The 133,899-nt window shown below is 33.3% G+C and overlaps 2 protein-coding genes, 4 long non-coding RNA genes and 1 pseudogene across 6 annotated transcripts; 3 read left to right on the top strand and 4 right to left on the bottom strand.

The window, feature by feature from the left end:
* Window positions 1-4,528: 4,528 nt before the first annotated feature.
* On the bottom strand, window positions 4,529-5,558 carry LOC134230839 (uncharacterized; annotated as a pseudogene).
* Window positions 5,559-19,473: 13,915 nt separating this feature from the next.
* LOC134230838 (uncharacterized) lies at window positions 19,474-24,985 on the top strand. Its single transcript, XM_062712692.1, has 4 exons — window positions 19,474-19,941; window positions 21,115-21,538; window positions 21,930-22,199; window positions 24,887-24,985. The coding sequence occupies exons 1-4, from the start codon at window positions 19,748-19,750 to the stop codon at window positions 24,983-24,985; spliced, it is 987 nt and encodes a 328-aa protein (XP_062568676.1). The 5' UTR covers window positions 19,474-19,747.
* Window positions 24,986-27,178: 2,193 nt separating this feature from the next.
* LOC134230832 (uncharacterized) lies at window positions 27,179-28,037 on the top strand. Its single transcript, XR_009984429.1, has 3 exons — window positions 27,179-27,307; window positions 27,524-27,664; window positions 27,941-28,037. It is a non-coding gene; the product is annotated as an uncharacterized LOC134230832 (long non-coding RNA).
* A 1,017-nt stretch (window positions 28,038-29,054) lies between these two features.
* LOC134230831 (uncharacterized) lies at window positions 29,055-31,832 on the top strand. The gene is made up of 5 exons (XR_009984428.1): window positions 29,055-29,187; window positions 29,403-29,543; window positions 29,818-29,983; window positions 31,444-31,587; window positions 31,704-31,832. It is a non-coding gene; the product is annotated as an uncharacterized LOC134230831 (long non-coding RNA).
* Window positions 31,833-47,179: 15,347 nt separating this feature from the next.
* Window positions 47,180-132,942, bottom strand: LOC134230837 (uncharacterized). The gene is made up of 9 exons (XM_062712691.1): window positions 132,648-132,942; window positions 132,057-132,175; window positions 91,319-91,537; window positions 90,852-91,241; window positions 52,207-52,304; window positions 49,041-50,252; window positions 48,645-48,731; window positions 47,557-47,764; window positions 47,180-47,352 (listed from the first exon to the last, which is right to left on the bottom strand). The coding sequence occupies exons 2-9, from the start codon at window positions 132,064-132,066 to the stop codon at window positions 47,180-47,182; spliced, it is 2,397 nt and encodes a 798-aa protein (XP_062568675.1). The 5' UTR covers window positions 132,067-132,175; window positions 132,648-132,942.
* Window positions 75,389-79,920, bottom strand: LOC134230854 (uncharacterized). Its single transcript, XR_009984433.1, has 3 exons — window positions 79,419-79,920; window positions 78,060-78,232; window positions 75,389-75,684 (listed from the first exon to the last, which is right to left on the bottom strand). It is a non-coding gene; the product is annotated as an uncharacterized LOC134230854 (long non-coding RNA).
* Window positions 117,504-118,361, bottom strand: LOC134230830 (uncharacterized). Its single transcript, XR_009984427.1, has 3 exons — window positions 118,148-118,361; window positions 117,932-118,037; window positions 117,504-117,614 (listed from the first exon to the last, which is right to left on the bottom strand). It is a non-coding gene; the product is annotated as an uncharacterized LOC134230830 (long non-coding RNA).
* Window positions 132,943-133,899: the final 957 nt, after the last annotated feature.

Below are 133,899 nucleotides of genomic sequence, written 5' to 3'. Positions count from 1 at the left end.
GGGTTTCCAAAGGGAGGTTGGTTTTTGGGAGCAAGTAACTTTACATAAACTTCCTAAAGAATTGTACACAAGACGTTCGTGGATTCGCTTGATCAGTAGAAAAAACTGGTAGCCAACTAGTTATACTGTGTGTGCTCAGATCATTTCAAAGATGGTGTCGGGCCAACTTCCCAGGACAGAAATAAAATACCGAGCGAAAACTTGCCTCAAAAACAGAAAAAGATACTCGTAAGAAGGGATCCACCCAAGAGAATATGCAGTGGCCCAGAACGTGCAGACAATTCAGTTAATACCACAGACTAAGCAGGGATATTGAATCACCACTCATGAGTACTACACTGTACATGTAGCATTCAGTTGCTTTCTAATACTGTAAAAAATAATAATAATGGACTTATGGATTAAAAACCATAATCATTATGAAGTCTTATAAACCCATATTTATCGTTTATATGAAGTGTTTATAGGCAACTATTTTAATTAACAGTATGGTGCTCATGAATGCAGCACCCACTTCCCAATCCCTTCTTAATTTATTAATTACATTGAGTTTGTTTACATTTAGAAGAATGTTTACTGTATCAGAATATCTCCTGGATGATTTTTTTATATGAGTTGACATATAATCATGATAATGTAATTTTTTAAGCTGACCCAGTTAATGGACTGAACTTCTGAAACTGTTTTATATTAAATTTTTAGGTATTCTGCTAGTGAATTGGTTGATTTGATGGCACATGAAGAACCCAGTTGATCAGGAAATATGTCCAAAGAGACCCGAACCTTTTCACAGTCCTTAGTTTCCGTTGGAATAGATACGAACGTACCGGAGATTACGATTGAGTCTATACAACGTTCTAATGAGTTGATGATGTTTTACACAGGAATGACCGACAGTGGCACTTTTTTCTCAGTATTTTATTCGCTTATGGAACAAGGAGCCGACAAGCTGTCAACAGAGGTTTTGGGCACAATGAATAATAATAAGTTAGGTCGTAAAAGAAAACTGAGAAGAATAGATGAATTTTTTTAGTGCTGATGAGACTTAGATTAGGATTACTGATGAAAGATCTTGAATTCCGTTTAAAACTGTCTTCAAGTGCTGTGTCAAAAATTTTCAATTCCAGGATACTCTTTATGTATGAGTGCATGCAATCTCTTGTTTTCTTGCAAGAGCTTGAAGTTTTGAAGCTACATGTTCCTAAATGTTTCAAAAATTTTTCAGACACACGTGAAGTTTTAGACTCCACTGAGATTTTCATCCAAAGTCCATCTTCTTCAGAAAACAAGTCCCTGACTATTTCTAATTACAAATCACACGACACATTCAAAGCATTGGTTGGAGTGAGTATGACAGGAGTTGTAGTTTTTATTTCAAAACTCTTGCCAGGATCATCTTCTGATGTTGCAATTACTAGAAATTGTGGTTTGATACATCATCTTAAGAGAGGAGATGCCTTCATGGTTGACAAATGTTTTATTCATATAGCTAAAGATTTGAAATGTAAAGGTGTTAAACTTTATTGTCCGCCTTTTAAATCAAAACTCCAGTTTAGTAGGGGTGAAGTAGAAACTACTCGTAGAATAGCTTCAGCGAGAATTCATGTAGAATGCAAGATGGAACAGATAAAGAATTTTAGAATTTTACAGGGTATTATGCCTTTAGCAATAAGTGACTTTGCTGACCAAATATTCTTTGTGTGTACTGCTCTTACTAACCTTCTACCACCCCTGGTGTCTGAATAAATTACTGGTACTTACGCTTTGTCAGAACATGAAATGTTTTATAAAAAACTGAAAAAAATTTTTTACTTTAATTTTATTTCTTAATCTTACTTTAATATAAACAGTATCACATGTGTACATTTTACATATACATGTACCAATTTCCCGGGATCATTAAAAATCTTAAGCTTAAGTCAAAATCTTTATTTTATTATAAAATGTTGTAAAGGTCGAGAAGACCAAAATTAAAATACTTTTTTTTCAATAATGCTTCTCAAAAGAGTTATCTGCAAATTTCTAATTAAATTCCTCAATTAATGAATATTTATAAGTGATAGAAAATTTGAATTAAGTCTATCTGGTGTATGATACATGTTTATTCATACATGTACCAGCATGTATAAAAATATTGTTTTTAATTTTGGATTGATCAATTTAAAGTTCTCATGAAAGGCATAATTTGCCATATTTTTCTTTTACTCATAACTATCCCTACAATTAACCCCTTGCATAGGTCCAGACCTCTTTAAACAGTTCAGAGTTCTTTGCTGCACATGTCTCAACTGTGTGGACACACACTTTTCATTGTCATATTATTCTGTCAGGATGGAATTATCAAACTCTTTATGCAATTATTTTAAGCCAGGGGGAAATAACAACAAATACACAGGTTTTTTAACAGTTAACAATTTTATACATTTAAAAGTATGGTGTATCTAAATAACCAATATTTACAGAAACACAGTGAATAATGTATATGCATTCTATATCTGATGTAAAACAGATCTTTAAACAATGTATACAAAGAAAATAAGTGTACCAAAACTGTAAACTCTTTATTGAAGTTTCACTCATGCTTTGTCACTAAGGATGAAAACAAGGTTCAACAATGTCAATATTGTCAAATGACACATGATATTAAAGGAAATAAAAAATGGATATATGCATACACTATGATTTAATATCATTCTACACAAAATGATGCAATTCCAAAGATCATAGAACTTCGTCTTAGTTTTTCAAATTTGGAAAGAACTCTTCAATGTAGAATTTTTTAAGCTTCTTGAGCATGTTGAGTAATGATTCCCAAAAAGAGTTATCAACTTGGATGGGGATGACTAAAAAGTTTTTGATCGTATAAATAACAAAATCACATCTCTCCTTTGACATACACCCATTTGACCCTGCACCTGGGTATAATATTTATGACTTTTCTTCAGCTGAATTGTATTTGTATCATCAACATAACAACAACATGTTTTATCCTTGCACGCTTCTAAAATAGTACACTGTCTCCATTAAAAAGGACACTTTACTTCCAGAAGATATTTGTGCTTTTCAAACTTCACTAAGCTATCAGGGCTTGCACCTACGTAAGAGCAATGTGTATACAAATCCAGTCCCATATCTTCAACAATGACATTCTGTATTTTTTTCAATTTCATGTAAGCTATATACCTTTTTTTAGCAATGGGTTCTTGCTTAATCCCCCAATGCACAGCACTTTTTTCTATAGGTTTACCTGACCTAAGAGTCTACATATGATGTTATCCGATTTGTGGAGTCTTTTTAGCTCATCTGAGTCGAAGGCTCAAGTGAGCTTTTCTGATCAAAATTTGTCCGTTGTCTGTCGTTGTCGTAAAATTTTTACATTTTCATCTTCTTCTCAAGAACCACTGGGCTAATTTCAACCAAACTTGGTACAAAGCATTCTTATACGAAGGGAAATTTAAATTGTGAAAATGAAGGGCCAAGTCCCCTTCACAAGGGGAGATAATCAAGAAAAGACAAAAATAGGGTGGGGTCATTAAAAAATCTTTTCAAGAACCACTGGGCCAGAAAAGCTGAAACTTATGTGGAAGCATCCTGGGGTAGTGTAGATTTTAAATTGTCAAAATCTTGACCCCCGGGGATAGGGCGGGGCCACAATGGGGAATCAAAGTTTTACATAGAAATATATAGGAAAAATCTTTAAAAATCTTCTTCTCAGGAACCACTGGGCCAGAAAAGCTGAAACTTATGTGGAAGCATTCTTAGGTAGTGCAGATTCTAAATTGTTCAAATCATGATCCCCGGGGGTTTGGCTGGGCCACCATTGGGAATCAAAATTTTACATAGAAATATATAGGAAAAATCTTTTTCGCAAGAACCAATGAGCCAGAAAAGCAGAAACGTATGTGGAAGCATCCTGGGATAATGTAGATTCTAAATTGTTCTAATCATGTCACCCCCGGGGGTAGGGTGGGGCCACAATTGGGAATCAAAGTTTTACTATGTTGAATCAAAGCATCCTATGGTAGGTAGGGTGGGTCACAATATGTATAACAAGGGGGGAAATCTGGTAAAGAACGGAATGTTCAAAGCTTCTCAGGTGAGCGAGGTGGCCCATGGACCTCCTGTTTTGTTTTAATTTCATGAAAATTTGAAGCTGTTACACGAGCTACTCGAGCTGAAACGCACAAAGGATTGTCATGTTGCCCTTTAGTTCGAACTTCAATTTCATCAACTATTTCTTGACTGCATGTGGATATAAAAGTCAAAAAATCGGATTGAGACATATTTTCATCATGAACAGTTTTTTGTAACGCAATATATTTGTCCGAAAGGTGAAGAATGTGATCACTAGTATCTACTTCTTTAAAATGAGCAATATTGAGGTCACTTTGTACATCAATATTGTCATTAGCACATTGGGGAAGAATGTAAAAAATAGCAGCACACGAATTATTTCCAAGTTTTGCACACAATGAGTTTCTAAATTTTATGCTATCTCTTTATAATTCATTGTTTTTTTTTTCTTTACATTTTCTCCAGATAATTTCATCTTCTTAAAACTCATGTCTTGCACAGGTTTAGTATCTTTCTTTCTTTTGCTGGGTCGATTCCACTCACAAGGCTTTGAAGTGCATGGAACATCATCGTCTGCAACAGGGCGTCTTTACAGGGCAAACAACAGTCCGGCAACATGGGTACATCCTTCACCAAGGCTGCAAATACATAACATAATCAAATTCATGGATTCATATCAGCTATGAGAGTTTATGACATTTATCAATTTGATTAAATAATGCCTATTCACTGACATATTAAAAATAAAATTGAATTCTTCATTATTAGAATTTTTGCTTTATGAATGCATGCATAATTAAATAAATAATGAGAGAAATAATCCAAATATTTCATAATTTTAATTTGGCATATTTATATCATTTAAGAAAGTGATTTTTCTTTAGCTAATACTGGTAATTCATACCCTGCTGGGCAAGTGCAACTTACTTTCTGGACGTTGAAAGGGGGTTTCTTTGTCATTAGGATCCACTGCTCATACACACCCTGTTTCATTGAAGGATAACAATTTGATCGTACATAGCAATACTCGCTGTCAGGGTTATCTCATCCATCACAATCTTATGTATGTAGCCCTCTTTGAAAAAAAATAATCCTCCAATATATTGCCTATAGCACTGCATTTTCTTTGCGTCGACAGTCCTGAGACTACTGTGGATCAAATAATTCTCCACATTTTGAATTTTAATTTTGGGATACAAATCCGATTTACCTGCCCAACCTGACTGCAGGTCCTTTATATCTGGTACAGGTACATTTGAAGTTTGACACGATTGATTTGGGGGTACTTGACTGGGCGTAGTGAATGAACGATCTTTTATAGCCTTCACTACACGTTGGACGAGATCCAGCTTGTTGCCACTCACTTTTATGTGACTTACTCGCAGAAATGTTTGTATTTGAGATTTATGATAATTAAGTATGTCTTCCATCGTGGTATTGAATGATAACGGCAAGTCTGTGCCTTCATTACGAAGTGGTTCCATCGCATCGTTTGGAATATGGCGCTATGGAACTCTTTACCGGAAGTGTGCATACCGTCCCGCAGGAACGATAACTCTTATAAGCAAACATTACGAAAGGAGGGAATACAAAGGCGAGAATTATTGTATGTTTTGAAGTATTTTTTATGCATAAAGTTTATTTACTATAAAATAAAAATATCAAATGGAGAAATAAGAGACCGATGGGAAAATAATACGTAAATTGTATTTTAAGGTAGGATTCTTCTCTGGTTTCTGACTAAATGAAATATTCAATGTATATTTGCTTATACATGTATGTCTTATATATTTAGGTGAAAGAGATTAAAAGACCATATTTTTCTTTACTCATCACAATTGTACAACTTTAAATAGAAATGGTATATTGTGTTCAAAAACAAATTGGGACTATATTTTTGGCGGAATGGTGGCGTATGAAAATATCTTCTTTTCTGAACTACGAATTAAGTTATAATTTTTTACATAGTCAAAGACTTAGAAGAATTTTTCAAATGTTAGCTAAATTACTAATAAGGAACTAAAGTTTTAAAATATATCAAATAAATATAAATTTCTAAACAATCTAAAATTATGTTAGCTTTTAAAAGCTTCAACTCCAAGTAGAGATATGAGCCAAAAATCCATATAAAGTGTTTTTACTCTCTTAGTAAACTGTCAAAACTTTTTGTTTTTGTATCATTTTGTATCTCTATATGACTTCTTTACATATGTACCATATGTGAAAATGAGAAAAATTCAAATAGAGGGCACACATAAAAATAACTTAAATATCCTAAAAAATTAAGAAAAACAGAGAAAATTCGGATTAGGAAAAATCCATTTTTGTTAAACTATTTAAGTCAATTTGGTTATATTATCTTAAAGATCCTACATGGTAATATCTTTTTATGCAAACGAAAAACATTTTATCTTTTGAAAAATACGGATGCAGTTATTTTCATTCTTAATAACCAGAGAAAAGGTAATTACCTTGACCTGACCTTTACTCTAATATAAAACGGTCAAAACTAACATTACTTATACCATATCACTTAGTAAAATTGTCTTCTTGATTCTTTGAAAATTTTATTAATTTTTAAATACTAGAAATACAGTTTTTTGTGAGAAGAATCCTACCTTAAGTATCACAAGTGTAAAAGTATTGGGTTTAGCACAGACACATTGTTTGAACATTTTAAACTTAGACAATATTAATATCATAATCATTTTTAGTTATTAGTAGTGAAAGTCAAATGATATAAATGTTTATTGAATCAGAATATATATTATTAGTGACTTAAATTCGGTGAGTTTATAATTGGAAAAAGAACTTTAATTTTGTAAACTATTATTATCTTGTTAAAACAAATTGGATTTTGTTGTTGTTCCAATGCACTATAATTTGGTAGATCATTTTGAAATAAAATTGATCCGAATAGACCAATCAAGCCCATCGATAGTCAGTAATAAAATTGAACGGAAATACAATGATATTATTATGAGTTTTGACTAAGAGCAATGAAATTGGGAACTTTGAATTAAATATTAAGTAAAAGAGCTTAAGGCTATAGAAATCCTGTGGTGTAGAGATTGGGACTGAGCCCATAAATATTAGTAATGAGTATTTACCTGCATTTAAGGTTGGTGCCATGCTGGGGTTCATAGGTCAACGGACAGACCTACGGACAAAGCGTAGGTGGTTAGTGATGGTGGGTTAGCCAATGAAATGCATTTTTATATCCGGGACCATGGATGCCCACTCCGCACAAAATACCCTGTTTTGGTAAGAAAATAGCATTCCCGTTTATTATCCCATTCTCATTCCCGTATTTATTCCCATTCCCGGTCTTTCTCTCAAATTATCAATTCTCTCTTCTACTTTTATTTTTGGGAATCATTCTTTTGGACTTTTGCTTATTTATTTATTGGGAGTTTCGGTCTTCAGCTCTTTGTATTTTGGACGGACCCTTTGAAAATTTATATCAACAGTGCATTGGTGTATGCGGGTCAAATTTGAAATTTCGAAAACGCTTACTAAAAGTCTATACGACCACGGTGAAATTGTCAATTGGGATTAATTTAATAAACTTTGAAAACAAAGAAAGTTTACACAAGACTTCCAACACTTAATGCAAATTATTTGCCAAAGCCCTTTTTCAATTACAAATGAAATGAAATACAATAACACGGGATAAAGAAATATTTTTTTTAGTTTTGAATTGTATAGGTACGTGAATAGGCCTAGGTCAAGAAAGCAATTAAAATAGAAAATGATTTTATGCACAAGTGTTTGGAATTGACTTAAAGATTGACTTAAAACTCTATAGATCTGATATGATTAAAAATTATTAATTTATAGTTCCTTGTACACAGTGGATCTTAAACGCGATTACAGATACATTCCATGTTCATTTAGACTATAGATTGAGTCAGAATAAGCTTTAGGTTCAATACAATTATTTAAGGATTCATTGTGAACGTTTTTGTCCAGTTTGGATATTAACAAGATGTGTTTGTGAAACATTGATGCCCCGGTATTGCATCTTTGGCAAAGGTTTTTTTTTTCAAATCCGAATCCAACTCCAAGGCCAAAGTCAAGAAAAAAAAATTGTGTTACCTATTGAAAGATCTCGTCTCAGGGAATATAATTGTGAAATATGAATCCACTAGGAATAACTGTTGAATATATGTAGTATGGCAAAGGTTATTTTTGTTATATATATTAAAGTAAAATGTTAAGCTCAAGGACGGATTTACGGGGCCCAAGGGAAGGTTATCTCACAAAAAAGTAAATACATTGTAGTAAGGAATAATTGTCTGATGGCAACTTAAAGGCTTCCAGAGGTGTATATCAGTCTATGCAGAGCTTCGGAAAACCGATTATGATGTCACGGTGAAACTGCACAAATGAATCTCGGCGAATAAATAATAATTTTCTTTATCATACACTTTTACAAACAGTGATTTCGCCTTATAACTGTAAACATAAATTAATGTGTAACTTATCTTGTCATTAAAACACTATTTGAATGTAGAATTAAACAGAACTTGATCTCGCTGTACTGACAAATATGACGTCATAGACTAGTTTGACACGCAGCTTCTCTGCACTTGAGACGCAGATTGAGCTTTTATTGAATCTTGTAAATATGAAATTTAATACTAAATAAGCGTGATCTGACTTTAAATGTCATATTTTTGAATGCATTAATCAATATTTCACACTCTTATCATATTGATAACGAATAGATCTCCTATAAAGCAGCACTCGTGCATTTTAATACACAAATGCACTACAATCACAGGCACAACCCCTCAAAAATCTCAAAAGTTCAACGATATCCGCTAAACTATAAAATATGATATTATGTACACATGTAGCTATTGTCCCTACTATTTTGAAAAGTGCTGGGAGCAAGTTGTGCGCTGATGATTTTTTTTCTGTAATTTTGCATTTTTTCAATGCGTTTAGTGCAAAAGCACGAAGTTTATCAACAAGACGGCTAAATTTGTTATAATTCCCGGGCATGGGGAAGTTGCTCCCAGCACTTTTCGGGTTAAGAAATTTGTCCTTTGCAAAATTATTTTGTTTAAACAGATTCTGATTGCACACATAAGTACTCTGAAGTTGACATCAAGAAGAAGCTTGAGTTTCTGATTGACAATATCTATGTGGTTTTTGGAGACCAGGTCTTCCAACAATCTATTGGAATTCCCATGGGTTCCAATTGCGCTCCGTTATTAGCAGACCTATTTTTGTATTCATATGAAGAAGAATTTATGCAAAATCTTATGCGTGAAAAATAGAAAACACCTGCTGTGGCCTTCAACTCGACTTTCAGATATATATCGATGACGTGTTGTCAATTAACAATATTAATTTCCATTCCAACGTCGATACGATATATTTAGGAGAGCTTGAGATTAAAGACACGACAGAGTCTGACACATCTGTTTCATAATTGGATATTCTACTTGAAAAAAGACGTTAATGGTACAGTAACCTAACAACCAAGCTATATGATAAATGTGATGACTTTAACTTTTCTATCGTCAACTTCCATTACTTATGCAGCAATATACCTGCATACGGGGTGTATATATCTCAGTTGATTCGATATGCAAAAGCATGCTCTATGTATGAACAATTTCTAAAACGAGGTAAATTATTGACAAGCAAGTTGACGAAACAAGAATATCAGCAGTCTCGTTTAAAGTCATCATTTCGTAAGTTCTATGACCGATACAATGACCCTGTCAGCAAATACAATTTATCATTTAGTCAAATGCTGACTGATCATGACGTTTTTCATACCAATTTTTACTAAGTCCATTATTTATACACTGAATTGACGACGGATTTTTCCGTTATTTCCTGATCATGACAAGGAGCACACGGCGGGGGTGACCGGTCAGCAGGGGATGCTCACTCCTCCATGGCACCTGATCCCACCTCTGATGTTTCGGAGGTCCGTGTTTGCTCTGCTCTTATTTTGTATTGTTTTATGGACTTCGAGATTGACTACTTTCGTATTCGTACATACGCGTGTGCTCCTTGTCATGTTTGAGAGGGAAAAAATCCTCGGAAAATCCGTGAGCAATTCATTGGATATAAATGGCCTAAGAATCAACTGAGATATCTTAACTTCTTATGCAGGTGACTAAGGTACATGTAAATGGCTGCATGATAAGGGAAGTTGGCGATTGAGAAGTTGAATTCATGACGACAATCATGAAGCATTTTTGTTAGATAATCATTGATTTCTTTTAAAGTAAATTATCCAAATGAGAAAGAGATGTGTCATATTTTGTAGTGTCCTTTATTTCAAGCTCTCCGGGATATATATAGTGTCTACATAAAAATGGGAATAATCATTGTTAGTAGTCAATACGTCGTTGATATATCCTAATGTCGAAATGAAGGCAAGAGAAAATAATTTCTATTTTTCTTTAATAAAAAAAAATCTTATCAAATTCTGCGTCCTATTAATACAAAGAGGTCTGCTTATAACGGGGCACAATTTGTATCCATTGGAATTTCAATAAATTGTTGTCAGACCTGGTCTCCGAAAATCCGTTGATTGATCAATTGTAAATTGTTTAACCCCCTAGAGAATCGTTCACTCATGTGGAGACGCCAAAACCACGCAGAAATTGTCAATAAGAAATTCAAGCATCTTTTAAAATAAGCTTCAGAGTACTTATTTGTAAAATCGGATTATTTTTAACAAAGTGACTTTGCAAATGACCAATGACAAGTTAAGTAAAATTGAGTGCTCCATTTTATTGAAAAAGGTGGTAATGATATCAGAAAGCGTAGACTTTAACTGATCATACGGAATCGTTGTTCAGAAAGTCGAAAAAAATTGGTGCTGATTTGGTAAGAATTTTGTGATTTCAAAATTCCAAAAGTTCCTAGGAGTTTTTTTCATTTCATTTACACCATTTCTCGAAAATATTATAGAACTGTACTCTTTCAGTTTCTCCTTCACAACTGCCCTGAGACGTGCTACTACCCCACACACTCGCTGCACGAACGGTACACGAACGCTACATGGTGTGCACGAAACGCTTCACGGTTTACACGAAACGCTACATGGTTTGCACGAAACGCTACATGATTTACACGAAACGATTTGTACGAAAGGCGGCACGGTTTACACGAAAGGCTGCACAAAACGCTTCGTACACGTTTCTCACACGCTTTGTACACGATTCTCAGACGGTGTGGCCTCGATTAGGATTTTCTACTCGGAATCTCTCGGACATTATTACGGTTTTATTATTAAAATATTTATTACATCACAATCTCTCACAACTAGTTTAACAGCTGTTTAAATTAAAATTCAGTAAACAACAGCAATATAAAAACCGACAGAAATATTCAATACTCTGACAGTTGTTATCATTTAATAAATAATTTTCAATAGATAATATTGTATTTATATAAGCAGTTGTAAAGAGATAGAATGCCGATATAATTGTGTACGTCATGTACAAATAATACATTTCATTCGCTGGCTTTATGACTGTATTATGAAATATGATTTTTATACATTTGTTATTCATTACAATATGTTTCTTGCATTTAAATATTTTTACACGTATTACATGTATTACATTAAACAAAAATCAAAGTTCTTACTTCAGGTAATTACAACTCATTTATTGATTTTAAATCACACTTTTTGGATTAAATTGCGTTTGATTTCCGTAGGCAGATTTCTTTTCTTGATTTTTTTATTAAAAAATAAAATTTGTGATTGTCTATATACGAGTAATTTATCCGACCAACGATTGATTTAATTAGAGTCCGTTTTTATTGCAAAATTTATATTACACGTCAGTAAAAGTGTATAATAGATTTAGTGGGGTTATCATTATAGTTAATGCAATGTAGATCTAAAGTTATACATTCAGATATATTAAAAAGAAAACTGATATATCCTAGATAAAATAAAAAATGAGTTATTAAACAATTAATATACAATGATTTATGATTTACTTCCAAACTTTTAAATATTATTTTCGTGAAAAGGCTAGCAAATCAGCTCTACATGTACGAGGGCTGTTCAATAAGTAATGTCCTGAACTGTATGACATACAAAAAACAGATATCATATGACATATAAAACCTTACTTTCTCTCTTATTGAATCTTTACTGAATTCATAACAGTTTATGTGACCCCTTTTCATCACATAGTTTCATCGTGAGAAGCTGGGAAACAAGGGCTTTTCGAGACATTGTAATATAAATGAATGGTAAAGAACCAGTAAAGTAAAGTGAAAATAAAAGCTTCATTAAAGCTTCTATAAAACTTGTTAAAAATCCCAAAGAAATATTCACTGAAACATGCGACATTTACAGCAACCAATGCCTGTTTTATAGACAAATTAGCAAGTGAATTTCAATGATAAAAAAATTATATAATGGGCATCAAAAATGGGTGCCCTCCTTGCAAACAAAAATTACAACAACTTATGCACTGTTAGCAAAATTTTAACAAATACTATTTGATGATGTATGATTGACATTAAGACACATATCAAATTCAATAGACATCATATCGGGAGTAGTTTACACTGTTTTTAAGAAAGTTTGACAGTAAAAAAGCTAGGTACTCAACGGTCACCCTATACATTATTTTGAAAAATGAGTTAAAACGACATCGTATACGAAAGTCTTAACAATTATTTTAAAATATCAGTAATTGTAGTTATCCACGTTTGTTTTATATTCAAACAGATATTGGAACATGAATATATTGCTTAAAACCATCAAAACAAAATTCACCATAAGAAGAACTAGATAAAAACGGTGAAGGTCTGACAAGAGCAAAGGTATGCAAGAGCACAGAGACTGGTTTATATGCAATTTTCTGAAATATTAGTGGTATTGTTGTTCCAATTCGTATTCGGGGAGACAGTTTAATATCTGGAGGAATCTAGAAAGCAATTTTTTTTGCATAGTTATCAATTATTATTATTAGAGGAAGGACCCAGAATCAGGAATCCACTACATTGAATTCCTTCATGACAGCGCCGACACCCGCATGCCCTGAAGAGTAAAGGGGGTTTCGGGATAAACAGAAAGTTGGTGTTTTTCATATTAACAATATTGGCCAGATTTTTGACCTTTTGACTTGTTTCAATTATCAAACTTGAGAAAAACACCTTTCAGAAGGAAAAACAAGTCAGTAGTATAAACCGCCTGGATGGCCGGGTCAACTGAGTGCACTTTTTATGCAAATGAGGTCAAAAAGGCTGGATTCTGATTGGCTAAGCCGCTGGCTGGGTCAAGGCAGTGCAGACTGGGGGTCTTGAGGGATAGCCGGGTCAAGGCAGTGCAGATTGGGGGTCTGGGGGGATAGCCGGGTCAAGGCAGTGCAGATTGGGGGTCTGGGGGATAGCTGGGTCAACTCAGTACAGCCCTAACCCTAACCCTAGGGGGGCTAGGTGGGTTAGTACATGTACATAGCCCCTATATGTCCTATACGAGGTGTTTACAGTGTGTTTACATTATACTATATACTATATACGCTGCTACTACCACCTGTTGCATCATCTTTTTTATATCTGTTGCATCATCTTTTTTATACCTGTAGCATCATCTTTTTTATACTTGTTGCATCATCTTATTATACCTGTTGCATCATCTTATTATACCTGTTGCATCATCTTATTATATCTGTTGCATCATCTTATTATACCTGTTGCATCATCTTTAAGGACCATGTGCAAAAAAAAAAACCATAGACTTACCTATGCATTGTGACCTCACCCACTGTATAAATACAGGTTTTCTCCGACTTTCGGCTCATTCTACACTCAGAGCCAGCTCCTATTGGGGTCATGGATTCTACTAGAGAAAAACAGTTACATGCTCAGCGATTATTAGAATGGAAAAAAGAGAAAGAGAATTAGAACGAATTCTTTATGAGAAAAGAGAGCAAGAGTTAAAGCTCCGGGAAAAAAATGCTAAAATATTACAGAGAAGAGCTCAATTAGAACAACAACGACAACAACAACTACAACGACAACGACAATTACGGGAAAGAGAATTAGATCAAATTCTTGATGAAAATAAAGAGCGAGAATTAAAGCTTCGGAAAAGAAATGCCAGACTATTACAGAGAAGAGCTCAACTAGAAAAACAACGACAGCAACAGCAAAGGACTAGGGCGCATGAGGGGTCAAAGTTACCTATTCATTCACCACCCAAACCCAAAGCCATATCCCAGTATTATCGAGTCACAGTGAATGGTAGGGTGCACTCTAGAAAATTTAAAGCTCAAGAGGATTTTTACACTGTGATTTTTAAGGAGTTTCCAGAGGAAGAAAACAGAGGATTTGTTCGGCGATTATTCAGACACATGTTACAAACTTTCAAATCGAAAATGCAGTGTAATCCTAACGATTACCTCCGCCTGAAGATACGCCACAAATCTCTGGAATCAGAGATTTGGTACGAGTTTACTCAATGTAAACATTTTAACGAGGACGTCATTTTAGACAAAATAGAACGTGTGCAACAATCCAGAAAGGGGTTCAAACTGGGCGACGGGGGCATGGAATTTGATATGTTTCGGGTCAAGTATCCCGAGGGAAGTGGTGGCCAGAAAACCAAACATTTACAAGTGAATAAGGAGACTTTTAAGAACAATAAAAGAGCCATCGTTCGGATCGTCAATCTCTGGGATGAATTTTGTTTAGAAAGAGCCATCGTCGTCACTCGATTACACAGTCAAAAACCGGAACATCCAGACCCCGAATGGGAAAAACAATGGAAACGCACGAGATTAGGAGATGTAAGAGCCAATGACCAGAAGAACCAAGCCATAGCCCTCATGGAACAGGCCGAGTGTGATATCACTCAAGCTTGTGGATATGCAGAGTGGACGAAATTACAACAGGTGTTAGCTCCCCAGTATCGACTGAAAATATTTCAGTTCAAGTCTACTTCGACTAAACTCACCTTAGAGCGCATCTTCAAAGGCTGGGGAGATGGAACTTGTTTGAACATATTGTTAGACAACCATCATTACGATGCCATCATATCCATGCCGGGAGTAACGGGGAACCAATATTACTGTGATCATTGCGACGTGGGGTACAGTCATGTCACAGAACATCGCTCCAAGTGTCCTCATCGCTGTATCTATTGTTTAGGACAACACCCTAATTGTCCCGATGAAGGGATCAAGATTAAATGTCGGGAATGCCATGGAATGTTTAAGAACAGGACCTGCTACGAAAATCATTTAAGACCCCATAGTAAGAAGTCCACCACTACTGTCTGCAATTTAATGGAACAATGCGAGAAGTGTCAGTCTTGGATACCTAAGAAATTATTCCCTCATCACAAGTGCGGAGGACAGAAACAATGTAAGATCTGTAAGAAAATCGTCGATGCCGATCATCGGTGCTACGTACAACAGAAGCCCCAGAAGAAGACAGAGAAGGGGAAAGACACCTTACAGTTTTACATCTATTTCGATTTCGAATGCACTCAGGAAACCGGCATTCACATCCCTTATCTGTGTGTGGCACACCACGTCTGTCAACATTGCAATCAGCTAGACATAGACCAACCCTGCCCTCATTGTCAACACATGGGACCCCGTCAGCACCTATTTCAAGGACCAGACACCTTAAAGAAGTTCATGGACTGGTTATTACAACCCACTACAGGTACTAAGAATTCCACTTTAGTACACGACGAGGCCATCGTCATCGCCCATAACTTCAAAGGCTACGACGGACAATTCATTTTGAATCACCTGGTGCATTCCTCTTGCCTGAAACCTAACGTCATCATGACCGGTAGTAAGATCTTGTACATGGAAATATGCGGACTGAAATTCATCGACTCCTATAGTTTCTTACCATTTCCTTTGGCTAAAATGCCCTCCGCTTTCGGATTCGACGAATTGAAGAAAGGTTATTTCCCTCACTTTTTAATACGGAACAGAACCAGAATTACGTAGGACCTTATCCACCTTCAGCTTTCTACAAACCAGACGAAATCAGTGGACGACGGGCTTTTTATGAATGGTACGAACAACAGAGGGGGAAAGTGTTTGATTTCCAGAAAGAGTTTTTAGAGTATTGTGTCTCGGACGTCGACATTTTACGCCAATGCTGTGGACAGTTTAGAGCCACCCTCAAGACTTCGGTCAATGTGGACCCTTTCCAGGAATCCATCACTTTTGCCAGTGCTGCTAATTTAGCCTACCGTCGACAATTCATGCCTGAAGACACCATTGCCATCATTCAGAACCTCGGGTATCAACCGGCACGACAATATTCGGCTAAAGCCTGTGGGTGGCTCACCTGGATGAGTCAACAGACCGGATGTCACATACAACATGCCAGAAACGGGGGCGAAGTCCAGATCGGAAATTATACCGTCGACGGATACCAGGAAGCGACTCGCACCGTCTACGAATTTTACGGGTGCTATTGGCACGGATGCCCCACCTGCTATCCCAGTTTACAAACCGAAACTCATCCTCATCGGACCCAATTTACTTACCAGCAATTACACGAAGAAACCCTCAGAAGGACATTGACGTTGGAGGATATGGGGTATACCGTCCGTAGTATCTGGGAGCACGATTTCGATCAGCAAGTGCAAAAAGATGAGAGTTTACAGCAATTTGTAGGAAACCTGGACATTCCGGATCCTTTGAAACCTCGAGAAGCCCTGTACGGAGGTCGGACCAATGCCACTAAATTATATTGTGAGGAAGGGGACATGAGATACGTGGACGTTTGTTCCCTATACCCTTACGTGTTGAAACACAAACCATTTCCCGTAGGGCATCCCGAGATCATCACAGACGAGTTCCAGGACGTGAGAAATTATTTCGGTCTCATTCACTGTCGGGTCTTACCTCCCCGAGACCTCTATCACCCCGTATTACCTTATCGGACGGGAGGCAAGTTATTATTTCCCTTATGTCGCACGTGTGCCGAACGACAGGACTCTACGTCTCAAGATCGATGTCAACACACCGACCAGGAACGTAGTCTCACGGGTACTTGGGTGACGACCGAATTACATAAAGCCCTAGACATGGGGTATACCTTAGATCGAATCTACGAAGTATGGCATTTTAAAGAAAGCAGTCAAGAGTTATTCAGATCTTACATCGATACCTTCCTCAAGATCAAACAGGAAGCGTCCGGATTTCCCCCCGACTGTAAGACCTCAGAACAACAACAAGATTACATTCGACAAGTGTTATACAAAGAAGGATTCATGATGGACATTCTCAGTATCGAGAAGAATCCAGTGAGAAGAACCATTGCTAAACTCTTTTTAAATTGTCTGTGGGGAAAATTTGCTCAACGGTTGTTATTACCCAAAACCAGATACTTGGACGAAGAAGAGGAATTACAGCAACTCTTACAAGATTCGACCCTCGACATCAAGGGCATGCAACTCTTAGTCAATAAAGAGGACTCCAATAAGGACAAGATGCTAGTGAATTATCAAGACAAACAGGAATTCGTCGAATAATGTCCCTTTGGAAACGTGATCCTGGCTTGTTTTACCACCGCGCATGCCCGCTTACACCTCTACGAGACTTTACAACCTTTAGGAGATCGGGTCCTTTATTTCGATACGGACAGTATCATTTACCAACATCGGGAAGGAGCCTTTAATCCTACTTTGGGTAATAGTTTAGGAGAATGGACCGACGAATTAGACGGAGATCACATCATCAAATTCTTGTCGGCAGGCCCTAAATATTATGCTTACCGGACGGCAAAAGGAACCGAAGTTCATAAAGTCAAAGGAATCACTCTCAACCATCGTACCTCTCAGTTGGTGTGCCCAGACACTTTAGAAAAAATGCTCAAAGGAGAAATAGAGGAAGTGACAGTCCCTTATCCCGACAAAATCCAGAGGACCCGTGATCATGAGCTCGTGAACAAACCTTCAGAGAAAAAGTATAGAATTGTATATGATAAGAGACAATTGTTACCCTCTTATAACACTTTACCTCATGGTTATTGATATGTTTTACTTTTTGAATTAAAAAAAATTGAATTGTTTTTTTATGTGTTGATGACTGAGAAATTGCTAGATCAACCCATGCGTTATCCCCAGTATGCTCGGCTCTCAAAGAGAGAAGCTACTTTTGAGCAGGGATGGCCAGAACCTCTCTTAGGAAAAATACCAGACCTAGCTCGAGCCGGGTTTTTCTACAGGGGAGTGAAAGATAAAGCTACCTGTTTTCATTGTGGAATGATTTTTAGTAATTGGGATCCCGAGGACGATCCTTGTGTAGAACATGCTTATTGGAACCCCAATTGTCCTTACATCAATCTGTATAAGTGACGAGGGTGGGTGATGAATGTTTTTATTACGTGTGTAGATCAGCAGGGATATAAACCTTTACCTGAGATCAAACATCTACTGAACCCAGATCCAGACGTCCAGGCTCGAGGAAAATGTCACATTTGTTTAGACGAGGAATTACAAATCGTTTTTCTACCTTGCGGACACGTATGTTGCTGTGCTTTGTGTGCTCCTTCTTTTCAGTTTTGCCCCATCTGTCGAGGCGAGATTCAACAGTCCAAACGCCTATTTCTGTGTTAACTATAAATAGGACCCTGAACTCAAATTTGGTGTTTTCTATTGTTAAGCAAGCTCCTCAGTCCTAGATTTTTTTTGTCACACTCAGTGATAAAAGAATGAGATTTTTGAATTATTCCTAATTAAAAATTCTCTATTGGTTTTTTTCCTCTGCAAGTTAAAAAATAACTACACCTGAGAGTCTATATAAAAAGGAGACCTACAAAATCCTAGAGATCATTTCTGATCTGAGTGAGGGACAGAGCACATCATGGAAGTTTTAAGCTCAGAGTATCGTTGGAAAATAGTAGAACCTGAAGGTTCTAGTCAGAAAGGAGAATGGATGAAAAACAAAGAGGAATGTATTCAAGATTTCTTTGATAAGAATCCAGGACAAACAGGTCTCAATGAAATCTACCTGTATAAGAGAATAAAGTTACCTGATCCCATAGGGGACAGCATCCTGCTCTTAGCAGGACCCAGACATCCCAAGTATCGGGAATTCAAATGGAAAATCAAATATGTCTTGCCTCACCAAAGAGAGGGACCCGAAAGCACTTTGTTTCAAGGGAAATGGATAGAAAAACCCGGAGATTGTATTAAAGATTATAGTAAGAAAGTAGCCCTAAAAGGATACAATATCAAGGCCTGTGGTAACCGTTGTAAAACAGATTATTTGTACATGAGGAGACCGTTCCCCATACAAAAAGAACTGAAGAAAAGTTTTGAATGTTTGTTATCATGATGTTCTTGTTGTTGTTATGAATAAAAAAAAAAGAAAAAAACCCAAAAATTCTACAGACCCTGAGACGTGCTACTACCCCAAAAAAGCGTGTAAGAATCGTGCGCTTTCCGTTTCGTGCAAAACGTGTAGCGTTTCGTGTAAACCGTGCAGCGTTTCGTGCAAACCGTGTAGCGTTTCGTGTAAACCGTGCAGCGTTTCGTGTAGGCTCCAAAGCGTTTCGTGCAAACCGTGTAGCGAGCGTGCGAGAAACGTGTGAGTTTCGTGTAAGAACCGTGCGAGAAACGTGCGATTTTCGTGTAAGAACCGTGTGAGAAACGTGTTGCGATCATTCGGAACTCCCAAGCCCCTTCACTTTGAAAATGGCTCCCAGACGAGGTGGAAGGAGGTTGTCGTTGTCGATGAGAAACTGTATCCTTGATTATCATAAAGGGGGGAAATCGACTGTGCAAATCGAAAGAATTCTTAAGAGCAACCATAAATTCCAAACCACCCGACAGAGTATAAGGCGGTTCCTCAATCGATATAAACGGACAGGGAGTGTGCATGATCAAAGGTTTGTACAACGTTTTTAATTATAAAAAAATACTTAGATCTAAAGAGAAATTTATTTGTAGACAAGGTAAAGTTATAGAAATGAAGTACTTAAGCGATACATATTTAGTATTTTGTAAACTTTTTAACATCTTTAAGTTGACATCGTCAAGTATTTTCCTATTTCAACATGTTCAAATCAAACGATCGTATTTTATTAATTTTGGATGCGTAAATATACTGTACATGTAAGAGTGATGATGTATGTCTGGTAGTCTAATTTTAAATCACAAGTTTGACTATTGTGGGTTTTTTTTAATTCTAAAAATATCTATAGACCTACTAGAATAGATCCATGAATATAAACAATCAAAATGGCCGCCATCGGAGATGCGCAAAGCGTTTGTAAAGCATGTACTAAAAAGGCTCATCCGAAATTACCGAAAAAAGTTCTCCAAGGTGTAAGGGGTTATAAGGTTAATGTGACGATAATCATAAAGTTACATGGCAGTATTTAGTGAAACCGTGACTAGTACATGTACAGTACCTGGCCATAAGTGAGTCATATTTTTTTTTACACTAGGGTTCATTAAAAAACCTGTTTTCATAAAAACTTGTTGTGAAGTCAATTTTAGCTCAATTTTCATGATTTTTTCACTGAAACATGCAGAATTATTCAAATTTTCTAATCTTAAATGATAAACAAAATGATACTGAAACTATTGAGAATAAATCATAAAATATTGTCATGACAAAATTTTCTAACCTCAATTACTATGATTTCTTAACAAAAATTGAAGTCTTAAAATTTTATTTTGCACTTGACCTGTGATTTCACGGTAATGCATAAAGATAAAACTTTTTTGAAATAATGTGAAGAAACTACAACAAATTCTGCATTTTATGGTGTTTTAGACATTAAAAAGAAACAATAAATGACACTGCAAGAATATTTTAGAAAAATGTGTTTCCTAATGAAATATATAGTGGAAAAATAAAATTATGACTCACTTATGGCCAAGTACTATACAATATGAGCATGATGTACTAGGCCTATTCAATATCTGTTCGATTCGAGTAAAGAACTTTTCCACTGTAGCTTTATTTAAAATTTATTTTTTAATGCAACGCATTTCTCTTTACACGTATCATGGCTATTCCTCACTCAATGTGTGCGTTTTTTTTTTTTTTACAGGAAGCCCAGAGGTAATGAATTCCGCAAGGTCACTGAACTACATCTACAGTTTGTGAATATGTGGATGTCTTGTAATCCTGAGATGACAGCCCAGACCGTTTTAGAAAAACTTGAAAAACAATGTGGCATTAAGTTATCCAGAGAATATGTGTGTGAAATAAGAAGACGCCTGAACTGGTCTCCAAAGAACATGAAATATGGACAATTAATTTCCCACAAGAATGTGAAGCATCGACTGGAGTGGTGCATTACCCAGCTGATCCAGAAAGACTCTTTTCAGGATGTGATATATGTGGACGAGTCAACTGTTGAGATGTGTTCTTCTGGTAGACTGTTCTTTCATCAGGATGGTTCAAACTTGGATCGCTTACCGGCTAAAGCACCCAAACCAAAACATTCTTACAAGGTGAACGTCTGTAGTATTGTTAGTTATTTCCCTATAGACACACAAATAAGCGCTCTCTCTATACATTAGGTTTTGTAAGGATGACGTCACAATCACGGATTTGAATCGCTGCCAAGTATTACCTGTGTAGTCAGCATAAAAAACGTAGGTAAAAAGGTATTGATGCACACGGCCCTAATTTTTTGCACACGGTCCTTACAGATGATGCAACAGGTATAAAAAAGATGATGCAATAGATATAAATAGATGATGCAACAGATATCAAAAGATGATGCAACAAGTATAAAAAAGATGATGCAACAGTAAAGGTATATAAAGCGGAGCTTTATTCAAGAGGTATATCACAAAAAACTCTCTCATTCTGAAAAAAAGGACACGAAACAAGTCAGACGTGTTTTGTTTCCCAAAGATGCAGTATCGTTGGTATTGTGAGAGTCCCTTCACTCAGTTCATGTACATGCAAGGAGGATGGATGAAAACTAAAATAGGAGCCATCATGGATTTCTATGAAAATCATCCAGGCAATTCCCTGGAGAATGTGTGGTTGGAAAAAATAATGAAAATCCCCTATCCTCTAACAGGACCTAGAGTGAGGGTGAAAATCAACCAAAAATATCACCAATACAAATGGGTCACCTGTACTCAATATGCTATGAAAGATGGGACACCTGTGAACATGGTACTGAATGAAAGTCTTTGGTACTCGGACATTGGAGATTGTCTGAAATATTATTTCAAGATGGAGAAAAAAGAACTGACTTATCCAGATTATCACGGTGTTAGGCAGTACTTGTATTGTTGCATCCCACAAGATGAAATGCTCCCATTAAGCTTGACTTAATGGTAGCTTATAGGTGCTTAATGGTGGCTTAAAGGCCGCCTTTAAACCACCATTAAGCCACCATTAAGCACCTCTAAGCCACCAGTAAGCTTCCATTAAGTAACCATTAAGCCACCATTAAGCCAAATTTCTAACTTAATGGTAGCTTAATGGTGGCTTAATGGTTACTTAATGGTGGCTTACAGGTCCTTAATGGTTACTTTTAGACCACCATTAAGTCACCATTAAGCCACCATTAAGGTAGACTTACAGGTGCTTAATGTCCATATTAAGCTACCATTAAGCTACCATTAAGCCACCATTAATTCACATTACACCGTCGATAATATTGTTTTTATGGGTGAAAAATTATTTTTGGAGTGATTTGTTATCAATATTATAAATGAAGAGTTCGCAGATATCTTGATTTGGTAAAAATATTGTAAAAAGAACGAAATTCAAAATTCCAACAAAAAAACATCGCCGCTGTAGGGGCGCGATCCCATGACCTTCTGTTTTCAAGGCGAACGCCATATCCATTAGGCTATCGCCGCTCTTGCGTGTAGAGGAAAATATTCAATATTTAACTTTATTTTTTTTTCAAAATTTTTTTTGGACTAGGAAAAGTAATTAGTAGTATTTTGTTGAACGTTTCAAACAATCTTGAATTAATTAATTCATCAATATAAAAACAATATTATTTGTGGATCTTTTTGAAAGGCTTTTATCACATTAATATATCTACATTGAGTTCGGATTTTAGATTGATGTGATGTGATGGATTTCTTCGCTGTGTTATTCGAAAAATTTATACATGTAAGCATTTAAATCATGATTGAAAATAACTTCATTACAGATAAAACGCAAAAATCTATCATCGAAAAAGAAAGACGAAAAACAGATTTTCCTGTTTTTTTAAAATATATATACATGTACTGCGGTTATAAACGGTTTCTGTGTCAACAATTTAGTGTCAATCCTCGCGTAATCTTGAGTTACCTGGTTAATTACGTTTACAAAAACTTTTTTTAGAATATCATATTCAGTTTCAATTCTTTCTGTATCATAATGGGTATCAAAATAATTGACTTTTTACGATGAATCATAATTTTTAATTTGTTAATTGCTTGCGTTAAATTTAAATTTTGTAAAAATAATTGATCATCAAAATCTAGTTCTAAGTGTACGTTGTGTGTGTATAGTTCCCTGTTAGTTAACCGGGGACGGGGGACACCTAATTAAGGTCTATTGTCTGACCAGTCGGTGTACTGTACACTGATAATCTGTTAATCTTATCCGTTTCTCAATGTGTATAAATCTCGTCGGATGTCATGTTTAGTCTGATCGGCTGTTCTTCTGAAAATTGATTTTGAAGTAACAATCATCCAAGACCGACTTGATTTTGACAGATACTTATAATTACCGCTGCATTTAAAAAAAAGAAATAAAAGACCATCTAGATTTTGACAGATACTTAGCATGCTTACCGCTGTATCTAAAAAAAAAAATTAAAAAAATAACGTATTAATTAGAATTATTCATGATGTAAAAGCAGTGACCTATATAGGTCCCAGGTAAAAGTCAATCTTTGAAAACTAAACATTTGTATACCAATACACCCCCCCCCCCAAAAAAAAAAAAAAAAAAAAAAAAAAAACAGCGAGATTATCTGACTTAAAGTTATATTCCCGTGAATTCTGTAGTGGAATTTTCTTTGTTTCTTCAATCTTTAAAAACTAAACATTTGTATACCAGTAACCCCCCCCCCCAAAAAAAAAAACAGCGAGATTATCTGACTTAAAGTTATATTCCCGTGAATTCTGTAGTGGAATGTTTCTTTTAACATATGAAATATATACACCATTTTTACAAAAAAAGTAATGTATTTTGTGTTCATGGATAAAGATAATTTAAGAACAAATGGATTTTGGGTATTGAAAATTTTAGATATTGCACAAGGACTTGCTCACGGTGTGTAATAATTATTTATTTTTAAAAATCATATATACACTAAAAATAAAAACACCGCATGTAATAATGATTTATTATTTTTGTTTTAAATAATATATGGCACTGATAAAGGATGTTTTATTTTATTATCACTGTAGATGATTTAAAAAAATAATAATAATTAGACACTGGAAGCAAGCCCCCGTGGCTGTTAGCTAACGTTGTTCTCAGTGTTTTCAAGTTTATGCATGTTGTCAAAAAACTCGTAGAAATTACGATCGAGAACAAATTATGAGTCAGTATAAATTTTGCGTAAATGATTTTAAAACAACTAAAAAATAGTTCAAAGATTCTATATAAGATGCTTAAAAGTTAAATGAGATTTGACCATTAAGTCACCATTAAGCTCAGCTTAATGGTGGCTTAATGGTAGCTTAATGAAGTTTGGACATTAAGCACCTGTAAGTTGCAGCTTAATGGTGACTTAATGGTGGCTTAAAGGAATTAACTTCTTTAAGCCACCATTAAGTCACCATTAAGCTACCATTAAGCGATTGCTTAAAGGTTGTCTTTCGTCTTGTGTCCCCTTTGCCCAGATTAAAGAGTCGATGGAAAACAAAGGACTTTTGTTGACTCGAGTGATTGAGGACCGATCATCAGAAGACGAAGACAAAGAAGAAGAAATAGAAGTGTAAATCATTGAATAAAATTTTTTGATTTTTTTAAAAAAAAAAAAAGAAGTGTTGTTATAAATAGAAGGGTCACAGGTCCTTTTTTTGTTGCTAAAGTATCTCACTGAACATGGTCATTAATTTAGACAGGTATTATTTTTTACTTCTTCAATTTTAAGGTATAAGGTCAAAATGATTCAATTTCACATGAACACAGTTCAAAGAAAATAAGTCTGTCTAACATACAACTGGGAAAAAAGCCATAAGTTTTTCTAAAAGTGCTGTTTTTATTGAGATTGTGCTAGTGGTTACAGACACTTTTATTTATTCAATTGGACAAAAAAAAACCCCACATGTGGTACAAGTCAAACATATAGTAAACAAATATAAGATTAAGAATGCAAACCTGCATGGCTTTTCAGTTTCACTCCTGTTTATGTATGGGTGAGGTGTATATATATATATAAATATATATATATATATATATATATATATATATATATATATATATATATATATATATATATATATATATATATATATATATATATATATATATATCATCCCATTATTAATAATTTGGCATAAAAAATGCATTCAGTTTTATGCAGTTCACCTATGAGAGTCTGGTAATCAAGAAGAAAAATTTAAATGTTAAATTTAAAAAGAAACTTTAAGATTAATTTTATCAATTGAATTCAATTTTATAATTTTTTAAACTATAAAAATCAGGTTTTCCTTGGACAAAAGAAAGGGATTCAACCCCTCCCTCCCCTCTACCCTTGGGTGTTGGGTAAGAGTAACTTTACACCATCCTCCTTTCATAAAAAGATTATTTACACGTCATAGCCACTATCTACATGAAATGACATGAGTTATAAAGGAAAAAAGGGTTTTTCCAATGTTCCTTAATTTAATGTGGATATATAGTTTTAAAAAATTATGACTACTTGGAAATGTATATGTCTTTTGTCTTTACCATCCCTTATAACAGAGATTCTTCAAAACTGAATGAGGAGTTCCATGAGTTTAACTTATGATAAGAGCGTTCCTTAGGTTAACAAGTGTATAGATGATAGCTAATGCTGAATCATTATATTTTGATATTTATGGATATTCAAGAATGTATGATATTGAAATTCTAAATATGTATAGGTCAGGTAATGTTTGAAATTTCCATCATCAGAAAATTTTATTTGACTGTATTAAAAGCAGTAATTCTAGATAAACATTAATAAGAAGATTACACAAACACTGTAAATCATTCAAAAAAATAATAAAACATAAAAAATAAAATGTGCTTTATTTTTTTTTTAAATGTAAACTGATATATTTCAATAAAAACCACACATATAGACTTTCCCATATTCCAACTATATTTAAACTAAACACATTCTATTCATCTTAAATATTCACGCAGAATAAAAGGCGAATTCCTAGAATTCTTATTAATCTCTTCTCCAATGTTGAGTGAATGTGTTCAAGTACGACTTAATTTTCTATGTAAATAAGGCCGCCATGGCGAATCTCGACAAGATTTTTACCCCAGTGAAAAAGGCTTGTAATCCACCCTGTAGGTCGTTTAAAGTTGTTACACATTGTTTATGATTGTGATTATGTTATCACTCACCTATTTGTTTAATGCCAGCTATGCTAAATAACCCATTTCTGTGTAATTTGAGAGAATGTTTTTGTCATGTGCTGAAAGTATGGCCTGCTATTCATCATTTAAAGTCGATCCTAAATAAATCTGTCTTTATAGGTATTCATATATATAAGAGATATTATTTTGCATTACATTTATAAGAGGTATTGTCTCATGTAATTTAATAACAAAAATGGGTTTTTATTTTTCTATACAGTCCTCAACCTGGAAGAGATATGTTTTGTTCCTAACCATCTATAATCCATTCTCTATGAAGTGAAGCATGGCTGCTGGTCTTCCTTTGGAAATACACAGTGAATCAATTATGATAAAAACAAAAACAAAACTTGAATTTAAAAAAGTTTCAATGAGATATCATTTTAATTTATTTTCATTATTATTAGTAAGATAATTATTTCAAATGTTTTATATTTTTTTAAAAATGGATAAAAATAAAATCTGATAATGGAAAATCAATACTATAAAGATAGCAAAGTTTTGACTCCAATTACTGATGAATTTCTGAATTTTCCATTAAAATATTTGACATTATATCACAGGGGAAAGAAAAAAAAAACTACTTGAATGTTTCTACTGATCCCCCAGAGATCTGCTTATGAGTGCATGGGGACTGCTGTAAACCTTCATCTCCTGTTTAAATATACTTTGGAGGCTGGCGCATGAATCTTCATTCACAAAAGGTACTTTCAATATCAATAATGCCACCCATGTATTTTAAAAAAGATGTCTTTTACATAGGTGTATAGAGAGAAACCAGTGTCAGAACACAAACAGGTCAGGACAATCACTTATGCAGTGTACTTCCATAGGTTGGTTACACACTCATATCTTTGGAGGAATGCTATACCAAAAGACAGTTAAGATAATATGGTATTTATATTTCTCTAAAATTTTAGGTATCAACAGTATGTCTGTGGAAGTTCCATTATTCTTGGGAGTTATGCCCAGCAACACAAACCAATCATGTCCAGCATGTACATTGGATCTGCTAACTTTACTTTAGGATTCCTAGGATTTCAAAAGTTCATCATGTTCAGGTTTTTTTTTTTTTTGTTTCGATATTGTATGTGTGAAGAGAATGTAGACTTTGATTGGTGTTAATAACAGTCTTTTAAGATAAAAATGTTAAATTAGAATACAGCGAAATAAATAACCATTGGTAATTACTTAAATACTGATACAGATTTGAACATTGACAAAAATATTATTTAGTAAAAAAAATTATGACAATAAGAGAAGACAAAAGTTAACTTGATGACTTTCTGTCAATAAAATATTTTCAAGTCATTTCTTGTACTTTATTATCATATCAGGAAAGAAGACATTTTAATTGGTAAATGAAGGAGAGAAAAATTGGAAGGGAGAAGGTGTATAGTTTACATGGTGCATTTAAAGTACTATGACTAGGGTGAAGAAGCTAAAGGTGATTTCACTTGGATAACTGAGGCTTGGTTAACTGAGGAACAGAAACAACACAGCTTTGTGGTATGGATTATTTATGAAGAGTTATCACAGGTAGCATTTAATTTTTTGGAGAGAAAAAAAAAATGATTCTAGATGTACTGAGATATCCAGGACTTTGAGATTAATGTTCAAGATAGCAAAGTTAAATGAACATGTATTAACTTGTTTTGCAAAAAATCTGTTTTTAGTAGAATTTGCTAGGGCTGTATCAATATATCGATACGTATCGATATTCCAAAAAAAAAAATATTGTATCGAAAAATAACTTCAAATACGTATCGGACCAAGATTTTTACCCCAGTGAAAAAGGCTTGTAATCCACCCTGTAGGTCGTTTCAAGTTGTTACACATTGTTTATGATTGTGATTATGTTATCACTCACCTATTTGTTTAATGTCAGCTAAGCTAAATAACCCATTTCTGTGTAATTTGAGAGAATGTTTTTGTCATGTGCTGAAAGTATGGCCTGCTATTCATGTCATCATTTAAAGTCGATCCTAAATAACTCTGTCTTTATAGGTATTCATATATATAAGAGATATTATTTTGCATTACATTTATAAGAGGTATTGTCTCATGTAATTTAATAACAAAAATGGGTTTTTATTTTTCTATACAGTCCTCAACCTGGAAGAGATATGTTTTGTTCCTAACCATCTATAATCCATTCTCTATGAAGTGAAGCATGCTGGCTGCTGGTCTTCCTTTGGAAAATACACAGTGAATCAATTATGATAAAAACAAAACTTGAATCTAAAAAGTTTTCAATGAGATATCATTTTAATTTATGTAATTATTATTATTAAGATAATTATTTAAAATGTTTATATTTTTTTAAAAATGGATAAAAAAAATAAATCTGATAATGGAAATCAATACTATAAAGATAGGAAGTTTTGACTCCAATTACTGATGAATTTCTGAATTTTTCCATTAAATATTGCCATTATATCACAGGGGAAAGAAAAAAAACTACTTGAGTGTTTCTACTGACCCCCAAAGATCTGCTTATGAGTGCATGGGGGATTGCTGTGAACCTTCTCTCCTGTTTTAAACAGACTTTGGAGGCTGGCGCATGAATCTTCATTCACAAAAGGTACTTTCAATATCAATAAGGCCACCCATGTATTTTAAAAAGATGTCTTTTACATAGGTGTATAGAGAGAAACCAGTGTCAGAACACAAACAGGTCAGGACAATTACTTATGCAGTGTACTTCCATAGGAAGGTTACACACTCATTTCTTTTGAGGAATGCTATACCAAAAGACAGTTAAGATAATAGGGTAGTTATATTTCTCTAAAATTTTAGGTATCAACAGTATGTCTGTGGAAGTTCCATTATTCCTGGGAGTTATGCCCAGCAACACAAACCAATCATGTCCAGCATGTACATTGGATCTGCTAACTTTACTTTAGGATTCCTAGGATTTCAAAAGTTCATCATGTTCAGGTTTTTTTTTTTGTTTCGATATTGTATGTGTGAAGAGAATGTAGACTTTGATTGGTGTTAATAACAGTCTTTAATAGATAAAAATGTTAAATTAGAATACAGCGAAATAAATAACCATTGGTAATTACTTAAATACTGATACAGATTTGAACATTGACAAAAATATTATTTAGTAAAAAAAATTATGACAATAAGAGAAGACAAAAGTTAACTTGATGACTTTCTGTCAATAAAATATTTTCAAGCCATTTCTTGTACTTTATTATCATATCAGGAAAGAAGACATTTTAATTGGTAAATGAAGGGGAGAAAAATTGGAAGGGAGAAGGTGTATAGTTTACATGGTGCATTTAAAGTACTATGACTAGGGTGAAGAAGGTGATTTCACTTGGATAACTGAGGCTTGGTTAACTGAGGAACAGAAACAACACAGCTCTATGGTATGGATTATTTATGAAGAGTTATCACAGGTAGCATTTAATTTTTTGGAGAAAAAAAAAATGATTCTAGATGTACTGAGATATCCAGAACTTTGAGATTAATGTTCAAGATAGCAAAGTTAAATGAACATGTATTAACTTGTTTTGCAAAAAATCTGTTTTTTAGTAGAATTTGCTAGGGCTGTATCAATATATCGATACGTATCGATATTCCAAAAAAAAAAAAATATTGTATCGAAAAATAACTTCAAATACGTATCGGACAGACAGTTTTCTTCTAATTTTGTTAAAAAGATGGGAATTTCAATCAACAAAGATTATATTTTACTTTTTTTTTTAATTAAAACTGTTCAATAATTAAATGATTTGTAAGGAAATAACACAGTTTTTATAATCATTACAAAATACACAGAGAAATTTATTTGAACATGTTGATTTTACTGTCATCAAAAGTTTTAGTTTGAAGTGTTATTTGTAAAGACAATGAGACAAGAACTTTAGAATGAGTAATAAAACACTTAATTATTATAAAATTTATGCATTAAAATGATTTAGAAGCCACTTCTGATAGACTTTTTTAGAATCCAATATATCGCATATCACTTTAAAAAATATTGTATCGTATCGTATCGAAAACTTTGGCTCAATACACAGCCCTAGAATTTGCTTTCTTTAATACATAGATTTTTCCAATTCTATTCTCTTATGTATAAAAAATTTGTATAAATTAATTATGCTCAATCAACTTTGTGAAATATTCCCATCTTCCAATGCTTCTTATTTACATTAAAACAAAAATGACTCAAATAAAATTGGTTTTCTCATTTATTTTACAAGAAATAACATGCTGACAGTGAATCTAATCATTTTTTAAAACTGGTTAAAGTAATGTTTACAATTGTCTTAAAATGCTTAAATGCAAGTTTATTTCATAAACTAATACCTTAAATGTATAGACTGAATTTACTTATGGATAAACCCCTTTGTAGTAAAAACATTTTTAAAACCTGATTTTCTTGTTTATTCTCTCATATATTTCCTAATTTGAGTATTCTCAAATTATTGATTACATAAGCCAACAAATTTAAGACAAAACCACAATATATGCTGAATACCCTGAAATGAAATGGTTACATATGTAAGATGTGTAACACATCATGTACAACTTTTAAGTCTACAAAATTTTAAGTTAACCCTATTATACAATAAGACTACTTTTTTTCAAAGTAATGAAAAATTCTTTGCAAAAAATATGTCTTTATAAATGCAAAAGATAAATGTTACAGTTTTTTTAAAACATAGATTTTGCTACACTAACAGGGTATTCGGTATGACCAACTTTTCATATCAGTTCTTTACATTATCATATTTTAACAGTGATGATTATTATTTTTCTTTTCTGCAAGCAATGAAAAAAAAAATTAACACTACAATTCAAATATATTATTGTTCAATTTTAGGTCTGCATAAACAGATGATTAACAGATTATTAATAGCTGGCCATACCAAGTTTGAACCTGACCACCCCATTTTGGAGTATAGAAGCTAAATTGGAGAAAGTTAAATAAAGGAATTTTAGCAGAGGGAAATTTATTTTATCAGAGGTAAATTTATAGATGGGGATAATGAATTGGTATTTTCATGTTGTGCAATCATCCTTTCAGCATTGGAATTTTTTATTTAAATATTGTTTGAAAGAAAACATTTTTCTTTTTTCCAGATAGCACATTCTGTTCATCAGTCAAGGAAACATATACACAGTCTTCTACATATTGTCCAGGACCAGAAGAAAACCAGTGGTGTTTTATAATTGAAAACCTCAGTGACATCTCTTCAGAATTTTTTTTTCTAGACCTTTGAAATTTTAAACTAAAAAAATAACATGTATATCAAGAGAGAAGACTTGATATATATATATATATATATATATATATATATATATATATATATATATATATATATATATATATTAAAAGTTCTGAAAAAATAAAAAGACAGATATTCATGTATATTACCATTGAATAGAAAAAAAAAACCCTGATCTTTTAAATTTTAAGCTGTACAAAAGTTATCATTCCAGGAAATTTTAAAAAATATTGATGCATCTATACTCACATTAAAAAAATTTTGATTTTTTAATATTGTTTTTTGCTTGAGGGATGAAACATTAATTAGTGAAGGGAAATTATTTATTTTAACCCTACCAAATAATATAATTTTTTTAATGTTGCATGTTTTGATTTTCGTGTTCAACTTTGTCTTTTTTTTATGAGAAAAAACAAAAACAACAACAACAACAACAAAACATGAAGTGGGAAAAAAAAACCTTGCAGAAAAAACAGTTGGGATATGATGAGAGTTCATACTCATACAGATTTTTTTATTCTATAGTATTACCAAGAATTGAGAAAAAAAAAGTAAAAAAAAAAAAAAAAGAAAAATGACAATGAAAAAAAGCAGAGAAAAAAATTCCATGAATTTTTTAAACCTGAATAAATCCATTTGATTTTTTTGTCTGTTAACAAAAACAGCCTTTTTGAAAAATAGGCTATCCCCCTTTAACCATAGATTATTTTTCAAAACACAAAACAGGAGTTGAGTATTCAGTATAGAATGGGGAGGAAATGTAAATAAATGTAAATGATTTAAATGACATTTTTTAAGGTATAGTGATCAATGGTATCCCTCATCTTTTCTGTATTGTTAAAAATGAAAGATGATTTTTAAACTTTTAGACAAATCAAAGTTACATATAATCTAAAATCACATTTAAACTTTGCTAGAAAAAAGAAAACTACAAGGATTTTTTTAAAAAATGAAAGGAGTTTGTACCTACAAGTAATAGTTATCTACCTCATTTGCTTTCAATGAGTTATGGAGTTTGGGAAAACATGTTTTCTGAAGAAGAAAAAATAATAAAGTGAAAATTTTTCTTTTTACACAACAGAGAAATAAAAACCTATTTAATATCAGAAACTGTGACATGACCATGTTTTTTGGGACTGAAAAGACTAGAATGGGATTTTATACAATATATACATACATATCACAAATATTTCAAAAATCACTCTTACATTCCTCTTAATATTTGGGTTTTTTTCCCCATGATAGTTTCATAGAAAAGTATAAATTCAAGGTGTGAAATTAAAAACACTCAGTACTGTTGTTGTCTCAACCATGGGTAACACCTTTAGGAAGCAAAAGAGTAAAGGAATGAGTAAAATTCAGTTTGGAGAGAGAGTTCTTTTAGAGAAAGATGTAGACAGAGGTATATCAATTCAATTACATGATGATGGGGCTATTGAGATCATTTCTCAACAAGAATATATCCAATTATGTCCAGCAAAGAGTGATCCTAATGATGTGAGAGATTACATAGAAAGACCCTTGATTACAGAAGAAGCCAATGAGGAATATAACCCTTTATTACCCATAGAGGGTGAGGGTAACCTGGATTACCCTGAAAGACCCTTGACTAGAAAAGAAGCCAAGCTTATAGATGATAAGAAAAAAGAGATGTCAGAAAAAAAAGATTGATAAAGACACTGGATTTTAAAAATCCACAGAGGAGAAGAGTCCACAAATGAAAGAAATTCAAACTCAACTCTTGGAAGATATTAAGACTCATTATCAAAACAAACATAAAGAAAATACAGGCAATCTTTATATTGCTCAGTTAAAAATAGACAGATTTAGAATAGCCAAAAATTGGATATTTGATTTAACTGGGTGCAGACAGGAAGATGTAGATCAAATCATTAGAAGTGATTATCAATACTTGATCTTACAAAAAGAAAGGCATCCAGAAACTGGAAAACTTCATCATGTGAGAGGATTCATTCAAATGAAATACAGGTGTCATGAGAGATACATGTACAAAAAGATTCATAAATTAACTTGTTTTGATATGTCTCACAGTACCCCAGAATTGGAAAGAACCTTTTATAGACAAGGTGACTATGAAGAATATGGGGTTCTTAAACCTGAAGTGAGAAACAGAGAATAAGTTCCAAGAGATTGTAGATTTACCTGAATATTTTAAAAAAAAATATTGAATATACCCCACACTTATGACAAAATAGGTGTGCATTCTTCATTCACATTAAGTGTATGTGTTATTGTTTTGATGAAAAAAAAAATTTAAAAATGTGTGTTTTAATGTGAATTTATTTTATAAAAAGGGGTTATTATTAAAAAGTTAAAAAGTTAAAAAATTTATAAGTTAAAAAATTTAAAAGTTTTAAAAAATTTATGAAGTTATAAAAATTAAAAAAAAAAAAAAAAAAGTGACCTGGTGTTATAACTTGAGAGAAACACAATGTTTCTTTTTTTTTTTTATTGACTGTTTAAGTAGGCATCTTTTCGAAACAATTGGGTGGCCGTGAAAACGGCCGTTATGCTATGTTCTGTCAATATCTGGATCAAAAGAAGTTTTTCTGTTCTGGCTGAGACACACAAACGTTTCTCTTTTAACAGTTTAGGAGAGAAGATAATCCAGCAGACATCTCGGACTTTGATTTCGATCGGATTCACCACACCAAGGATATATACACCAACAATTTAGGAGAGAAGATAATCCATCAGACATCTCGGACTTTGATTTCGGATTTAATTCACCACACCAAGGATAGAAACATCAACCGTTTTAGATGAGAGGAAAGGCCAACAGATGCGACAGGATATGAGAGGAAAGGCCATCAAATGCGTGGTACAGGAACTGGAGGAAGAGAAGACACTGGATCACCCCGGTGAATCTGGAGAACTGGGTCATCGTGCTCACCAGGAGAAACAGTCCCAAGGACTCGGATTCATCATACCAAGAATATATGCAGCAATCGCTTGGAAGAGAAGATAAGCCAACAGATGTGACAGGAACCAGACCAAGAGAACGAGAAGACACTGGAGGATGTAAAAGTCTAGCCGTGGAGACGGAGTATGGTAAAAAGATCCATAAGCCGCTACTAACAGAATGACGCTGAGTTCTAGAGAGCGTCTGTATTTATGCACAGAGCACGGACGGAAAAGAGAGCACCTCGATGGCGAGAGCCGAAATCTCATGGCGAACTGAAATTGTGTGTGTTTTGTACTTTGGGAACTATACATTTTCATGGATTATTTAGTAGGTGTTCATAGTAGGATTCCAGCATGATACAGGTTTAAACAAGGTAAGTTTCCTGCTTCTTTTCATACTAGAATTAATACATGACATGCATCGGTCGTGGAGAAATTAGTAAAAAACCTCGAAGCGACGAGGTGAAATTCAGTGACCCGAGTGTATAAAATAAGCCTTTTCAGTCTTTTTAGAGGGTGAGACCGGGAAAACTCATGTGGGTTAGGGAGAAGGGATCTAGGGAAGAGTGCCGATATAGTTTTTATTTCAAAAGAATCATGATCAGGGTAAAAAACAAGCTCAAATAGGTTTAGCTATAAACACAATTGGGGTCAGAGGTCAGGGATTTTCAGAAAATCATACTATGAGATACATAAGGATTCTTGGAATCTACCCTTTTTCTGATTGATATTTTAAGAAAAATAAAATGTTATGAGGTTCAAAACAATTCGTATCTACTTTTTAGATCCTTTACAAGTCTTGATGGTTTGTTTTTTACCAAAATCGAACACTGTAGTGACACTGGGGTGTTAACAACGTATGACATACACATCCCCTGATTTTTTAAGTAACCAAATGTTTTATGAAAGAAAATTTGACATGAAAAGATTCGTACTGCTTTGAAAATCATTCGTATTTTACTTTATAGATCATGATCCACTCAAAAGCTCATGGATTGAGTCAAAGTATTGCACAAGCCAATCTCTATAGGGACTAGAAATTTAGCCGTAGAAGAAGATAGAGGAATTCCAGGCACTATTAAGGTGTTTCCTTCACAATCCCCTGTGGTCATTTGTTTATTAGCTCAATGGGATTATGGAAAAACAAGTCACAGACCTAAAAGAATTTCCACTTATCAGGATAGAGCACAAAACAGAGAGCAATGGTTTCAAACTTGTTTACAAGAAATGGGGGAAAGTTTACCTTACCAGACTTATGCTTTTCCTTACAAGATTGGGTGTGGACTAGCCCAAGGAAAATGGATTCATTATAGACATTATATTGAACAATTTGCACACACTTATGACAAACATATGTACATTCTTCATCCACATTAAGTGTATGTATGTATGTGTTGTTATTGTTATTTGATAAAAAATAAATGTTAAAAAATGTGTGTATGTATGTGTGTGTGTGTGTTATTGTTTGATGAAAAAAAAAATGAATTTAAAAATGTGTGTGTGTGTGTGTGTGTTATTGTTTGATGAAAAAAAATAAATTTAAAAATGTGTGTATGTATGTGTCTGTGTAATTGTTGTTTTGATGAAAAAAAAATAAATGTTAAAAATGTGTGTTTTGATGTGAATTTATTTTTTTTTTAAAAAAAGGGACTTTCCTTTTGATTATCATTATTATTATTAAAAGTTGAAAGAAAAACATTTATAAGTTTTAAAAAGTTATAAATTTTTTTTTTTTTTTTTTTTAAAGTGACCTGGTGTTATAACTTGAGAGAAACACAATGTTTCTTTTTTTTTATTGACTGTTTAAGTAGGCATCTTTTCGAAACAATTGGGTAGCCCTTAAAAGGGCTGTTTGTTGTTTTGTTTTTTTGTAGTTTTTTTGGTTTTTTCTCTGGTTTTGTGATTTTAGGTTTTTTTTTTTCTCCACCCGTAGGTTCTTACTGTGCCAGTAGTTGCTGCACTATGTTGCCCATCTGCTTGGGGGGGGGGGGGGGGGGGGGTTAATAAGGGGGATCCTCATCGGAATCACTGCCGTTGTCTGCGTCTGGTCTTCTGTTCATTGACTGAATCAGCGGTTGTGAATTCCTGCAAAGCGGACAAGGGAGGCTTTCTTCAGCATGGCGGCACATAATACACAGAAGGACGCTGTAGACAGCTGGTACACATGAAATTACTTGCCTCCTCTTCTTAAAGGCATAGGCTGCATAAAATGTTCTGTGTGGGGGCGGCAACACCCCAGCGGGGAATTCTCCCCTGGTTCCGGGCTTGTCTTTGGGGGGACGGTGTAGCGGGCCTGGGTGGCGGCGGGGCTGGCGAGCGGTATGGTTCCCTCCTGTATGGGTGGGCCCTCCTTCCTCGATCGTCATTGACCTGCACCCTGGACATGTTGCATCTCATGATAACTGTCCATTATCCAGTCTCCTGACCACCATTTGAAATTCGACAAGGACACCAGGGATCAGGTACAAATTCTCATAATAAAAGGTACCAGACATCGTCTTCTTCTTTCTTCTTTTTCTTTCTTCTATTACAATGGAATCAGCTACAAGGAATGAGCCCTGAGCGCTCGGAGAGTCTGTATTTATACACAATAGCAGACGATACTGCAATATCGCGGCAAACATCGATAATCCATCATGTGATTAAAATCCTGACCTGTGATAGGATAGCACAAAAAAATCGCTTTTGCAAAAAGCAAACGACAGTTCAATATGGCGGCAACATCGATAATCAATCATGTGATTAAACATCTTGACATGTGATAGGCTAACACAAAAAAATCGCTTTTGAAAATAGCGCCACCTAACGTGTAAAACAAGAAATCATGTAAATAATTGATAAACTTATGGATATTCAACATCTTTCCATTCTCCGTACACAATACAATATAAAATAAGATAACAATTAAAACATCGAATACTATATATATTAAACAACTTTCAATCATTAATTTCAATCATACACAATGTTTTATCCAATTATAGACCACATCAAATCATCAACATTCGATGGTAAATTTATCGACTACATTAACAGTGACAAAGGGAAATTCAGGGAACCCGATCCCGAACCCGAGTGTATATGACGTCATACAATAACATAACACTGATGTAGTATTACATGATTTTTTATTTTAATTCTTAAAAACTAACAAAGCTTCTAACTGTCGAATTCTCCTCCGAAATCGTATTCAATCCGCTACTAAGGGCATCCAGGGACTTCTCTGGTCTTTCAGGGGTTAGTAATTCGTAGATTTTTGATTTTTTGAGGTTTTTGTATTAAAAAGTCACTGATTTTCTTAACCTGTGTGAATTTTCCAGGTATTTCATTCCGTATTACATACTTTTTTTTTTCTTTCATCGCATCTATGTCCTGCCACAGTAAAAAAAATTAATTTTTTTTTTTACTTTTTTATTCTAATTTTTATACCCCCAACCCTCGTAGAAAAAGTAGGTAAAACGTATATTTCTTTTTTACACACGACCCCCTCACAGGTGATGCAAGAGGTATAAAAGGACAGGTAAAATGTGCACACGGCCCCCTAATTTTTTGCATACGGTCCTTTATAGATGATGCAACAAGTATAAAAAAGATGATGCAACAGTTATAAAAAGATGATGCAACAGGTATATCAAAAAGATGATGCAATAGATATATAAAGATGATGCAATAAGTATTAAAAAGATGATGCAACAGTAAAGGTATATAAAGCGGAGCTTGACGATCAGTCTTGCTTGACATTTCGAACTTGACAGACGTGAAAAATATTATGGAAGAAGCAATGATGAATACACCACACAACCCCAGCTATGTGACACCTGAAGAATATGTAGGAGCCCCCATGCCAGAGTCAAGGATTTTCATGTATAATCTTCCAGAATATGCGAATAAAGAAGATATGGGAATCTTAAATACAACTGTGGATGGAATTGTTAACATGCTGTCCGCTCTTGACAACAAGATGAATGATATGAACAACAAGGTGAGTGATGTTCAAAACCAGCTGAATCATATTGAAAATTTACATCACTAAAATATTGAAGGTGGATCATGAAAACAAGCTGACTGATCTGAAAACCAGAAAAAACAAAATTAGAAGTAAAAGTTACTAACATGCAAGATAGAGAGGAGGAGGAGCAAGCACTAAGAAAACAAGAAAACTAGACAGACGATCCATGCTTCATCTGTAATGAGTTAGGGCATTGGGCCCCAGATTGCCCCAAAAAAACAGGATTTGTGCTACAAGTGCTTGAAATTTGGTCATTGGGCTAATAAGTGTACAGAGGATGAGGAGGATCAACAATTAGTCAAAGAAGTACAAAAACTGGAGAAAAAGCCTCAGGAACCCAAGATCTCAGGGACCCACCAGACCAAACCTCTAGTGAAAGAAGGAAAAAAAAGAGAAAAAGGAACACAACAGAGAGAATCCAGGACCCAGCACTACTCACAAGAGGAAACTATCCCTGATGACCGATAAGGCCCAGAAGAAGAAAAAGTAAATTGTTGTATTTTTTTTCACTTGAATAAAATTGCTGTGTTCTTTTGTTTTGGTCTTGTGTGTTATTTGTTAATGTTTTGAGGAAATCCAGTTTGAAAGATGATGCAATAAGTATCAAAAAGATGATGCAATAAGTATTAAAAAGATGATGCAACAAGTATCAAAAAGATGATGCAATAGATATATAAAGATGATGCAATATATATATAAATTGACCCGCAATCCTTAGAACCCCCTATCCCCTCCAGGGGCTGCAACTCTCTACTGACCCACCTATCCCACAGGCTGCACTCCCTTACCCAATCCCCCTCCAAACTTGCACTCCCTTGACCCGCCTATCCCCCTCAGCCCAAAAGTGCACTCAGTTGACCCAGCCGGCCAGACCCCTTATACTACTTCTGTTATTTAAACTTTTAATTTTCCGTTATCAAAAATGTGAAAATTTGGGTAAAAAAGCAGATTTTTCAATTTTCCTTGATAAAGTGAAACCGTTGCCATGGCAACAAAAATATAAAAAATCAATGTTTTACATATCCCTCCATCAAAATCCATGAAGTTATTAATTTGATCATTTTCATTAATTTGAACTAAAAAAATATGTATGTCCCCAATATTATTTCCATGGAAACAGTGCACTATATTAGGGGTTCGGAACATAAAAATCGGGCTTTTTCTACACTTTTAAAGACAACTTTGATATCACCTTGTCATGGTGAATGTTAAAGACTAAATGTTATTTTTGATATTGTTTTTAGGCATAAATTGGCCCAAAATGTTCAAAATTAAACTCCTCCTGTGCTACATGATGGTCTAAAAATTTATTCCATGGAAGAACTAGTATTTATGGCAATCTTTACATCTGAATATTCTGATGAAATTGTCCATGAATTATACTGCAACACCTTTAGAAGTACATGTATATAAACATACTTCAGAACATGTTGCAACTTTACCAATTAAAAGCCTATGAATTTGACCTCATGCTGATTTAGTTATTCCAACATGTAGTAACTTCTAGACATCTTTGTAGCAAAATATCTTTATTCAGTTATGGATGGTGACTGTCATTATACATGTATGCCATTTTTAGCTCTACTGGTCAGAGACCAGAAGAGCTTATGCGATGGTAATGCGTACGTCGTCCGTCCGTCTGTCTGTCTGTCTGTCCGTCTGTCTGTCTGTAAACAATTTTTCAAAATGCTACTCCTCCTACAGTTTTGGTCTGATTTCAATATAACTAGGAACACAAGTATAAAAAACAAACAAACATAATTCTGTGTATCGGTTTTTGATTTCGATGATCGGTGTTGCCGTGGTTACTAAAAATAGAAATTTCTGTAAAATTCTTTCAAAATGCTACTCCTCCTACAGTTTTGGTCTGATTTCAATATAACTTGGCACACAAGTAGACTACACTAAAGTACATAATTCTATGTATCGGTTTTTGATTTCGATGATCGGTGTTGCCGTGGTTACTAAAAATAGAAATTTCTGTAAAATTCTTTCAAAAATGCTACTCCTCCTACAGTTTTGGTTTGATTTCAATATAACTTGGCACACAAGTAGACTACACTAAGATACATAATTCTGTGTATCGGTTTTTGATTTCAATGAACGGTGTTGCCGTGGTTACTAAAAATAGAAATTTCTGTAAAATTCTTTCAAAATGCTACTCCTCCTACAGTTTTGGTGTGATTTCAATATAACTTGGCACACAAGTAGACTACATTAAGATACATAATTCTGTGTATCGGTTTTTGATTTCGATGAATGGTGTTGCCGTGGTTACTAAAAATAGAATTTTTTGTGAAATTTTTCAAAATGTTACTTCTCCTACAGTTTTGGTTTGATTTCAATATAACTTGGCACACAAGTAGACTACACTAAGATACATAATTCTGTGTATCGGTTTTTGATTTCAATGAACGGTGTTGCCTTGGTTACTAAAAATAGAAATTTCTGTAAAATTCTTTCAAAATGCTACTCCTCCTACAGTTTTGGTGTGATTTCAATATAACTTGGCACACAAGTAGACTACATTAAGATACATAATTCTGTGTATCGGTTTTTGATTTCGATGAATGGTGTTGCCGTGGTTACTAAAAATAGAAATTTCTGTGAAATTCTTTCAAAATGCTACTCCTCCTACAGTGTTGGTCTGATTTCAATATAACTTGGCACACAAGTAGACTACACTAAGATACATAATTCTGTGTATCGGTTTTTGATTTCGATGAAAGGTGTTGCTGTGGTTACTAAAAATAGAAATTTCTGTGAAATTCTTTCAAAATGCTACTCCTCCTACAGTTTTGGTGTGATTTCAATATAACTTGGCACACAAGTAGACTACAATAAGGTACATAATTCTGTGTTTTGGTTTTTTACTTCAATGAACGGTGTTGCCACAGTTACTAAAAAAAGAAATTTCTGTTATATACTCTCAAAATGCTACTCCAAATACAGTTTTAGTCTGATTATAATATAATGTGGCATGCAAGTAGACTACACTAAGAACATAATGAGACTTAATCAAGGATCATATTATCCTATTTATTGCTGTTGTAAAGTTTCAATTCCCAACTGCTTAAGTACTTTTCTCTTCCTTTGCTATATAATAAGTACAAACCAGTAGAGCTTCAGTCTCGACAGAGACTTCTGGTTTGAGTGAAATGTTGTAAGCATTGCATCCATGAAGCTGCTGTTTTTATAATTAAATGATTTCTTTACTTCGAAGAGTAGAATTGCTATCTTTAAAGGAAGAGTAGAAATGCTATCTTTAAAGTAATGTTTGTTTGCCCTCTCTTGACACAGGGTAAAATTATTGGGTCGGTAGGTGAGAAAATCTTCAATAACATTTTTTTAAGGGGGATAAGAGGAATAAAAAGAGAGAAAATACAGCCCTGCATTGAAAAAAAGTTTTCAGTCTGGTCATTTTAGTCAGTCGGTTTGGAGAGGCAGACAACCAAACATTTTTTAAAGATGGCCTATTTCTACACTTCATGGACATTAGCTCAATCATTGGATTAGGTAGTCTGAGAATCTAAATTGAAATATCAGACAGAACAAAATAAAGATGAATTCTAAGTGACATCAATTCATACTTTAATGAGTTTACAGAGTACTTCTGATTTCACAGAAAAGGCAAATTCTGCAAAATGACATAACACTGTCATAAATATTTGTCAAGAACAGGGAAAAAGAAACAATGCTACAGTGATTGATGTATCTCATTGATATCTATGAAATAATAATTTAAATGTAACAAAATTTTCTCCTTTTTAAAATCAAAATACTAGAAAAAATTAAAAGATTATAAATGTAAACAATTTTAAAATAAACTACATGTATTTGTGAAAGATTTTAATTTTAGTAGATTACTAAACTGGTCTTATCAATCCTACTAAATTAACAACCTTACAATTTCCAAGTGTCAAGTTTTAAACTGTTACAGTAGATATAATTATACATATTCACTGCAGCTTTATGTACAAAACTCATCAGTTTTCAGAAATACTTATTTGAGCATTTGGGTCCTGATAAGAACAAAATTTAATGAAAAATATTAATCTTAATTGTTCATGTATTAATTTCCATGCAATTTTACAAACCCTTTTAAGAAACTTGTTACATGTAAGTATAGACAAAAGCAACCTTCGATTAATACCTATGATGTATACATTTATTTTACTGAAAACAAATTCAAATATGGACAAACAGAGCATGCACTGCAATCATCATATACATGTACAAATTTTCTAAATATATGGAAAACAGCATGTATATACTAGAAAGGATGTTGTTTAACATTAAATTTTCTTCTATAATCTATAGACATATAAAAATATGCATTGGGTATAACAAGTCAGAAGTTCTTCTCCAAATCTCCATTGGTTTTGCCATGTCTGGTTCAACATCTTAGCTTGATCCATCCAACTTTCTTTAATATTCTTGAGCTGATATGGGATGACTTCTACTTAGATTGATGGCACAAATCTTTTAAGAAAACACTGAAGTACTTTTTTTTGGTTCTTATCTATTCCAATTAATGATCCATGATCTGAAATCATATGTGTTCATTTTTGCAATAACATTTAAGGAATTGCATTTTTGGAATTCCATAAAGGAATTGCACTGAGTTTCATTCACTCAATGAAATGAATAAATTTCCAATATAATCAATGAAGAATCAATATGAAATTATTGTAAAATTTACAGATTGAATTAGTGAAATGCAAATGCTTGATCAAGAAAATTAATGTTCTTGTCATGCACAATCTGTATCTCTTTTTTATTAATTAGAAAATAGATATTAATTAAAAACAAACCTCATTTAAAAAGGTAACTTGAACAATTGAATACCTGTTCCAATAATGTTACAAATATTAGGCCTAAAAAGCAAGGATTTTATTTTTCATAATTTCTTGAATGAATTATTTTTTGGCAATGTTGGGATATTAGTCACATCCTGACATCCTTGTACCGTTTATTCATCGTTTTTAAATCCGTAGTCAGTAGATCATTCATAACTTTCCGTAAAAAGAATAGTTAAATAATTACGGTTTACCTGATGAAAATACTATCAACATCAAACTGTCAACATCATCATTGGACATGGTCAAATGCATCGTGACTTTTCTTCCCTGTTCGGACTGCATATAGGGCATTATCCTGTTATTAGCATCGCGATGCGAATAATTTTTGACGTTGTTGACGTAAATAAAATTATAATTTTGCGAGCTTAGAATTAAAAATTTAGTCTTTAAACAACAATATTTATGGATTTTATGCTTATTCCGTTAATTCCCACTCTCTGTCATCGGCTTATACATAAGTCATGTCTGACAGAGGAACGAAAGACAACTCTGCATGGGAAATTTGTTACTTCCGTGATATTTTTAGAAATAACCTTATTCTCAAGTACGGTATAAAAAATAATGCATTTTTGAAAATGCGGAATAAATGTCTTCATAAACAAAACTATAAATTATATAACTAAAAAATTCAATATATATGTACTTTATTTTGTTATAAATGAGTTGAGATACATATATAACGGAATAAATGTCTTCATAAACAAAACTATCAAAATTTATTATATGAACTTTATTCCGTTATATAAAAAAGTTGAGATAAATGTATTAACGGAATAAATGTCTTCATAAACAAAACTATACTGCAAAATTCAATATATGCACTTTATTCCGTTAAAAATAAGTTGACATAAATATATTACGGAATAAATGTCTTCATAAACAAGCTATCAAAATTCAATACATTGTATATGCACTTTGTTCCGTTATAAATAAGTTGAGATAAACATTTAACGGAATAAGCGTCTTCATAAACAAACTATCAAATATCAATATATGCACTTTATTCCGTTATAAATAAGTTGAGATAAACATTTAACGGAATAAATGTCTTCATAAACAAAACTATCAAAATTCATTATATGTACTTTATTCCGTTATGTAGAAATAAGTTGAGATAATTGATAACGGAATAAATTCCAAGGTCTTCAAAAACAAAACTTTCAAAATTCAATATACCCCGGACGGTATGCACTTTCTTCATATACGGAATAAATGCTATCTATTGCGATTACATGTAAATGCACAATACATTTTAGTACTCTCATTTATTCTTTTTCTGATCAATTTCATTCATAAAATAACATATCTAAAATTTCCATATCGGATATTTTATTTCTGCACGGATTTCAATGTACAATGTATTCCAGAACAGGTTAGGAAGTAAAAGTCCTTTGTTTGTACGTTGCGTGACAGTCTGAGTGTAAAGAAATCCCGCACGCTTCAGTAGAGGTAGAACATTGAAGAATCGCTCATCACGATCGTCTACTACACTTTTAAGAAAACTGAATGCATTGTGAAACTAAAAAAAATATGTTGTAATCTTCCCTCTTTGTGAGGCTTATGATCTTGATATTTGGAAACGTCGTCTCTCTATATATACTTCTGTTATTAGCATCGCGATGCGAATTAGTTTTCGGGTATTAAAATGTTCTTCGTCTCTCTATATATACTCCTGTTATTGGCATCGCGATGCTAATTAGTTTGGAGGTATTTTATCCATTAAAACGAGCCATTTTAAGAACGATCCCCCCAAAAAAGCCAAGCCCCATTTTTTTCTGATGGTATCCCCCAAAGAAACCCTTTTCCCGGGAATACTTCCCTTTGTGGAGCTTATAATCTTGATATTTGGAAACGCCGTCTCTCTATATATACTCCTGTTATTAGCATCGCGATGCGAATTAGTTTTGCGGTATTTAAAATGTCCCTCGTCTCTCTATATATACTCCTGTTATTGGCATCGCGATGCTAATTAGTTTGGAGGTATTTTGTCCATTAAAACGTGTCATTTTAAGAGTGATCCCCCCAAAAAAGCCAAGCCCCATTTTTTCTGATGGTATCCCCCAAAGAAACCCTTTTCCCGGTAATACTTCCCTCTGTGGAGCTTATAATCTTGATATTTGGAAACGTCGTCTCTCTATATATATACTCCTGTTATTAGCATCGCGACGCGAATTAGTTTTCGGGTATTAAAATGTTCTTCGTCTCTCTATATATACTCCTGTTATTGGCATCGCGATGCTAATTAGTTTGGAGGTATTTTATCCATTAAAACGAGTCATTTTAAGAATGATCCCCCCAAAAAAGCCAAGCCCCATTTTTTTCTGATGGTATCCCCCAAAGAAACCCTTTTCCCGGGAATACTTCCCTTTGTGGAGCTTATAATCTTGATATTTGGAAACGCCGTCTCTCTATATATACTCCTGTTATTAGCATCGCGATGCGAATTAGTTTTCAGGTATTTAAATGTCCCTCGTCTCTCTATATATACTCCTGTTATTGGCATCGCGATGCTAATTAGTTTGAAGGTATTTTGTCCATTAAAACGTGTCATTTTAAGAGTGATCCCCCCAAAAAAGCCAAGCCCCATTTTTTCTGATGGTATCCCCCAAAGAAACCCTTTTCCCGGGAATACTTCCCTCTGTGGAGCTTATAATCTTGATATTTGGAAACGTCGTCTCTCTATATATACTCCTGTTATTAGCATCGCGGTGCAAATTAGTTTTCAGGTATTTAAATGTCCCTCGTCTCTCTATATATACTCCTGTTATTGGCATCGCGATGCTAATTAGTTTGGAGGTATTTTGTCCATTAAAACGTGTCATTTTAAGAGTGATCCCCCCAAAAAAGCCAAGCCCCATTTTTTCTGATGGTATCCCCCAAAGAAACCCTTTTCCCGTGACTACTTCCCTCTGTGGAGATTATAATCTTGATATTTGGAAACGTCGTCTCTCTATATATACTCCTGTTATTAGCATCGCGGTGCGAATTAGTTTTCAGGTATTTAAATGTCCCTCGTCTCTCTATATATACTCCTGTTATTGGCATCGCGATGCTAATTAGTTTGGAGGTATTTTTTCCATTAAAACGAGTCATTTTAAGAGTGATCCCCCCAAAAAAGCCAAGCCCCATTTTTTCTGATGGTATCCCCCAAAGAAACCCTTTTCCCGGGATTACTTCCCTCTGTGGAGCTTATAATCTTGATATTTGGAAACGTCGTCTCTCTATATATACTCCTGTTATTAGCATCGCGGTGCGAATTAGTTTGGTACGTGGTATTTAAATTATTTTTTTCCTCTAAATTTTACTTCAAACAATTTAAAATCATTAAATGTTGAAATATTAAGTCATTTAACGCTTCTGACGTAACGTAAAATAACGTCAAAAATTATTAGCATCGCGATGCTAATAACAGGATAATGCCGCATATAGCATAATACGAGTACTTTACAGGATACTCTCAGGTCTTTTCTTTTTTCTTTCCCATTCTTGCTTAAAATTTTAGTGTAGTGGTGAAGCGAGAAACAGCACAATGCGTCAATGACTTTCTTCTGATCGGCCGTGCAACTTGCCACGTTCCATATCGAAAATAAACAAGTCCTCCTTTATTGGTTCATCCACGTGCATCACGCTAATCTCAAAGGCTTCTAAGATTCCTATGCTTTGATTTGTTATAAGACTTTCTCCTGAAAACGTCCTTTGTTTTAGTCCTAACAATAAGTGACAACAAACATCAAGTATGACAGAGGAAATTCGTTACCGAGATGCTTAGCATCGCTGGTTTAAATTCGCCTGTTTCAAACGCTTTGGTGATTTGCAAGAGTTATCTCCCTGTAAACGCAAACCTTACCTTAAGATATAACGGGATATCTATGCTACAGATGTAAAATATAGAGCTCTAAATATAAATTTACCTGTAATAGTACTCTGTATAACATGTAAGCAAGTCATAATGTATTTGTCTCCCATACGGAATCCTGTTCCTGCAGGATGCCCGTCGATGTAAATTATCCCAACACTTCTACTGACTTCTGCTTTGAGCTGACTCGTCATCACATCTCGTTGATACGTTGTCTTTGAAAAGGGATACAGTGGTCCTGTCTTCGGTAAATTTGTCTTCGGCTATATAAAGTATATCAAATTATTGTATTGTATTATATTAGATGTATTATTGTATAATTGAAACTTAAGATAAAAGTCACCAGATAGTCTTCCACATTTGTTGCATATTTCTATGTTTTTTTATGTATAGACGATAAGAGCTAACTTAAAAGTGAAGATAACAAACAGATCGTTCTAAAAAATCTAGGGTTATGGTTAGGCTGTGGAGTAGCATCCATTGTTAATGGGTCATACCCGCCATACATGTATGTATTGATGAGATAGGCGAACTTTCCGAAGTCAATTCTGTACAAAAATAAGGACCTTGTTTTAATTCTGACTATGACATGAAATATATGGAGATATCGAACTGTATTTTAAACTTAGGAGCAGAGCAAACACGGACCTCCAAAACATCAGAAGTTTGACAAGGTGTTATTGAGAAGTGAGCAACGCTATTGACAAGTCGCACCCGCCGTGTGTTCCTTGTCATGATCAGGAAAAACAGAAAATCTTACTATAATTTAGATATATAATAGCATAACATTTACTATGAAAATCGTCAGTCAATGTTTGTCGTAAAGATAAATTGTGTTTGCTGACAAAATCATTGTATCGACTATAGAACTTATGGAATGAAGACTTAAAATAAGACTAATACAGGTATTCTTTTTTCAGCATGCTAGATAAAGTTAAAGTATCTCCTCGGTTCACTATATAGAAACCATTATATGAAAAGCACAATTCCCCTTAAGAATTTGTAGAATAATATGGTCTGAATTTCAATACAATTCTGTTTTATATCATAACTCATTCAAATAAATTAAATAGTATAAACGTAACTGAAAACAAAATTATCATTTTTATTCACGAAGTGTGAAGAAAAATTTTATACAATAACCTCTGAATCTGTTGAAATATTTAAATAATTCCACTCCTGCGCTGAACTCTTTATGTGTGAATGGCATTGCGAAGGCTTTGATTCCTCCTTGGAAAAAGAAGAGACATATTAGCTTTGTTAAATATCTTGGGTTTTTTTCTCTCTCTATTTCTCATTCATGTTTTTTGGAAAAGTTTTTATAATCATCGTTTTTTACCATGGATTATTAAAACCATCATCTGAATTTGATATTTAAAGGAGAAGGGTGGAGACACAGGAAGCTTAAGGAATGTTGATTATACAGAAAATCATTTCAATATATATATTATTAATATAACTGAAAATAAGTATTCATGCTGAAATATTCAAAACATTGTTTACATTAAGGTCACGAACTATTGTTATGTAATTTCCTACTTTTTTCTCTGTTTCCTGTTTCCAGAATCGCAGAGTACTGTAAACGTTAATTTCGTGTTTTTCATCAATGGGACAGCTGCATTGGATCGTTTCATTTTCTATTTCGAACAATTCACTCTCAGGAATAAATGACGGATCCTTTTCATTGCATATAATGTTTTGACATTTGAAGCCTCTTTGAAAATTTTTCTTTTCAGCAAAGGTTTTTGTGAGTTCTGATAGTCCAAATTCAATATCATTTCCGATTTTATGGCATACTTGAGATTCTAGTGGTAAAGGAGCAATACGCATGACTTGCAGCTGTATGTCATCATCACATATACCAAGAATAAAAGTGTGATGTTGATGTTCAAACACTGCGGCCGTATGATAGAGACATTGACTGTCTTTATCACAGGCAACACGCCATCCGAGGAAACTCATGCAATAAGCCACAAGCCGATAAAACACAAACGTGGCAAAGGAGTCGAATCGAAAACATAAGATTGACGAATAACTCCAATTTTTTTCAAAGATGTCTTTTTTGAAGGGTTTACTGTTCATGCATGGGACATACCAAGACATTTCAGTTTTCTTGTCACTTATAATGACAAGCATTCGCAGCCTCTCCATATAAGACATAAGCTCAACTTTGTGTTTAACATACAATGGTTCCTCTTTCCAAAGAGCATCGAGAAGTGTTTCCTTTAGTTCCCCTGTCTCGTTGAAACATTCCCATTCTTTAATATATCTTCTTTTACAGTCTGTGGTGACGTGATTCTTATCAGCAATAATTCTGCTGAATGCATTAGAGAACCATTGTATTCCAAGAATAACATGTTTATTTAGTCCTTTTTCGTCGAAATAGATAAGAATTCCATGTGCATGAAAAAATATTAAGAAATCAAAAATTTCATTTGTTTTCAATTGGTATTCTTCAGGAATTTCATTATTGACTTTTTCGATTTCATCAGTGGACAGCAGCGGCTGCCTTAGTTTTTTCAAATAATGTTCAAGTAAAGCCCAGGAAGACGGAACTTCAATCTTTGTGTCTAATTTACGAGATACTATGTCTGCAATTGCAGATTTTATGGACTGTAGAGAATTCTTACATCCTTTGTTCATTTCTTTTTGTCCAATTGCAAATTCATTTCCATCAATAGACTTGTAGAGCCATGATTTGTCTTCTTCTGGAACGGCACGCCAAAAGCTCTCAAAGAATTTTTCTATTTCCTGATTGAAATTTAAAAAAATATTATTTTAATGTTCATTTTATTTCTTTTTAAGTATACTTTACTTTTAAATCCATGACTCACTTAAAATATATCTTAAGAAAAAGTGGTACCAAATATTAACTGAACAAACACTCTCTGATGAAACATATTGGTGTCTGTATTTCATTTATGTTATATAAAACATTTGACGTGACAAAATTACAAAAGATTAGTGATCAACATACGGAGTATTATTTATGCTCCGTTGTAAGTTGATCTGCTTGCAATAATCAAAAAAATTAATTTCGACTCCGTACAACACGTAGAAACAAAAGTTGACTGTAACTTTAGATTTTAAAAACCACCAAGTAAAGAATGGGACAAAACGCCACGGACAGTAAAGATTAAATGTTTGTTAATTTAATTCATTCATTTCATAAATCAAACTAATTGAATTCGCTAAGTTTCTAAGGACTGGTATTGCAAAGAGTATTTAACTGATTAAAAAACTTCAATATTTATACGTGGGTTATTAATGTTTGAAATCTCATAAAAGTACAATGTTTAACTTATTTTACTCGTCAGAGTAAACACTTCATATTCTTTTTTGTAATTAATTTTAACCACTGGGGAAAAAGTATATACACGTATTAAATTTAATGGTAACAGTTTTTGGAAAACCATTAAAATATTCAAAAAGGCTAATTTGAAAGTTTAACTAGATCATGGGATAATGAAGGATATCGAGATAACGAACCGTATTCAATATCGAAGTCCATAAAACAATAGAAATTAGAAGCAGAGCAAACACGGACCTCCAAAATGTCAGAGATGGAATCACGTGTCATAGAGGAGTGCGCATCCCTTGCCGAACGGTCATGCCGTGTGCTCCTTGTCATGATCATGAAATAACAGAAAATCCATCGTCAATTCGGTGTATATATAATGGACAAACAATTAGTAAGAAAAACGTCAGTCAGCATTTGACTCAATGATAAATTGAATTTGAGATTTGAGACTTTGACTTTGAGATTGAATGCTGTTCGTTATCACCATATCCTTCCTTTGCTGATAAGGTAAGTGTATCGACCATAGAACATACGAAATGATGACTTGTTGATATTCTTGTTTCATAAACTTGTTTGTCAATAACTTACCTCGTTTTAGAAATTGTTCATACGTAGGACTCTTGCGTATCGAATCAAATGAGATATAAAAACCCCGTATGCAGTATATTGCTGCATAAGTAAGGGAAGCTGACGAAAGAAAAGTAAAAGTCATCACGTTTATCATAGAGCTCGGTTGTTAGATGACCATTAACGTCTTTTTCAAGTAAAATATCTAAGTATGAAACAGATGTGTCAGAGTCTGTGGAATCTTTTATCTGAAGCTCACCAGGAGATATCCTATATACATAGGAATGGAAATTACCACTGTTAATAGACAATTCGTCGTCGATATATCTAAATGTCGATTTAAAGGCCACTGCAAGTGTTTTCTTCTTTTCACGCACAGACTGAACACAAATTCTGCTTCATATGAATACAAAAACGGTCTGCCAATAACGAAGCTCAATTGGTACCCATGTAGAATAAGGGGGCAATACTGTGCCTTAATTAGAAAATTGATCCTATATTATACATTAGAAAACTGGATTTCACAGTTGTCTAAAATTATTTGTCGTCATTTGTGAAAAAAAATTATTATTTGGACTACTCCTTCAATTCAATAGATGGACATTACTAGACAAAGCATTTTTGGCATCTAACAACAAAACTACTTCGTTTGAAAATTTAACATAATCTGTACAGAATAATATAACTTTCATGACAAAGTAAAATTTCCATTTTTGTTTTGATTAATTTGTTATACTTTTTCTTACTTGACAAATATTTTTTGTAATGTTCATTATCATTTTGCACACGTATATTGGCAGATAATAATAAAAAGTCACAGAATAGTTCATGACTTACATCCTTTGTTTTGCCCTCTGCGTGTGTTGCTACTAGAAGTACTGAAGCATCAGAACCACCGAACGATTTGATGGAGTTGATCCAGTATCGTAAATAATCTGCAAATAGAATATGAAAGAAGTTATACATCCATCTGAGTTATAGAAACATTTCTATGTAGTTGTATAAAAAGGGTTTGCTAAAAACCACTCTAGTGACTCGCTTTTGAAGTTTACATAGTTTCCTAAGGTCGTCTTAATTCCTCATATTGCTCCAAACAGTACAACAGTAATTAAAATGAGGAAAAAACAATTGTATGAAAAAATGTTGTCAAAAACTCAAGAGAAAGAATGATCTTAATCTAGACAAAACACCTTTTTTGCTTGCAAGTCTTTTCGTTAAAATTTGAACATGTTCTGACCACGTTAGACATCTGTCAATGTAAACACCAAGAAGTTTCGCACAAGATACATTTTCAAGAAAAATACTGAGCTGTATACACTTCACGCTTTGTACCTCTCAAACCTTCAGTACTGTTCATTGTAATAAGTTTCGATAAAATTTCCTTCCATCACACATGATTTTTAAAATTTGTCAACGACTGTATTGCAAGTCTTAAACTCATATTCTAATAAATAAAGGAAGGTTATTAACAAATAAGATATAATTGAGATTTTAACCCATGGAAATTCCATTAGGTTGTTGGAAGACCTGGTCTCCAAAAATCACATAGATATTGTCAATAAGAAACTCAAGCATCTTTTAAATGTCAACATCAGATGACTTGTGTGTACAATCAGGATGCTTTTTTGCTAGCGCTCTCGAGCGCTAGCAACTACGTTGGTCCAAATTCCTTGAATACGCATGCTCGGCCGCCATGGCCGTGCATTCTGGGAAAACTGAAAACTATTACAGATAGACCGTGCGATAACAATTTCGTTGTATCATGTTGTAGCATGAAATAATTGTTTATTTATTGTGTAGCTTACACTTTAAAGATAACTTCATATTTATAATAATTCAAATTCTGTTTTTTTTTTTTTTTTTTTTTTTTTTTTTTTTTTTTTTTTTTTTTTGCTGACGGAAAAGCCCGAGTCATTATATGTTTGTTCTAAACAATGACAAGGGAGTTTTTTTTTGTTTGTTTGTTTGTTTGTTTGTTTGTTTGTTTGTTTGTTTTTTACACCTAAGCACAACCAAAGAAAGATTCTAATTTCTGATTGGTCAATTCAGCCAATCTTACAAATTCCAGAAACAGAAGCAAGAATTTACACTAAAAATAACGAATAAATCCACTATTTGTGTTAAAAAAAATTCTGATGTGTATGGCTTTTTATGGAAAGCCGTAGGGTACCCTCACATTATTATTATATTTTCCTATATATCTATACCAAAAATAATTATCTCATCCAAACTTGCTTTTTACAACATTATTATTATTTTCCTGCAACAATTATAATCTTGTCTGTTAAATGTGTACACATTATTATTATTTTGTCCTACAATTATAATGATCCACTTCACAATAATAATCTTGCCAGTCAATGTGGACACATTATTATAATTTTTCGCCTCTTGATTATAATCTTGTCAGCCGATGTTTTAAAACATTATTTTTATTTCACCTCAAAATTATAATAATTATTCTTACTTTTAACAATTATAATCTTGTTTGCCCGAGCGAACACATTATTTTTATTTCGCTTCAAATTTATAATAATTATATTCCACATCGATCATACAATTATAGGGTGCGTTCACAATTCTCCCATTGGTTAATGTTGGTGGTGTTATTTACCAATGGCAAAACATTGGTACCAATGTTTACTATTGGTAACTTTTATTGGTAACCAATTTTGCAGGCCAACCACATCTCTGGCAGATTGGTAACCCAGATTTTTTCGTTTATTAGTGTCAACCCCCAAGATGGCTACCTGGACCGTTCCTGGTAGCACGAGAGAAGTTTCCTCACTAGTAATAACACTTCAGATGAATATTCTACTACAATATAAGGGGAAATATATGTTATCTTTACATAGTATTCCAAATTTCAAACAAATGATTACTTGTATTGGAAAAAGAATATCACCTGAAGACAAGTTTTCATATACAGGTGACTCTCGATCTCTCGAAGTTCAAGGGACCGCGAGAAAAGTTCGAGAGATCGAGGGGTTCGAGAGATGGAAAGTAAATAAAATCCGGAATTTTCAGTTCCGATCATCGAAGTTCTACTTTTACAGATACCGGAAGTATATGTTAATAATGTCATTGCACGTCTTCAATCGTATTTTACAGGTAATTTACTTGATTTCAACAACAATGATTGTATTTCAAATAAATAAAACGAATTCCTAAATATTCAATATTTATTTGTTCCTATTACATGATGACATGAAACCCGAATAGCAATCGCAGGTTTGGCTATTCCGCGGCTTGATCGGGTCCTTCACCAGTGTTCACCAGATTTTTCTTAATCGGTATTCTGTCCTTGAGAAAAGAATTTCTTGTGTAATATTTCCCATACTGGGATTATGTAGACTCTATATAATCAAAATGAATGTTCATAGTCTATGAGAACTTACTAAAACGAACATCTATAAATTAATTTAAAAATAATTATCGTCTCGGTTTCAATTCAAAATAAGTTGTGAATTTGTTTTTAATTTACCCCGTGAATAATAACCAATTAATTAAAACAACACACTGACGACCCACAGGTGTAGTGTCATCTATGTAAACAACCAATTAACACCTCCATGCCAGCCCAAGACCTTCACGGTTTCCAGGTAAGTCCAGACGGCATCAATTTTACGCTTGACTGGTTTGTATACACGCGCAATCAACTTCGAGAGATAGAGAGTAAAATTCAATGAAATATGCGTAACGGGACCCAGGTTTTGGTTCGAGAGATAGAGAACTTCGAGAGATGGAAGTTCGAGAGATCGGGAGTAAATTTGCTTACTTATATAGAGGGAAAAAACGGGACCGGAGGTTCACTTCGAGAGATAGAGAACTTCGAGAGATCGGAGTTCGAGCCATCGAGAGTCACCTGTAAAGTTATGTCCATAAAAGTAATTTATTTTGTTTTAGGAATACAATAAACAAACTTCATTTTGAATTTGTTGTTTCTGGAAAATGGTGAATAACTCAACATTTGCCGTTGGTTACCATTGATTACCATTGGTGACCATAAGTAACCAAGCGTTACCATTATTCACTATTGACAACCATTGGTACAGCCTTTGGTTGTTTTGTCATTGGTTTACCAATATGCTGTTCACAGTTTAAAGGCAACCTATTGTACCATTGTTCAACATTGGTGCCAAAGACAAGCCAATGGCATATTGATATTTGTACCAATGGAAGAATTGTGAACGCACCCATAATCTGTCTCTCCAACAATAATAATCGCGACCAAAAAAGTTGCAACATTATTATTATTTAGACGCTTGAAATCAAACGTTTGTGTGATTTTGATGTACTGAACAATTATAATCTTGTTGCTAGCGCTCTCGAGCGCTAGCAACTACGTTAGTCCAAATTCCTTGAATACGCATGCTCGGCCGCCATGGTCGTGCATTCTGGGAAAACTGAAAAACTACTACAGATAGACCGTACGATAACAATTTCGTTGTATTGTGTTGTAGCATGAAAGAACTGTTTATTTATTGTGTAACTTACACTTTAAAGATAACTTCATATTTATAATATTTCAAATTCGGGGGGGGGGGGGGGGGGTTTGCTGACGGAAAAGCCCGAATTATTATCTGATTGCTCTAAACAATGACAAGAGATGTTTTTTTCCTTTTTTTTATTTTTCTTTTTTTTTTTTTTTTTTAAATCTAAGCACAACCATGATTGGTCAATTCAGCCAATCTTACAAATACCAGAAACAGAAGCAAGAATTTACACTAAAAATAACTATTTGTGTTTTAAAAATTCTGATGTGTATGGCTTTTAACCTAACATATCTTGACAAAGATGACCCAAAGGACCAATTAAGCTACTTCACATGCGTTCCAAACTCTCTGGACTCTTTACACGACATACACTTCGAGTTATTTTCTATATTCCTTTCAGCTCCAATGAATTTTCTTTGCTACATTGCCAAGAAATTCTCTTCTTTAAATCAGCTCATACATGAAATGTCTCAATCGGCATCTTCTTCATATCATATAGACCCCCCCCCCTCCAGTAAAGGTCATATATGTTCCGTTGCGCCAAAACTCCAATAGGTCACCCCCCCCCTTAGTTCTTAACCTTTGTGTCTATAAATTACGCCTCACAGAACAATAATAACTTTATCACTCTCCAGCCTTTATAAAAATTAAAGAATTCATCAAAATAAATCACTTGATCACGGATCTTCCTTTCTGTGTTTGAAAATTGCTACGGCGCTAGCTCACCTATCTTTTTAAAAGATAAACTTGTAACAAAATTATTTTGTTAACAACCAATGACAAGGTAAATTGATTTACGATTTCCATTTTTAGCTGCCGATGATATCAAAAAGCCTGGACTTTAATTTATCGCGGAGAATGGTGGTGTATAACGTTCAAAAGTCGTAAGTCTTTAAGCTGTTGGTTTTGGTAAGATCTTGTAATTTTAAATATTCCAAATTAAAGATCCATGGAATTTATACATATCCACATCTGATTAACACCACTTCTTAAATATATGGTTGCACAATACTCTTGACGTTTGTCCTTCACTGCTGTTAATATCTTAGTGAGAAGTAAAGAGAGAGAAGCTTGGTGGATCCTATACTGGAACCCGCTATGTATCTTTGTTTATAAGGAATTTTATGAATCCAATATAGATTTGTTAATTTAAAATCATTTTGTTTGTTTGGAATATTAAAAATACTCAAAACTGACATGTAATTTTGAAGAATTTCTTCCTTAGAAAGGGATTTCTGAGTATAAGTTGGATTACTATTTCTAGACTTAAATCCAAGTTCCTCGAAAATACATGTAATAAAATGAGCCTAACAAACAAAGACAATGTTGTTATCTGCTTTGTCAGCAGGGACTATTATGTTCTTATAATGTAATCTATCTAATTCTTGTTTTCACTTCTGCATTATTGAATACAGAGGGATAGATGGTTTTCACGAAATGCGAATAAAAACACATTTTATGCAATTTCTGATTGAAATCTGATCGACACATTTTAGAAATAAAAATCATAAGTATCCAGGCTTTTGAAGAAGTTGTACATTTTTATACATACAAGGTACATTGTACTTTAATTTCTTCTCTTAACTTCTTTCATTTTGCAAAGCTTAGTGTAAATAATGTTTCCTATCATTGCAAAACACCAAAAATCACTTATAATTTTATGTCATGTAAATAAACATTGGTACCTATAGTTAAAGCAATTAAATTAAAAAAAAAACATCAATTTTTTTATTTGTAATTTTAAGATACTTTTGTGGAGTAAAAATTTCGACCCGTGCAAAGAACTTTCTGAGAACTAAAATAAAGTACATGTACATCCACTGAGAGGTATAATACGAAAATTAATTATCCCCCTTTCCCGCAGTTACGCATTTGAACGCATATAGTTTCCTATTTTAACGCAAAATCACTCATATACCGTTTTCTCGCAATCACAAAATTTCACGCATTTCAAAAAGATTATTTAATCTTCAATTTATTTTCAAATCTCTTCAATTCTATACTTGCTAAATCTCACAAAATAAGAAAGGTTATTTTCTTATTAAAATATCGTCATACATTTATTTACGCTAAACTTTAGAGAAACTTGTACTTGCGGGGATAATGATAATGATAATCATATTTCTCTGACGTGGATACTAAGTGTATGATGCGTCACAGTTCAGTAAGATATAAAGAGCCTATTAATCTAATTTAATTATAAACAAGTTTGGCTTTCCTGAAAGCCTGAAAGGTCATCTCTTTGGCTCCATTTGTGTCACAGAATAAACAGAGGAATGTAACATTTTTCTATAACATTTTTCTATAAAAGACAGATTTTACTATTTTTAGGGGAATGGTAATTAGAGCGACTACTGATCAGGAAAAAACGGTAGTTTTCGAACTTCAAAATCGTATGTTATAGATGGGATAGTAAGATTTTAACTTTCTGATTTTTTCTGAAAAAAATATTTATTTTAGGAAGATATGGCTATACTCAAAAAAAGTGTAGACAAGGGAGAGGACTTACAGTGAGCATGCATTTACAACAGTAAAAGGTTAAAAGGTCGGGCTGGGACTCAGATTTGAAGATAGTATATTTTTCTTTAATCTTCTAAATAATTTCACGATTTATGCCTCAGCATTTCACACTGTAATATATAAAAATAATTTTTAGAAACCTCTTTTATCTGGAAAATTGGGAAATTCTACTAAGCTCGGGACGTGTTAAATTGACACATATTCTTGTACTTAAACATAGTAAACTTTTTTCATAATGATGTTTTTCTGCATTATTAAAAAAATGAAAACTGTAATCCAGAATGTTCAGAGTAGAAATGCAAGAAAGCAAAACAAACTGATCAGCCCGTGCCTAGTGATGTGTGCATACTAAACAAACGACACACCTCGTAAAATGTATATTATGATTACAAGGTGTTTGACGTGATGTTTTGAGGAATGATGCTGTTATTCAATTCCAAGAAAATTCACCTAAGATCAATTCATAAAACTGAAGTTATTTTTGAATAAACATAAAGAAATTTAAAATGTAAAAAATGCAATTGTGTCCAGGCCTCTAATTGAGAGGTGCCCTCCTGATGAAAAGTGCCTGTAATACTTAATCTATGTGAAAATGTTTTATTTATTTTAGATATGTTTTGTACAATGTATATAAAATTTTAACCATGAAGCAGTATTCGTTAAATTTGTAGAAGGGTAAAACTTAAGCGTTTCTTTTGACCTTATTTCACAGCTTCTTGCTTTGACAGCAGACAAAAAGTTATGAAGCACCGCCTTCGAAATACCTGGTTTGCCACTGTACCAATGTTAACTAGATGCTGTCATGAGACAGTAATACCCGCACTAAGGTGTTTGCCTCTAAATGCACACTTCTTCATATTGGGCTTTACCAAGGAAAAAGTCAATATAATTCAATAATTTACATATTACATGTTTTATCAAATTGAGCATAATATGCTCAGGTGACCATGTGACCCATGGGCCTCCATATAATAAGTATTTCATATCCTTAATTCATTACTAGTCTGAATTAAACAACAGAATTAATTAATGATGTAAATAAGGTTTGATAAAGGGGGGGGGGTTATAAATTTTTGGCACATAATTGGAACTTTTTAAATCTATTTTCTCATATCTATAAATCAACAAATAATATTATTCAAATTAGTGTAAAGAGTTTTTGATGAATTTTTCAAAATGTGCAAAGTTTATTTATATTTGACAAGGCACTTCTAAACTTCTTGAAAGCTGCCATATACATGTATACACAATCAATTTAGTCAACCCCCACCCCTCTCCCATCAACACACACACACACAAACACACCTAATTTGCCTGTTTTTGGAAATAGGCCTAGATGGAAAGTTAAGATAAAACATCTTTCGTAAGTTATAATTTTCAATTTGTTCTTGCACTATACATGTATTTGAACACCTGCATCACATTGGGCTTCCGTCACGTACCCAACTTAAGTACTAGTTTTACCATTGGCATTATCATTTTTAGATTTCACTGCACGTGCAGTAGGCTACTAGTGTGGTATACACATCGTTGCATATAGGAATTATTTCATTTTGTGTTTTAATTGGATTATATTTCATGAAGATTACAGGACCTAAATAATGACAATCGGTAAGTACAAAGTTTTGGTATAGATTTGGGTAAAATAGTCTGAAATGCAAACGGTTAGGTTCAAGTTTAAAGGATCAAAGGTCATCCGATGCTTTGACATTCTGAAGAGTTATCCCCCGTTATCAACGTTACATTCAGTTACAAGATCCAGAATTTTTTTCTGGGACTGGGAGGGAGGGGGGTTTCCAGACCAGAATTTCCTGAGAAGCTAAAAAAAAAAAGAAGTTATGTTTGGGTCTGTTTTCTAAGGTGGAGGGACACTTAGGGCATACAAAGTCATTTTTATTTCCTCCAGTATATATTATAGTCCTGCAAATTCCAAGGGGGGGGGGGGGGGTGAGAGGGCGATCAGCCAATCCACTCCCTGTCCCTGTAATGACAAATGATCATGTGACTCCTAAATAGTTGGAAAGTTTTTCCATTTGACTCTCCATAATTTTGTTTCTTGTGTTATTATGTTATGTAAATTTAATGGTATAAAGGTTATGAATTAACCCCTGGAGGTCATTCCCACTTCTAATGAGCTGGAAATGTTCACAATATGACTGCATTAAATTAAATAAAAGTGCATCAATGATAAGATTACTTGACATTTTTTTCATGAATTTGTGTCAACTTATCTTCTGGCGGCGGCCTTAAGAATAGGAATGAAAATCATTCAGAGATGGACCACATTAAACTATTTGTATAATTTTTTTTTAATGTAATACAAGTAGTAGTTTGCATACATAAACAAACAGGGGTCTGGGAAGGGGTGAGGGGAAGGATCGAGTTAATATTTCTTTATGTCTTAATGGTTGAAAACTCCTAAAATGAATGTTGACCTCAAATCTAACTTGTCCTCATTATTTTTCAAGTGGTGGTGTCTCCATATGAGTGAAAAATTCCTGAGAGAGATGTTTAATAACAAACAAAATGACATAAAAACACAATATTGATTTGCGTTAAGAAATATGCAGGGGATTTTTTCCATCATAAATCTTCTTCTCAAGAACAGCAAGGGCATTATTGTCCCCCGTTTTGGGGAAAGGGAGGGGACGTTAAATCTCATTTGTCTGTCAGTTTGTACATTTTATTGACAGCTTTAACCTTGGTCATAACTTTTGAATAATAAGAGATACTGCTTTCCTATTTCACATGTACATTACCACAAAACTTTCTAAATTTACTATGATTTTTTAACCCAAGTGAGACCTTGACCTTAAAGTTTTATTCACTTTCCAAAAAATAACATTTTAAATTGATCAATTTGAAAGAGAAAAGAATGGGCATTCAAATTATACATGTTTATTACATGTGAAAAGACTTTTCTAAATATATCATTACTTTTGACTCTGTGACCTTGACCTAGAAGTTTAACCTACTTTTCAAAAATATTATATTGTATATATAAATTTTGATTCAAAAGGGATATGACTTTTATATTTGACATGTACATTACCTGCAACAAAATGTTTCAGAACATGCTATGATTTTACCCCTTTGACCTAATTTTCAAAAATTGATATATGATATGGGTGCATATTCAATGACATAATATGCCATAAATTATGGCATCCCATTCACTAAATCACAGAAAGCAGAGGACCACAATTCTTTGAATTTGCTTGTATAATCTTGATAGATGGAAACATCGTCATATAATGTAGATTCAAGTTTTTTATGCCACACCATGATTAGGAATACATGTATAGTTTTTGTCATGTCCGTCCTCCACCCTTCCATCTGTCTTTCCATTGGGCTCAAAGAAACTTTCTAGATATTTTTATCAAAGTTCATATGTTGATGCATACTGATGTAAATATCCAACTGCAGCAATATTTTTTGACTTTGACTTTTCCTTTGACCTTCACGTAACTTTTCTTTAAAGAGGCTGGATGGTTGCGGCCATTTTTAGACTATTTTGATCTCCTTTAGAAGAAGAGCTCCATATAAAGGTAGAATAAAAATGATAAAATGATCAAATTTTAAAACTAAAATTTATGAAATTTTTTTTTTTGCCAAATGATAGTTGACGGCTTAAGATATCATATCCCCAAATTTAAGTTATAACCGGTGGTTAATAAAAAAATAATTTGTTGACCCCCTAGCCTCCTTAAATTACTGTTTAGCTTTATTTTAAAGAAACCATTCAATTTGTGTAATGAAACTTTACATGATGATACATACTTATGTAAGCTTTACAATACTTCACTCTTTTTTACCTTGACCTTTCCTGTGACCTTGACCTCACTTTTCTAAAATTAATGTCTAAATCAGTTTTGAGTAAACAATTCAAAATATATTTATCAACCCCCGCGAAATGATATTCATGATTTTAAGAACCTTTATGAGTTGTTCATAATTGTTCATGAATGGTTCTTAAAGGATTCTTAACAGGTTCATAAAAGTAGTTCATGAATAAAATTCATGAAAAAATTCATAATTCATTGTTCATGAACAAATAATGAACAAATATGAATATTGGTAATTTTCAGTTTAAAGAAAAAAAACTTATAAGTTCAAGGTAATGAATGTTCATGAATTTTCATGAAGACTAAAAATGTAAAAATAATTGTCACAAACGATCGCCAGAAAACACTCATTACTCCCATAATACAACTTTTGCATGCAGATGCAATTGTTGAACAAGCCCCTGATTTGATTAATAAAATGCTTTAATTTGTTTTGATTTTGAAAGTATGGGATCAGAGCCTAGTAGGGGTACATAAGAGGTTAAAATCACTATTTTCTACTCTATGTAATTGATAACTTAGATTCTTCATGATAATAAAACTCTGTTATGAACTGTCTAGAAGGAAGATTATAATAAAATTATGATCGTAATTTGAAGTACACTGCATCAATATTGACAGCATTTTTATCTCATATTGAATTACTAATGTTTCTTCATCATTTAAATTGGCCAGCTATATTAATATTGTGCTTTAAATTATCTCATTTTTCACGACACAACTTTGTTCGACCGAATTTTCTCTATTTGTCGAACTTTTAACAAGTTGTAAGAAAATGAAACAGACTTACAGTCTAGGAAAAATTTCATAATCTTCGTAGAAACGTATCATAAATTTATTGACAACTTAAAAATTGTATCTCTTGTCCGTACTGTACCGTACCATTCTTGGGTCGAAAAGCTTTATATTTTGATGCAGTTAATAAGTCACATTTTTCTGTCCATCGTGTGTAAATGATACAGCACAGGCTGCATGGTTGTGAAGAAGCTATGACATGAACCACATTCGTATTTTGTAGTCTATTCTCCTATACACTTTCATAGCTCAGGGTACTCAGTTTGAGGGCGAGTGGTTCCAAGAGATATTTGTTGTCCTCTAATACGGATCCGGGCCACAATTAAAGGGTGAAGGTCAAATGGCTAAAACGTAGCACATGTAGGAAATTCATATGCCTCCCTTTCAATGATAAAAATAAAAATAGCTCACATGTTTTAGATACTTTTGGGGTATAGAATAAAAGTAGAGTGTCTAAAGTTTACAATGATATGCAGCAAGGTGCATTTCAAGCAAAAATTATGCCTAGAAATATGAATTGAAAAGAGCATTCATTTGGTTTGTTTACACTTTTTTTGCCAAGCGAGAGCTATCCTGAGGTCATGACGTCAGAAGTTTATTAATAACCAGGGAATTCCACATTCAACACCCCTATTTCTGGATGTGAATATTTATCTGACACATTACTCTATCATGTGGTCAAAGATATTTTGGAAATGAAGATTTTTAAAAAAGTTACAAAGAAAATAAAACACATGTTTTTTCTATATAAGTCTATATGTAAGCTAATTGTGGTCCGGGTCCTTATGATATGGAGGCGGCCATACTTGAATACGAAACTGTGGCTCTACAGGTATAATGTAAAAAATCCAATTCAATAAATGATATAACTTATATTAATTTTAAAAAAATTAATTTCAGTGAAAAATCATTCAGATGGTGTTTGTTATTTTTTGTTTAACAAAAATCTTGGCAATTCGAAACAATTTCTTAATTAGCTCTGCATGACACTTTTTAAAAGCCGCAAACTTTAAAACGCGCGAGACGTTGGAAAGTGAATCGGTAGAGTGGGAGGATTATTAGCGTAGTCATTCTTTGTCAACCTTTGAAGAAAATAACAGAATACGAAGAAGGAATATCCAGAGGATCAATTTACTTCATAACTGCAGATATTATTGGTGAGTTACAAAAAAATGAAGGCAATCGCTGAATCTGTGAGATATTTGTCAAGATGTTACTGTCTATTTGTAAGAGTTCAGTTATGTCCCTTTTAATGAAAATTTTGTCAAAGTTTGTTATGAGTAAGGATCCAACCAAATTACGTTACATTTAATAATTAAAGATTGAAACATTTATCCTATTCACCTATAACATCTTGAACATGGCGGGCAAGGGAAACAGGCTAAACTCCCGCTTGGAACGCTTTAGAATATGGCAGTGTCTATAATGCAGAATTAAATGAAACAAATATGCAAAAAAAAAAATTAAGTGTTAAGTTTTCACATTAATGAGCATTTTCAGAAAATCTTTTTTCTTGTAGGGAAAAGAGAAGCAGTTCACAGATAATGTTGATGAGTTGAGATCAGAAGATTAAAAAACTCTGGCTGCCAAAAAAAAAATAATTTTAAAATCCAGGCTCTTGAAGAAAAACAAAAGAAAGGAATGAAAATATGAATCGTAATCGATCAAAGGATCCAAGTGATGAAATTCTGAAAATTCCACAGGGAAAGCCAAGAAGATTTTTTTATTTGATCACCTCTGCTCAAAATCCTTGAAAACCCTTTTAGCTGATGCCCTAATTGCTGAACACACTTTTCTGCCAGACATTGAGACTTGGATTAAAAATCATTTCATTTTAGGCATACACTTTGAAATACGCTGAATAAGGAACCCACTCTCATCTTGACCAAGTAAGGTTAAGGATTCTGCAAAGAGTCGCGTTTGAATTGAAATTTTTCATTATTTTACTAGGAATGAACTACATAATATTGTATCACTTATCAGAGTTGTTTACTTGAACAAAGATTTTTTTTTACAATGATTGGAAAACAAAAATTCTGTGAAATCTTTCAAGATGCTATTAAAATATTTTCTTTTACAGTTTTTCATTTTGCATAATTTATTACATTTTTGTTTACAAAAAGCAAGAACATTCATGAATAGTTCATGAACATTCCTAAATAACTTTTACAAATTATTCATGAATAGTTCATGAAAATGCATTGAACCTATTAATATCATTCATGAATTTTTCTTGAAAGTTCAAGAATCATTCTTGATCATTTTGCAGGCATTTAAAAAATCCAAGTTTGTTCATGAACAACAAATAATTCTTGAATATTCTTGAACTTGGTTTTCATGAATAAAATCCATGAAATCATGAGTGTCCAATTTTAACTTCATGGGATCTTCATGAACAATTCATGAGCTGATTCAAGAATATAATTCATGAACTTTTCTTAGAAGTTCAAGAATTATTCTTGATCATTTCGCAGGGGAAACTTCATATGCTGATACATACTGCTGAGAGCTATTAATACATCAACTTATTTTGACCTTGAATTTTCCTTTGACCTTGACCTCACTTTTTAAATTTGTGTTTATCTAAGTTTTAAATAAACCATTAATTATAGTTTTATCAAACTTCATATGCTAATAGTAAATTCATACTGATGTAAGCTTTTCAAATGCAACAATTAACATTTTGGCCCTTACCTTTCCTTTGACCTCTCTTTTCTTAGAAAAAGTGTTAAGGTCAGTTTCATTAAATCATTCAAGATATTTTTATCAAACATAATATGCTGATAACTTCGTCAAAAACTTCACCTTGCACATTCCTCTGACCTTGACCTCCATCCTTTTTAATTTGTATTTTGCTTAGTTTTAAAGAAATAATTTAAGACATTTTTATGTTTAGCATGCACTTATACATAATTTGGTGAGGATTTATAATCTATATCAAATTTATTTAGATTTTAGTTTCAATTCTAAAGAAACTGTTCAAGATATTTTCAACAAACTTAATACGCTAATACAAATTTTCCTGTAGCATGAGTAATATACATCCAGTGGGACATTCATGTCCTATAGACATATTTCTAGTTTTTAAAATCATAACCTCAAAGGCTAGGTCAGGCCACAATTAGACATTAAACATTCCAAACCTTACTGCACATCTACATGACACCACCAACCATCTCCTCAAAGATGATTAGACTACCGTCTAAAATGTAAGAGGAGTTCAGGGAAGACGGGGCTTTTTGCATAAAAAACGTCATTTTTCGACCCCCATTTGACCCCCCGGGGCAAAATCAAAATTCCGAAACCTTACTGCACATCTACATGACACCACCAACCATCTCTCCAAAGATGATTAGGCTACTGTGTAAAATGTAAGAGGAGTTCAGGGAAGACGGGCCTTTTCGCATAAAAAACGTCATTTTTCCACCCCCATTTGACCCCCCGGGGCAAAATCAAAATTCCGAAACCTTACTGCACATCAACATGACACCACCAACCATCTCTCCAAAGATGATTAGGCTACTGTGTAAAATGTAAGAGGAGTTCAGGGAAGACGGGGCTTTTTGCATAAAAAACGTCATTTTTCGACCCCCATTTGACCCCCCGGGGCAAAATCAAAATTCCGAAACCTTACTGCACATCTACATGACACCACAAACCATCTCCCCAAAGATGATTAGGCTACTGTGTAAAATGTAAGGGGAGTTCAGGGAAGACGGGGCTTTTTACATAAAAAACGTCATTTTTCGACCCCCATTTGACCCCCCGGGGCAAAATCAAAATTCCGAAACCTTACTGCACATCTACATGACACCACCAACCATCTCCACAAAGATGATTAGGCTGCTGTGTAAAAAATAAGAGGAGTTCAGGGAAGACGGGGCTTTTTGCATAAAAAACATCATTTTTCGACCCCCATTTGACCCCCCGGGGCAAAATCAAAATTCCGAAACCTTACTGCACATCTACATGACACCACAAACCATCTCCCCAAAGATGATTAGGCTACTCTGTAAAATGTAAGGGGAGTTCAGGGAAGACAGGGCTTTTTGCATAAAAAACATAATTTTTCGACCCCCATTTGACCCCCCGGGGCAAAATCAAAATTCCAAAACCTTACTGCACATCTACATGACACCACCAACCATCTCCCCAAAGATGATTAGGCTGCTGTGTAAGATGTAAGAGGAGTTCAGGGAAAACAGGGCTTTTTGTATAAAAAAAACGTCATTTTTCGACCCCCATTTGACCCCCTGGGGCAAAATCAAAATTCCGAAACCTTACTGCACATCTACATGACACCACCAACCATCTCTCCAAAGATGATTAGGCTACTGTGTAAAATGTAAGAGGAGTTCAGGGAAGACGGGGCTTTTTGCATAAAAAACGTCATTTTTCGACCCCCATTTGACCCCCCGGGGCAAAATCAAAATTCTGAAACCTTACTGCACATCTACATGACACCACCAACCATCTCTCCAAAGAAAATTAGGGTACTGTGTAAAATGTAAGAGGAGTTCAGGGAAGACGGGGCTTTTTGCATAAGAAACGTCATTATTCGACCCCCATTTGACCCCCCAGGGCAAAATCAAAATTCCGAAACCTTACTGCACATCTACATGACACCACCAACCATCTCCCAAAAGATGATTAGGCTACTCTGTAAAATGTAAGAGGAGTTCAGGGAAGACGGGGCTTTTTGCATAAAAAACGTCATTTTTCGACCCCCATTTGACCCCCCGGGGCAAAATCAAAATTCCGAAACCTTACTGCACATCTACATGACACCACAAACCTTCTCCCCAAAGATGATTAGGCTACTGTGTAAAATGTAAGAGGAGTTCAGGGAAGAAAAGTGTGACAGACGGACGGACGGACGGACGGACGGACATGAGTAACAACAATATACCCGAACTTTCTTTAGAAAGTGCGGGTATAATTAAGTACATAAAGGTCCATCATTGGATGCTAGAACTTGATTTACATTTATTTGCTAGTCACTCTAGAACCCTGACTCCCTTATAGTACACTCGGGGTGATTTTTTAATTATAACATTTGACCTTTTGATATTGACAGCACATAGTATTCAAAGGATGTATAATTAGGAAAATGTTAAGCTTCATATATACATGTACCTTTAGTATGTCAAAGGGTTATAATCTTCTTCATATAACGAACTTTGGAATAATTACATTTTTACTAGTAAATTTTGATATCAATTTTAAAATATGCTAAACATAAATGAATGGGCAGTTCATTTCAAACTTTCGTACTATTTAGATAGAATCCATAAGCAATTAATATTTTCTGAGAATGTATTTTAAAATTACATAATATTATGATAACTAAAAGAATTTTAGATGCATTTGTATTTGTGAATTTATTTTAAAAAACTCTCTAGAAGTAACAACAGATAAACAAGCCCCACCTAGCGATTGGTAGAGGGAGCTTTTAAATAGAGGTAATTCAGTAATAACATTTAAATGATATCAGCTAAAATTAAGCATTCACGAATCATCTGAAATAAGATTCCCAATTTGCCAACTCTGAAATTACGGTAGTTTTAGGAATACTTTTTAATTTTGGCTTCATTTCAATAATATAGAAGATGGGATTTTCCTTTCAATAATATACAAAAAGTTATTTGATGAATTTTTTTGCCAATGATACAATTTAAAATTGCATTTAAAAAGATTGCAAGTCCTTTAGTTATATATCATTAAAAAGAAAAGTGAAAACATGCAAGAAAATACTCGATCATAATCTTTGTGAGCTTTCTTTTAATGCCCGGCCGTAGTTTCTCAAATATATTCTTGTCTCCGCTTATCCTCATTTTTTTTTTTTTTTTTTTGAAAAATGGCAATAAATTATATAATTACTATCATAAAAAAGATTTCGTCATCAATTCAGCAATCAATAGTACTAAATGTAAATGTTTTAACTTTGATGTTTTTTTTCTGTTAATTCTTGGATCCATGCCTCGGCAGATCATTTACGCGCTGACCTAGTTAGAATATTCCATCTGGCGCAGACCATCGATCATTTACGCAGTACCCTACATGTACATGTAGATAATTAAATAAGAACATATATTTTGACCAAACAACTAGCAGGCAATCCTGTGTCTGTGCAGCCCTTTTTAAGCGCTAAGCGTAAAACTACTTCCGTTCGCGATCCAGTGCCACTAAGCACGTTAGATAACTCCTCTGGTTTTTCTAAAAAAAATATGCAACTGGAAATCTCCAACTCTCGTTCGACTATTTACTGAGTTACGTGCAGTTCCAATAATAGGAGTTAATAAGTAGGTAAAGATATGCATGTATATTGTATGAAACCCCACCGTTAGTAGATAAGAGCGGTTCTTGTCATGCTTATCTCTACATTGTAGCTCATTTTTAAGCGCTAAGCGCAGCGCAGAGCGCTTTCTGTCAGCGTAAATCTACTTCCGTTCCGGATCCAGCGCCACTATAAGCAAGGTAGATAACTCCACTTGTTATTCTAAAAAGATGCAACTGGAAATCCCTGACTCTCTGCTATTTTAATGTAATGCTGCGTTACGTGTATTTCTAATAATAGAAGGAAACTAGATGAGATCTCGTTGCGAGCAACGAGTAGGTCTTCCGTTGAATTTATCGATAAGATGAGATGTGATTTTGAATGAGATATTTGTTAAAAGAGAATGACATTAAGTTTTCCTTCAATGAATTTAAAGTTTCTCATTTTTATCACGATATTCTGAACATCTTTTGTTCAATATGGCGTATAAAAATACCCTCCTCCTTTCAAGACGTAAAGCATGACAAAAATAGCATTTTGGCCCCATTGCGACCCCTTATTACGTAAGATATGGCCAAAATTTTATATTATATTGTTGCAAGTCGTTAAGATGTATATCTTTGCTTCTGTAATGTATCACAAAATATTGATCATTAAAGAGGTACAAATGCAAGACTTTTGGCCCCTTTAAGCCCCTATTTTAAGGTGTCAGTCCCTTTTTCTTGATATCAAATGAAAGGTCTTGTAATTTCAAAGACTTTTTGTTCAACACCTATTCAGAGATTTCTTTTCATTGTGGAGATATGCTTCATATAGATATTTAGGGGCCACCCCTACAAGTCTTTCATGGGGCCATTTTTCAAAAATTCAAAGTATGCATATTGTTTAGAATATTATTTTGACCATCTTTTGTTCAATATTGCTTATCAAAATATTCCCCATTTTCAAGATATGAATCGTCAAATATTTAGCATTCTGGCCCTTTGTGACCCCTAATTACGTAACATATGATCCAAATACTATCATTTATTGTTGCATATTGTTAAGATGAATACCTTTGCTTCTATAATGTATCACAAAATATTGATCATTTAAGAGTTAAAGATGAAAGACTTTTGACCCCTCTGAGCCCCTAATTTGAGGAGTCAGCCCCTTTTTCTTGATATCAAATGAAAGGTCTAGTGATTTCAAAGACTTTTTGTTCAACACCTATTCAGAGATTTCTTTTCATTGTGGAGATATGATTCAGGTAAATATTTAGGGGCCACCCCTACAAGTCCTTAATGGGGCCATTTTACAAAAATTCAAAGTATGCATATTGTTGAGAACATTATTCTGACCAACTTTTGTTCAATATTGCTTATCAAAATATTCCCCCTTTTTGAGATATAAAGCGTCAAAGATCTGACATTCTGGCCCCTTCTGACCCCTAATTACGTAACACATGATCCAAATTGTATCATATATTGTTGCAAATCGTTAAGATGAATACTTTTGCTTCTACAATGTATTACAAAATATTGATAATTAAAGAGTTAAAGATGAAAGATTTTTGGTCCCTCTGAACCCCTATTTTGAGGGGTCAGTCCCTTTTTCTTGATACTAAATGAAAGGTCTTGTGATTTTGAAGATTTTTTGTTCAACACTTATTCAGAGATTTCTTTTCGTTATGGAGATATGCTGAATGGAAATATTTAGGGGCCACACCTAAAAGTCCTTAATGGGGCCATTTTACAAAAATTCAAAGTATGCATATTGTTAAGAATATTATTCTGACCATCTTTTGTTCAATATTGCTTATCAAAATATTCCCTCTCTTCAAGATATGAAGCGTCAAAGATTTAGCATTCCGGCCCCTTCTGACCCCTTATTACGTAAGATATGCTTAAAAGTTGAAAATATGTTGTTGCAAATGGTCTAAAATTAATAAAAATCGAAAAATCGAGCAGAAAAAATGATAAAATTTTTTGGACAAACGGGGGATCGAACCCGGGTCGCCCGTGTGACAATCCAACGCGCTAACCATTCGGCCATTGGGATCGCCGCTTCGCGTTTTCAAACGCTTATATCTCGAGATTGGCTTTTTCGATTTTCAAACAAATTACATATTTGGCTTCTGCAAAAGGGTCTCTATCAAATTCTAAAACAAAAATATTAAAAAAGAAAAGTTGAAAAATTACGTTTTTTAAATTCGCTTCCGGTTTCGACCGGAAGTATTGACGTCGCACGAAAAGGCGATTCTGCAACGCTATAAATCATGAACTATCATCTCCAATTAATCTTCAGTTCATATCTAAAGCAGTTTTCGCTACTAAATCAAGACAAAATTGCATTTTAAAATCAGAAAATTGTCCATATCTCACTACCGGAAGTGACGCCATCGACGAAAAAAATTTCCAATAAGGTTCAGATCAGTACCTATCATATGTTAAAGTTTCATGAGAATCGGTCCAGTAGTTTACGAGAAATCGCGCGCACAAAATCGGTAAGAAAAATAATAATAATAACTAGATGAGATCTCGTTGCGAGCAACGAGTGGGTCTTCCGTTCGATTCTTGATGAGATGAGATCAGATTTTGATTGAGATTTTCATTCTTAAGTAATGATTTTCCATATTGTGTAAAAGACATTGAACAATAAAGACTCCTAAAATCGACGCCCCCTAATCACGGCCCCTAATATTAGGGATCAGCCCTTTTTTCTTCATAACATTTTAAAGCTCTCAGGATCATGAACACTTTTTGTTCAACAACTATTCAGAGGTTCTTTTTCGTTTTCGAGTTATTCGGAAAAGAAATATTAAGGGACCAGCCCTTCAACTCCCTAATGGGGACGTTTAGCGAAAAATGAAAGGTTGCATATTGTTCAGAACATCATTTTGAACATCTTTTGTTCAGTATTACTTATCAAAATCTTTCTCACTTTTGAGATACAAAGCGTCAAAGATTTTGCATTCTGGCCCCTTGTGGCCCCTAATTATGTAATGTACGACTTTAAAATCATAATATACAGTTGTAGATTGTTGAAATAAACATTTTTGCTTCAGTAATGTATTACAAATTATTGACTGTTAAAGAGTTATCGAAAAAAGACTTTTAGCCCCTCTTGGCCCTTAATTTGAGTGTCCAGCCCCTTTTTCTGGATTTCATCTTAAAGCTCTTAGGATTTTGAGCACTTTTTGTTCAACAACTATTCAGAGATTCTTTTTCGTTTTCGAGTTATTCGCAAAAGAAATATTTAGGGGCCAACCCTTCAACTCCCTAATGGGGACGTTTAGCGAAAAATGAAAGGTTGCATATTGTTCAGAACATTATTTTGAACATCTTTTGTTCAATATTACTTATCAAAATTTTTCTCACTTTTGAGATACAAAGCGTCAAAGATTTTGCATTCTGGCCCCTTGTGGCCCCTAATTATGTAATGTACGACGTTAAAATCATAATATACAGTTGTAGATTGTTGAAATAAACATTTTTGCTTCAGTAATGTATTACAAATTATTGACTATTAAAGAGTTATTGAAAAAAGACTTTTAGCCCCTCTTGGCCCCTAATTTGAGTATCCAGCCCCTTTTTCTGGATTTCATCTTAAAGCTCTTAGGATTTTGAGCACTTTTTGTTCAACAACTATTCAGAGCTTCTTTTTCGTTTTCGAGTTATTCGCAAAAGAAATATTTAGGGGCCAATCCTTCAACTCCCTAATGGGGACGTTTAGCGAAAAATGAAAGGTTGCATATTGTTCAGAATATCATTTTGAACATCTTTTGTTCAATATTACTTATCAAAATTTTTCTCACTTTTGAGATACAAAGCGTCAAAGATTTTGCATTCTGGCCCCTTGTGGCCCCTTATTATGTAATGTACGACTTTAAAATCATAATATACAGTTGTAGATTGTTGAAATAAACATTTTTGCTTCAGTAATGTATTACAAATTATTGACTATTAAAGAGTTATCGAAAAAAGACTTTTAGCCCTCTTGGCCCCTAATTTGAGTGTCCAGCCCCTTTTTCTGGATTTCATCTTAAAGCTCTTATGATTTGAACACTTTTTGTTCAACAACTATTCAGAGATTCTTTTTCGTTTTCGAGTTATTCGCAAAAGAAATATTTGGGGCCAACCCTTCAACTCCCTAATGGGGACGTTTAGCGAAAAATGAAAGGTTGCATATTGTTCAGAACATTATTTTGAACATCTTTTGTTCAATATTACTTATCAAAATATTTCAGACTTTCGAGATATAACGTGTCAAACTTTTAGCATTCTGGCCCCTTGTGGCCCCTAATTATGTAACATATGACATAAATATTAAAATATATAGTTGTAGATTTTCAAGATATACATTTTTGCTTTGTAATAATTAACAAAATATTGTCTGTTAAAGAGTTATTCAATAAAGACTTTTGGCCCCTCTCGGCCCCTAATGTAATGATTCAGCACTTTTTTCGTGATATCATTTTAAAGATCTTGTCATTTTGCACAAATTTTGTTAAGTATGTTTTAACAAAATCGTTATACTTTAAAAGATATGATACAAAATGTCTCGAAAATTCACTCTTGATTCGTGTCCTAAATTTTGACCCCTACCGAGCTTCCATACTATACAATTTTGGAAATTTTCAAAACTATTCTGCAATTCACCAAAGTGTCGTCTATCATCACTGAAAATTTCAGCTCTCTAGCTTATGCCGTTTTTTAGATTACTCAAGGACAAGGAGACCCTCTAAAAATCACTGTAAGGGCGATAACTCCCGACCGGAAGTGATTTTTTCAAAATTGAATCGGGGGTACAAACTTCAGATAGAAACACATAATCTCTGAAAATTTGAACAAAATCGATCGAATCGTCTTCGAGAAATCTTCTGCAAAAAAATTGTAAAGAAAAAAGAGGAATAATAACTAGAGCAAAGCTCGTTGCAAAGCAACGAGTAGGTCTTCCGTCCTGTTTTGACCGGAAGTGACGTCAACAAAAAGAAAGCAATGAGCTAAGTTGTCTCCAGTGACTTTATAATTTCTATTTTGAGTCAAAACCTTCAAAATAAGCTTTTTTGGCTACTTCTGGTTTGACCAAAAGTGATGTGAATTGACAAAAAATTAAGTTTAATGCCTTGGGTGATATATGTTACCCAAAACCTTGTCAAGAATGACAAAAATATGCACTTTCTGATGACTTTCGGTTTGACCGGAAGCGACGTCACCAGACGCATTTTGACGAATTCAATAGATTAAGCTTGACATTTTGAACAACTTTGCTTCTTTGACGTATTACAAATTCAAATTTTTTTTCCAGATATTAAGGAAAAAATTTTGGTCCCTCTAAGTCCTTAATTATAGGGGCAAGCCCTTTATAGTTGATATCCTTTGAAAGATCGTGACATTCTCTATAATTTTTCTTCTATATGTCTTTACAAAATATTAACATGTAAAAAGATATTGCAGAAAAGGTGTGAACATTTTCTAAATCCCCGATGGGATTTTTTACAAGCCATAGCGAGCGCCGACGTGCTGCACTTCCGGAGAAAGAGAGAGGTATGTGTCACATCAGCACATGTAGCTCTATCATCACTGAAAATATTATGTTTCTGTCTAAAAGCAATTTTGAGAAAAATGCTGGTCAATGTGACCCTATGAAAATCACTAAATCACAGAAATCTACACTAACGAATGCTCTGTGCCAAGTTTAACTTAACTTTGTCCAGTTGTTCTGAGAAGGAAATGAAATTCTGAAGAATTTAAGATAAAGATGATAATGGGTGAATTTTCAAAATTTTACTACAGCTTTAGCTCATATGAGCTAAACTGTAAACAGATTTTGTGCTTTGTTGACTTTGAAATGTGACTGGACATCTCTTTGATCTTGTGTTTGAAATAACATGTCCTTTGTTCTGAATCATGCACATTTGTTAATGCTTTAGTTGTTTATGCCAAGATAGCAATGTTCCTTCAATTATACTGTAAAAATACACATATTAGATCTTATATATTGCCACTGAAGACAGACCTCTATCATCTTTACCATTAGAATTGGTATGTCTTCCCTTGGAAGCGGAAGACCTCAATACAGATGTAAACATGCAAGATCTGACAAATATTTAAAAGAACATTTATTCCAAATTAAACATATTAGATTTTGCAACAAAATCTATTTATCTTGAAAAACTGAAAGCAATTGATGTAATCATATTTTTGGATTTATGTCTGTTTCTCAAATCAAAATTTAAATATGATATATTTAAAATCATCTTCTTAAACTGAGACTTGATTCAGTTGATTGTTTCAATTTCATTCTGCTGTTAATTCTTTGTCATCTCCCAAAAGAGGCTCTTCTGGCAAATCATGATCATGCTTGGCATCAAATTTCAGTACTCAGATGACAGTCACACCTATCAAAAGAAATTGATTTTTTTAAAAGTACAACTTATCAGATAAGATAAACCATCAAACTTAGTTATAAGATATTGTTATACCTTTAAAAAATTGTTCCTATACAAATCTATACAGAAAAAAGTCTAACATTTTTAATGTTTTGCTGAGCGGGCATAAAAAAATCGATGTTGGACCGCTCAGAGAGATGTTGAACTGCTTACGTCACAGAATGGGCGGAGCTTAATCTCATTTTCATTCTCTGGTTTTAAACAATGACAGATCTAATGTTACATTACGGAATATAGTACAAAATACATGTATGTCAAAAAATATATAATAAAATGAAAGGTATAACAAAACATTTATTGACAGAGTTCTCGGGCAAAATGCGTTTTGTCGGACCCTCGAACCAAACTGTCTGCCTTCGGCCTAACGGCCTCGGGCAGACAGTTTGGTTCTATGGTCCGACAAAACGCATGTTGCCCTCGAACTCAGTCAATAAATATATACTGTCACGTTTCTGCATGTGTATTATTTGTAAAACTACTCTAAAATCATTTATAAATTTAGGTTTACAGGCAGTCATTTGAGGATGTAATAAATAACATATTAGTTTTTCATGATTTCAAATAAATGGTATATACATAACTTGTTCATGTCAAAATTTATTAGGAATGGTAATGGTTAACAGTTGTTAATCGACTAATCAGTCAGAAAGATGGTATCTGGTTATGATTTTTTATGTGTCAGGATAAGGCCATTCATAAAGGTGTTACAGCACATTAGGAACAATGCACTAATGAAGTGACAAAACAGCATCGCATAAGAAACAATGAGCTAGCGCAAAGTAACAATGCTGCTCTAGCTCATTTAAAACACCATGCTTCTAAGTTTATGACAGCATGCTAATTGTTTAAGACACTTACATGCTAGCGTGAAGTAAAAATGCGCTATCACGCTTATGAGAATGGGCTAGTGTGCTTATGACAACACGGTGACACTGTACTTAGTGCGTTTGTAACAAAGTTTCAGCAGGCTGTTTACACTACGCCGTCAAGCTTACACATCAGGCCAAAATAAAATATACTCTTGTTTCCTGTCCCCTGACCAAAAAAATTAGGGTCGGTAGGTAGGGAAAAAATTTTATTTTCAAAATTTAATGAATGCAGAGCATATAGCATGTAATAACTGTAATAACAAGAAAATGATATGTTAACAGTTTCAAAGCAAGTTTGTTAATCAAGATTTATAAAGTAAAGGTAACCTGTACACTTGTGATGTATTAATTCTGTAAATATCATTGGTCAACTTCAGTATTTTAGAAAAATAGTTATCCAAAAAATGAAAATGTAATAAAAACTTTTAGGGTCGGAGGGTAAAATGGAGGGTAGGTCGGCTGACAGGAAACAGGAGTATTTTTTTTATTTTGGCCTAATAGATTGTGTAAAGTTGTATTAGGCCATTCCAAGTTTTTTCTCTGTTTAGCGTCCACCCATCTTTCAAAAACCTACCAATCTATTCGCAAAAAAAACAACAACACAGAAGCCAAAACATAAAACACCTGATTTAAATGATTTTCAATGATTTGATCTAACTAAACTACTTTAATAGAAGAAATGTCTATTCTTAAGCAAAAACAAGGGAATAAACGCTTACAATACACCAAATAAAACTTACTGTACAGAATTATTTGGAGAAATTGACAAATTCAACAATTTTGCCTAAATTAATCAATTTCAGGGCTCTTGATGTTGTGTGTTTTTTCTAACATGGGGTGTCAAAAACCAAGGCGCACACGGACGCTAAACATAGAAAAAACTTGGAATGGCCTTAGCATGGCAGCATGTTGAGCATCAGCACAACTGCATGTTGTTCTAAGTTGCCTTAGCCTAACAGTGTTGAGAACACTGTGTTAATTAGCACATTGTTCCTAACACACACTTTAACAAATTGCCTTATCAGGACACCATTTAGTTTTCCATATATATTTTAAAAAGACTGGGAATAAAATTCAGTTTTCGATAAGCTTCTTTTCATTATAAGTGTTTGCCTAAGCGTTTTTTACTATATAACCCAAATACATCATTGTCTGTTATGGTAGCCTAGTGGTAGGGCAATCGCTATGTATAATCATGAAGCTGGGCTTGATTTTAATTCACTGCATCAAACCTAAGACAAAAACATGTACGCAGTTATGTTCCCTAACCATGCACCCAACATTTGTAGTGAATTAGACCCTAAAAACCTCACAGTAGATGTTAGGATAATGACCCTGAGTTCCAAGTAAAGGTCCATATTGAAGCTATTCACCAGTATATATTAAATGAGTGAATGAGTGAGATTCTCATGATAACATTATCAATCAAAGTATCAATAAGAAGCTGATACTTACTGCTAAATGCTAGAGACAGGTTACTCCAAAGAGACTGTATAAACCGAGATTCTGTGTCACAGTAGGTGTGGGTGTTGGCACGAAAAGGATCCCTTACTTCTCAAAGGCAATAAGTGCTGAGTACAAGTCTACATTTGCAGCTTACTATCCCAAGTGGTGGCATCATAAAATGACTGAAAAATTTTCAATAGACTAATTAACAAACAAACCATTATCACAAAAAAAGCAAACTCTACTATTACATTTTTTTTTTACAAATTTCTTTTGCAATTTAACTAAGAAACATACATATGACATAATAAAATATTGATTTAATTAACTGAGCAATATTATATTGTGTGCAATTTTTTTGTCAATAAATTATACTAAATTTTTTTCTGCAGTAACTTTGGACCCACAGTGCTTTGCTTCTTTGAGCTACATTCAAGCTTTAAAGTGGTATTAATGTAGGCCAAACTTACACTACGACGTCATGTGACTTTAGAGTCTAGTGCCCTGTTCAGACGGAGAGTTTAATTCGCAGTAAATTATTGCGAAGTAAACTAAATTAAATGCAAATCAAACTAATGCGTATCAAACTGTGTTCACATGACAGCTAATTATAATGCAAAGTAACCAAATCGAATAAAAATTTTACTTTGACAGTCATGCAGGCTTCAGTTAGGCTTTTATGACATCATTTACAAATCATATCACCTTAGGCATAAACAGATGTATTTGACATAATGTCACAGTGTCTGTTTTCACATTTTAGTGATTAACACTATATTTTCCTTAGTTTTTCACTCAAAAATAGCACAAGTACTTAAAGCTGACCACCAACATGTAGCATTTGACTTAATTTTGCCATTTCACATGCCTCAAAATTTAATTGGAATTAGCTTACCTTAGTCATGTTAGTGTTCACAAGGAGCTAATGCAAAGTAATTTAATGCGCAGTAAATTAATTCGAATTAAAATAATTTGAATTGAACTCAGTCCATGTGAACATGCATCGATGCACCAAATGTCTAGTGCGGTTTGACAAGCCTGATCTAAATTAAAAGTGAATAAGTATCTGCCCTTACCATGCTTATCGTACCCTAACATCACACCCGTCAACATATTATTAGTTGAAAAACATTTTGTTTTGAACATGTTGAAAGCAAGTCTTGTTGAAATTACATGCTCACACATAATTAAATAAAATTTAAAGCTGTGGGGATTTTAAAAGGCTAACTGAGAGCGTCTGAACTGTAAAACAGTTAATATATCACTGTGCCTGTGTATTTCTAAAAATATCGACAGCTGATAAATGCTCTAAGCTGCCATAGTAATTATGGTAATATAATGTTAATTTTAGGTAAACAAAAATCTTACCTTCGAATTCATTCCCATGGTCCACGCCAATCATAAATTAAAATGTAACCGTCAGCTCTTTAATCATTCGATACAATTATCACTGGGGAATCCGAAACAGAGTCAAGAGTGTTCATCCTTGTTTATCACTGTGGCAGTCGGAATTTCCTCGTAAACAATTCACACAAGAATATATAAATCGGATAATTTTGCTTAGAATAATGCTCCAGAGGATTGATAAAGTACTTTGAGCTGCAGATAAAATGTCCGTGCATGTTTACATACGGCTTGTATGGTGAGAAAATCCTCAACTTCACTTTGTAAACATGATCAACATGTGTCCGATTTGCCGATTTCGATGGGACACACTGAAACCCGGATGTACTAAAGACCTGAAATTACCCGATGTTTTTATTTTAAATTAAATGATAATATTGAGTACTTAAAATGTCTTATTTTAAAGACCTTTGACTATGATGCATTATGTTATACAAGAATTCATTTGTTTGGAATATTACTGACAATTTTTAATCAGGTCAAATCAGGATTATAGCATATCAAGTCTTTAGTACCTTCCCGTTTCCCACAATGCCGCGCGTTGTTTACACCTATACAAATGCAGAAACAACCCATTTTGATTTCACCTTTTGTTGTGTACATACATCACATTTTAAATTACTTGCATAAAAAGAAAACAGAGAAACACCGAATCAACACTATATCTTACTGATAGGTCCCTGCTAAAACTGTGCGTTAGTGGCACAGTGAAGGCTTGGCTGGCTACAGTAGTTAGACAACTTGTCCAAGTAAGGTTTCCCACATATTTGTTTTATGAAAAAACAAATATAGTTTGGAGTTTGTTTATCTTTATACCAAATGACAGGGTTTTTCATCAATTCGAAATAATTTCAGATAAAATTTTTCATAGTATAACTGTTTCCATTAAAAAATTAATATTTTTAGCTCTCAGAAAAAAAAAACGTTTATGATCTATTTACCCCTGGCCTAATTATAGGGGCCAGCCCCTTTTCCTTAATCTTATATGAAAGCTCTCATAATTATGCACAACTTTTGTTGTATATTTCTTGCCAAACTATTCTCAGTGCAAAAGTAATTACGCGTTTTGACCGGAAGTGACGTCATTTGACGACTTTTGACAATTCCGGCATTATTTCCGGCTGACATCACAGTCAGTAAGTCAGAAAAAAATTGAAAAACTCAAATTCAATCGTTTTATTTGATTTATTTTGATTCAAAGGAAAAACTTTGAATTTTCGACTACTTCCGGTTTTTACCGGAAGTACTTCTGATGGATGCTTTTTGTTGAAGATTGTGAATAAAAATATATGTTCTATTTGCCTTTAATCAATCCCGTTAAATTTTTCAAAAAATCTTAAAATTAAACATCCCTTCCTGTGTCGACCGGAAGTGACGGATGCGAAATTAAAAGACGTCATGCATAACTCAATAAGATGTTTTATAATCCCTGAAAATATCATGATTCAATCTTGAGTGGTTTACAAGAAGATGCTTGGACAAAATGACAACTTAAAAAAAGAAAATCGGACAAAAAATGCGACCGGAAGTGATTTTCAAAAAAATGAAAAAAAGGTCTGGAGATATTACAACAATGCATCATTCCTGAAAAAATCTTTGAAATCGGTTCAGTAGTTTCGGAGAAATCACGTGTACTATGAAAAGGGAAAAATAATAATAATAGGAAACATAAGAAAAACAGTAAGGTCTTCCGAAGGAAGTCGGAAGACCTTAATAATAATAATAAAAGTGAAAAAGAAACAATAGAATAATAGAAGGGTCTTCCGTTGGAGACGGAAGACCCTAATAATAGGGAAAAAGAAACCGAAGAATAACAAGAAGGTCTTCCGTTGGAGACGGAAGACCTTAATTAGTAAGGTTTGAGGACGTTTCACAGTTAGAAGATAAGAGCAGTTCTTATCATGCTCTTCTGTATGCATTGTAGTTCATTTAAATCATGTCGGCACACATTAATTTGGTACCACGTAGCTTACAATCGCTGCCTCTATGGCGCAATTAATTATAAAAACAGTACATGTATATTATTTATTATGTACATGCAATATATAGTGATTGAATATTCAATACGTATCCGGTACATCCGGTACATCATATAAAACTCAGATGGGATTTGATAAGTTTTTAAATCTCAGACTGGAAGTGAGTTATTCAGTAAAAGAAATCAAATAAAAATGATTTACAGTGTACTACTTACATAATATGGTACGTTCTATATATCCATATACATTTTGTGAACTATATTATTTTTTTTTTCTTCTAGACAATTATTTGAGACAATGTAACTAAAACAAGCCTTTCTGTTAACATATTGCACTATGCTGAGATTTATCAGTGAAGTTGATTTTCGCATCTAAGTAACAATTAGTAACAGACTGGAATGCATTCAAGGACGGTCTTTTTAAGCGCTTTAAGCGCAGCGCAAAGCGCTTTCTGTCAGCGTAAATTTACTTCCGTTCCGGATCCAGCGCCACTATAAGCAAGATAGATAACTCCACTGGTTATTCCAAAAATATGCAACTGGAAATCCCTGACTCTCTTTCTGCTATTTTAGTGTAATGCTGCGTTACGTGCATTTCTAATAATAGAAGGCAATTAGTAAGGTTTAGTTGGTAGATAAGAGCAGTTCTTATCATGGTCTTCTCTATACATTGTAGTAATTCATTTAAATCATGTCGGCACACATTACTATGGTACCATGTAGCTCACAGTTGCTGCCTCTATGGCGCAAATACTTAATTAAAAAAACAGTATGTTATTTATCATGAACATGCAATATAGTGATTGAATATTCAATACGTACCCGGTAGATGATTTAAAACTCAGATGGGATTTTGGTAAGTTTTTAAATTTCAAACTGGAAGTGAGTTATTCAGTAAAAGAAATCACATAAAATTGATTTACAATGTACTACTTATATAATATGGTACGCTCTCTATATCCATATAAACTATAATTCTAGACAATTATTTTAGGCAATGTAAAGTTCTAAAACAAGCCTTTCTATTAACATCTTGCACCATCTGAGATTTATCAGTGAAGTTGATTTTCGCATCTAAGTATCAATTAGTAACAGACTGCAATGCATTCAAGGACGGTCTTTTTTAATGTCTATGTTGTACATAATTCGAAAGGAAGGGCAGTTTGTGGCTGTACAGACATGTAGAGCATGTGGTGGATGCGTTTTCAACGAATTCACTCATATAGTAAAACTTATTGGTATTGTGCTCTAAAATTGCGCGTGTAGTGTGCAGGATATGTCGAAAAATGCTAAAACCTTCATTAACGTTCTTAGCAATGGACAGAAATAGGGCTGATGAAATGTTAAGCAAACGGTGTAATACTTGAAGTAGGGAACTAGGAATAAACAGTTTATGTAAAGATGTGTCTTAGCTGTGTTGCCGATTCCTAATGAAGACTAAATAAAATAGAATAAAATAATGTTGATTACCTTCATGAAGATTTATTAATACTTGAGATTAATAATGTATTTTCTTTCTTGAACTCTTGAATTATTAATCATTGAAATAGCAGAAATATTATAATCAATTATTTTCAGTATTCCATTCCAACAAGCACAACAATGCCGTAGATATGTTTATTCCTCTCAGCATGTTTTGCATGGTAGTGAAGATCATACATACACAAGAAAAGAATGGTGAAAAGCATCAAGCATCCGCAAAAAATATATTGAAGCATTTTAAATTATTTCAACAATAGTCAAAAATACCTTTGGGGGTTTAATGACGTATTTTTAATCCAAAGAAGAAAAGTGTAAAATTTTTATCGCAAAAACGTATCATAAATTAATGAGTAACACATACTGTATAATTCAACACAAATGTTACTGCAAATACATGTTTGAAAATCAGAGATTACAGAATAGCATCAAAAGATAAATATAATATCTTTATACTTAAATGTATATATATCTCTCTGACATTAAGGGCGTTAATTCTACGGATGTTTATTTCATTTCCATAGAGTTTTGTCATATGACGTTGTTACAAACATGATGCCAATCTTCAATTTGAAAAACTTGTAAACGCAGAATAAATTTGTAATTAAATATGATCACCAGAAGATTTTATCTTTCAGTGTTAGCGACATTTTCAAGTGTTCACATTTTTTTCAAATACAATGTATACATTTTCCAGCAAAAGTATACCTACATGTACATTTAGAGTTTAAATTTCATCGGAAAACTCGATAACGATCTGCCTTCCAATAAATTGCAATTTATACGCAAATACGACCTCTTGTAGATTCCTACAAGGCGATGTGGAAAGAAATTAATTTTACACGGAAAAATATTTTCTTGCAATTTCGTGTACAGTACTGTAAGTGAAATTGATTGATCTTTGACATACGAAGATTATGTATCATGCTTGAAAAAAAGGAATGAGACAATTGTTGAATTTCATGTCCCACGGGGATTCACATATTCAGGACTCACATTTACGTTTTGACAACTGTGCTCGACCTAGCGCTATCGCACTGTCAAAATATCGCTTAAAATGCAATACAACAGGACAATTTAAATTAAAATAATTCGGATGAATTTCAAATCAATATGCTTACCGCTTCCCAGTACTTTCAGTACTTTGATTTAATGTCTATACTTGTGTTGTTCATAATTCGAAAGGAAGGACAGTTTGTGGCTGTACAGACATGTAAAGCATGTGGTGGATATGTTTTCAACGAATTCACTCAATTAGCAAAACTTATTTCTCGGAATCCATGTATTGTGCTCTAAAATTGTGCATGTAGTGTGCAAGATAATTGGTGAAAAATGCTAAAACTTTTAATTAACGTTCTTAGCAATGGACAGAAATAGGGCTGATGAATTGTTAAGCAAACGGTGTAATACTTGAAGTAGGGAACTAGGATTAAATACTATTAGTTTATGTAAAGATGTGTCTCAGCTGTGTTGCCGATTCTTAATGAAAGACTATATAGAAAATGAATAAAATAATGTTGTATACCTTCATGAAGATTTATTAACACTTGAGATTAATACTGTATTTTCTTTCTTGGACTTTTGAATTATTAATCATTGAAATAGCAGAAATATTATGAGCAATTGTTTTTAGTATTCCTTTTTAACTAGCACAACAATGCCGTAGATACTATCAATATATTATATACTGCCGTAGATACTATAGTACTTATGCTTATCCTCTCAACATGTTTTGCATGGTAGAGAAGATCATACATGCACAAGTAAAGAATGGTGAAAAGCACCAGGCGTCCGCAAAAAATACTGAAGCATTTTAAATTATTTCAACAATAGTCAAAAATACTTTTGGGGGTTTAACGTATGACGGGCTTGACGTTTTTTGTCCCCCGCTGTAACGAAAGCGAGGGGACATTAAATCTCATTCGTCTGTCCGTCAGTCTGTTAGTCTGTCCGTCTGTCAGTCTGTCCGTCATAAAAACTTAAACCTTGCCCATAACTTTTGATTTAGTGGAGCTATGACTTTCATATTTCACAAGTGTATTCCTTGTGACAAGACCTTTCTTTGGGTACCACCAAATGGGCCCTTTTGACCTTGACCTTGGAGTTTGACCCACTTTTACACAAAAATTCCAAACTTTTACTTTGGCCATAACTTTTGAATGATAGATACTAGGACTTTTATATTTCAAATATGTATTGTTTGTGGCAAGACCTTTCATTGGATAACAACAAACTTAACCTTTTGACCTTGACCTTGGAGATTTACGTACTTATGTAAAAACTTTAACCTTGACCATAACTTTTGAACGGTGAGGACTAAGGCTTTCGTACTTCACATATGTAATCCTTGTGAGAAAACCTTTCATTGGATATCAACAGCTTTGACCCTTTGATCTTGACCTTGGAGTTGACCTACTTTTAAAAAATTTTTTACTTTGACCATAACTTTTTAACGGTCAGGATTAGGGTTTTCATCCTTCAAAAAAATCAACTTTAATGTTACTTTCTAAATAAATGGATAGGATGTTCATATTACACACAATATGTAATAAAAAATAACATCCCACACACAAAGAAAGCGGGGGACCACAATTCTTTGAATTTGCTTGTTTAATCCAAAGAATAAAAGTGTAAAATTTTTATTGCAAAAACGTATCATTTACTAATGAGTGACACATATTGTATATCAACACAAATGTTACTGCAAATACATGTACACTATAAATCATATATTTGGAAAAAAAAAAATCAGGGATTACAGGATAGCATCAAAAGATAAATATAATATACTAAAATGTGTATTTACATATTATCTCTGACATAAAGGGCGTTAATTCTACAGATGTTAATTTCATTTACATATGACGTTTGTGAAATATTTGTGTTTTGAGACTCCCCCCCCCCCCCCCCCTACATGTGTATGACTAGTGTGTGATCATTATTTGTATATGATTTCTCTTACAGCAATTATATATGAACTGTAAACATCACCAAGTGTACTATAAAACGATGTTTGGTAATTCCTATTATTTCATGTTTGGTAATTCCTACACTTTCATGTTTGGTAAATGACCAAGTTTACCACGGAGGAAATATGGACTGATACGTAAAATTATGGACTCTTATGATTGAAACAGTATTTATTATGAATGTTTATTTCATTTAACTTACAGTTCAGGTTGTAAATTGATCGTAAATACCGTTTTTCATGCGTGTCTGTCGATCACGTTGTTTTCCTTTTTGGTCATGAAGATTCGGAAGATTCTAATTTACAAGGGGGGTTTAGGTTATTGTTCTCCGTCCTCGAACGTCATTATTTTATTATTGTTAACTTTTACGCAACATGTATTGTACATTTTTATGCAACTTACCTTTATTGTTTATTACTATGTATTTGTTTTACGATTCGGCGTCACATCGTTCGTATTTTTCATGGTTTGTCCCACTTCGGCGATGTTGTTAGTATCGTCTGCCATTTTGGTCTATACTTTCCTTTTTGGTTAGGTAAAGCGCACTGCGCATGTCCGGTAGTTTATCCTATATAAGCGTCACCACGGACGCTGAGGTTTCAGTTTGACTCTGCAGAGCGTCTGCTCAACAACTTTTATAGAAATTGTACGTAGATACTGATATAACTAACGGTTTGGGAGTTTTTACTATAGATTATTATGACCAAATAGATTTATTAAGGAATTCAACAGTCTCTACGATGTTTTACCATTGTTTACATTTGACCAAATTGATTTATTACGGAAAATCAACAGCCATCATTTTACCAAATCATAAAAACGTTACCAAATCATAATAACGTTACCAAATCATAATAGCGTGACCAAATCATAATATGTGACGTCCGATCTGACCAAATGTATTACATCACCATTGTTTGATTATTTGGCTATCCAGTCATCTGTATTACAGTTATTCCTTCATTAAATTATGGCTGAAACTTTAATTATCTTATGTTGTGCTCTTGTTTGCCTCTGCAATACAATATTACTGACCAAACAGGGATATATCTTACCAAATCAACCAGGATTACCAATTAACAAATTACCAGGAAATACCATATATATTGGTTTCAATGAAATATATCTCCTTCATTGGAGATTTGATCAATTATAAAAAGCCTCATACCTCGGGCACGTTACAACGTTCTTACAAACATGATGGCAATCTTCAATTTAAAAAAAAAACACAGAATGAATTTGTTATTAAATATGATCACCAGAAGATTTTATCTTTCAGTGTTGCACGTAAATGAGAGGAATTTTAGCGATATTTTCCAGCAAAAATATTGTCTTCCCACAAATTTTCCCACAAAAATTCCCACATCCTTCCCAAAATTTTGTGGGAAGACAGTATAGCTACATGTACATTTAGAGTTTTAAAAAAAAATGATCGGAAAACTCGATTACCATCTCGAAAGAAAATAATTTTACACGCAAAAATATTTTCTTGCAATTTCTTGTACAGTGCTGTAAGTGAAGTTGATTGATCTTTTAACATACGAAGATAATGTATAATGCTTGAAAAAAAAGGCACGAGACAATGTTGAATTTCATATCACAAAAGGGTTCACATATTCAGGACTCACATACTTTTTGACAACTGTGCTCGACCTAGCGCTATCGCACTGTCAAAATATCGCTTGGAATTCAATACAACAGGACATTTTGAATTAAAATAATTCTGACGAATTCCAAATCAATATGCTTAGCGCTTCCCAGTACTTTCAGTACTTTGATAAATCGAGTCGGCACTCATCACATGTGTACCATGTGGCTAACAATTGCTGCATCTATGGTTCAGATACTTAATTAAAAACGGTGTATTATATGTCAGGTACATTTCATTAATGTAGTGATCAAATAAGTACATATTGAAACTGAAATAATATTTTGATAAGTATTTAAAGATAGGCCACGGTACTTTTACTCATCAACGTAATTCACTAAACCTGTTTCATAAAACATTTTGGCGAAAATCCGACTAAAATCGGTCCCGCCGTTTCAAAGATAATCAGTGTTGAACGTCTGCATTTGCACCTGTGAAAACGATCGACAGTCCTTGACAATGTCACTGCCGGTTTAAATGCAATCAAGTTAAATGACGTCACAAGTGTGTCTCGCTTCCCTCAAGTGATAGACAGAAAACGCTGTTTCTGATAATTCTGATAGTCCATTAAAGGAAGAATCGTAAGAATTTTCTTGTGGATCGTCATGTTTTGTTGAGGATTCATTGCTATGGAATAATACAGAAAATGTGGGAGTAGAACCCTCTCCTTTTGAGCCCTAGACTAATGAACCGTCAGACGAAAATCGACCACAAACGATGCGGAACCTGAGGAAGCAAATCGTTTGCATACTATTGATTGGTATGTGAGTAAAACGATAGAAAATATTCACAATAGCATTTTAAATCATTATTTAAAAAATATATATTTAATAAAAACATAATTCGACACATAACCTTTTTACCCCCCCCCCCCCCCCCAAAAAAACAACTTTAACATAGAAGGGCCTAAACAGCTGATAGCATGAATAATGTTAGTCCCTACTGATTTTAATTTTGCGTTCATTTTTTTCATTTGTTGTGGGAGCCCACTCTTTTTTCTACACGTTTTAAGTTTTAGAATATTTTTTCATTCTCATTTTTTTTTAATGTTTTGCAATGATTTTTTTAACAAATGACCCCACCCCCTCCAGTAAAACTGTACGCATGACTTTTTAAAAATAATTTAGATCAAAGGCACGTTACTTCGTTGCTTGCAGTTGTATAAATTGATTTTAAAAGATAAAATTTGTACGTTTTACAATTTTGTGAAAAGAAAAAAAATGTTATAATTCTCATGTTAAAATATTGAGGAATTTAATTTGTTCAAGGTTACGTATATATCTAGGCTTGATGCAACACATTCAATTAAAAGTCAGATGCTAAATTCGACTTTCAGAGTTTAGTGAGTTTACTAAAATTGTTAAAATATAATTGATATTTATGTATAATCTGTTTTTATGTGTCACATTATTCACGTGTTTGTCGATTGTTTCATGCAATATTTTATCCAATATTGAACAAGTCCCGGGTCCCGGATGATCGACATTCTACCTTGTAGATGTCCAATCTAAACATTACTGTAATATAGAAGTTGATACACAGTTACATTTATCTAAATTAAATAATCATTTAAATTCGTATTCAGTGCTAATGAGAACAAGAAATTGATGTATAGAACTATAGACGGTGTGAAATGGACCTTAAAAACGTAGTTCATTTTTTTTTAAATCCTATTTAACTTTTCATTCTTATAATCAGGTTATGACAGGGTGGGTAAACCTTAAAATGTCGAAATTTATTTCATTCCTGATTTTAAAAAAAAAATTAAAATCATATGCTTGTATGAAATGGCTTTATAAAAGGTTGTTTCACAGAGATAAAAAAAGAATTTTAACAGACAATATTATTAAGAGTTCACAAGCGTAAATAAGCAGTGATTAAATACAATAGCAGAGTAAATTAAGATAGAGTTACGGCAACACTAAGAGAGGGGTGAACAGCTTCCAAATGTGAAATTATTATGATCTTCTAATAATAACATCAGTGATTGAAAAAGAATACGGAAATAATGAGGTTTGGAAAAAAAAATCTACAACATGCACTTTACCGATGATGTGAACTTCAAAACAATGATCCGGCACTTCATTACAATTTAATTGATCAAATATATCTATGAGCGATGTTTTTTTTTTTAGAAGGGGGTTGTGGTGCTTGTACCAGCCCTTTAAAGGTTATGGTCGAACTAAAAAAAATTTTTTAGTAAATTAAATGTGTAAAAACGAAAATGGAGAAGCAAAGCTGATCGAAGCGAAAATAAATTACTCAAAAAAATTTAAAGAGAATAAAGAAAAAAAAATCGGAATTAATCTTTAAAAGGCCTCCCTTTCCGTAACGTGTTTGTGATAAAAAAAAAAAAAACTTGCGCATTCAAAAAAAAAATTGGCGATGGGGAGGGGGGGGGGCGTAATCAAACCATTTAGGCCCCTAGTTACAATATTTATACATGTAGTCCGGAAGTATATAGTTTTTTCCAGAAATAAAATTAGAAATCAAGAAAATGAAACTAACGTACTGCCTGCATGCGTTTGATTTTAAAATTTTACAAGACCTGTAGGCAACGAAAACAGGACATCAAATTAGTTTTGAAAATGACCACTGCTTATTATCATCACATTTTATTGCGTCTTGCAGTTTTCAAACCTCTGAGGGTTGCGCCAAAGGTGACGGTGTTGATGATTTACTAATATATACTTATTCTGCAAGTCACACTTGTGACGTTACACACGTCACTTCCGGTATACAGCGATTTTCAGTGCGAGCTCTCAGGTGTAAACTAAGCTATTTTTAGTAATATCTCTAATCAGCGAAAGAGATAGTAGCTGTGCTGTATATCATTTTGCTTGTAATTATAATGACTATCGAACTATTTTAAAATGTAAAACCTGACAAGCCTTTCTTTAAAACTCGAACTGAACTTAAAGCAATTAAATATGAAATACAAATCAAAAATTCACAAATATTCGTTTAGATTGATACAAACCTTTGTAAGTCCAAGTAGAGAAAACTGAAGCCTTTCGCTCGTCTCTCTGTCTGCTAGCTGCATCCTCAAATCCTCTAATCATACCAAACACTAAAGTATAAAAAGCCTCTGATCTCATATAAATTTGATGGTATGTATAATAAACAAAGTGTGCGGCAAAATCTATCTCCATATTTTATCTTTAACTACGTTATAAGCAAACAGCATTAGAACATCAATATACTAGCAGTTTTGGGGCTATATGTAATATAAAAGTTGATAAGAGTAATAGTTAAAGCAATTAAATATGAAATACAAATTAAATTATAAAAAAAAACATTCGTTTAGATTGTCAAAACCAAACCTTTGTGAAGCAAAGTAGAGAAGACGGAACCCTTTCGCTTGTCTTTTTCACTGCTAACGACATCCTCAAATTCTTTAGTCATATCTAACACTAAGGTATAGAAAGCCTCTGATCTCATATAAATTTGATGGCATGCATAGTAAGCAAATTGTCCAGCAAAATCTATCATGCTGACACTTGTTTCGTTTTCCTTTTCATCTAATATGTCTTTTAGATCTATTGCTAATGGTTTGGTTTTTCCTTGATCCTCTTTCGCATTGAGTACACCGTCCTCAACATCCGTTGAATTGAAATCTGCATCTTGATTAAGAAGCAATGTTTTTTCTTTCTTCTTGAGAGCGGACTTAGGAACACAAATGAATTGTTTGCTTTGAGTCTGTTCTTTACTGGCTAAAATAAATTGCAATATTGAAAAAAAATGTATTTGAAGATAAAAAAAAAATCAATCGTTATAAATAATTCATTACCTCGTAGGGTTCCATCTTTTACAGCAAATACATATTCGTAGATTTGAAGTCCTCTTGTGGAAGAAATTTCTTTCATGTCCTCCGGAGTTTTTCCGATCAGTCTATAAAGCAGTGTAGTTTTTCCAGCACCAGCGCAACCAACAATTATACCTTGTGCGTGACGAACTGCTGTTTTCCCGGATACCATGTACTGCAAAACCCGTTGTTTTGCTAGCATATCTATATTTAAACGAAGAAAACTATATCAATTGATTTTTATGATTTCTAAATTTAAATGAAAATATTTATTTCTATTAAAACATTTGCAGTAACATAATCAAAAGAGTTGTAATTTTTTGCTTCAAAATTCAGCAATTATTGTATATAATTATAATTATATATAAGCTGACCATTTTAGTCATTTAATCATCCAAATATAGAAAAGATGTGGCTGACTCTAGTGTGTTTTTTAAAGTTCACTGGGACATTTGCCCATTAGAGCATGAAGTCTTTGTATAACACTCCATTAATTAAATTATCTCTGACACAATGCAATTTCCTACGCACCAAAAAACCTTCTCATATCAAGAGTTATAGAAAATGCTAAATGCAGACATTTAACCAATTGGAACCAAAATATTTTGTGTCGATTACCGCAAAATAAACAATGCTATAATTAAGGATGCATAAACCTAACTGCAAATTAATGAATCACTAGACGCTCTTTTTAGAGAAACCCTCAAGGACTGAATTTGCAATCAACAAGGGTTTATTCCAATTTTAAAGTTTTTTTTCTTTGATCTTTTTTTAGCCCGGATAAATTTGAGTGTCTGATTGTAGCCATAATTGTCGGATAAGAATAGCAGAAATGTCTAGTTTATCTGAACTACATTATTACTTTTGGTACCACCTTTGAGAAGGCCCTTTAAAATTCAAAATCGATACACGAAGGCTAAAATTCACATAAAATTAAAACCAAGATGATTTCAGTGATTGTTTGTTGTTTTATGAGAATTTTTTAATAATATAGAGAGGTCACTATATACCAGTGAAGAGCTTCAAATTGAGACCTCTTAAGGCCAGTATACACGATGAGATTTGTAGTATAATACAAGTATTATAATACTTTTGTATTATTATACTTTTTTGTACACACACTAATACATATCTTATAAGATTGTAAATAAACTATTATTCCCACGTGTTTTCTCCTGCCATATTTCTCTCTCTGTCAAAATAATATAAATGATAATAATAAGCTCTTCTTCTAGCATCTTTTTTGTGGTAGCTACAGCTTGATATATTCCACAAGTCCTCTTCCCCTTCCCATAAAACCACGAGTTTTTCGATATCTTTACTCGAAAAGTCGGCTGTTATTATTTACCATGTGCTTTATTTAGTAATGATATAAATAGGTTGACCCCCAATGTGAGTACATTTGATTGGTTGAAAGTAAAAGGTGAGTTAAGACTTGTATTAGGAAATAGAGCATCGCTCTATTCTTAATACAGTTTTATAAGTTTCGAAAAATCTTATGATACACTGTATTAAGAGTGTATACACAGTAAGATTTTGTATTATAATACAAATCTTATAATACAAATCTTACCGTGTATACCGGCCTTAATAGGCACTAAATGCCACTGAACGTAGAGTTTTATTTTCGTACGAAAGACTACGCAGGGCCTCGGTTTTTAAGATCTTATCACTTCAAAGTGTCGAGTGATTAACGAAAATACAGTTGCTTAATCGATTTATGTTAGTCCTTGATTCAAACACACGACCTTCCGATCACGGAGTGAGCGCTCTACCGAATGAGCTACCATGAAGGAATAAAACCAAAGAAATGTACTCTGATTCAAGAATAAGTAAATTTTCTTGACACATCCTTTTTCATGATGGAAGTACATGAAATCCAAAGAAAACGGATGCTCCAAAGAATGACCATTATATGTTATATATTTCGTGTATCTTATGTATGAAATTTGATTTTTAGAGGAATTTCACTCTATTTTCGCCGTTTAAGCATAAAAAATGAATGATTTTCTCAAATTTCTCAATTTGCTGTTGTTCGTTTTTGTTTTCATGATTATTGGAAATATAAACAGAAATTTGTGAAGCATTTATCTCAGTTACTGAAGAAAATAATAATCCTACCTGTTCGAGTTTGCAATCTCCATTCTATCCAATAAAAAAAACAGTTAATTATTAATTTTAATTCAAGCTAAAATATTTGTATAATTTTCTCAAAGAGATGCTTCTTTTTCGTTTTTGGTGTCATGATTATTGGAAATATAAATAAAAAATTCGTGAAGAATGTATTCCAATTACTGAGGAAAATAATAATCCTACCTTGAAGTAGTTGGCTAATTGGCCTTCTACGTACTATGCGAGAAGAAAAAAAAAACAAAACAGATGTTTATATTTAGTAATTCAAACTATGAAAATATAAAATTAAAATATGTCTTTATAAAATGATACATTTTTCTAAATAGTCTAAATGAAACATGGAGAAGCTTAACGACTTATATGGAGGTTAGCAGTACAAATTGGTAAATATTATTTGCATACCACAAAGTACAAATTCTATCCATTTATGATAAAGAAGATGGGCGCATTTGGCGAGAGATCTGCAGGAATCATTTGTACGAAACATTTATGGTTTAAATGTCCATGATTGTTTTGGCTGCACATAGCTGGTCAGATTTTACAAACACGTCCATAGGTTTTTTTTTTCATTTAGTTTGAAAGACATTGTGAAATTGCAACATTTATGTCCGTTTTTCCTGGGGGTACTATAACATAGTAGTGTTTCACAAAAAATAAACACCTAAATTAGTTAATGCATAGATGCATGATATACGTACATGTACATTATAGAACAGAAGATTAGAATTGATTTCGCTCGAGAACCAAACTGAACTAAAATTTATCTGTAATTCAAAATTTTAATACATCAGTACATAAAACGAAACTAACAAAATAAATGGTTGTTTGCATGGAGAAAAAAATTAACGCCCCATGTCAGGCTCGAACCAAAAACTTTTCGCTTCTAGTGCACTGAACAGGTAGCCCAACTTACTGAGCTATCACAGCTACACATGTACAGGTGATTTTAAAAGGCCAAAGAAGCACCACATTCACACATTTGGACTTTTTTGGGGAAAGTTCATTTTTCGTGGTCTCTGGGTCTTCTCTCCATTTTTTAAAAAAGTGTATTCCTTTCTTTGAATTAAAATACACACAAATAACGTTTCAAAATCATGGAGAGAAGACCCAGAGATGTAATTTTTTTTGAAAAACGTGTTTAAAAAATGTACCATTTTGTAACAAATGTCTGATCTGCCAATTTTCAAGTTATTTTTTAGCAAATCAAAGCTCAATTTCGGGAAAATATTTTCCTTTCCTGTTGCACAGGAACCCGATAAATAAATAAAATGTTAAAATTTCATGTGAACTGTCGATAAAATTTTCACTTTTCAAGTACGCTCAGATTCCTGCCAAATGCCAATCAAAAGCGCCCTCGTTCTTTACTGAGTCAACACAATGTATTAAACTTGTAATGAGGCAATTATTGTTTAATTGCCTTTATTTTTATAAGCAAAAATAAGAAAAAATCTCAAGGTATTACGTTCAATTGCATTGAAATGTGTCTTCCCTTTTGCTTTTACAATCAATCAATCAATCAATCATTCTTTATTTCCTCCTCATGGAGATATATGAAATATGACATACAATTAAATAAATATTACACTAGTTCCATTTAAACAGATATAAACATACAAAATATGATTAACACAAAAAGACAATATATGAGAAAAGATACACATAAACAAAACAGAAACATATTTACAAAACCTTTAAAGGACTGCTGAGGATGAAAGGGAAAATGGAAAAAAAAGGGAAAAAAAAACAGAAAGAAAAAAAAAGGGGGGGAAGTTACACGTTAATTTTGTGCCTGACAGCGTTAAGGAAGTGCCCTGTTGTAGTGTGCGGCTGCGCTTCGAACAAGGTTAAAATTCAATAACCGAAAAGATTCATTGTCTGATTCATAATTTGTATGGCGTCCAAGTAGAACTAAAAACCATTCATTTTCGGTTAAGCCACACAGCTCTGCGGATAGACGTACGTCAAAACAGTTCGTAATCACATTCCACCAGTTGTTTCTTACTTCACTGGTTGCAGGACATGTACACGTGGAATGTTGAAAAACATTAGAGAATGTTCTTCCACAAATGACACAGTTTTCGAGATGTTCCTTTGAGCATGAGTAGGTACACAGTTTACAGATGAACTTGCAGAGTTCAATTTCTTTGTAATTTTCGGCTACGTCCCAGATAGAAGAGGGTTTCGAGTCCGAGAAAATTTGTGTGAAGGAATTAAAATCAGGGTCGTGAGACATTCGTATTTGGCGCTGAGATATGTGTGAAGCCATAACACTGCCGCGTACCATTTTCTTCCAAGCAGATTTCATAGGGAAAGAGCCATCCTCCAGAAATTTCCATAAATGGGTGACAAGGTTGTATGAGTGGAGAGTCCTTATGATATCAGGAATAAAGCCAGATTGATCATCCGAGAGGTTGTGGAGGTAAGAAAATAGTCTTGCAAGAAATATTGATTTTGTTAATGTCTTTGGATTCAAACGAATTAATCTTCCAAAAAATAAAGGTTTACGTGCGTCAATTTCAGAGCATATAGGTAAGACGTCAAAGAATGATTCGCACATGTCTGACCGGCACAATTTTGGTAAGTTGAGTGAGTTTTTGCAAATAAAGTGTTGGAATGTGTTGAGTCGAACTTTATCAGCGGATGTCATGTTGTTCCAGAGTTCACACCCGTAAAGTACTGACGGTAGCACGATCGTTTTGTACAAATGAGACATCGTCTTGGGATTAAGAAACTGTGTACCAAGATCGGATAGTGCAAAGTAAGATTTGCGTCCTTTATTGCAAGCTTCGTGTATTCTGTCAGATAGTTTACACTTATGGTTGATAACGATTCCTAAGTGGTTATAGGAATGTTCACATGATACTTCGGAGGGACCCAAGTGCCATGATGTTTGATCTAGGTTTGAACCTTTGGCTTGAAATTGTAAGACACAGGACTTGGACGCATTAAATGTAAATCGCCATTTACATGAATAGATGCGATATCTAACTGCATTTGAAGTGCTAATGGTGAAATACCAATTAATGACAGGTCGTCAGCTAAGGAGGTGCAGTTGCTAGGGATATCTAATATCCCAGTATTTGGGCTACCCAACTGTAGATCACGAATGAGATCATTGATAAAGACAAGGTATAAGAAGGTCGAAAGTACTCCACCTTGTCTGACACCTTGATTAACCGGAAACCAATCTGACTGGGTTTGGTTTACAACAATTGAACTAACTGTATTTTGATGACATTGGTTGATTAGAGACCATAATCTACCAGTAATGCCAAGATCGTATAACTTGAGCATGAGACCAGGCCTCCACACCGTGTCAAATGCTTGCCTGGTATCAAGAAAACTCACGTAGACATTACTACCTTGTTCCAAGTTATGTAGAATTGTCTCTTGTAGATTAAACGACGCTGTCAGGCAACCTAACTCTTTCTGAAAACCCTGTTGTTGAGCGTGTGGGAAATCTTTATTGAGTAAAACATAATTAGTAATACGATTATGTATAACTTTTTCAAACAATTTTAAAAAGCAAGGCAATAAGGCTACAGGCCTGTAACTGTTACAGGAATTTTTAGGCTTATTGCCACCTTTGTATAATGGAACTATCAGACCACGTTTCCAGCAAACAGGGATATGACCACAATTTACAATTGCGTTAAATAACTTCATAAGACATGAGGTGAGTGTTTTACCACCGTGTATTATATGTTCATTCGTTATTAAGTCATGTCCAGGTGCTTTCCGTAGATTTAAAGTGTCAATAGCGGTGATTATTTCTTTTATTGTTATTATACCTCCTGGAATTTGACTGAAATCTATCTCACTTTCGTTTGTTAAGTGTTCAAACTTCTCTTCTATATTCTTCTTAAACTCGTTATCAAAATTAACCTCGTCTAAAGGGGTGTAAAGTTTCTTGTAGAATGAAGCAAAAGTTTCTGCTACACCACGTGGATCCGTGCGAGTCACACCATTTTCATCACAGATCTCGGGATATACTCTTGATGTTCTAGGCTTCCTTCGTTTAGTCAATTTCCAGAACAACCGAACATCAACTTCAGCAGCTTGATCGATTTCACTGTATACTTTGCGCATATAGTTCTCATGTTCTGTGTCAAGAGCATTACGAAATAGCCGTTTTGCTCGTTTGTATTCACGATAGGAAGAAAACTGCATACCGCGAGGTCTTCCCTCAGACATCCAGATTCTTCGCTTAGATCGTTCCACCGTGTGTAAGTGTTTGACATTCTTTGTCCATTCAGGCCGTGTATGGGGGTTGTAGGACGAGAACGGAATAGACGATTCGGCACAAGACAGTAATTCTAGCGATAACTCATTTACGAATTTGTCAATGTCCTTGTCATCGCTGAGTGCAATGTTAGATCAATCTTCCAGATTTTTATCAACAAGATTTCTATACTCTACAACAGATTCAGGTGTAGCCTTATGCCATGCGGGTAATTTTGATTGAGAATTTCTTAAAGAATGTCTACGTATTTCAAAATTGAAAATTGCTTTGATTGGTAAATGGTCTGAGGTAATGGAAATAGACCCTTCTTCTAAGATTTTATACTTTTTTACACATTTAAGAACATGTTCGTCAAACAAAATATAATCAAGAGTAGTTTTCTTTTGAATGAATGAAAAATGTTCACCCTCAATAGTAAAGTCTTTGTTTTGAATGCATAAATTACATCTTGACACAAAATTTGACAGTAAATGACTCTTGGTGGCGTTTGTATTACATACATCAATTAAACTACCATTGAGATCACCTGCAATGATAACTTTGCCGTAGTTAGAGTAGTAACTGTACAAGTTCTCAAGAATATCAAGTTCTTGTATGTAAGAGTCAATATTACTCTCAGGTGGCAAATAAACACCAATAATATAGTAAAGACTACCATTGTGATCATCAAGTTGAATTCCCACAATTCTATTTGTGTTGTAACAACTAATTTCCTTAACAGAGAACATGAGAGATTTCTTGTACATAATAGCAACTCCCCCTTTCCCAGTAAATACCGAGTTGCAATACAATGGTTTTTGATCATCAATTTTAACAAAACAAGCATAGTCTTTGTGAATACTATCTAGATAGTTTTTAGTACTTTCTTTTAACTTATGTTCTGTTATTACCATTACGTCACATTTTTCTTTGTCTAAAACATTTGACAGACACATGGTAGATGAAATAATACCACGTACATTCCATGTCATCAGAACAACCATCAAAAATAGAAAAACAGTGCTTGATACGTACATAACATTATAACTGAGATATCTGATAAATCTTGAAAACTATTGTGTGTAACGCATATGAATCAACCGTCAGGATAGTCATTATCAACTTCATTGTCCCAGTCCTCGTGAGTGCGCTGCGCGGCACACTTTTGTTCCCATTCTCTATTGCTCAGCCATCGCCTGCATCGAACACCCTCGGGCCAGAAGCCAGGGGATTCTACAATTTCTGCAAACTCTGGAGGTACGTTTACTTTTGCGGTCATGAGAGATCGATGGAATTTTGGATTAAATAACATCAAGTGAGTTATTTTTACACCTTTGTGCTCAATAAAGTTTGCAATGCCTGCTCTTGACGATTCTTTAGCTATGCCCGATAAGTAGTACCTGGCTGACTTTCGATAGGTAACACCAACAATAATGTCATCCTTGGGTTTCGACGGTGCTCCCGAATTCCGTTTGTCACTTAACGTAATGACGCATGATTTTCCGTTATAATCGACTAATCTGTAGTTCGCCTGTCCTCGAGATCCGCCGATTTGTTTGTCTATGTCTGTGTTATCTTGGTTATCGAGGGACAAACCCTTTGACTGAATTGCATGGGATTCAGTGGACCGTGGCAGAGAGAAACCGTTACCAACAGGACTACTGTTAGAGGCACAAGACGGGGATTTCCTAGTGGTACGAGATGTATAGGAATTCTGAATTTTATTATTTGCGTGCAAGTCTCGCATCTCATCTGCCGTGATATTTCGGATTGAGGTAGTTGGTGTTTCCGAAGGGGTTTGCGGTAATGATGTTGACGATGATACGCGTAATGGGTGAGGATGCGGAGGAGAAGAATGAACCGTCTGCGAAAGATTACATGCACTACCTCCCTCCGCTGTACTATCACCCTCAGATTTGCGCTCGCTCACAGTGCTTGCGTAGGATTTACAAGGGCTTAGTGCACTAATTTGCTTCTGGAAATTTGTGCTTACTTTTGAAAGTCTCTTTAGTTCATCACTTGTTTTGGCTTTGTACAACTGATAGTCCATATGATCTGTGTCTACACGCTTGAAATTGTCAGAGGTGAGCTTTTGAAAAGAGTCATATTTGGAAAACCTTGACATTGATTCTGCTTTAAGACACTCGTGTTCGGAGCGAAGCTGTTCGTTTTCTGATCGAAGCGATTGAAGGTCAGAGGTCAGGGATTCAATAGTCTTTTCTCTCGAGTGCAGTACAAATTCTATCCATTTATGATAAAGAAGATGGGCGCATTTGGCGAGAGATCTGCAGGAATCATTTGTACGAAACATTTATGGTTTAAATGTCCATGATTGTTTTGGCTGCACATAGCTGGTCAGATTTTACAAACACGTCCATAGGTTTTTTTTTCATTTAGTTTGAAAGACATTGTGAAATTGCAACATTTATGTCCGTTTTTCCTGGGGGTACTATAACATAGTAGTGTTTCACAAAAAATAAACACCTAAATTAGTTAATGCATAGATGCATGATATACGTACATGTACATTATAGAACAGAAGATTAGAATTGATTTCGCTCGAGAACCAAACTGAACTAAAATTTATCTGTAATTCAAAATTTTAATACATCAGTACATAAAACGAAACTAACAAAATAAATGGTTGTTTGCATGGAGAAAAAAATTAACGCCCCATGTCAGGCTCGAACCAAAAACTTTTCGCTTCTAGTGCACTGAACAGGTAGCCCAACTTACTGAGCTATCACAGCTACACATGTACAGGTGATTTTAAAAGGCCAAAGAAGCACCACATTCACACATTTGGACTTTTTTGGGGAAAGTTCATTTTTCGTGGTCTCTGGGTCTTCTCTCCATTTTTTAAAAAGTACGTAAGGGTTGCCCGCAACCCTGTGTCTCGCCTGCTGTCTGATGTGTAGACTGACAAATTATCATGCCACTATAAGTTATAGTTGCTGAGATATGGACCTCCACCATAAATTTATGCAAAGTCACTCATGCGGAAAAATGTAGGTCAAGATGACCTAATTCTGGTACAGGCGTTTGTGGTTACCCATGATGTATCTACTGACAAATTATCATGCCACTATAAGTTATAGTTGCTGAGATATGGACCTCCACCATAAATTTATGCAAAGTCACTCATGCGGAAAAATGTAGGTCAAGATGACCTAATTCTGGTACAGGCGTTTGTGGTTACCCATGATGTATCCACTGACTAACTATCATGCCACTATAAGTTATAGTTGCTGAAATATGAACCTCCATTATCAATTTAACCAAAGTCATTCATGCAGAAAAATGTAGGTCAAAATGACCTAATTCTGGTACTGATGTTGTTGGTTACTTATAACCTGTACAATGACAAATCATCATGCCATTATAAGTTATAGATGCTGAGATATGGACCTCCACCAAAAATTTAACCAAAGTCACTCATGCAGAAAAATGTAGGTCAAGATGACCTAATTCTGGTACTGACGTTTGTGGTTACCCATGATGTATCCACTGACTAATTATCATATCCCTATAACTTATAGTTGCTGGAATATAGGTCTTCACCATAAATTATCATGAAAAAACTAAGTCCAACTTAAGGAAAAAATACGGAAAAATTTGAATTTTTTTTTTCAAAATCATACTTGGGATATAAATTTTTATCCATACTGAATATTGTGTCCAAATTTCAAGAAGACTGAATAAAATTTGAGAAAGTTATTGCAGTTTATAAAACTTTGACATTTGGGTTAACCAAAAGTTGGACGCCGACGACGACGACGACGACGACGGAATCTATGGTCGCTATGTCTCGCTTCGCGACATTCGTCGCAGGCGAGACAAAAAGTGTATTCCTTTCTTTGAATTAAAATACACACAAATAACGTTTCAAAATCATGGAGAGAAGACCCAGAGATGTAATTTTTTTTGAAAAACGTGTTTAAAAAATGTACCATTTTGTAACAAATGTCTGATCTGCCAATTTTCAAGTTATTTTTTAGCAAATCAAAGCTCAATTTCGGGAAAATATTTTCCTTTCCTGTTGCACAGGAACCCGATAAATAAATAAAATGTTAAAATTTCATGTGAACTGTCGATAAAATTTTCACTTTTCAAGTACGCTCAGATTCCTGCCAAATGCCAATCAAAAGCGCCCTCGTTCTTTACTGAGTCAACACAATGTATTAAACTTGTAATGAGGCAATTATTGTTTAATTGCCTTTATTTTTATAAGCAAAAATAAGAAAAAATCTCAAGGTATTACGTTCAATTGCATTGAAATGTGTCTTCCCTTTTGCTTTTACAAAATATGAAAGAGAAGTAAAACAAAATTATAACATTTAAATGCAATTTTTATGATTAAAAACAAATTGGTTATTCTAAATTTATTATTTTTGCTTTCTGCATAGGTCATAACAAGATTCATTATAAATATGTTACCTCTCCAGTGTTTTTCAAACAACAAATCATCATTTTTTTTAATCTGATAGCCAAAAAAGGAGGACTATTTTTGTTTTTAAGAATCCTCTCTCTGCAATTTGTTTTTTATTGTTATCATTACTATTGGAAATATAAACAAAAATGCGTGAGAAAATAATATCAGTAACTAGGGAAAATAATAATCTTTCCTTTATGTGGGTAAGTTGAGAAAAAATACAAAACACATATCTATTAATTATAATTCAAACTATGACAATAACATACAAATGCCTGTGTTCATAAAATAATAATATATTTTTTATATTAATCTAAATGAAACATTAAGAAGCTTTATATGGAGGTTCGCAGTACAAATTGAAAAACACTGTTTATAAACCACTATTTTAAATCATTCAAGACAACACATCGATGTGGTCTAAATATGAATTTCATTTAAGTCGATTGTTCATTTTAACTGCATCGTTACTTGATACGTGTTTCTGATCTGATAATTTTTTGATGACGTTCGTGATTTCTTGGAGAATAATGTCCGCGGCATTTCTTTGATCTCGACAATAATCGTAGTAATATTGTTGATATTAGGTATCAGCTTCATTATCATTTCTCATCGATAATTGATAATTTATGGTTATATAGAAAGAGTCTGCATTGCAGCAATAGGCACCCCGCGGTCTATGAGTGAATAAGATGAAAGGAAACCGTCATGATTTTTCGGATAATGATGAAGTTGTTAAAAAGCATGGTTAATAAAGATTGAAAAATTGTTCAATTAGTAAAATTTGTTTCGAATAGGCAACAGCTGAGAATGACACAAGGATAATGTTTTCTACATTTTGCGCCGCGTCTTCCAGCAAAGCCTACTCTGCAGAAACCACTGATATTACCACGTGACAAAGATTCAGGGTATTAGCAAGTGGTCTATCTTGAGAGGACTACATTTTCATTTTGATGTCAATAGATTCTTATCATTTTTCATTTGACTTCATCACATTGATGAATCAATTTGATGAGCAAATGCACTAAAATTTTATTTAATAAATTTTTTAAAATGATTATTTCAGATTTTAATAATATCTCCTTAAATTCCTAGCATATATCTTTTTAAAATGCAAAATTTTGTTTGCGGCCGATTTGTTGCCTTGTATCAATTTTACTTGTATCCCCTAGTATTCAGAAGCTGAATTTGTTGAATACAGTAGAGCTTGCTTTTAGGTTCAACAAGTCAACGTTATAAATATCCTAGCTGCAGATCTGTAGCTCTCCGAAAAAATATATTGATAGACCGGAGAGCTACAGAGCCAGCCATTGAAAAAACAAACTGTATATTTATTGCGCACAAAAAGTGCGCTCGGTTCTCGATTTGTTTCTCCATGTTTTTAAATCTGTGATCTCAAAATATTACTGATCGTATGTTCCTAACATATTCTTTCGCGGTTTCCACAACCAAACAATCCTCATAATTGTTGTTAATAGTCCTCCTGACCCTGATATTGTAATCATAGATCATTTCGCTTGGTGTGTTACCCGAATGGCTACTCGGAAAAAACAACAAGTAATTATCGCACTCAATTTAGGGGCCATCTAAGGGGTACAGGTAGACTTACCTGTGTTTACCTGGATAAGCTATGTTTAATAAATGAGATATATTCATTCAATTTTATTTTAATTAAGAGGTTTTTTTTCATTTTCCGAAATATACTGAATAAAGAAATAAATAAATATAAATAAATAAAATTAAGATTTAAAAAATATTTTTTTATTGTAACTTTAAGGTACTCCGATCCTCAGGTTCTTAAAATCAAGCATTGACTAATTGAAAATGCTCACAAAAATGTCTCTGAATTTTTAAAGTAACATGTTTTACCCATAATAATTCTTCAAACTTCATCTCTCAAGTTAATTATATCATATGGAGAAAATTAGCAAATTTCACATATATTTTCAGGAATTGCAAATAAAAACACTTGCTATGCATTTTCCAATTCAAATTTTATCAATTAACACATTTTAAAAATAAAAATCATAGGTACCCAGGCTTTTAAAGATATTCCGAAATTTTTATGCATATAATGTATTTTAATTTCTTTAATTTACTTCGATCATTTTACAATGCAAAATGTTTAAAGATTCTCCTGTCATTGCAAAACTCGATCAATAAATCAATTCTTATTTCATATCATGTAAATAAACATTGGTATCTATGGTTAGATTAAAATGAACATCAAATTCGTGATATATATGTAATTTTAAATACTTTTACAGGGTAAAAAATTCTACTTTTAATTAGACCTTTCTCAGAATTTCAAAGAACCTTGAAGCATATTGAGGGGTGTAAAAGGAAAATTGTTGCATGAAGATTTGATTTTCAAACTTCATTTTGAGACTTTTTGAATAAGATTATAAATTAAAAAGTTGTCCTTCCTAGCTGAGGATCGGAGCCCCCTAATTTTATTTTTTCCAATCTATTCAATAGTATTGATTGATAATTTACAAATTATTATTCCCTTTTGTGCCACATTTTCAAACTCTTTTAAATAAATGAACACGTCAAATGATTTTTTTCTTAAAATGATATAGATATTTATGTATGATAAATAAAGTGTTTCTATACATTTGTGTCTAATTTAATTAATTTATTTATCATTTTTTAATTAATTTTTAATTATTAAAACATTTGTTTAAATCATCTTAAAATACAGAAGTTTATGTTTCAATTTAAAATATAATGTGAAATTCAGTGCTGCTAAACAATAGAACTTCAAGATACTTTAAAGTTTTTAATATGTTTTGTGCTTGTAAAATTATTTCTTTAAAAAATATGTATACAAAATATTTATCCATACTAGTGCTCAAATAAAAAAAAATGATTTAAAAATCCATTTTATTTTATTTAAATTCTGGTAGATTATTCATGCTGGAGTCTACCTGTGACCCATAGAGGGCCCCTTAATTGAGTGTGATAATTACTTGTTGTTTTTTTTCGAGTAGCCATTCGGGGAATAAACCTTTTGCTTATTTATACTGCCATTTTGGTTTCAAAGATAATTCGGTCCAATATGCTTCGTTCAGATGTCAACTACAAGAGAACTACAAGAGAACTTGAAAGGGGAGAAAAGAATTTTTTGAAATCTTCCATTTTTTGCAATTGCGGTAAGAATCTGGAAGAATTAATCAAGAACCGAGCGCACTTTTTTGTGCGCACTAAGTAACAGTTTTTCCAATGGTTGGCACTGTAGCTCTCCGGTCTATCAATATATTTTTTTCGGAGAGCTACAGATCTGCAGCTATAAATATCCATGGTTTGTGTCCCGTTTTTATGAGTGTATTAGGAGTTTAACAAGCTAACCTGTTTAATACAGTAAAGCTGTGTAAAGTTTTACAAGACAAAGTTATAAATACATGTAAATAGTTACGGCTTTTCTTCATTCATTAGATATGAGTGGTTTTTCAGTCTGGTTTACGCTTTTAAAATTACTTATACTCCCCCCATCCCCGACACCACAAACACACGGCACGTACGTTCTTTTGAAATTGACTAGATGGAAAAGTTATGTTAAAACAACGTTTGATATGAATTAATTTAAAATTTGTTCTCGTACTATACATGTTAACATATTAACACCTTTTGGAAAATTTCTACATTCCACTGGGTTGCGTCACCCATAATCATATTTTTAGATTAAGCACAAGTCGGCACACCTCGGTCGATTCCCACTTCATCTTATAAGGCGACAGAATCAGCCAAGGTTGCCGAATGGGATAGCATATGGTGCAGTTTGTTGTGTATTGAAATAATTCATTTTGTGTTTTAATTGGATTAAATTTCAAAAGAGTATATGTTTAATCATATTGATATGGAGGCTTTCTCAGGTAATACAAAGTCATATACTGGTACAAATGAGGGCTGGTAGTTTAAATTCCCCTCCCCCTATGTAAACTCAATACTGAAGTGATTTCTGCTTTATTTCCTAGCCAATGTGCTTAGGTGTGCGATGTGGCCCATGGGCCTCTTGTCAAATACTGTACCCATGGTAACCCTTTCAAAATACTTCTTGAGCTTTTCTTGTTTCCTTATCACATTACATTTGTCGTCCATCTGTTTGTCTGGAATGATTTTACATTTTTAACTTTTTCTCTAGAACCACTGGGCCAATTTAAAACAATTCAAATAGAAATATGTACAGTCTGTCCATCAGTTTCAATAAATTTAACCTTCGTCATCACAGTCATATTTATTGAATGAGAAGAGACAAGGCATTCATGTTAATCCTATGTATTTGTATTTACCTGTGACAAAGACATGATATTTTTTACCCGGGATCTTTAAAATTTAACCTACCGGTACTTGCAAAAAAATTACATGTTTTAAATTCATCCTTTTGAAAGAGAAAAGTTATGGCATTCATATTATACATGCATGTATATTACTACCTGTGATAAGACCTTTCCAAATAAATCATGACTTTTGACTCTGTGACCTTGACCTTGAAGCTTAACCTACTTTTAAAAAAAATGTAGCATTTGCCTTTAACTTTTGATTGATAAGAGATACATGTATGACTTTCACATTTGACATGTACAGTAATTACTCATAAGAATTCAAGCTGTTTCCCAGCATGCGATAATTTTTTTACCCCTTGACGTGGATGTTTTACCTAATTTTCAAAATATTTAACTCCTAAAATATGATTAAGCTACTGTGTAAAATGTAGGAGGAGTTTAAGGAAGAAAAGCGTGACAGACGGACGGACAGACATGAGTAACATCGTAAATTATATTATAATATAATAATATAAGGACTATTCATGTATTCAAATGAAGCAGATTATATTTTTTTTTCAAAAAATGTACATTAGAAGAAGAAAACATTTGCTGAGGCCTTCATTCCAACACTAAGATGCACCGACGACGTTTTATCAATAAAGAATAGCTACTTCCATTCAAATGTCGATTCGATATATCCCAGTAACTTGACATTAAAAATACGGCACGATGATTTGATAGGCAAGAGCATGGTCTTCTTAATATGAACAATTTTTAAAAGGAGATTAATATTAACAGACAAGTTGATGATGAAATATATGGAGGTAACGAACAGTATTAAAGCTCAAAAGTCCATTAAACAAAACATATTTCGAAGCAGAAAAAACAGACTTCTACAACATCAAAAGTGATCATCTCCTGCGGACAGGTGAAACCCACCGTTTGCTACTTGATGATTTGGATATAATTCATGATTGGGATATACATGTAACGGAAAAATGCGTCGATAATTCAGTGTGTAGATAGCAATCTAAAAATTATTATGTAAAACGTCAGTCAGCAATTGACATTTTGAAACAATTATATCATAATTATTAGATTGTATGTTCTTTTACATCCCGTTAAATGATTTTTACTCATTGAGAGTCGACACAATATACCGCTTAAGCGTTTCAAATTTATTCGGAAATCGGAGGCATTGAACATTTAAAGTTAAATTAGGTCTCTTCTATCTGATTTTTTCATCTTTAAAAGATAAGTTTTAAGATGTGTGATTTCAAGAAATATGATACTACCGGTATAATTCTTATCTTCTTTCCAAAAATGTGCAAAAAGAACATAACACTTCCATCAAAATAATATCTTCGTGTGATTTTCATCTTGAGTTTTCATCTTAATCATGAAAAAAGAATTGTATAATTTTTTTAAAGAGATGCTTCTTGTTCGTTTTTGTTGTCATGATTATTGGAAATATAAACAAAAATTCGTGTAGAATGTATTCCAATTACTGAGGAAAATAATAATCCTACCTGATTCTGCCGGAGAGCGTCCAAATTCTATCCGATGAGAAAAAAAACCAAGAGATATTTATTAATTTTAATTCAACTAAACATATTTGCATATTTATCTTAAAGAAATGTTTCTTGTTCGTTTTTGATGTCATGATTATTGGAAATATAAACGAAAATTCGTGAAGAATGTATTCCAATTACTGAGGAAAATAATAATCCTACCTGATTCTGCATGAGAGAGAAAATAATATGCCTACTTGATTTTACCGGTGATTTTGCCGGAGATGGTCCAAATTCTATCCGATGAGAAAAAAACCAAGAGATATTTATTAATTTCAATTCAACTAGACATAATTGTATAATTTTGTAAAAGAGATGTACTTCTTCATTTTTGTTGTCATGATTATTGGAAATATAAACAAAAATTCGTACAAAAAATTCTCAATTACTGAGGAAAATAATTATCCTACCTGCACTTTGTTGACGTATACTTTCTGTCCGATAAGAAAAAATACAAAACAGACATTTATCAATTTTAATTCAAAATAATGTTAGTTTAAGAGTTGTTGTAAAATGTGCTTTATGAATAATAATTAATTTCATTACAACATGTATTGGTAACAATCCTCTGTTAAAACTAATGTCCAATTAACTGTATCTCACTTCTATTCTCAATGACCGTGTAGTGTAGGGCAGCACCGCGAGAATTCCATCGGCATCGAAAGCAAGTTTTTTGACTTGCCTAGATAGCCGAGCGATCTAGCGCGCTGTTTCTGCACTGCCAGTAGACAGATTCCGAAGGTCGAGACAGTTAATTATTAATTTTAATTCAAACTAAAATATTTGTTTAATTTTCTCAAAGAGATGCTTCTTTTTCGTTTTTGGTGTCATGATTATTGGAAATATAAATAAAAAATACGTGAAGAATGTATTCCAATTACTGAGGAAAATAATAATCCTACCTTGAAGTAGTTGGCCAATTGTCCTTTTACTTACTATGCGAGAAGAAAAAAAAACAAAATAGATATTTATATTTTGTAATTCAAACTATGAAAATATTAAATTAAAATATGTCTTCATAAATTGATACATTTTTCTAAATAGTCTAAATGAAACATGGAGAAGCTTCACGACTTATATGGAGGTTAGCAGTACAAATTGGTAAATATTGTTTGCATACCACAAAGTACAAATTCTATCCATTTATGATAAATTTACTGAGTCTACACAGTGTATTAAACTTGTAAATGAGGCAATTATTGTTTAATTGCCTTTATTTTTATAAGCAAAAATAAGAAAAAATCACAAAGTATTACGTTCAATTGCATTGAAATGTGTCTTCCCTTTTGCTTTTACAAAATATGAAAGAGAAGTATAACAAAATTATAACATTTAAATGCAATTTTTATGATTAAAATCAAATTGGTTAATTTCACTATTTTGGCTCTCTGCATAGGTCATAACAAGATTCATTATAAATATGTTACCTCTCCAGTGTTTTTCAAACAACAAATCATCATTTTTATTAATCTGATAGCCAAAAAAAGGAGGACTATTTTTGTATTTAAGAATCCTCTCTCTGCAATTTTTTTTTATTATTATCATGACTATTGGAAATATAAACAAAAATTCGTGAGAAAATAATATCAGTTACTAGGGAAAATAATAATCCTTCCTTTATGTGGGTGAGTTGAGAAAAAAATACAAAACATATATCTATCAATTATAATTCACACTATGACAATAACATACAAATGCCTGTGTTTATAAAATGATATATTTTTCTAAATAATCTAAATGAAACATTAAGAAGCTTTATATGGAGGTTCGCAGTACAAAATGAAAAATACTGTTTATAAACCACTATTCTAAATCATTCAAGACAACACATCGATGTGGTCTAAATATGAATTTCATTTAAGTCGATTGTTCATTTTAACTGCACTGTTACTTGATACGTGTTTCTGATCTGATAATTTTTTGATGACGTTCGTGATTTCGTGGAGAATAATGTCCGCGGCATTTCTTTGATCTCGACAATAATCGTAGTTGAATTGTTGATATCAGGTATCAGCTTCATTATCATTTTTCATCGATAATTGATAATTTATGGTTAAATAGAAAGAGTCTGCATTGCAGCAATAGGTATCCCGCGGTCTATGAGTGAATAAGATGAAAGGAAACCGTCATGATTTTTCGGATAATGATGAAGTTGTTAAAAAGCATGGTTAATAAAGATTGAAAAATTGTTTAATTAGTAAAATTTGTTTCGAATAGGCAACAGCTGAGAATGACACAAGGATAATGTTTTCTACATTTTGCGCAACGTCTTCCAGCAAAGCCTACTCTTCAGAAACCACTGATATTACCATGTGACAAAGATTCAGGGTATTAGCAAGTGGTTTATCTTGAGAGGACTACATCTTCATTTTGATGTCAATAGATTCTTATCATTTTTCATTTGACTTCATCACATTGATGAATCAATTTGATGAGCAAATGCACTAAAATTTTATTTAATTAATTTTTTAAAATGACTATTTCAGATTTTAATAATATCTCCTTAAATTCCTAGCATATATCTTTTTAAAATGCAAAATTTTGTTTGCGGCCGATTTGTTGCCTTGTATCAATTTTACTTGTATCCCCTAGTATTTAGAAGCTGAATTTGTTGAATACAGTAGAGCTTGCTTTTAGGTTCAACAAGTCAACGTTATAAATATCCTAGCTGCAGATCTGTAGCTCTCCGAAAAAATATATTGATAGACCGGAGAGCTACAGAGCCAGCCATTGAAAAAACAAACTGTATATTTATTGCGCACAAAGAGTGCGCTCGGTTCTCGATTTGTTTCTCCATGTTTTTAAATCTGTGATCTCAAAATATTACTGATCGTATGTTCCTAACATATTTTTTCGCGGTTTCCACAACCAAACAATCCTCATAATTGTTGTTAATAGTCCTCCTGACCCTGATATTGTAATCATAGAATATTTCGCTTATTTATACTGCCATTTTGGTTTCAAAGATAATTCGGTCCAATATGCTTCGTTCAGATGTCAACTACAAGAGAACTTTTAAGGGGAGAAAAGAATTTTTTGAAATCTTCCATTTTTTGCAATTGCGGTAAGATTTTGGAAGAATTAATCAAGAACCGAGCGCACTTTTTTGTGCGCACTAAGTAACAGTTTTTCCAATGGTTGGCACCGTAGCTCTCCGATCTATCAATATATTTTTTTCGGAGAGCTACAGATCTGCAGCTATAAATATCCATGGTTTGTGTCCCGTTTTATGAGTGTATTAGGAGTTTAACAAGCTAACCTGTTTAATACAGTAAAGCTGTGTAAAGTTTTACAAGACAAAGTTATACATGTAAATAGTTACGGCTTTTCTTCATTCATTAGATATGAGTGGTTTTTCAGTCTGGTTTACGCTTTTAAAATTACTTATACTCCCCCCATCCCCGACACCACAAACACACGGCACGTACGTTCTTTTGAAATTGACTAGATGGAAAAGTTATGTTAAAACAACGTTTGATATGAATTAATTTAAAATTTGTTCTCGTACTATACATGTTAACATATTAACACCTTTTGGAAAATTTCTACATTCCACTGGGTTGCGTCACCCATAATCATATTTTTAGATTAAGCACAAGTCGGCACACCTCGGCAGATTCCCACTTCATCTGATAAGGCGACAGAATCAGCCAAGGTTGCCGAATGGGATAGCATATAGTGCAGTTTGTTGTGTATTGAAATAATTCATTTTGTGTTTTAATTGGATTATATTTCAAAAGAGTATATGTTTAATCATATTGATATGGAGGCTTTCTCAGGTAATACAAAGTCATATACTGGTACAAATGAGGGCTGGTAGTTTAAAATTCTCCTCCCCCTATGTAAACTCAATACTGAAGTGATTTCTGCTTTATTTCCTAGCCAATGTGCTCAGGTGAGCGATGTGGCCCATGGGCCTCTTGTCAAATACTATACCCATGGTAACCCTTTCAAAATACTTTTTGAGCTTTTCTTGTTTCCTTATCACATTACATTTGTCGTCCATCTGTTTGTCTGGAATGATTTTACATTTTTAACTTTTTCTCTAGAACCACTGGGCCAATTTAAAACAATTCAAATAGAAATATGTACAGTCTGTCCATCAGTTTCAATAAATTTAACCTTGGTCACCACAGTCATATTTATTGAATGAGAAGAGACAAGGAATTCATATTAAACCTATGTATTTGTATTTACCTGTGACAATGACATGATTTTTTTACCCGTGACCTTCAAAATTTGACCTACTTGCAAAACAATTACATGTTTTACATTCATCCTTTTGAAAGAGAAAAGTTATGGCATTCATATTATACATGCATGTATATTATTACCTGTGATAAGACCTTTCCAAATAAATTATGACTTTTGACTCTGTGACCTTGACCTTGAAGCTTAACCTACTTTTAAAAAAATGTAGCATTTGCCTTTAACTTTTGATTGATAAGTAGGGGTGGGACGATACACACATCTTGCGATACGATACGTATCTCGATATATTGGCACGATACGATACGTATCTCGATATTATGAGAAATTATAAAACTATTCACAAGAATTAATATTTTATTTCTTTTTTTTTGTCTTGACATTAAATCAACAAATTATTCTATATCAAATCATGTTTGCTTTGAAATTTATACTTGAAGTTCATCAATTTCATTGACTAAAGCTTTACAAAAACAATAATACATGTACATACTATTATTACCAAATTATATTCAGAAGTTGTATACAAATAGTTGGGTAGTTTATCAGAGAACACTGAATAAAAATTCATTTAAAAAACATCGATCACATTTACATTTTTATAAATTCATTGCTGAAAGTCCGTAGCCAAGTTGAGATAACAAAAAAAGTACAAGATGGACTAACAATTAATCATATCAAATGTTCTGGAAACGATATTTTCTGTGTATAGCACGCATTACATACTGAACTTTTCTTGTGCAATCTCCCGACCAATCTTCCGAGGTTGCTTAAAAGTGAAAACGTTTTACTCCTAACCAACGACTTATTAGTTCTAAAGTGTGTTTTCAATATCAACATCATCTCTTCGCTCGTACAAGCCGCCATTTTCCAAGGACAGGTACTTTCATTTTCAATTTTTGGATAGGTCGTTCGTGTATCGTTTCGTACCGATATTTGAATGCTTGTATCGTAAACCGTATCTTGGAGGAAAATATCGATATGTATCGCTGTATCGGTATATCGTCCCACCCCTATTGATAAGCGATACATGTATGACTTTCAAATTTGACATGTACAGTAATTACTCATAAGAATTCAAGATGTTTCCTAGCATGCGATGATTTTTTTGCCCCTTGACGTGGATGTTTTACCTAATTTTCAAAATATTTAACTCCTAAAAGATGATTAGGCTACTGTGTAAAATGTAGGAGGAGTTTAAGGAAGAAAAGCGTGACAGACGGACGGACAGACATGAGTAACCTCATAAATTATATTATAATATAATAATATAAGGACTATTCATGTATTCAAATGAAGCAGATTATTTTTTTTCAAAAAATGTACATTAGAAGAAGAAAACATTTGCTGAGGCCTTCATTCCAACACTAAGATGCACCGACGACGTTTTATCAATAAAGACCCAGGTAGCACAAAACATTTTATTGGAGTTGTAAAAAGGTTTTTTCGAAACATTTCAGACTAAACATTTTAAAAACATTTTAAAAACATTTCCTCTTCTCTTTATAAAATTTTAAAACATTTTTAAAATGTTTTCAAGAAGCTTATGATTAAATCTTGGAATATCTTTCTAAAATATTTTTGAAACTTTTTCAAAATGTTTCAAAAGGTATGTTTAGCTTTCAAATATCAAAGATTTTTATATTACGTTTTAAAAACGTTCTTAAAACATAATATGAAACATTCCTTTTCCTTTAAGGAACATTTTTCTTACAATTATTCTAAGGGTATGTATAGCTTCCAAATATTAAAGATCTTATAAAACGTTTTAAAAACGTTCTTAAAACATGAAATGAAACATTCTTTTTCTGTAAAACGGAAACATTGCCTAAACGTTTCTGAAAAAAAATGTAATGAACATTTTAAAAATATTTTTAAAACATTTTTAATATCACTGTTAGTTATAAACATTAAATTCCGGATTTTTTGAAAATGTTTTTTTTAAAACATTAACTAAAATAATTATTTTCACTACAATTGAAACATTTTAATTATAGTTTTTGTAACATTTTTTGGAAACATTTTCAAAATGTTTCTGAAACATTTATGTAATTGCAGCACAATTTAATTCATTTATTAACTTTAAGAGTATGTTGTGAGAATAATTTTAGAACATTCAATTTAATGTGTTTTCCTGTTTTAAAGACTTCATTTTTCATTGAGCCTGCAACATTTTTTAATGTTATTTTCAAAATGTTCTTAAAACATTCAAATAATGTATGATTGCATATTTTCCTAAAATTTAGTTTATGAAGAAAAAAAAGAATATATAGAAAGAATAGTGTTAAAATGAGGAATTGTAGTATTTTTTTAATTGAAAGATTTTTTCCGGTATTTTATAATGATTTCTAGTTTTGGATTATTGATTAAACAGACATTTATAAAGTTCTTTAATTAAAAAAATCAAAAGATCAATAAATGAAAGGATATAGGCAAACACAAAGTTTAAAATAAAAATAAATGTAAAAAATCATAAGCATTTGATAAAACTCTTAATGTTTCTTTTAGAAACTTTTCTTCATCAAATCTGTGATCCACTCCCAGGATTTTACTCTGAGGCATTAGACAGGGATTGGCACACTGGTCAGTTTCAGTGTCATGATAGCCTATTATGCAATTTTCCTGCTGGGCAGCGCGTTACAGAGTATAGTGGATTGCAGCTTATCTAGGCCAAATTTTGAATTCTGGTAAACAAGATGTGCGCGCTTACTCCGTGCCGATTTGAATGAGAAGATTTTGCACCATAAAACCACAATAAAAAACTCGGGATTTATTAACTTTGAATGGTAAGAATTATTCCTTTATCATTGACTTTAAAAGATCATTTAAAAATGACTTTTATACTACCAGTGCATGATCAATAACTTTGTACAAATGTATGTAGCATATGCATTTGATTTGAATATTTCATTCTCAAGTCAACACAATTATATCCTTGCTTCAAGTATTCGTTGTCTTTGTAAAATGTTTTAAAATCATCAAACAATATGTTGATTTAAAAATGAAATTTCTTTACAGCATGGTGTTGATTGCATCATCCGTATTTTCAAATTCCCACATTCAAAAGACCCGCCTTTGGTGAAGGCAAAGGTGTACGTAAGTTTACTATTACTCTTCAATAATATTGTCATAGTAATTACTTTTCTGCTTCTTTCAATGCAAATAAGGAAAGAACTTGAATTTGATATAATTATTTAAAATATTTTTTGTATATTTTCATTGATCATCTTAAGATACAGTTATAGATGTAGAACGCTGATACAAACACAATTTTCCTTATCTTTACAGGTTGTGCTATTCTTTCCGAGGGGCGGATTCCTTATCAGCTTTTTCAGTGTATGTGATAGGGGTGGGACGATACACACATCTTGCGATACGATACGTATCTCGATATATTGGCACGATACGATACGTATCTCGATATTATGAGAAATTATAAAACTTTTCAAAAGAATTAGTATTTTATTTCTTTTTTTTGTCTTGACATTAAATCAACAAATTATTCTATATCAAATCATGTTTGCTTTGAAATTTATACTTGAAGTTCATCAATTTCATTGACTAAAGCTTTACAAAAACAATAATACATGTACATACTATTATTACCAAATTATATTCAGAAGTTGTATACAAATAGTTGGGTAGTTTATCAGAGAACACTGAATAAAAATTCATTTAAAAAACATCGATCACATTTACATTTTTATAAATTCATTGCTGAAAGTCCGTAGCCAAGTTGAGATAACAAAAAAAGTACAAGATGGACTAACAATTAATCATATCAAATGTTCTGGAAACGATATTTTCTGTGTATAGCACGCATTACATACTGAACTTTTCTTGTGCAATCTCCCGACCAATCTTCCGAGGTTGCTTAAAAGTGAAAACGTTTTACTCCTAACCAACGACTTATTAGTTCTAAAGTGTGTTTTCAATATCAACATCATCTCTTCGCTCGTACAAGCCGCCATTTTCCAAGGACAGGTACTTTCATTTTCAATTTTTGGATAGGTCGTTCGTGTATCGTTTCGTACCGATATTTGAATGCTTGTATCGTAAACCGTATCTTGGAGGAAAATATCGATATGTATCGCTGTATCGGTATATCGTCCCACCCCTATAATTTATTTTGTACACTTTTTTTGGTTCATTTTCTGTGTTGAAATTTCTGTTTATTTGTTCTTTAACGAGGCCCAATCTACTTGAACTGCGCATACGTTTTAACGCAGCGTCGACTCAGGCACGTCATAGTACCCTTGACTGCCGTCACAATTGAACACAATAACGTCACAATTAAAATGACGTCAAATTGCGCTAAAATGCTTCGCTGATCTTGCATACCTGGTAGCTCTATAGAATGTACATGTAGAAAGCTGGTATTTCCATAATTTACATGTTTTTTAAAAATATTTTTTAATTAATAAACAACTTTGGATCATGATTTATTATGAGGTATCAATTTCTTGGTACATATGCATTAATTTTACCTTTTTATTTCAATTTGTGAGTTAAAAAAACAAACACTACAACCAAAAGTAAACGATTTTAGTCTTTCTCCTTGAATGTGTTGAAGTGTTTATACACACCCTTTTTTATTGAGGACTTAAATATGCATGGGTTAGATTGAGTTAAAATAAATCAGTCTATGAATCATCTAAATGCAACCCCCGATATATATATTTTTTTCTATATACATGATATTAGTAAAATTCGTCATTTGTTGCCTTTACCCCCCTCCCTTTTCCCACGTATAACAATGTCGTGTTTTAAGAAAAAAATAAAGCATGGAGAGAAAATTATTTCAGAATGTAAGAATTATTTAGTTTTTAGAAACTAATACAGTATTGCAGTTGTTTGTTGATGTTATGTTAATCCACGGCGACTTATTTCATATATAGTCGGATAAAATAAATCCTAATTTTGTGTTTTGAAATGCGCCCTTTTCACAGCAATAAAGGCTACCTCCAATTTTCTTTTCATTTTTTATGAGAAGAATGAAAATTGCATGAAATATGTGAAAAACAAAACATTTCATCCTGTATTTTTTTTTATTTTCAATTTCTTTGTTTTTTGGAGAGTTTTACTTTGTAATTTTGTATAAAAACACGAAAAATGGTCTATATCTTGACAGTGTCCCCATTTGACTACAATAAAGGCAAGGTAACAAAATTTCATTCTAATTTTTCTTAGCATAATACATACAAAAATATTTCCAAAAATTAAAATTTTTTATCATTTCGTTTTCGTAATTTTCAACTAGATCGGGCCTCGTTAATATTTGTTTTTAAAAAAAATTGTTCTCTTAATTTGTTTTAGGTTAATCCGGTTTTATAACTCACATCCTCACATCATTATACTTGCTATCTGTATTAGGACATAAGAAGATTCCTCATGAGTCTCTCCCGAGGTTTTCAAAGATATGCTTTCATTAGGAACAAAGAGAGGTCTTGGGTCCTATTCAAAGTTTAATTTATAAGTCCTTCTAAAATATTTTCACTTGCACAATGTAAATGATAGACAAATAAATTCAGGATTTTGTCTAATGTTTTAAAATAAGCGAATGTATTTATAGATCTAGATAAACGTCTTTTAGGGATGACAATATTATCCCATCAAATGGTGGTGGGGCTTTTGAACTATGACTCTTTTGAATCTTTTTTACCTCTGATTATTTTTTTAAAAACCTAAAATTCAAAAAAACATCATAGATAAAAAAAATGAATAAATATATTTAAACAGAAGAACTTTGAACGTTCTAAAGACCCTTACCGGGCTCACTAGTAAAAGAACTTGATGTCCTCTCCATTGAGAATGTAATAAATCTGTTTCATCAATTTTTACAATGTCAAGAGCATGATGTTATTCTTGTCTAGTAAAGAAAAAAAATAGTATATTCTGCATTATAATAACCACGTCACAATCTTCAACTTCTATTAAATTTATGTTAATCTCCAATTTTCTAAATAAATTAAGAATTACTTTCGTTTTGGTATCATTCCGGAAGTAGGCCTTTTGAGGCAAGTGCCAAGTCTAGTTCGGCAAAATCCGAAATAGCGTCACCTCAGAAGCATGAATTTATTTGTGACGTCGTAGACTATGTCAAATTATATGTACAATTATTTTTTTCATTGGATTAATAAATTGTTTGTATGAAAACATTACAAACTTACTTTTCGACGCAGTTAAGTGGGTCACAATTTAAATTCGTCAGATGGGAGATATAGATATGGAACGCCTCAACTGCCTTACATGTTTGTGGATACCTTGCTTTATAAGCTGATACTACAAAATTTGATGCTGATACTTTGACATTATATGCTATCACTTTAATATTAGGTACTGATACTTCACGACGGGACTTCAATACAGGTCCTTGAACGACCTTGAAATTGTCAGTTTTCTCCGATTCTTACACTAGAACTGTGCCTAAGATCGCCCCTGTGAGTAAGTGTTTAGGACGCTATAAAAATTTCGGGAAAGTTTATTGATCAAACTCACAAACCTCTCTCACTGAGAGTCGAAGCAAAAATATTCATGTGAGGACAACATTAATTACATAATATAATCTCACATGACAATATAGAGTAATCACATTATCGCTTAATATCAAACATCAAAATAATGACATTAAAGGCACGCCATACTCCAACAAAATACAAATGCACATTTCAAACAATGAAAAAAGGCGTGAGCATCTGTAACAACATCAAAGCATTATGTATTATAATTATTTACATGATAAATGACAACTATACACAGTATACCCACTCTTTAGGGCACAAACACCAAATTATAGATCAAAGTTTTGCAGGAATCAAAGTACTGTGAGTACTGAAAGACAGTGGCATGATTGATTTTCTTTGTTTTACGTCCATTTCGAGAATAAAATTTTGAGCAGCGAGGGATATTTATCTGGCTAGCAATTACTGCGACACGGGATCTCAATCTGACTTAAGGGTCGATATCCATGTTCCTCAGTGGGAGTCAAATCCGCAACGTAAGGATGGATTCCTTCCGGTCCGTGACTCCAGGAGCAAACCCGCTACGTCAAATGGCGACTGGCATTAAATAAGATAAAATGGTGTAAGAATTTGTAAAATGATATGGAAATTGTAAAAGTTTATTTCAATTTTCACAATGCATATAAATGTATTTTAAAATATAAATTTATATTTTTGTACTGAAAGGTAAAATGTTATGAATTCTCACTGTGATCTAAAATTTTTACATTTTTCATCACGAAAAATAGCAAACATCAGATAGATATATGCATAAATAAAAAATTATAAGATTTTATATAATGTGTTGTGTCACCTTACGAAACACAGATAATTGGGTCTAATATCAAAGTGTCTAAACCAGCGCCACGTTTCCTCATTCCTAAAAACAAGTTGGATAACTCCCGCTAAAATTAAGGAATTTCTTTGATGCACATAATTAAGTTTCCCTTAATTCTTCAAATAATAGTCAGTGACCAATCTCGCGCATAAATTGGACCTTGATAAGATATATTAGTATAAAAGTTATGGACACTATTTTTTACATTCAATTGCATACGGAGTGTATATATATCTCAGTTGATTCGATACGCAAGAGCATGCTCTACGTACGAACGATTTCTAAAACGAGGTAAATTATTAAGAAGCAAATTGATGAAACAAGAATATCAACAGTCTTGTTTAAAGTCACCATTTCGTAAATTCTGTGGTCGATACTATGACCTTGTCAGCAAATACAATTTATCCTTGAGACAAATGCTGACTGACGTTTTTCATACTAATTATTAGTCCATTTTTTATACACTGAATTGACGACGGATTTTTCCGTGATTTCCCGATAATGGCAAGGAGCACACGGCGGGTGTGACCGGTCAGCAAGGAAATCTCACTCCTCCACGGCACCTGCCCCTACCTCTGATGTTTCGGAGGTCCGTGTTTGCTCTGCTCCTATTTTGTATTGTTTTATGGACTTTGATATTGAATACTGTTCGTTATCTACATGCACATCCTTCCCTCAAATAAATAGTATCTTATATATTGGCCGTCAACATTGACATCGTCTTTCGCTATTCCTACAGCTGTTTGTTCTACATGTGGATTTGTTTAAAACGAATTCGCAAAAAAAATATCATTTCCCTTGTACAATAAAGATTAAAAACTGAACTGCTTTCCAGTGCGTTGCCAATTTTAATGAGTTGTTGTTACCACTTTCCCATTTCGGATGCTTGGTAAATTGCCAAAAATCCAACAGATGACACAAGAAATAGTGAATAAAAAATAGTATAATGTTTACAAAAATCTATCGAATGCTTTTATTTCGAAATAATTCTCGTGTATTATATAAAAAAAATTATCGTGTGTATGTACATTAAAACATGTTTATGAAATTTTAACTTTTCTCTATATTTTATGAAAAATAAGATACACTTAAATATGATAAATAAATACTTGTAGGAGGTGGAGATCACGAACAATATTCAATCTCAAAGTCCATAAAGCAATACAAAACAGGAGCAGAGCAAACACGGATCTTCATAACATCATATGTGGGATCAGGCGCAATGGAGAAGTGTGCATCCCCTGCTGACCGGTCACACCCGCCGTGTGCTCCTTGTCAAAATTCAATCTTACAGCGCCTGTTATTTTCCGATAAAAACGCGTTGTGCACGATTTTAACGGACAACCCTGGTATACTGCTTGTAAAAAGAGAGAGAAAAACAGAAAAACAAAATATTTTTTGCCTCTTTTTCCTGTCGTTTCATTCATATGCCGGTGGGAAGTTGCACTCGGCACTCAGGGCCATTGAGCAGGGACAGATCTTTTAATGCCAGCACCTACTGCGACACAGGACCCCGGTCTATACGGTCTCATCCGTCTCCACGTCCCACAGTGGGATACAAAGCCGTATGGATCAACTCCTTACTTCGCGACTCTAAAGCAAATGCTCTAACCACTGCGCCTCGCCTCTTTTTGAAATTGAAAAGTAAAGTTGAAAGCCACACTAAAAGTTTCTTCTTTCCCTTAAAAAGTTTTTTAATCAATCGAATTAATTCTTCTGCACATGAATACGAAAATAGTTATGATTATAACGAGACACAATTGGTATCCATGGGATAGATCGATAGATTTTTGGAGGACCTGACAATACTAATCAGAAACTCAAGTAATTTCAGAGCACTTATATTATGTTACCAACATGGATTAATTTAGGTTTGGGGGAAACTACTTTTTCTGAAGAAATTGGGGAAAATCGCCCAGTGATCTGGGGGCACTCCAGACACCAAGTGGATGCAGGGCGAGACCTGTCGGGGGGAGGGGTAGGCAATTGTATGTCAGAATTTTTACAACCATTTGAATTGCATAAAATGTAAAACCATATTTCATTTATTCTGAAATATTTTACCTCGTTTCCGGTTTTTATAAAGGAAAAAAGTATTTGAGATTTTTATTTTTGTAAAGGGATATTTTATCCATCAAAAGGAGGAAATGGGAAAGCCAGTGGAACTTTTCTCTAGGGAAAAATACCCTACATCGGTAGTAAAAATGCCCTAGAGTAATCCTTGGATTCAATGAGAATGCTTTTATCAGAATAATTTGACAAATGACCAATGACAACGTAAGTAAACGTAGCTGTCAATGATTTCAACAAGCAAACTCGCATGGTCTTGAATTAATCATATGGGAATGGTTGTATTTAAAGTGTTAGAGGAATCCGGTATAGGTATGTAAATTAGAAATTCATTTTGATTTTTTGAGATTCATCATTGGTCATGTCCGTCACTTAATCCATTAATAAATTCATAAATGAATTACAGACTCGTGTCATGTGCTTAAAAAAAATGATTATTCTTGCGGGATCCCTCTCATGGAATTGACATAAAAAACACAGAATCTTTTTCTATAGAACTGTAAATCACGTTTTATTCTCGAAAACTTCATTTCGCGTAATTAAGCTAGGCAATGTGCTGTGCTCGCAAAGGATTATTTGTATTCCTTAAGAGTATATAGAGAAGTAACCATAATTTGTAAAAATATTGTCTCGCTACTAAAGAGTAAATATTTATCTTTCAAAACTACGATGTCGCGAAAATCAAATGATCTACAGTATTTAGCTTTTTTGGAAGCTCTAATATGAAGCTTTTGTTGGACAAGATTTTAGATTCTAGACTTATTACTCAATAGACATGAACATGAGTTTGATAATTATCAAAATATATTTAATTCAATAGTCTAATATGCAATATTAAGATTTATATTACACATCTATGAAATGGTTATTCAAAATAAATAGTAAATCATTCTGTGGGATTCGCTTTCAAATTTTAAATCTAGGATTGCCTATCCCCCATTGTGTTTTGGGGGCGTTTGCGGGATGTACATCTGAGCCTTTGTGTAAGTCGGTTCTGGACAGCAATCAGTCTCAGCTCTTGTCTGGAGGTGTAGCCGGTATAGCAATATGAGAGACTCTCCATTTTCACGTGTCTGGTCTCAAAAAGTTGCATGTCTTTAGAGGCCACAGAGAAATTTGTTTCTGTTGTATTTGCATTCTTGCATTCGTGAAGCCGTAGTTGTCGCAGCATTCGCTCAGGCCGAAGGATTGTTTCGGTCATGCAATCCATGTGACCTAGCTTCTGAACAATGGGCGTAAAGCTGTTGATGCCTTGCTGAACCAAAATGTTGTGCTCTGATGTTCTGGAGGCCATTGTTCGCTCTGCTCCTATTTTGGAATTGTTTTATGGACTTTCCTTCTTGACTTCTTTATCTCCATATTGCAATGGCCTGGGGTAGACTTTAATTAATTAGTTTTTTTTTTTTTATGTTTTATGTGTCAACATATATTGGGAATATTATCTGGGTGGATTTTATTGAATCAAATAAGAGCCTGACATTGCCATAATTGTACACAATTGTTGGAGTCATGGAAGTTGTTTACATCCCGCCGACATCTTATCTGTATTAGCCATAGTTTCGTATTTTACCAAACTTGTTATTCATGCTATATCACTGGTATAATAACTTGCTATTTATTATGTTAATTATCATTGTGTGGTCTACTGCTCATTTTAGTCATTATTATTCCCGATTACATGTGTCTACAACTTGCACTATATTTTTATCCACCCGCGATATCGTCTGCATACTCAGCAAGTTTACTTATGTGACATTTTCAAGTTTTAGAGAGAAATTGTTTACTTACTTATTATAGACACATCTTTTGTCATCCATATTTATTAGTTATTTTGTCTTTTCACATTTTAATTCCGTTTTGTAGTTATTATCCTCATTGTACGGTAGCCTTGTTTGACACTGCTTGGCAGATCTCTGTCTGTACGGTTAGTACAGTGCCATGATTGATGAAACGACGCCGTACAGTATTTCCATTGGTTAATTTATATCACATGACTACTTCCGAAGGTTATAAAAACAAGTGCTTCGCCAGGTTTTTTGAGATAAGTTGTATCAGCAGCATAACAGTACTTAGTCTAACTTTGGGTGAGACAACTGTAAATTATCTCCCAACAAACTGGACACCTATTCATTATTTGATGCATTATATCTGATGCTATTATTGCTGAATTGATTAATAAATTATTGTTATCTTATAAACCTAAGGATAACCAGGATTGAAGTACCGCCCTACTTGTGTGTACAGTATGATGTTATATTTTGTAACCCCCATTTATGAAAGGCCATCCGTGGGGAGCTTACAATTTCTTTCATTAATTTATTTGTTGATGTTTGTTAATAATAAAATTCGCCTCCAATCAAAGCTTCTTTTCCAGTTAAACAGGCCAGCAATTGAGCAAACATTATATAGGATCGTCCATTTTAGCATAAAACTTGTGACCCTCCAGGCGGTCAGTTACCACTGCCAGGGTTATGAACCGCTTAACAATGGTCTGTGCCGGAGCCGGTGAGTAAATTCCGCAATAGGAGTCAGAACTTTGTCGAAATCACAGCATATTTTCTTCCATGGGGTAAACATTCAAACGATATCGACATAGATGTCTCCAAATACATCCATTAATTGCATCGTCTCTAGTGGTGGTATTGTGTGTAGAGATAAATTCCAACGGAAAATTCTTCTTTATTTCAATATGGGTTCATTTATTTTTCGATAGTTAAGACAGAATTTTTTTGAAGTAGTTTTTTTATTCACTAAGACGACTAGTGTCGACCACGGACGCATTGACTCTTCGAGAACATTTCTTCCTTACATGTCATTAACATACTTCATACTTCATCAACCTCTGCTTGCATGTGAACATGTAAAATACTTGGATGTTTCTTGACAGCAGATGTTTCTCCTACACCGATTATATGCTTTGTAGCATTTGCCTGATCTAGATCTGTACTAGATGAGGCGAATGAATTAAAATTTCAGAATTGTAAGTTGTAAATTTGTTATGCATTCGTAGATTCAATAATCGCCACTGTTCTATTACACACAGTCCGTAAGTCTTTTCACTATTGTGAACATTTACAATGGGTGACATAGTAGCAACCAGCATCCCTTTTTACACTATATGAACATAATCAGAAGAGTTAAGCATTTTACTGGTGCAATTCTCTCCATGTTTTACAATGGATCTAACAACTACAGCCCTGTAGGACTCAATGAACCGATTTGCTTGTTCTATTTGCCATATTTGGGGCACTTTTTTAAATATACATAGTAGAAGGTACGGGATTACACTTTGCAATAACTTTACCACCTGATGACATTTAAAGATTGCTTTCCAAAGTGATTCAAAAAATAAACCTTTCCTTCGAGATGTTAATCATAGGTGTTACCACTAACATTTTTATGACTGTGAGGTCATATCTAAATTACAAACAATCTTACATTTTCGACCAGTCTGTTGAGATAGAATCTGTTTACCTTTGGCATTGCTGCCTTTTCATCTATCGACTGCACTGTTTTAATAGTCCTAACACAGTTGAAGTCAATACAGCAATCGGATCTAACGTTTAAGGTATCTTCTGTGTAGACCTCGCATACGTTGGACTTCCAATACACACGTTTTTTAGCAGCAGTAAATGCGTCCGATTTTACGACCTGTCTTCAACTTCTTTTAGGTTTACTGACCTAGCATAATTTACTTTTAACTGCATGTCTCTATCCTGAATTTCATTTATTAATATTTCTTTAAAAAGCATTTCCTTCATGTCTACTGACGCTGTATGGTGGCTTTTGTTAGCCTTCTTTTGATTCGTCCGGGTTATGGTCAAAATGATCATAAAATAATGCTAAATACTAACTTCGGATTTGGGCTAGTAAATAATTTTCCTCTTAAAATGATTGTATTAAAAGATGAGCCTACAAATTTATACAGACATGGTCCTCCCCTTACAAGGAGAACATCACACTTGAAGGTTGGCCTACTATTTACAAAAGAAAGTGAGGGTTCAAAAATGTCACAGAACAGACACATGTTAAGCCTTATTCAGGCTAGCAGTGTCAGTCCCGATGTCAAGTCCTAACCTTTTACTAGTGATCCGCCTCTGAAAACAGGAGAGATACTGTGTAGTCATTATTCAGGACGAGTAATATTCGGATCACTTTCAGGTAATCCACTAAGTATTAAAAAAAATAATTGTGATAAGCTTCAATACATGTATAAGGTCATTCACTCAACTTATCATAAATATTCGTCTTCTTCTCTCTGCTCTCTGGACTAAAAGTACACCGCAGCTTAGTAGCTCTTTCTTATTTACCCTGTTTCAGGTCAAGTGTTATGCTTCAGTCACTAATGAATCCTCAAAGGCCGAATTGTATATTCAGCATACATAAAGCTATGCATCGCTTTTTGTAGCACGTTTAATATTCAAGTTATTAAGTTCGAAGAACAAGAACCGGAACATTCTTTTAAAAGACCAAACGTCACTCGGAAATTAGATGCCAAGGTTCAAAAAATCATGTAAAGAGCCTCGTACCAAAAAATGGACTTCCGAAGACCAGGGTGATAAACCATGCAGTCCTTTTTCACAATAGGAGTCTCCAGAATTTGCACAGCAATCAAATATTGGAATAGAAGAATGCCATGAAAATATTCACAATGGGAGTAAAATATTAGGTATTTTTGCATCAATCAATATCATGTTTATTTAACAGATATAATATACCACAAGTATGATGAACACTTCAACCAATTTTTGGAAGATATGAACCAATAGTGGTACGTGATTTGATATAAAAGAACAGAATAAATTCGTATATTACTGTAATAAAAAAACATATACTACTGCTGGTTTTAGATGTGTTTATTGGCATGAATTATAAAAGACTTTATAGGGAAAACTGAAATGCAGAGTCGTGTTTTTTTTTTTTTTTTTAGATTTTTTTTCTCTTAAAACAAACAAAAACCGATATACATATCACTAAGAAAAAAATTAAACCAACAACTACTAAGATTTCATTCTCTGCTGTCCAAAATGTATATTTTTTGTCTTTTGTGACGATGGAGGGTAATGGTTTCACTTCCAATGTAATTTTGGAGCAGTTCCTATTTCCACAAACATTATATTTTTCAATGGAAATCCCATTTATCATATTTGACGGGAAACTACCATTCTTGAATGAAAAAGTTACTTCGTTCAAAATTTCGGTCATGTTTATTTCCCATGTTACATTTGTCTTGTAGTTCAAGTTGTACAATTTGCTTGGTGCTAATAATAAATGAAATGTTCGAGAATTCTTTCTTCTTTCGGTTGATGTGTTCAATGTGCTATTCTGAAAATACCCAACCCACGTGATTCCCCGTAGCTTCCATTGTAATCTTTTCTCAATTTTAACTATAAAATCTGTTCCTGCATCGTAATCCTTCGTTGGTGTAGGTGTTCTTCGATATCTTTTTGGTTTCTTTACGGATTTTGAAAATATAATCTGGAAATTTTTAATTAAATCATCAGTTGCATGACTGGGGCAACTGACAAATCCTACGTTCATCAGTTGTTTGGCTGATTCAAATATATTTTCACATGCCTCCGGATATAGTTTGTTTATACAATTTAAAAAAAGTTCAGGTCCTACTGTGAAAAGGGCTTTGAATATGTCTTTGATTGGTAAATAACAAAAGGATGGCACATCTTTATTGGGATTCACATAGCAATCTACATGAGAATCAAATGCTTTTTCTTGTATTTCATTACATGTTACTTTTCGAAAAGGACGCAACAAGGGTACTAGTGCAACTTGTAAGCATCCACGAACACCATTAATCCATTTCTGACCTGCTGCTGAGAACTGCTTAAAGTGATCTTGATAAAGCTGGCAAAATCGAACGCCATTGTTTATGGCATATGATGTTTGATGCATCTTTTGGCAAGGGAATTTTTGCTAAAAAAAAAAGAACAAGAAAAGAGAAGAAACTAGAGTGTTCCAAGAAACGCATGTGTCAACTGCTTTTAGCTTCATTAAAAATATAAATAAATCTAAGATTGATCAGTTTTTTATTTAGTTGTAACTAATATAGAAAGATAAATTCCCAACTCTTCTAAGCTAATTTTAATATTACATATTATGAAATTTTACAAATAATTTTTTATCAATTTATTAATAAAAACGTTTTCAACTCTCCTTTGAAAAAAGTAAGTCTTTCTTTACCATAGTTGTCAGCAGATGTATTTTCATAGTATATGTATCTAAATTTCAAGTTTTTAGTTTCTTTATATCCTACATTATCAAAGTACGTTGTCATGATCTCAAAAATAAATGTTAATTATCAAATTCCTGTTACTCAAAATTCAAAAGAAATTAAATAAAAAGGTATGTCAAACGGACAGACAGACGGGCGGAGAGCTAGACAGACACTGGGTAAATTTATCCTTAAGTGTGTCTCTGCTCAGCAGGTGACATAGAAAGAAAATTATTATGATGTTTGTATAAATATAAAGTACATTGTCCTTTTAGCTTTATTGCCTTCGATAAATATATGGATTCAAGTCCCAGTGTGAACCAGTTTGGTCAAATACTGAACAATGGTACATTTTTCATTAGCTTAATTAACTAACTCTTTCACAATTAGCACGCGAAATGTTTTAAGACTGATAAAAACACGTGTAAATTTATATTCTAAATAGATTGCCCTGTATGCTACATTCTGATTTAACAATGGCTTCTGTGTTTCTATATTGAAATTCATAATTCCAAATCAATCTATTTTAACATTATTTATAGTTTGAAACTCATGATAATCCTATGAATTTCAATGCGTTCAGACCTTTTGTTAAAATCTACAATATTGTTGAATTAACAATACTTATATCGTGATTGAAAAATAAAATTATAGATACTCCTTGCCTTTCACAGTTTTTTTTAATACCAAATACAATGTACTTATAAAAATACGGTGTCTACACACTGAATTAATACGACAAGCCATTGAAAATATGATTTCTGAACCGAAGCAGCCTACTGACTGACAAATCGATGTTACAGAAATTTTAAAATCCTCGTTTAAAATCCAATTAAATAAATGCTGACTGATCTTTTTCATACTAATTGTAAGGCCATTATTTACAAACTGAATTGTTGTCGGATTTTCCCGCTTTTTCCCGACCATGACAAGGAGCACACTGTGGGTTGGCCGGTCGGCAGGGGATGCTGACTCCTCCATGGCACCTGATTCAACCTCTGATGTTTTGGAGGCCCGTGCTTTCTCCGCTCCTATTTTGTATTGTTTTATTGATTTTTGATCTGAAATACTGTTCGTTATTTCCATATGTTTCATCTTATTATAATATCTTTTCTCATTTAATTATGTTTTATTTATTTTTATTTATATCAAAACACTAGTGCTTAAGTAGAACCTTTACAATCTGTGAGGACCCCATTGGAATCAAGCATTCTAAGAGTATTGCATAAGCAATACAGATTAACGCACTTTTCAAACTCACATGGTTTTTCGCACAAATTAAGGTCACATTGTTGTAATGCAAAATTGTGTAACGTGACAACAAAGTACATTTCAAAAGTGATTTATAACTTAATTTTGATCTTATTCCATTATCTTAGATATAATTCACACATAGTAATTGGTAGGATTTTTATATGTTTTGGATGATAGTTTATGACAGTTCCCAAATGATTTTTTCATGGTTTTTCGTCAAATGCAGCCGTCTTTATTTGTATCCGTCCATTTTAAAGTAAACTTTTGCCTTGCCTAAATACAGAAACAGTGCAGTTTATGTAACTTTTGTATTTCTGTACATTGATATGACACTAAGGCGCAAGATGACAGAAGTATTTCTTGTCTGTTCGATTGCTTTTCATGTAAAAAAGAAGGGTTTTTTTTCAAAGTTAACTTTCTTGAAACTTTCTGAAATCTAGCATCATGAAAGATACCTTCCAACGAAAAATTTCGAAGTTTCAGATCATAAATGTAAAAGAATTTTATTTTCAAAAGTAACAATTTACTATGTTGAAAGAAATCAATACTTTATTATCCTATCCTTTGACATGATTTCTTTATGCAGTTTTGTAATTTTTCGGCGTTGCATTTCGACAAAACCAAGACAATTACGGAAAATGAGCAAAGTACTTTAAAAAAAATACTCATCTGTAAGAGGTCAATTTGAACATTTCAACTAAAAAGTATCAAAGAAAGCTCGATCAATTAATTTGTTAATACCTATGGTAGAATAATACACATGTAATATCATACAATTTATAAACACATTCCCTTTTGAAACATCAAGTTTTAAAACTTAAGATAGTGATGTTAGAGAATATGCATCCTTAACATAAAATATTCATTAGTATAAGGATTATTTCTCGCGCTGAAGCTCGTTAATTTTAAGTTTAATTGCAAAAATTGTTACCTTAATTTGTGCGAAAAACCATGTGAGTTGAAAAAGTACTTTGAGCTGTATATGCCCACTACCGGACCTCCCTTTTCTCTTAGGATGTCATTTTTATAATTTTCTGTTTATTGAAAAAGTGCCCCAAAATCTGAACTTTACGTTTATTACAAGTTTATGAAGGAAATGTCTTGGAATTAAGTCGATCTGCCTTGCAAAATAAGATGTGTTTAAATGTCATTAATTCTACATACCAGAAACATACTTGCATGCTGCGATCATAACAGCTTATTTAAGATGGTTAAAAAACAAATTTTAAAAAAAACTTGATCTATGGTTTGTCACTTAGTTAGAATTATCTAACTGTGTCTCCGTACAAGCCCTCACTACAGTTAGAATGCCTCCCATACTATCGCAATGTAGCCAAAAAACAAAAATCAAAGTACTGAAAGCACTCGTGGGAGTTGAACATGGTGTAAAATAAAATCTATGATCAGGAGGTTAAGTGAGTGAACAATATTATTATTTCAAATACAGACAACTGTTTCAGATTTTTTGAGTTGCAACAGTCTTGAGAAAGACAGTCAGAGACATTCAATAGCAAAACAATGCATGGGCCATTATGCTTGCCTGTCTACATTAGTCCTTTTTTTTATACCCCCTGCTTGAAATTTAAAGCGGGAGGGTATTTATTAATCTGGATTTCCCTCCATCTGTTTGTTACGCTTTAGGTATACCCATCTCCGCAACTCCTCTTACACCACTGAACGAAATTTATTATAGAATCTTTATTACATATTGCCGTTTTGCTTCTTCTATTACTTTTTCATCCTACACATATTTTGGGTTTCCCATTGCAAAACATGGACACTGCCATTATATTCATATTAGAGGCAGTTGATCATTTATATAATTCACTGCTCACAGTTACAAATTTGTAATAAATATATTTTTCCCTTGCACCTTTACCATGTGTTATGAAAATTTCGATTTCGCAGGAATAATACCAATGTTGATAAAATGTGGATTTTAACACAGCATCCTGTTAAGAGATAATAGGTTTGTTACATAAAACTTCTCTGTGAATATAAATGTATTTCAATTACACAAACATTATACATGGAGTACGTCAGAACTAAATCTTTTTTTAATATTGTGAAGAAAAATGCAGTACCAAGTTAAAAACAAATATATTTTGACCAAACATAAAAAAAACAGTGGTATATGTGAGAGTTTGTGTGCGTACAAATTATCTGGTTTGCAAATGAGGCTTTCCTTTTATTAAAAAAATATATACTTCATTTTGTTATTTTTAATCGCGATTTTACGAAAACATCGGTGTCCATTTATAGTTTTAACATTTATAATAGAGTACTAGTTTTACCGCTTTTGGCAGGTGATACTGCTGATTTAGTAATGAATTCGGATGTTTCCTTAAGTTTTTATGCATTAATGAATATATTTAAACCAAGAAAATGTTCATGAAAAGTTTGAATAAATTCTGTGCACCGGTAAAAAGGAAATTGCTAAAAATCCGGGACCGTCGGGCGTCGAGAAGACTTGATTTACCGCTTGCCGTCAGTTTGTAGAGTTGCCGTTCGTATTTCTTTCATTGTAGGACGCTACACTCAAAATGAGTTCCATTACGAAAAACTTTCGAGGTTCTTTATAATTTAGTTTTACTTTGAACGAAATCTAATATTCAAAATAAGATTACTTTATCATTACATTTACTTATATTATGTTAATTACATCAATTCAGGAGAAAATGACAGGAACTATTTGTGGCGGATGTTTATGCATGTTTTCTGTTGAATATCATTGGAGTAAATCAGCTGACACAGTATCCTCGCTTTCGGCTCTATATAATCAACACAAATTACTGCGCATGTTAAATACGTGATGCCCATGGGAGATTGAACATAGTTCAACTCCCAAAAATGCAAAATGAGAATCGATCTGATATCTGAGGTGGAATCAGTTGAATAGAGGAGTAAGTATCCTTTCATCCCCATTTAGTATAAAATTCATTTGTCTTATACTTTACCAATATATGATGTACCAATTTATTACAAGTAAAATAGTACCTCCAGACATTGAGTGTACCAGGAACAATTATCTCCAGAAGGACTGTAACACCAGCTAGGAAGATCATTGATTGGTAGGGCCTGGTTTTTATTACACTCGCAGTCTTTGGAAACAGTTCCTACCTTTTAATGAAAACATAAGTTTCATATCTAATATTTATATAATACTAATTAAAAATTAAAATTCAATTTTCAATTACATGCAGTAGGTCACATGATCAGACATTATTATGCATGGAAAACAAAGCCATTTCGAAAGTCCCGATTGTGACGTCATATGATGTTGTAGGTACGTTATGTTGCATTACCATAACAAAGTCTAAATAGGGTCTATTTGTCTTGTAACACAAATAAAAATAAAATTTAAATATTAGAAATAAAATATCATTTTAGAGTTTCATTGGGATGTGACATGAAGTCGGTACATGATCAAATCAACAGTAACGCCCTTCAGTCGTTATAGAATTTGATCACGTGACCCACTCCATGTAATATCAAAATAAATTTTTTAAAATGATGTCCTATTTTTAAAATAATAATACACTTTTAAAGCTCCTGAGTTGGACTGCATAAAACAAAAATAAACCATACCTATTTCAATTTTATGTTCCTCCAGCATACACTGATAATAACAGTATTTTGCATTTTTCTCTACACATGAGAACTTTCCTTTGGAAGCTGTTTGCATGTATTTGTTTGTTACACATGTACTCCACTGGTTTCTGTCATAAAGTGGGTTTGAAATAAAAACACACTCTGGAGACCCTGGTGGTCCATTGTCTGAATCACATTCCGATGAAACATATGGAAGTACAAATATCTCAAGGCAAAGTAATTTAAGCGAAGACATTTTTGAAGACTCAATTTTATCTTTTAGTAGAGGAATGCAGTCGATTTACCTTTCGAGATTAAATAATGTTACGTATTCAATGATAAAAGTCTAGTGTATTGATAGTAGTAATGCGTCTTAATCAACAAAACCAGTTTAAACAGCATGGTATCATAATATTATGATAAAATGATATTTTTTTTACAAAAGCTCACTTCAAATTGAAAATATCTTATTTTTTATTTTTTATACTCAACTTCTTTTGTACAAATTTCAAATAATTTTAGAGAGTTTCCAAAAACAAACTAGGAATTGTATTTAAAGCTTATGTAGTAATAGTCCATGAAGTAAACGTTCATAATCACCTGCCTATAGAGTTCATGTTTTCAGTCGATTCGATACGCAAGAACATGGTTTATGTACGAACAATTTCTATAAGTAGGCAAACTATTGACTGATAAGTTAAATTTACGAGGATATCAAGATTCTCTTTTAAATTCAACTTTTTTGGTTTATGTAACAGTATTGCTTGCAAATACAATTGGTAAGTACTAGTCTTATGTAGTCTTGTGTTTTTCAAATTAATTGCCATACGACCATTTTTCAATACAAAGCAGCCATTGTCAAACAAATTAATGAAACAAGAATAGTCTCGTCTGAAGTCATTTGGCAAGTTGCTCTTATCAACAAATACACTTTATCATTAAGCCCAATGCTGACTGATGTTTTAATGACAATTGTTAGATCATTGTTTACGTATTGAATTCTGTTATTTCCCTATTATGCCAAGAACCACAAGGCAGATGTGGCCGGTCAGCTGTTTATGCACACACCTCCATGACAACTGACCCTAAGTCTGATGTTTTAGAAGTCCGTGTTTGCTCTACTTCTGATTTGTATTCAATGTCAAGGAAGATTAGGAAATAGGATTAATGCCTCAAATGATCTTCGCGAATAGGAAAAAGGGAATGCCGAATATTATTAGTTTGTCATAAAATTAAGGAATCATGAACA

Source organism: Saccostrea cucullata, unplaced genomic scaffold (assembly GCF_032062105.1).
Source record: "Saccostrea cucullata isolate Sc308-1 unplaced genomic scaffold, CSIRO_AGI_Scuc_v1 ctg430, whole genome shotgun sequence".
In the NCBI taxonomy this organism is placed as follows: Eukaryota; Metazoa; Mollusca; class Bivalvia; order Ostreida; family Ostreidae; genus Saccostrea; species Saccostrea cuccullata.
The sequence above is the reverse complement of the archived record's forward strand: the minus strand, read 5'-3'. Positions and strand labels throughout refer to the sequence as shown.

What these genes read in the sequence shown, in the direction of transcription:
- LOC134230838 (XM_062712692.1), top strand. Translation starts at nt 19,748, where the DNA reads ATGGCTCCCAGACGAGGTGGAAGGAGGTTGTCGTTGTCGATGAGAAAC. An exon ending in AGGTGAACGTCTGTAGTATT is followed by an intron (nt 21,539 to 21,929) that starts GTTAGTTATTTC and finishes TGTTTCCCAAAG; the next exon opens with ATGCAGTATCGTTGGTATTG. An exon ending in ATGGGACACCTGTGAACATG is followed by an intron (nt 22,200 to 24,886) that starts GTACTGAATGAA and finishes CCCTTTGCCCAG; the next exon opens with ATTAAAGAGTCGATGGAAAA.
- LOC134230837 (XM_062712691.1), bottom strand. An exon ending in AAAAGATGGAACCCTACGAG is followed by an intron (nt 91,242 to 91,318) that starts GTAATGAATTAT and finishes AATTTATTTTAG; the next exon opens with CCAGTAAAGAACAGACTCAA. An exon ending in CTCTACTTTGCTTCACAAAG is followed by an intron (nt 52,305 to 90,851) that starts GTTTGGTTTTGA and finishes TTCTATTTGCAG; the next exon opens with ATTATTTACGATACTGGATC.